Source organism: Neovison vison, chromosome 2 (assembly GCF_020171115.1).
Source record: "Neovison vison isolate M4711 chromosome 2, ASM_NN_V1, whole genome shotgun sequence".
Lineage (NCBI taxonomy): Eukaryota > Metazoa > Chordata > Mammalia > Carnivora > Mustelidae > Neogale > Neogale vison.
The window spans coordinates 42683860-42809331 of NC_058092.1; the positions used below are offsets into that span (position 1 = coordinate 42683860).

At 42.0% G+C, this 125472-nt stretch overlaps 2 protein-coding genes and 1 non-coding gene across 11 annotated transcripts; 1 reads left to right on the forward strand and 2 right to left on the reverse strand.

Moving 5' to 3' along the window:
• The first annotated feature begins 19401 nt into the window (after window positions 1–19401).
• Window positions 19402–82905, forward strand: ZYG11A (zyg-11 family member A, cell cycle regulator). 6 transcript variants are annotated; one of them, XM_044238247.1, is made up of 13 exons: window positions 19402–19454; window positions 33151–33902; window positions 53193–53333; window positions 55434–55610; window positions 57784–57848; window positions 64568–64667; window positions 64761–64814; window positions 70534–70695; window positions 70771–70815; window positions 75623–75817; window positions 79023–79084; window positions 79483–79580; window positions 82180–82234. In XM_044238247.1, exons 1-13 carry the CDS (start codon window positions 19442–19444, stop codon window positions 82197–82199), a joined length of 1884 nt encoding a protein of 627 aa, XP_044094182.1. In that variant the 5' UTR covers window positions 19402–19441; the 3' UTR covers window positions 82200–82234. The 6 variants fall into 6 exon arrangements, with proteins under 6 accessions (XP_044094182.1, XP_044094184.1, XP_044094183.1 ...); XM_044238249.1 differs by lacking the exon at window positions 75623–75817 and having other exon boundaries at window positions 82176–82905; XM_044238248.1 differs by lacking the exon at window positions 55434–55610 and having other exon boundaries at window positions 82176–82905.
• On the reverse strand, window positions 34910–35016 carry LOC122901532. The gene has a single exon (XR_006383544.1). It is a non-coding gene; the product is annotated as a U6 spliceosomal RNA (small nuclear RNA).
• Window positions 82906–84867: 1962 nt separating the features above from the next.
• Window positions 84868–117093, reverse strand: ECHDC2 (enoyl-CoA hydratase domain containing 2). Of its 4 annotated transcripts, XM_044238256.1 has the most exons (11): window positions 117065–117093; window positions 116718–116813; window positions 97993–98060; window positions 97821–97908; window positions 95309–95395; window positions 94430–94522; window positions 92962–93021; window positions 92560–92747; window positions 88395–88445; window positions 86420–86467; window positions 84868–85586 (listed from the first exon to the last, which is right to left on the reverse strand). In XM_044238256.1, the coding sequence occupies exons 3-11, from the start codon at window positions 98041–98043 to the stop codon at window positions 85509–85511; spliced, it is 744 nt and encodes a 247-aa protein (XP_044094191.1). In that variant the 5' UTR covers window positions 98044–98060; window positions 116718–116813; window positions 117065–117093; the 3' UTR covers window positions 84868–85508. The 4 variants fall into 4 exon arrangements, with proteins under 4 accessions (XP_044094191.1, XP_044094190.1, XP_044094189.1 ...); XM_044238255.1 differs by lacking the exon at window positions 117065–117093 and having other exon boundaries at window positions 94430–94519; window positions 116718–117057; XM_044238254.1 differs by lacking the exon at window positions 117065–117093 and having other exon boundaries at window positions 92962–93018; window positions 116718–117057.
• Window positions 117094–125472: the final 8379 nt, after the last annotated feature.

Sequence of the window (125472 nt, forward strand, 5' to 3'; positions counted from 1 at the left end):
TTGGTTATCTCCTGTCTTTTGTAGGCATCGATAGTCTCTGTTTTACTGGTGTGTAGGGAAGTTGAGAACTCTGAAAGTTAGTTTATTTACTCAAGAACCTGAACCTGACGTGAGGTGTTCTGAAGTCAGATTCCACATTCGACAAGGCCTCAAGGACCGCCCTCTTAGAATTCAAAATCTGGTGAAGGCTTTAGTGAACCTAAAATTCAGAGGGAAGGAAGTATTCACTGAGATGGTACTTTGCATACAACGCCTTGTCGGAAGGCTTTTGTGCCCTGCAAAGATCTGGTCTGTGCTCCTGTACTCCTTTGGACTCACTTTTTAAAATCAATTAATTAATTAACTAACTAATTAATTTTTAAAAGATTTTATTTATTTATTTGACAGAGAGAGACACAGCGAGAGAGGGAACACAAGCAGGGGGAGTGGGAGAGGGAGAACCAGGCTTCCCGCCGAGCAGGGAGCCCAGTGTGGGGCTGGGATCCCACGACTCCGGGATCTTGACCCGAGCTGAGGCAGACGCTTAACGACTGAGCCACTCAGGCGCCCCTGGACTCACTTTTAAATGCTGTTGTATGATTTGTAAATTTGTTTATAGCTGATGGAAAACTGGGTTTTTAAGTATGCGTTAACAGTATCTTAAGCACATTTTTTGTTGCCGCTGACTGGGATTAAAACAGATTTCCTTAGAAAAGTGATCAACCCATTTTCTGTCTGGTTCCATAGTGTACTGTATACATTCGCTTTATTTATAATATTTTATTTTTAATTAATTTAAAAATTAATACAATGCACGAATACATTTTTGCTTATCATATCTATTTCTCCGTTTGTGTATGTTGCCTTTACACGTTGTAGTAAAGATCTTTTCACATGTTTTGTTAAATTGATCCCTATTTTTGATGTTGTAAATATTTTTAAGATTTTATTTATTTATTTGACAGACAGAGATCACAAGTAGGCGGAGAGGCAGGCAGAGGAGAGAGAGAGGGAAGCAGGCTCCCTGCTGAACAGTGATCCTGGCATCCAACTGAGCCACCCAGGGCCTGTTTATTTCCTTTTTCTAAATTGCATTTTCTAGGACCTTTGTAGAATGTTGAAGTGGTGTGAGTAGACCTCTTTGTATTCTAGATCTTTCACCTTTAAGTATGATACTGGCCGTAGGTTTTTACATAGATGCCCTTTATCAAATTAAGGACGTTTTCTTCTATTCTTAGTTTGTCAGAAGTATTTTTTAAGTTATGAATGTGTGGGTAGCTCAGTGGGTTAAGCCTCTGCCTTCAGCTTAGGTCATGAGCTCCGGGGTCCTGGGATCGAGCTCCACTTTGGGCTCTCTGCTCAGGATAAGGGGAGTCTCCCTATCTCTCTCTGCCTGCCTCTCTGCCTACTTGTGATCTCTGTCTGTCAAATAAATAAATAAAATCTTAAAAAAAAGTTATGAATGTGTGTTGAATTTTGTCAGATGCTTCAGCATTTAAGACTATATATTTTTGTTGTTTATTCTGTTAATGTAGTGGCTTTTATTGTGAATTTAACTTTACATTCTAGGAATAATCCCCACCTGGTCATGATGTATTATTATTTTTATGTATCACAGGATTTTATTTGCTGATATTTAGTTAAGTATTTTTAGTCTGTGTTTATGAGGAAAATTGCTCTCCAGAAATACCTAGTTTTAGTATCAGGATAGTCCTCAAAAAACGAATTGGGAATGTTCCTATTCAAATTCTTTTTCCTAGTCAATTTTTTTAGCTTGTGGAGCTTGGGTATCATTTCTTCTTTTATTTATTTATTTGACACAGAGAGAGAGATCACAAGTAGGCAGGGAGGCAGGCAGAGAGAGGGGGAAGCAGGCTTCTTGCTGCGCAGAGCGCCTTATATGGGGCTTGATCCCAGGACCCTGGGATCATGACCTGAGCTGAAGGTAGAGGCTTAACCCACTGAGCCACCCAGGTGCCCCTTCTTCTTATTTTTAATTTTTTTTTTTTTTAAGATTCTATTTATTTGAGAGGAAGTCAGAGACCAGGGTGGAGGGACAAAGGGAGTGAAGATCTTAAGCAGACTCTGAGCAAAGCCCAGAGCCCAATGTGGGGCTTGATCTTACAACCTTGTGATCATGACCTAAGCCAAAACCATGAGTTCTGCTCTTAACGGACTGTGCCACCCAGGCACCCCCTATTTCTTTCTTTCTTTCTTTCTTTTTTTTTTTTTTAAAGATTTTATGTATTTATTTGACAGAAATCACAAGTAGCAGAGAGGGAGAAGCAGGCTTCCTGCTGAGCAAAGAGCCGGATGCGGGGTTCCATCCCAGGACCCCGAGATCATGACCCTAGCCAAGGCAGAGGCTCAACCGGCTAAGTCCCCCAGGTGCACCCCCCCCCCATTTATTTCTTTTATGTAAACTCTGTCCCCAGTATGGGGCTTGAACTCATAATCCCGAGGTTATTTCTTCCTTCGATGTTTAATAGAACTCACCATTGAAGCCATTGAGCCTTGAATTTCTTTGGGAGAGCAATTAATATACTTTCATTTTATATTTATAAAGGGGTCCATTTATCAAGAAGTAAGTGCATTTAGGAATGTTATATCTAACAGATTGTCAGTTTTTATAGTTTGTTATTACAGTAATTTCTGTATTGCATCTGAATTACCAAATTTTTTAGCAAAATTGTTTGTACAGTTCTTTTATTTTCCTTTTAATGCTTACAGGATCTGTAATGACATTCAGTCTTTGTTCCTGGTATTGGTGTTTTTTCTCTTTTCTTTCTTTTACTTTCCCCTATACTTAGGGATTTTGTGATATTAGTCTTTTTAAAGAACTGACTTTTGGCTTTGACTTATATCCATTGTACATCTGTTTTCTCTTATTTCTGCTCTTATCTTTATATTTTCTTTTCTTTTTTTTTTTTTTAAAGATTTTTTCTTTATTTATCTGACAGAGATCACAAGTAGGCAGAGAGGCAGGCAGAGAGAGAGGAGGAAGCAGGCTCCCTACAGAGCAGAGAGCCCGATGCGGGGCTCGATCCCAGGACCCTGGGATCATGACCTGAGCTGAAGGCAGCGGCTTAACCCACTGAGCCACCCAGGCGCCCCATCTTTATATTTTCTTATGTTTACTCTGGGTTTAATCTACTCTCTTTTTTATCTTTTTAAAGTGGGAACTTAGGCATGAATTTTACATGTTTCTTGTTTATAACAGAATCATTTAGAGCTATACATTTCCTCTAACACGACTTTGGCTAATATCCTTAAACTCTGATATGTTGTTCAAAATATTTTTTGATTTCCATTATGAGATCTTATGTGAGCCATAGGATATTTAGAAATGTATTGCTTCAGGGGCGCCTGGGTGGCTCAGTGGGTTAAGCTGCTGCCTTCGGCTCGGGTCATGATCTCAGGGTCCTGGGATCGAGTCCCGCATCGGGCTTTCTGCTCAGCCGGGAGTCTGCTTCCTCCTCTCTCTGCCTGCCTCTCTGTCTACTTGTGATCTCTGTCTGTCAAATAAACAAATAAAATCTTTTTTTTTTTTTTTTTTAAAGATTTTATTTATTTATTTGACAGAGAGAAATCACAAGTAGGACAAGTAGGCAGAGAGGCAGGCAGAGAGAGGAAGGAAAGCAGGCCCCCTGCTGAGCAGAAAGCCCGATGCGGGACTCGATCCCAAGACCCCGAGATCATGACCTGAGCTGAAGGCAGCGGCTTAACCCACTGAGCCACCCAGGCGCCCCATCTTTATATTTTCTTATGTTTACTCTGGGTTTAATCTACTCTCTTTTTTATCTTTTTAAAGTGGGAACTTAGGCATGAATTTTACATGTTTCTTGTTTATAACAGAATCATTTAGAGCTATACATTTCCTCTAACACGACTTTGGCTAATATCCTTAAACTCTGATATGTTGTTCAAAATATTTTTTGATTTCCATTATGAGATCTTATGTGAGCCATAGGATATTTAGAAATGTATTGCTTCAGGGGCGCCTGGGTGGCTCAGTGGGTTAAGCCGCTGCCTTCGGCTCGGGTCATGATCTCAGGGTCCTGGGATCGAGTCCCGCATCGGGCTTTCTGCTCAGCCGGGAGCCTGCTTCCTCCTCTCTCTGCCTGCCTCTCTGTCTACTTGTGATCTCTGTCAAATAAACAAATAAAATCTTAAAAAAAAAAAAAAAGAAATGTATTGCTTCATTACCAAGTAGTTGGGGATATTTCACATTTTTTTTTCATTAACTTCTAACGTAATTGTCAGAGAACATACTCTTATAATTTTAATCCATTTATATTTATTGACATTTGTTTTATGGCTCAAATATGATCTATCCTGGTGCATGTTCATGTGCACTTAAGGAATATATGTTGTACATTTTGGATATAATCTATGAATGTCAGGGCAAGTTGGTTGTTGATATTAATTTTCTATATTATTCATTTTCCAACTACTTGTTTTTTATCAGTTGCTGGAAAATGGGTGTTCATCCATTGTAATTGTGGATTTTTCTTTTCTTTTTTTTTAAGATTTTATTTATTTATTTGACAGAGAGAGAGATCACAAGCAGGCAGAGAGGCAGGCAGAGAGAGGAGGAAGCAGGCTCCCCGCTGAGCAGAGAGCCCGATGCAGGGCTCGATCCCAGGACCCTGGAATCATGACCCGAGCCGCAGGCAGAGGCCCTAACCCACTGAGCCACCCAGGCACCCCAAACAAAGTTCTTTTTTATACCATCTGACAATGTGTGCCTTTTAAGTTAGAGTGTAATTATTCAGGATTGTTGGGTTTAAGACTACTGTGTTGCTGGGGGCACCTGGGTGGCTCAGTGGGTTAAGCCGCTGCCTTCGGCTCGGGTCATGATCTCAAGGTCCTGGGATCAAGTCCCGCATCGGGCTCTCTGCTCAGCAGGGAGCCTGCTTCCTCCTCTCTCTCTGTCTGCCTCTCTGCCTACTTGTAATCTCTCTCTGTCAAATAAATAAATAAAATCTTAAAAAAAAAAAAAAGACTACTGTGTTGCTGTTTGTGTTCTATTTGTCTTGTTTGTTTTGTTCCTTCCCTGACTTTTTTTTTCCTTAAGATTTTTTAATTATTTGCAAGCTGGGGAGTGGCTGGCAGAGGGAAAGCAGGCACCTGCTGAGTAAGGAACCTGATGGGGGATTGCATCTCAGGACCCTGGGCCAAAGGCAGACGTGTAACAACTTAACCTACTGAGCCACCAAGGTGTCCCCTTCCCTGACTTTTGAATTGAACGTTTTTAAAGTTTCATTTTATCTCTTTTACTGACTTATAGTTCTGTTTCTCTTTTCTTTCCCTTAATCTTTTTTTTTTCTTTTTCCCTTCCCTTAGTCCTTAATGGTCACTCAAAGATAACAGGCTTTTGTTTTGTTTTGTTTTAATATTTTCTTTCCTTTTTTTTTTTTTTAAAGATTTTATTTATTTATTTGTCAGAGAGAGATGGAGAAAGAGCGAGCACAGGCGGACAGAATGGCAGGCAGAGGCAGAGGGAGAAGCAGGCTCCCTGCCGAGCAAAGAGCCCGATGTGGGACTCGATCCCAGGACGCTGGGATCATGACCTGAGCCGAAGGCAGCTGCTTAACCAACTGAGCCACCCAGGCGTCCCTAATATTTTGTTGTTGTTTTTTTTTAAAGATGTTATTTATTTATTTATTTATTTATTTATTTTTAAAGATTTTATTTATTTATTTGACAGAGAGCGATTACAAGTAGGCAGAGAGGCAGGCAGAGAGAGAGAGGAGGAAGCAGGCTCCCTGCTGAGCAGAGAGCCCGATGTGGGACTGGATCCCAGGACCCTGAGATCATGACCTGAGCCGAAGGCAGCGGCTTAACCCACTGAGCCACCCAGGCGCCCTGTTATTTATTTGTTGAGAGAGCAGGCACAAGCAGGGGAAGTGGTAGGCAAAGGGAGAAGCAGGCTCCCTGCAGGGCAAGGAGCCTGGCTTGGGACTTGATTTGAGGACTCTGGGATAATGACCTGTGCTGAAGACAGATACGTAACCAACTGAGCCACCCAGGTGTCCCGTTTTTTTTTTGTTTGTTTGTTTGTTTTTAAGATTTTATTTATTTATTTGACAGAGAGAAATCACAAGTAGATGGAGAGGCAGGCAGAGAGAGAGAGAGAGAAGCAGGCTCCCTCCTGAGCAGAGAGCCCGATGCGGGACTCGATCCCAGGACCCTGAGATCATGACCTGAGCCGAAGGCAGCGGCTTTACCCACTAAGCCACCCAGGCGCCCCCGTTTGTTTTTTTAAAGGTGGCAGTTTTTATTTATGAAAAGATTTTATTTATTTATTTGACAGAGATCACAAGTAGGCAGAGGCAGGCAGAGAGAGGAAGGGAAGCAGGCTCCCCAACTGAGCAGAGAGCCTGATGTGGGGCTTGATCCCAGGACCCTGGAATCATGACCTGAGTGGAAGGAAGAGGCTGTAACCCACTGAGCCACCCAGGCGCCCTGAAATGTAGCTGATTTCTGTGCATTGATTTTATATCCTGCCACTTTGCCACATGGGGGCTTAATCCCAGTCCTCTGGGATCATGACCAGAACCAAAGGCAGACACTTAACATCTGAGCCACCCAGGTGCCCCTAAGATTCCATTTTCTGAAGCTACACACTAATGAAATTTGCAAAATGTAAAATAGTACTTTTGTTATCACTAAACTTTAAAAAAATTGCTTTTGAAAGTGTCCTTTAAAATTTTTCTTTTTAGGGCGCCTGGGTGGCTCAGTGGGTTAAGCCGCTGCCTTCGGCTCAGGTCATGATCTCAGGGTCCTGGGATCGAGTCCCACATCGGGCTCTCTGCTCAGCAGGGAGCCTGCTTCCTCCTCTCTCTCTCTGCCTGCCTCTCTGCCTACTTGTGATCTCTCTCTGTCAAATAAATAAATAAAATCCTTAAAAAAAATAAAATAAAATTTTTCTTTTTATTTTTAAAAAACTGTTCTTAAAAATGGTGGGGAGGCACCTGCGTGTCTTAATCCATTAAGCATCTGACTCTTGATTTCAGCTCAGGTCTTGATCTTAGGGTCTTGGGATCAAGCCCTGTGTCAAGCTCTGTGCTCTGCTAGGAGTATGCTCGAGATTCTCTTCTCTCTCTGCCCCTCTCCCTGCTTGCATCCATACACTCTCACTTGCTCTCTCAGATAAATAAATAAATCTTTAAAAAGCATACTTCGGGACACCTAAGTGGCTCAGTTGGTTGGACGACTGCCTTCCGCTCAGTCATGATCCCGGAGTCCCGCGATTGAGTCCTGCATCAGTCTCCCAGCTCCGTGGGGAGTCTGCCTTCGCTCTCTGACCTTCTTCTTGCTCATGCTCTCTCTCACTGTCTCTCTCTCAAATAAATAAATAAAATCTTTAAAAAAATAAAATAAAAAATAAAAAGCATACTTCATTGGGGCACCTGGGTGACTAATTTGGTTAAGTGTCCAACTCTTGGTCTCAGCTCAGGTTGCTGTCTCAGGGTCATGGGTTCAAGCCTTGTGTTGGGCTCCAGACCTACTTAAAAAAGTTAATTCGTTGTCTCCTGGCTAGTCTTGCATCTGAAGAAAGTTCAGTGGTCATACTTCTAAAAAAAGAACTGTGTTGGGGTGCCTTGGTGGTTCATTGGTTTGGGCCTCTGCCTTCAGCCAAGGTCATGATCTCAGGGTCCTGGGATCAAGCCCCGCATTGGGCTCTCTCTCAGTAGGAAACCTGCTTCCCACTCTCTCTTTGCCTGCTGCTCTGCCTACTTGTGATCTCACTCGGTCAAATAAATAGATAAAATCTTTAAAAAATAAATAAATATATAAATAAAATAAAAAAAGAACTGTGCCACAATCCACCCCCCAACCTTCCATGTTAGTGTTTTCCTTTTTATTATTGGTTTTTAGACGTTTGCCATATTGTGGGGTCTTTTGTTTATTTCATTTTGGGTCCATTTTGCTTCTGGGATCAGTGGGTTAATATTTTGTATCTAATGACATATTTTCACTTTTTAAGGAAAGCCATCACATTTGTTTAAATTGTTCTTTGTACCTAGTGAATTAACTGTGGTACAGTAAATAGTCAACAAAAACAACTGCACAGATTCCAAGTATAGGATGTTGTCCTTGTTGACTGTTATTAAAAAAAAAAAAATTCCCCCTCTATCTCTTGTCTTTTGAAGTTTCAGTCACACATTTATATTAGACTGCTTAAGATGATGACTTGGGGCTTTATGCTTCCTTTTTTTTTTTTTTTTCTCCTTGCCAACAGTTTCCTCTTTCAGTGTAGAACTACCTTCCAACTTCACTGATGTCTGACTTTGTAGTGTCTAATCTGTTAATCTCATCTGATGTGTTATTTATTTTAGGCATTATATTTTTCAACTCTAGAAGTTGCATTGGGTCTTTTTGAGATCTGCCATTTCTCTGTTGAGATTCCATACTCATTACGTTCATGTTCTCCTTTATATCCATGAATTATAATACCTGTTTTAAAGTCCTTGTCTTTATATCTTTTTAAGATGTTATTTTTAAGTAATCTCAAACTCATGACTCTGAGATCAAGAGTCACATTCTCTCCTGACTGAGCACATCAGTGCCCCTTAAAGTCCTTGTCTTTAAATATTTATTTATTTATTTTTAAAAGATTTTATTTATTTATTTGACAGAGAGAGATCACAGGTAGGCAGAGAGGCAGGCAGAGAGAAAGAGAGAGAGGAGGAAGCAGGCTCCCTGCTGAGCAGAGAGCCCGATGCGGGACTCGATCCCAGGACCCTGAGATCATGACCTGAGCCGGAGGCAGCGGCTTAACCCACTGAGCCACCCAGGCGCCCAAGTTCTTGTCTTTAAAACATGTTAAATATGGGTGGCTTAGTCGGTTAATTGCCCAACTCTTGATTTTGACTCAGGTTATGATCTCAGGGTCAAAAGATTGAGCCCTGCATCAGGCTCTGTGCTCAGCACTATCGGCTTGTCCCTCTCCCTCTGCTCTTCCCTCTGCTTATTCATGCTCTCTCTCTCTCGTAAATAAATATAATCTTAATAAATAAAACATGTTTATTAGGAGAGTTACATGGTATAGTTCATATTTTAGAAATAATCAGTCTAGACTCTAGGTAGAGGTAGATTGGAAAAGGATTAGGAGCAGAAGTAGAGAAATTAATTTGTAATTTCTCAGTATTCTAGGTTAGATGTGGTAGTAACTTGGATTAGAAATTGGTAGTATAGCTAGAAAGAAAGGGACAGACTAGAAATTTATTTGGGAGGCTTAACAGTCATGCACAACAGGAAATAGATGACACACTCAGAATAGGGATAATGCAATGAGAATTTAATTAAAGGACTACTTCCGAAGATAGTAGGGTGAGTTATGGAAATAAGCACAGTAAAGTATTACTCCATGTTCACTGAGTAACTGCTGCCACCTTTGGGCTCAGGAGTGTCTTAGTCTTCAGGCAGCCATAACAAAAATACCATAGCCCAAGTGACTTATTATTTTTTTTTTCCAATTTATTTATTTTCAGAAAAAACAGTATTCATTATTTTTTCACCACACCCAGTGCTCCATGCAAGCTGTGCCCTCTATAATACCCACCACCTGGTACCCCAACCTCCCACCCCCCCGCCCAAGTGACTTATTAACAACAGAAATTTATTTCTCATAGTTTTGGAGGCTAGGAAGTCCAACATCAAGTCCATATCTGCTGGCAGATTTGGTGTTTGGTGGGAACTCACTTCTTTTTTTTTTTTTTTTTTTTTTAAAAGATCATTTATTTATTTATTTATTTGACAGAGAAAGATCACAAGTAGGCAGAGAGGGAGGCAGAGAGAGAGAGGGAAGCAGGCTCCCGCTGAGCGGAGAGCCCGATGCGGGACTGGATCCCAGGACCCTGAGATCATGACCTGAGCCGAAGGCAGCGGCTTAACCCACTGAGCCACCCACGTGCCCCGGGAACTCACTTCTTGTTCATAGATACTTCTGCTGTGTTCTTACATGGCAGAAAGGGGAAGGGAGCCCTCTGGAGTCTCTTTTGTAAGGGCACTAATTCCATTCATGAGGGCTCATGACCTAATCACTTCCCAAAGGCTTCTATCTCCAATTATCATCAAATTGGGGTTAGATTTCAATGTATGAATTTTTTAAAATTAATTTTTTATTAACATATAATGTATTATTAGCCCCAGGGGTACAGGTCTGTGAATCGCCAGGTTTACACACGTCACAGCACTAAACATAGCACATACCCTCCCCAATGTCCATAATCCAACCACCCTCTCCCTATCCCCTCCCCCCAGCAACCCTCAGCCTGTTTTGTAAGATTAAGAATCTCTTATGGTTTGTCTCCCTCCTGATCCCATCTTGTTTTATTTATTCTTTTCCTACCCCCCAAACCCCCATGTTGCTTCTCCACTTCTCATATCAGGAAGATCATATGATAGTTGTCTTTCTCCGATTGACTTATTTTGTTAAGCATGATACCCTCTAGTTCCATTCACGTCATCACAAATGGTAAGATTTCATTTCTTTTGATGGCTGCGTAGTATTCCATTGTACATATATACCCCATCTTCTTTATCCATTCATCTGTTGTTGGACATCTAGGTTCTTTCCATAGTTTGGCTATTGTGGACATTGCTGCTATAAACATTCGGGTGCACATGCCCCTTCGGATCACTACATTTGTATCTTTAGGGTAAATACCCAGTAGTGCAATTGCTGGGGCGTAGGATAGTTCTATTTTCAACTTCTTGGATCATAGGGTAGCTCTGTTTTCAACTTTTTGAAGTCTGTTTTCCAGAGTGGCTGCACCAGCTTGCATTCCCATCAACAGTGTAGGAGGGTTCCCCTTTCTCCACTTCCTCGCCAGCATCTGTCATTTCCTGACTTGTTAATTTTAGCCATTCTGACTGGTGTTAGGTGGTATCTCGTTGTACCTTCCATACCTTACATATAAAGCACTGTCATGTGAAACAAAAGAAATAGAAAAATGTGGTATTTGTTCTCCCCAATTCTGTTTAGATGTTCTACTCTTTATCAGATTATGTTATTAATCTTGATAAATCCTGTTTCAGTACTATTCCATTGCCTAATATGTCTGTACAAAGGAGTGGCTAAAAATAATCATTTGAGAGTACAGGTACTTCACTTTTTAGTTATTCATGTTTGTCCTCTTCATAATTCCAAAACAAATTTGAGATATCTTCATAGTCTACTTTTATTTTTTAATTTTTTATTTTTTTTAAGATTTTATTTATTTATTTGACAGAGAGAGAGGTCACAAGTAGTCATAGAGGCAGGCAGAAACAGAGAGAGGGGGAAGCAGAGAGCAGAGAGCCCGAAGCGGGCCTTGATCCCAGGATCCTGAGATCATGACCTGAGCCGAAGGCAGAGGCTTTAACCCCTGAGCCACCCAGGCGCCCCATAGTCTACTTTTAGAAAGAACGAAACAACAGCAACAAATCCATTATCATCAAAGTTGCAAAATAGATAAATTAGAAAATTATTCACATTCTGACAAAAAAGTCCCCAAGCTTTTCTTTGTAAGGTGCAGTAATGCAAGGTCACCCAGATAGCAATTCATATAGAAAGGTAGATTGGTAATGAAATAATTAATTTGTTTGGGAGAGAGAGTGGGCAAGAGCAGCGGATGAAGGACAGAGGGAGAAGCAGACTCCTCACTGAGCAGGGAGCCCAGTGCAGGGCTCACTCCCAGAACTCCAGGATCATGACCTAAGTGGAAGGCAGCCACTTAGCAGACTGAGCCATCCAGGCACCTCCAAAATGAAATAATTTATGAAGATCCATATATGTAACTTTTTTGCACCTTGGTCTGTTGCCAAAAGTAAAATGTCTGTGAATACTTCTTCCTTTTTGTTTGGTACGTATTGTAAACTCTGGAACCTTGACATTATTTTTATTGTTTATTCTTTTAACATGCTCATTGAGCCTTTGCTATCCAAGTGAAAGGTTGTTGATGACCTGTTGGTGGGTTGGAATTTGTTTTCAAGAGATGGTACTTGAGCACAGTTCCAGTTCCAGTGATGCTTTATGACAGCTGATAAATAGAATTAACCACAATAGGGCGCCTAGGTGGCTCAGTGTGTTAAGCTGCTGCCTTCAGCTCGGGTCATGATCTCGGGGTCCTGGGATCGAGTCCCGCGTCGGGCTCTCTGCTCAGCAGGGAGCCTGCTTCCCTTCCTCTCTCTCTGCCTGCCTCTCTGCCTACTTGTGATCTCTCTCTGTCAAATAAATAAATAAAATCTTTAAAAAAAAAAAGAATTAACCACAATATACAGTTAATGATCTTAAATTGGTATATCTTGTAGAAACACTGTTAAAAATTCTCTACTGTCTGTATTTCAGGGAATTAAAAGTAGCGTTTTTGAGTGCAAATTTTTCTTGTTAGTTTATATCCATCTGAGAGAGAAGACAGAATACAACTAGCCATTGTTAGTTTATTTGAAAACATGCTATTTTTAGCACACTAATTTCTAGAAAAAGGGGAAATGTGATTAAAATTAGATTGATCCAGACTGCAATGTGAGCTTTTATTACTTGATTCTCTTAACATGGAAGATTTAGAATTTGTTTTAAGAAAGGGTTTGGCAGGGGCGCGTGGGTGGCTCAGTGGGTTGAAGCCTCTGCCTTCGGCTCAGGTCATGATCCCAGGGTCCTGGGATTGAGCCCCGCATCGGGCTCTTTGCTCAGCAGGGAGCCTGCATCCCTTCCTCTCTTTCTCTGCCCGCCTCTCTGCCTACTTGTGATCTCTGCCTGTTAAATAACTAAATAAAAATAAAATAAAATAGAAAGAAAGGGGTTGGCAAATGATGCTTTATAAAAGAAATGGTCTTGTTTCCTGTGTGCTCTCAATGCATAGTGGAGATCAAAACTCTAATGCCATATGAATTGAAATGCCAAAGGTAGAGCTGCAACATGTTGGTTGGACTACTTGGTTATTATTTGATTCAGCATTTTAATGTATTTTCTAAATTATTAGCCATGGCAACAGTTCAAGAGGTTCTTTTTTTTAAGGTTTTATTTATTTATTTGTAAGAGAGGACAGAGGGAGAATGAGAGGAAGCAGCAGACTCCCCGCGGAGCAGAGAGCCTGACATGGGGCTTGATCCCAGGATCCTGAGATCATGATTTGAGCCAAAGGCAGGTGCCTAACCGACTGAGCCACCCAAGCTCCCCATTTTTTATTAAGTGGGCTTGAGGGGCACCTGGGTGGCTCAGTTGATTCAGCATCTGCCTTTGGCTCGGGTCATGACCTCAGGGTCCTGCTCAGCATGGAGCCTGCTTCTCCCTCTCCCTCTGTCCCTCCCTCCATCCCTTCCCCTGCTTGTGCGCTCTCTCTCTCTCTCTCTAATAAATAAATAAATAATCTTAAATAAATAAATAAAGTGGGATCCATGCCTGGTGTGGAGCCCAAAGTGAGGCTTGAACTTACAGCCCTTAGATCAAGACTTGAGTGGAGACTAAGAGTCAGATGCTTGACTGACTGAACCAGGTGCCCCTAAAAGGTTCCTAATATAAAATTACAGTAAATATCTGACAAGTAAATATCTGCCATTGTTGATCAAAAATTAAAACCTGGGGGCACCTGAGTGGCTCAGTGGGTTAAGCCTCTGCCTTCACCTCAGGTGGTGATCTCAGGGTCCTGGGATTGAGCTTTGTTTTGCATCAGGCTCCCTGCTCAGCAGGGAGTCTGCTTCTCTGCCTCTCTCCCCCAGTCATGCTTGCTCTCTCTCAAATAAATAAATAAAAATGTTTTAAAAAGTTAAAACCTAAGCAAACAAACAAAAACTAACAGTAAAGATTAAACAACTAAATAGGTTTGATGCCATTTTATTGAGCAGTAAAAGACTGGGGAAGGTTTAGTTTTCTACATGGTGAATTTGAAGTATTTGTGACAGTTAAGTAGACATGTCAGGGAGGCAACTGGGTATCTAAGTCTAGCTTAACGAGAGATAGGACCTGGAGTTAATCTGGAATTCATTGGGTTTATAGATTAATATCTATCTATTTTTAAGCAAAGTCTATTCCAACATGGGGCTCAAACTCGTGACCCCAAGAGTTGCATGTTCCACTGACTGAGCCAGCCAGGTGCCCCTATAGATTAATATTTAGAGTCATGTAATCAGTAGTCAAATACAGAGGTAGAGGCATTAGTCATTAATGGTCTTGGTGGCAGGTGGAAACCTAATAGAGTGATTTGAAGAACAAATTTTAGATGTTTGTTTATGTATTTTTTTCTCTAGAACATATACTGATTTATAAAATAAAAACCAGTAGCAGAATACTATAGTATAATTCTGTTTACATGAAGTTCACAAACATGGAGAACTAAACAGTATTCAAGATAATGATTGCCTTGGAGTGCCTGGGTGGCTCAGTGGGCTTAAGCCTCTGCCTTCGGCTTAGGTCATGATCCCAGGGTCCTGGGATCGAGCCCCACATTGGGCTCTCTGCTCAGCTGGGAGCCTGCTTCCCCCTCTCTCTCTGCCTGCTTCTCTGCCTACTGTGATCTCTGTCAAATAAATAAATAGAATCTTTAAAAAAGATAATGATTGCCTCTGGGTGAAGGGATGGGAAATAGTATCAGGGAGGGACACAATAAGGGACTCCAGACATATTGGTATATTCAGTTTAGGCTATGGAGTAAATAAAAGAGTATTTAAAAGTAGATCTATATTGTTTTATATCTTAATATATTTTTATATTTGAATGTTTAATATCTTATATGTAGATTTAGTCTTTAATACACAGTATTTTTAAAATGGGGCTGTCAGGGTGCCTGGGTGGCTCAGTTGGTTAAGCAGCTGCCTTCGGCTCGCGTCATGATCCTGGATCCTGGGATTGAACCCCGTGTCGGGCTCCCTGCTAAGGGGAGAACGTGCTTCTCCCTCTCCCTCCGTCTGCTTGTGCTATCTCTCTGTCAAATAAAATAAATCTTAAAAAAAAAAAAACAAAAAAACGGAGCTGTCATGTTCAGTAATATGGTAAATAATATCAGAAAGCCTTAAAACTAAATATTTGGGATAAAATGTTATGAACACTTTCAAAATAAGAGAAGGCCCCAGCATTCCCACCTTATTCAGAGAAGCTGGAAAAGAGGATGTAAGCAGACCCTTTGATATTTACCACAGTCGATAAGCAGGGATTGAAGTCTAGGCTTTTGCCAAAACCAGGTAGGGAATTTGAGTGGAGACTGTAAACTCTATCTAATATGGGCTAACAAAGTCTGGCTTTACGTTAGTGAAATGGTAGATCTAAAAAAAATCTGCTTGTGGGAAAGGGAAATGGGGAATCTTGTAAGTTTTGGCTTGGATTTTGAGTGGAAAGGTATCTCCTAAAAATTTGTTATCACAAGCCTGTCTTCACACAAATTCAGGGTTTTGTTTTGTTTTAAATATTTTATTTATTTATTTGACAGAGATTGCAGATAGGCAGAGGCAGGCAGAGAGAGAGGAAGGGAAACAGGCTCCCTGCTGAGCAGAGAGCCTATGCGGGGGGGTTGATCCCAGAACTCTGGGATCATGACCTGAGCCAAAGGCAGAGGCTTTAACCCACTGAGCCACCTAGGCGCCCCAAATTCAGGGTTTTAAATGACATTTCTTGCTTGGTTCAGGAACTCTGTAGCTGGAAAATTACCAAAGTGATCTCTGGTAATGCCCTCAGGATAACTGAGTTTAGCAGAATCTCTCTGATGTGACAGGTATTCTACTCAGGCCTCACAGGAGTCCTACAAATAAAATCCCACTAAAGATGCATTCACAAACTTGATTTATAAAGGGTAAGTCTCCATGATTTGTCTCCATGACTAAGAATCAATGACTAAAAGGGTTATATTCCAGGAGATGTCAGAAAATGGAATTCCTGGGGCACCTGGGTCTCTCAGTGTGTTAAAGCCTCTGTCTTCAGCTCAGGTCATGATCCCAGGGTCCTGGGATCAAGCCCTGCATTGTGCTCTCTGCTCAGCAGGGAGCCTGCTTCTCCAGAAGAGAGAAAGGCAGAGAAAGAGAGAGTTCTCCCTCTCTCTTTCTCTGCCTTTCTCTCTTCTCTCTGCCTGCTTGTGATCTCAGTCTGTTAAATAAAGAAGATCTTTTTAAAAAAGTGGAATTCCTTAAACACTATAAAATAAGTATATTTAAGAGTAAAGAAATGAAGGATGAACTATAACATGAAAAAAGAGCAATATACAATTAGACTATGAAGAACTAAACACCACTAAGTAGATAGTGACCAGGAAGATAGATCTATAGAAATTACCCACGTGAAGCATAGTCTCCATTTTCCCATGGGCATGTGAACCAATTCTGGCTTTTTTTTTTTAAGATTTTATTTATTTATTTGACAGAGAGAGATGGCGGGGGGTGGGGAACAGCAGAGGGAGAGAGAGAAACAGGCTTCCTGCTGAGCAGGGAGCCTGATTTGGGGCTTGATCCCAGGACCCTGAGATCATGACCTGAGCCAAAGGCAGCAGTTTAATGACTGAGCCATCCAGGCACCCCTCAGTTCTGGCTTTTGAGACCTAAGAAGAAGTCTGCTGGGACTGTTTCAGGAAATTTTTTTGTTTCTCCAGTTCTTTTCAGACATGAATTCTGGCATGGGGGTTTGGAGCAACTGAGATTCTTTGGGGAATCTTTTCAGAATGCAGAGGGGTAGATCCATTTTGAAAGAACAGGTTAGCAGTTTCTTACATAAAGTTAAATACGTACATGAGTAGGAAGTGTAGAATCCCCGGGATCCAGGAATCCCATTTTTAGGTAACTACCCAAGAAAAATGAAAACTATGTTTACAGAAACCTTTCCATGAATATTTAGAGCAGCTCTCTTCAAAATTGTCTAAAATTTTAAATAATCCAAATCCCCCCCCTTTTTTTAAAAGATTTTATTTATTTGAGAGAGAGAGAGAGAGAGCATGAACTGGGTGAGGGGCAGAGGGAGATGCATACTCCTGCTGAGCAGGAAGCCCAATGTGGGGCTCGATCCCAGGACTCCAGGATCATGACCTGAACCAAAGGCAGACACTTAACCTACTGAGCCACCCAGGCATCCCAATCCATATGCTCTTAAGTTGTTGAATAAAATTGTGGAACATTCTTGCGGTGTAATAATACTTTTTAGCAATAAAGAGGAACTAATTACAAAAACACACAACAATGTGGATGAATCTCACATGCATTGTGGGAAATGAAAGAAACCAGATTCAAAAGACCTACATACTATATGATTCTATTTATATGACTTGTTGGAAAAGGTAAAACTCTGGGACGGGGTGCCTGGGTGGCTCAGTGGGTTAAAGCCTCTGCCTTTGGCTCAGGTCATGATCCTAGGGTCCTGGGGTTGAGCCCCACATCGGGCTCTCTGCTGTGCAGGGTGCCTGCTTCCTCTCTCTCTCTCTCTCTCTCTCTCTGCCTGCCTCTCTGCCTACTTGTGATCTCTGTCTGTCAAATAAATAAATAAAATCTTAGGGCGCCTGGGTGGCTCAGTGGGTTAAGCCGCTGCCTTCGGCTCAGGTCATGATCTCGGGGTCCTGGGATCGAGTCCCGCATCGGGCTCTCTGCTCAGCGGGGAGCCTGCTTCCCTCTATCTCCCTCTCTGCCTGCCTATCTGTCTGCTTGTGATCTCTCTCTGTCAAATAAATAAATAAAATCTTTAAAAAACAAACAAACAAACAAACAAAACAACAACTCTGGGACAGAACACAGATGCGGGGACTATCTACAAAAGGACATAGGGAATTTTGGGGTCATAGAACTGCTCTCTATCTTTATTATGGTGGTGGTACATGACTGCTTTTATTAAAATTTATAGAACTAAGGATACAACAAAAAGTATTTTTTTTTTTTTTTGCTATGTGTAATTTACACCTCAGTTAAAAAACAAAAACAAAAATGTATAGGAAGAAAGTGATTACAGTAGTTCCTCCTTACCTGAGGTTTCACTTTCTCTGGCAGCTGTGGTCCAGAAGCAGGTGATCTTCCTCCTGTTGTATTGTCAGAAGGTAGTGTCGTTTATCTAACTACATCTCATCACATAGGCATTTTATCAATTTTATATCATCACAGGTAGGGTTCGTTGTAGTATAATCAGATATTTTGAGAGAGACTACATTCATGTGGCTTAATACAGTGTGTTAATCTCTTACAGTGCCTAATTTATAAATTGAACTTTATTGTAGGTATGTATGTATATATTGAAGAGAATATGGGGGTCAACAGAAGGGTTTTTTTTGTTGTTGTTTTTAAGATACATAGTAGAGCATAAGTTACATGTTAAGAATGATTTATTTGAGTGAGGGGCGCCTGGGTGGCTCAGTGGGTTAAAGCCGCTGCCTTCGGCTCAGGTCATGATCCCAGGGGCCTGGGATCGAGCCCCGCGTCGGGCTCTCTGCTCCGCGGGAAGCCTGCTTCCTTCCCTCTCTCTCTCTGCCTGCCTCTCTGCCTACTTGTGATTCCTCTCTCTCCGTCAAATAAATAAAATTAAAAAAAAAAAAAAAAAGAATGATTTATTTGAGGGCGCCTGGGTGGCTCAGTGGGTTAAGAATGATTTATTTGAGGAGAGTTTGAAAGATGTATGTATGAATGAAGAAATGACAGGAAGAGGCAAGGAGAGATGAAATTCAGTCAGCACATGAGGAAGTATTCATCTTTTCATGAACTGTTGAGGGTAATAATAGGCATTCCTTCCTATCCTCTGGGACATAGTAATCATTGAATAAATACTTGTTGAATGAATGACCATGTGATTTCTGTGTGAGTTGTCCCGTGTGTTTTATTGAAATTGTCAAATTTCTTGGTTGTATTCTGCATTAAAACTGTGGCTCCGAAAGGATTAGAACTATATTTTGCTCATCCTGTATTTTCAATGGCTGGTACAAAACAGGTGATGAGTGAAAGATTGAGAGAAATTAATTTTTTTCATGCTAGAACAGAAAGTATAATAGATGAAATTTTCCACTCAGTTAACAGTTGGAATAAGGTGGTTTCGTTACTTATAAATCATATAAATCACTATTAAGATAAAGAGAATGTATCTTCAGATAGCTTCATCAAGTAGTTTCTTGTATTTTTTTTTTTAAGATTTTATTTATTTATTTGACAGAGAGAGATCACAAGTAGGCAGGAGAGAGAGGACAAAGCAGGCTCCCCGCCAAGCTGAGACCCCGATGTGGGGCTCGATCCCAGGACCCCGAGATCACGACCTGAGCCAAAGGCAGAGGCCCAACCCACTGAGCCACCCAGGCGCCCCTAGTTTCTTGTATTTTGCATGACCACTTTTATGTTGAATTTTTGTAGGTGTATTCTAACAAAGTTTGTTTTTTAGGAGGAGGCATCTCCCTACACTTTGGTCAACATCTGTTTGAACGTCCTGATTGCTAACCTAGAGAAATTGTGTTCTGAAAGATCTGATGGAACCTTGTGCCTTCCGGACCATTGGAATTTCCCTCAGGAAGTAGCTGATCGATTCCTTGGGGTAATGACGTGGCAAGGTAAAGATAAAGCTCCTTTATTTTTATTTTATTTTATTTTATTTTGATAAGGTTCCTCTATATTGTACTCTAGCACTTTACTGTTTGAAAAGCACTTTCATACAAAATTCCTGTTTAGCTCTCACAACAAGTGGATGGGAAATATGGAAATTATTCCCATTTTATTTGTGTGGAGATTTGAATCTTCTAGTCTTTTGGGGATTCCTTGATGGAAATTTATCTTGCTTCTAGACTTACCTTACTATTGGCTTAGCAGAGTGAAGACGGTGGGGAGCTAAACCAGGTTCTCACTTCATCTGCTCTCTAGCTTCTGAAATGCTGTTGCTGTAGTCCTGTGTCCTACTATTTTTTTTTAAAGTTTTACTTAAGTAATCTCTGCACCCAGCATGGGGCTCAAACTAATGACCTGAGATTAAGAGTCACATACTCTTCTGACTGAACCAACCAGGTACCGCTCCTACTCTTTTCATTGTGAATATGAGACTTTGAAAATTTTTTTCCAGGGTATCTGAGTGACCCGGCCGTTAAGCAGTTAACTCTTGATTTTGGATCAGGTCATGACTGCCGGGTCCTAGGATTGAGCCCTGCATCTGTCTTTCTCCATGCTTGGTGTAGAGTCTGCTTGAGGTTCTCTCCCTCTCCCTCTTGCCCTCCTGCTTATGCTCACTTGCTCTCTCAAATAAATAAATCTTAAAAAAAGAAAAAAAACCCTTAAAGAAAATTTTTAACCTTTACTTCCCATTGTAGTTGGGCTTTCAAGGGCTATGTTTAATTTGCCATGTTACAGTTTTTTCTTTTTTCCTTTTTTTTTTTTTTTAAGATTTTATTTATCTGAGAGAGAGCAAGTGAGCAAACATGAGCCAGGGGAGGGGCAGAGGGATAAGCACACTCACCACTGAGTGGGGATCCTGACACGGGACTCCATCACAGGACTCTGAGAGCATGACGCTTAACTGATTGAGCCATCCAGGCACCCCTACAGTTTTTTCTTTTTCTTTTTTTTTTTTTTTTTTAAAGATTTTATCTATTTGACAGCGACAGATCACAAGTAGGCAGAGAGGCAGGCAGAGAGAGAGGAGGAAGCAGGCTCCCTGCCGAGCAGAGAGCCTGATGCGGGACTCGATCCCAGGACCCTGAGATCATGACCTGAGCCGAAGGCAGCGGCTTAACCCACTGAGCCACCCAGGCGCCCCTACAGTTTTTTCTTAATAAGAAGTTTTTTTTGTAACAAGTTACTGAGATGTATTTCACATACTGTATAATTCGCCCATTTAATATGGACAGTTCATGGGGCACCTGGGTGGCTCAGTGGGTTAAGCCTCTGTCTTTGGCGCTCAGGTCATGATCTCAGGGTCCTGGGGGTCCTGGGATTGACCCCTGCATCAGGCTCTCTGCTAGGCGGGGCGCCTGCTTCCCCCTGTCTCTCTACCTGTAACTCTGCATACTTGTGATCTCTCTCTCTCTCTGTCAAGTAATAAATAAAATCTTAAAAACAAAAAACAAAAAAAAATGTACAATTCAGTGGATTTTTTGTTTTGTTTTGTTTTATCACAGATTTGGGCAGCCATCATCATAATCAATTTTAGAACATTTTCATCATCTTAAACTCTTTTTTTTTTTTTTTTTTATTAAAGATTTTATTTATTTACCTGACAGAGAGAAATCACAAGTAGACGAAGAGGCAGGCAGGGAGAGAGAGAGGGAAGCAGGCTCCCTGCTGAGCAGAGAGCCCGATGCAGGGCTCGATCCCAGGACCCTGAGATCATGACCTGAGCCGAAGGCAGCGGCTTAACCCACTGAGCCACCCAGGCGCCCCCATCATCTTAAACTCTTAACCCGTCCCCCCAACCCTAACAACTACTCATCTTCTTTCTATTTTTAGGAGTTTGTTTTCTTTTTTAAAAGGATTATTTATTTATTTATTTGACAGAGAAATCACAAGTATGCAGAAGTAGGCAGAGAGAAAGGGAGAAGCAGGCTCCCTGCTGTGTAGAGAGCCCAATTGGGGGCTCAATCCCAGGACCCTGGGATCATGACCTGAACTGAAGGCAGAGACTTAACCCACTGAGCCACCTGGGCACCCCAGGTTTGTTTCTTCTAAACATGTAATATAAATCAAATCGTGTAGTATGTGACCATTTATGTCTGGTTTTTGTACTCAATATGGTCAAGGTTCATCCATATTGTAGCAACAGTCACTACTTCATTTTTATGGCTATAATAGTCCATTGTGTGACTGTACCACATTTTATTCATTTATCAGCTGATGGACATTTGGGTTGTTTATGAATAATGCTGCTTATAAACATTCGTGGTGCGCATTTCTGTGTGGACATGTTTTCATTTCTCTTGAGTATGTACCTGGGAGTAGAATTGCTGGGTTAAACAGCGACTCTATGTTTAATTTTTTGAGGAATTAACAAATTGTTTCCCAAAATGGTTGCACCATTTTATGTTCCCATCAGCAGCATGCAAGAGTTCTGATATCTTCACAACCTTACCAAAGTCGTCGTTTGACTTTTTGATTATAGCCATCCTGGTGGGTGTTAAGTATTTATTGTGGTTTTGATTTGCATTTTCCTAATGAGTAATGATGTTGAGCATGTTTTTATGTGCGATTGGCCATTTGTATATCTTCTTTAGAATAATGTCTATTCAGATCCTTTGCCCATTTCTTTTTTTTTTTTAATTTTTAAAAATTTTATTTCTTTATTTGACAGAGATCACAAGTAGGCAGAGAGGCAGGCAGAGAGAGAGAGGGGGGAAGCAGGCTCCCTGCCGAGCAGAGAGCTGGATGTGGGGCTCCTTCTCCCTGGACCCTGAGATCATGACCCAAGCCAAAGGCGGAGGCTTTAACCCACTGAGCCACACAGGCGCCCCTTTGCCCATTTCTTTATTAGGTTGTCCTCTGTTACTGAGTTGTAGGATGGGCCCCAAGATTTTGTTCTTTATTTAGAGTGTGAACAGGGGGATGAGCAGAGGGAGAGATAAAATCTCAAGCAGATTCCATGCTGGGTGCAGACCTGGTTGCTGAGATCCATCCCATGACCCCATTATGACCTGAGCCGAAATCAAGAATCAGTTGCTTAACTGATTGAGCCACTCAGGTGCCAGAGTTTTTTTTTTAAATTGACATATAATTGACATTAGGTTTACAACACAGTGATTAATTGCATATGTTACAAAATGATCACCATGGTAAATCTGGTAACCATCTGTCACCATACAAAGTTTTTATACTACTGCTGACTATATTCCATATGCTATACATTGTGTCTCCATGTCTGTTTTCTTTAAATATTCTAGATATAAGTTCCTGATCAGTTACTGGCTTGGCAGTTATTTTCTTTCATTCTACGAATTCTCTTTTCACTTTGCTGATAGTGTTTTTTGACTCAAAAAAGTTAATTTTGATGAAGCCCAATTATTGTTTCTTTTATGGTTTATGCTTTTGGTATCCTATCTAAAAATTCATTGCTCAGTCCAAGGTCCTAAGTATTTGCACCTGTATTTTCTTCTAAGAGTGTTGGTTTCTTCACCCTTAGACTCTGAGGTTTTGGGTTCATTTTGAGTTTATTTTTGTATATGGCATGAGGTGTAAAGAGTCCAGCTTCATTTTTAACATGTTCTTGTACAGTTGTCCCATCACTCTTTGGTAAAAAGTCTATTCTTCTTTTTTGTTTTTAGATTTTATTTATTTATTTGACAGACAGAGATCACAAGTAGGCAGAGAGAGCGGGGGAAGCAGGCTCCCTGCGGAGCAGGGAGCCCGATGCGGGGCTCGATCCCAGGATTCTGGGATCATGACCTGAGCCGAAGGCAGAGGCTTTAACCCACTGAGCCACCCAGGCACCCCAAAAAGTCTATTCTTTGACTATTGTATAGTCTTGGCAACTTTTTATTTTTATTATTTATTTATTTTTTTTTAAAAAAGATTTTGTTTATTTGTTTGTCAGAGAGAAAGGGAGAGAGAGCAAGCACAGGCAGACAGAGAGGCAGGCAGAGGCAGAGGGAGAAGCAGGCCCCCTGCCGAGCAAGGAGCCCGATGTGGGACTTGATCCCAAGACGCTGGGATCATGACCTGAGCTGAAGGCAGCTGCTTAACCAACTGAGCCACCCAGGAGTCCCAGCAACTTTTTATTTTTTATTCATTTTTACCTTTTTAATTAAAGATTTTTTTAAAGTAGGCTCCACACTCAACATGGGGCTTAAACTCACAACCCTGATATCAGGAGTTTCATGCTGTATGAACTGAGCCAGCCAGGTACCCCTGGTCATCCAGTTTTTTAAAAAAAGTGCCAGTTGGGTACCTGACTGGCTCAATCAGAAGAATTTGAGACTCTTGATCTTGGGGGTTGTGAGTTGAAGACCCACATTGCCTATGGAGATTACTTAAAAATAAAATCTTTAAAAAATAAATTGGGTGACCATAGAGACATGGGTTTATTTCTTATTCTCAATTCTGTTCCATGGAACAATATGTCTGTCCTTAGGTTTGTATGACTCTATTACGGTTTATTACTGTTGCTTTGTAGTAAGTTTTGAAGTTGGAAAGTGCAAGTTTTCCAACTTTGTTCTTTTTAGGATTGTCTTGGCTATTCTGGGTCCTTTATATTTCCATATGAATTTTAGAACCAGTTGGTCTGTTTTTTTTTCTTTTTTTTCTTTAATAATTTATTTACTTGAGAGAGAGACTGTGCAGAAGAGAGCACAAGCAGAGGAAATAGCAGAGAAAGAGGTAGAAGTAAGCTCCTTCTCTTGATCCTGGGAGCCTTTTTTTTTTTTTTTTTTTTTTTTTTTTAGATTTTATTTATTTATTTGACAGAGATCACAAGTAGGCAGAGAGGCAGGCAGAGAGAGAGAGTGGGAAGCAGGCTCCCCACCGAGCAGAGATCCCAATGTAGGGCTCGATCCCAGGATCCCGGGACCATGACCTGAGGCGAAGACAGAGGCTTTAACCCACTGAGCCAACCAGGCGCCCCTTCCCAGGACCCTTAATGGACTGAGCCACCCAGGCACCCATCCCAGTTGGTCAGTTTCTACAAAGAATCCCGCTGTGGGGCACCTGGGTGGCTCAGTCAGTTAGGTGTCTGCTTTCGGCTCAGGTCATGATCCCAAGGTCCTGGGATCAAGCCCCACCATCCAGGCACTCTCTTTCTTTTTTTCTTTTTAAAAATATCTTTCAATAGTGTTTTCTAGTTTATGCATATAAGTTTTACACTTTTATTAAATTTATTTTTTTGGCTCAGTCAGTTAAGCATCTACCTTCAGCTCATGTCATTATCTTGGAGTCCTGGGATCGAGCCCGACATCAGGCTACTTTCTCAGCAGAAAGTCTGCTTCTTCCTCTCTCTCTCTCCCTCTGCTTATGCTCTCTCTCTCTAATAAATGAATAAAATCTTAAAATTTTTTTTTTATTTTTTAAATTTTGTTTTGTTTTGGTTATTTTGAGAGCAAGAGAGAGAGCGAGCGTGCACACGTGCACATGCTCTTGAGGGGGCAGGGGGAGAGTAGAGGAGAGGGGGAGAGAGAAAATCCCAAGCAGGGATTCCATGTAGGACTCGATCTCTTGACCCTGAGATCATGACCTGAGCTGAAATCAAGAGTTGGACACTTAATCACTGTGCCTCGTAGACACCTCAGTATTTCATTCATTTTTTTTTTTTTAAGATTTTCTTTATTTATTTGACAGACAGAGATCACAAGTAGGCAGAGAGGCAGGCAGAGAGAGAGAGGAGAAAGCAGGCTCCCTGCTGAGCAGAGAGCCCGATGTGGGCTCGATCCCAGGACCCTGGGATCATGACCTGAGCCGAAGACAGAGGCTTTAACCCACTGAGCCAACCAGGTGCCCCAGTATTTTATTCTTTTAATACTATTTTACATAAAATTCCTTCCTTCCTTCCTCCCTTCCTTCCTTTCTTGATTTTATTTATTTATTTGAGAGAGAGAAAGAGTATGAGCAGGGGGAGGGCCAGAGAGTGACTGGGGAGCCCGACTCTGGACTCCATCCCAGGGCACTGGGATCATGACCTGAGCTGAGGCAGACGCTTAACTGACTGAGCCACCCGGGCATCCTTGGAATTGCTTTCTTAATTTCATTTTTTGGATTGTTCATTTTTAGTGTACATAAATACCATTTTATTTATTTATTTATTTGTTATTTTTAAACGATTTATGTATTTGACAGAGAGGGAACACAAGCAGGGGGAGAGAGGGAGAAGCAGGTTTTTTGCTGAGCAAGGAGCCCGAGGCAGGGCTCAATCCCAGGACCCTGGGATCATGACCTAAGCCGAAGGCAGATAGATGCCTAACAACTGAGCCACCCAGATGCCCTACCATTTTTTTTTTTTTTAATGTAGGCTCCACACCTAATGTGGGACTCGAACTCACAACCCCAAGATTAGAGTTGCATGCTTTACTAACTGAGCCAGCCAGGTTCCCCTACAATTGATTTTGTTGTTGTTGTTGTTGTTGACCATACATACTGGAAACTTTCTGAACTCAATAATTCTAATCGTTGTTAAAAAAGCAAAACAAAAACAGTGCATTATACTAAGCAACCAATCAGCCTGGAGTTCAGTGGCACTAATTGGGGTAGGTTTAGGGTAAGTCCAGGACAGTAGGACTATGGTTATTCTGCATAGTAAATGCATTCACCGCCCCCCCCCAATCAAAGGTATGTAATAAAATGAATTTCATTGTTTTCACCATTAAAAAAAATTCTAGTAGTTGTTTAGTGGATTCCTTAGGATTTGTTATTACAAGATGCTGTCATCAGCAATGAACATAGTTCTACTTCTTTCTTTCTGTTTTGGATGCCTTTTATTTAGTTTTCTTGTTCAGTTTCCTGACTAGAGCCTACAATACAATGTTGAAGTATTGAAGTATTGAAATGGATATGCTTATCTTTTTCCAGTCTCGGGGGAAAGCATCTAGTCTTTCTCTATTAAGTATGTTAGTTTTGGGGTTTTGGTAGGTGCCCTTAACAGCCTGAGGAGGTTTCCTTCTATTTTAGTTGTTGGACATTTTCATCAGGGAAAGTGTTGGCTTTTTTTTTTTTTCATATGTTAAAATGCTCATGGGTTGTTTTTTTTTGGGGGGGGTTTTGTTTTTTATTCTGTTAATATAGTGTATTATCTTAATTCCTTCTTGGATATTAATACAGTCTTGTTTTCCTGGGATAAATCCCACCTGGCCATGGTGTATAACTCTTTTTTGTATGTTGCTAGATGGTTTGCTGTTATTTGGGTGAGGTTTTTTGTTCTGTTTTTGTTTTTGAGATTTGCCATTATCTTAAGGATATTGGTCTGTTATATTCTGCTTTTGTGATATCTTTATGTGGATATGGCATGAGTTGAGAGGTGTTCCTTCTTCTGTTCTTTTTGGAAGAATTTATGAAGAATTGTGTATTCTTTAAATGTTTGGTGAATTTCACCAGTGAAGCCCTTGTGGCCTCTTTGTGTGGGTAGTTTTTTGTTTTTTGTGTTTTTTTAAGTGATCTCTCTAGGCCCAGTGTGGGGCTTGAATTCAACCCTGAGATCAAGAGTTACATGCTCTACCAAATGAGCCGCTGTGTACCCCCGTGTGGGGAGGTTTTTTGTTTTGTTCTAAGATTTTATTTATTGGACGTCTGGGTGGCTCAGTCGGTTAAGCATCTAACTCTTGATTTCAGCTCATGATCTCAGGGTTGTGAGATCAAGCCCCATATCAGGGTCAGTGTTCAGCAGGGAGTCTGCTTAGGTCTCTCTCTCCCTTTCTCCCTCTGCCCCTCCCTTCTCTGTCCCCCCTCCAATAAATAAGTAAAAATCTTCCAAAATTTTTTTCTTTAAATTTGAGAGAGGGAGAACAAGTACCTCTGAGCAGGGGGAGGAGCAGAGGGAGAGACGCCCCCTTTTTAAAAGATTTTGTTTTTATTTATTTGTCAGAGAGAAAGTGAGTGCTAGCACAAGCAGGGGGAGAGGCAGGCAGAGGGAGAAGCAGGCTCCTCGTTTAGGAAGGAGCCTGATACAGAACTTGATCCCAGGAACCTGGGATCATGACCTGAGCCAAAGGCAGATGTTTAACCAACTGATCCACCCAGGTGCCCCAGTTAGCCTGATTTTTTTTTTTTTAAGATTTTATTTATTTGTTTGAGAGATAGAGAGAGAGAGAGAGAGAGAGAGAGCACAAGAAGGGGGAGGGTCACAGACTGAAGCTGACTCCCTGCCGAGCAGAGAGCGTGACAGGGGGCTTGATCCCAGGACTCAGGATCATGACCTGAGCCGAAACCCAATCCAGAGAGCCCAATGTGGCTCCCCAATGGGGCTCTATCCCAGGATCCTGGGATCACGACCTGAGCCGAAGGTAGAGGCTTTAACCCACTGAGCCACCCAGGCGCCCCTAGATGATTGATTTTAGTTCTTTCTTTTCTAATGTATGTATTCAGAATTGTAACTTACCCTCTAAGCACTGATTTTACTTTATCCCACAAATTTTGATAAGTTGTATCTTAATGTAGTTCAACATTTAAAATTTCTCTTGAGATTTCTTCCTCGATCCATATGTTTATTTAGAAGTATGTTGCTTATGGGTTGCCTGGGTGGCTCAGTCTTAGTTAAGTGTCTTCCTTTGGCTAGGGCATGATGCCAGGGTACTGGGATCGAGCTCTGCATCAGGCTCCTCCATTCAGTGGGAAGTCTGCTTTCCCTCTCCACTCCCAGTATGTGTTTCTGCTCTCACTGTGTCTCTCTCCTTCAAATAAAAAAATAAATAAAATCTTAAAAAAAGAAAAAAAAAAAAAAGAAAAAGACATATGTTGCTTAATTTCCATACGTTTGAGGATTTTCCAGTAATTTTTTTCCGAGAAACCATGGTGGTTTGTTATGTAGAGTTTTTCCAGTCTGGATTTTGCCATTGTTTGACAGCACTATGATTTTTTCTTTTTTAATTTTTTTAAAATTTTTTATAAACATATAATGTGTTTTTATCCCCAGGGGTACAGGTCTGTGAATTGCCAGGTTTACACACTTCACAGCACTCACCATAGCACATACCCTCCCCAATGTCCATAACCCACCCCCCTCTCCCAAACCCCTTCCCCCAAGCAACCCTCAGTTTGTTTCGTGAGATTAAGAATCGCTTATGGTTTGTCTCCCTCCCAATCCCATTTTGTTTCCTTCATTCTTCTCCTACCCCTTTAACCCCCCATGTTGCATCTCCACTTCCTCATATCAGGGAGATCATATGACAGTTGTCTTTCTCCACTTGAGTTATTTCGCTAAGCATGATACCCTCTAGTTCCATCCACGTCGTCACAAATGGCAAGATTTCATTTCTTTTGATGGCTGCATAGTATTCCATTGTGTTTATATACCACGTCTTCTTTATTCATTCATCTGTTGATGGACATCTAGTTTGGCTATTGTGGACATTGCTGCTATAAACATTCAGGTGCACATGCCCCTTCGAATCACTACATTTGTATCTTTAGGGTAAATACCCAGTAATGCAGTTGTTGGGTCGTAGGGTAGTTCTATTTTCAACATTTTGAGGAACCTCCGAGCTGTTTTTCAGAGTGGTTGAACCAGCTTGCATTCCCACCAACAGTGTAAGAGGGTTCCCCTTTCTCTGCATCCTTGCCAGCATCTGTCATTTCCTGACTTGTTAATTTTAGCCATTCTTACTGTTGTGAGGTGATATCTCATTGTGGTTTTGATTTGTATTTCCCTGATGCCGAGTGATGTGGAGCGACAGTGCTATGATTTTTTTTTTTTTAAAGATTTTATTTATTTATTTGACAGAGAGAAAGCACAAGTAGACAGAGAGGCAGGCAGAGAGAGAGAGAGGGAAGCAGGCTCCCCGCTGAGCAGAGAGCCCGATGCGGGACTCTATCCCAGGACTTTGAGATCATGACCCGAGCCGAAGGCAGCGGCTTAACCCTCTGAGCCACCCAGGCGCCCAACCCTCCATTTTTTTAAAAAAAAGATTTTATTTATTTATTTCACAGACAGAGATCACAGATAGGCAGAGAGGCAGGCAGAGGGGCGGCGGGGGCGCGGGGAGATAGGCTCCCTGCTGAGCAGAGAGCCCGATGTGTGGGGCTCTATCCCAGGACCCTGAGATCATGACCCAAGCCAAAGGCAGAGGCTTTAACCCACTGAGCCACCCAGGCACCCCGGTGCCCTCCATTTTTGCCCCTTGCCAAGCTCTGCCACATAGCAAACAGCCCTCTTAACAGATCCAGCCACACCTTCTGTCACCCTTGAAAAGCTTCTCCTTGTACTTAGGATGAAATGTCAGTTCTTTGTCCTGGTCTGCAAGATCTGACTTTTGCTTCTGTCTGGAACCTCTCAGATGCTGGTATCCCCTTCCTCAGCTGTGCTGTAGCCTAATTGGTTTCCTCTCATTTCACAGAAAAAGCCCACTAGTTTCCAATATCAGGACTTGAGCTCTTCCTTCCATCTAGAATGACAGTGACTTTTATCTTTTACGTCCTTTAGGTCTTAGTTTAAAACATCACTTCCTTGAACTCCACAGAGAGACAGAAGATTTTTGTCATCCTTTTTTCTTTCCTTACCCTGTATTATGTTCTTGTTTCCTTTAGAACACTTGGATTTTTTTTAAGTTTTTATTTAAATTCCGTTTGTTAACATACAGTGTCATACTAGTTTCAGGTGTACAGTTAGTGATTCAGCACTTCATACATCGCCCAGTGCTCATCACAAGTGCCCTCCTAAATCCCCAGCCCATATTTATAATCTTTCCCTGCCTTTCCCCTGGTAGCCATCATTTTGTTTTCTATAGTTAAGAGTCTGTTTCTTTTTTTTTTCTTTTCTTTTTCCTTTTGTTTCTTTTGAGAGAGAGAAAGAGAATCTCAAGTATGTTCCCCACCCAGGGCGAGCCTGCCATGGGAATTGATCTCATGCCTGAGATCACGACCTGACAACCTGAGCCAAAATCAAGAGCTGGACACTCTGCTGAGCCACCCAGCTGTCCCAAAAATCTTTTTCTTGGTTTGCCTCTCCTTTTTCCCCTTTGCTCTTTTTTTCTTTCTTCTTTTTTTTTTTTTTTAAAGATTTTATTTGTTTATTTGACAGACAGAGATCACAAGTAGACAGAGAGGCAGGTAGAGAGAGAGAGAGGGAAGCAGGCTCCCTGCTGAGCAGAGAGCCCGATGCAGGACTCGATCCCAGGACCCTGAGATCATGACCTGAGCCGAAGGCAGTGGCTTAACCCACTGAGCCACCCAGGCGCCCTGCTCTTTTGTTTCTTAAATTCCACATGTAAGTGAAATCTTTTGGTATTTGTCTTCATATTTGTATTCGTATTCATATCGCTTAGCATAATACTCTGGAGCTCCATCTATGTTGCAGATAGTAAGGTTTCATTCTTTTTTGTGGCCAAGTAATATTCCTGTGTGTGTGTGTGTGTGTGTGTGTGTGTGTACGTACGTACGTACGTACGTACATATATGTATACATACATACATACATACCTCTTCTTCTTTTTCCATTTATCAGTCGATGGACACTTGGGCTGTTTCCATAATTTGGCTGTTGTTGATAATGCTGCTGTAAACATCAGGAGCATGTTGAATTAGTATTTTTGTATTCTTTGGGTAAATACCTAGCAGTGTGGTTGCTGAATCATAGGGTAGTTCTATTTTTAACTCACTGTATTTTTTTCCTCACTATATTTTTGATGTTAGTAGTTTTCTGCTTGTCCAGTATTCTCCCTCTAAGCTGTAAATAAACTGCATGTTGGGATAAGCCATGTTTGTCTCATTCACCATTCTTAGCATTTAGCATAGCTAGCACTTCACATATAGCAAATACTCGGGATTTGTTGGATAAATGTATAAATGAATGTACTGAATTCTTCCTCAAGTCTGAAGTATAGGGACGCCTGGGTGGCTCAGTTGGTTAAGCAGCTGCCTTCGGCTCAGGTCATGATCTCAGCGTCCTGGGATCGAGTCCCACATCGGGCTCCTTGCTCGGCAGGGGGCCTGCTTCTCCCTCTGCCTCTGCCTGCCTCTCTGTCTGCCTGTGCTCACTCTCTCTCCCTCTCTCTCTCTGACAAATAAATAAATAAAATCTTTAAAAAAAAAAAAAGTCTGAAGTATAGGGATTTCCTTCCTCCTCTCTTGGTGGTGTAACCAACTTAAACTCAGAAGCTAAGAATCAGCTTATGCACCCTTTTTTTCCCCTCTCAGTTCTCCCCCAGTCTGTTCAGCCACCATGTTCTGTCAGCCTTAAACTTTTATCTTGCATTATGAAAACCTTTTTTTTTAAAAAGATTTTATTTATTTATTTGACAGACAGAGATCACAAATAGGCAGAGAACCAGTCAGAGAGAGAAGAGGAAGCAGGCTTCCTGCTGAGCAGAGAGCCTGATGTGGGGCTCGATTCCAGGACCCTGGGATCATGACCTGAGCTGAAGGCAGAGGCTTTAACCCAGTGAGCCACCCAGGCGCCCTGCGTTATGAAAACCTTTAATAATATCTTGCCCCATCTCGCTCCCACCAAACACCATTCTTACTATTTTATAGTCACATGATTGGTCTTTCTTTTTTTTTTAATTTTAAGATTTTATTATTAGAGAGAATGAGAACGAGCAGGGGAGGGGCAGAGAAAGAGGGAGAAGCAGACTCTCCTGCTGAGCAGGGAGCCCGGTGGGACTTGATCCCAAGACCTGGGATCATGATCTGAACGAAAAGCAAATACTTAACTGACTGAGCCACTCAGGCGCCCCAGTATTTCTAAAAATAGAATTGTGACCATTTTTTTTTTTCTGCTTCAAAATTGAGTTGTCCTATAGGCTAAAAGTTTGAGTTTCCTAGCTTTGTGTACAGGCCCCATCTGCCGTTTACCTTCCTTTCCACTTTCCTTTGTAGCTTTTACACCACTGTGTTCCAATAGTGTTGCTCTACTCAGGGTCTTCAAATAACCTGCTGGTCTGTGCCTCCTTGTGTTTGATACCTTCTTTGAGCCCTTCATATTCTCCCCCCACTCCCCTAAACTTATATTTAGTCTTCAGAACTTTTTCCAAAGTTAATATCATCTGTACTTGTTCAATAGCTGGTGCAAATCACTACTGCATGTGAATTCCTTGTGGTCACAGGTGTGTAATTACCTTTTGTGCCCATTACTTAACACACGATCTCACACATAGAAGATGCTTAGTAAATCTTTTCTAAGTAAAATCTGGTATGACCCATTTATTTTATAGATCAAGAAAATGAGGCCCACAGAGGTAAGTGACTTATCAGAGGCTGTTGATTAATTTGGTTAGAAGTAATCATTAGTAGTGTTATTTGTATATTATATATCCTGTACTTGTTTACCTATTTTCTTTCTTTCTTTCTTTTTTTTTTGTGAACCAGGTTACCATGGACAAAACTATGGGCTCTGGAGTTGAGCTGGTTTTGTTTCCTGATTCTGACACATATTTTGACTTGGAGCAAGTGACTTAACCTTTTTAAGCTCCAGTTTCCTCAGTTATGTTAGTAATAATAATAGTATTACAGTATTATTATGATATTATGAAGAATAAATGAAGTAGCCTGAGTAAAGGGTTTAGAAGAACGCTTGGCACAAAGTAAGCAGTAAATATAGTCACTGTTACTATTAGCATCCATCATTGTTCAATGGCCACAATGCCTCCTGGGAAAGGCAAGAGATTTAGTTGTTATTACAAGCTGGTTTTGGTTCTCTTATAGGCAAGCTGACTGATAGAACAGCAAGTATTTTCCAAGGCAACCAGATGAAACTGAAGCTGGTCAATATTCAAAAAGCTAAAATCTCAGCAGCTGCATTCACAAAAGCCTTCTGCCATCACAGAGTCATTGAGCTAGATGCCACTGCCGTGCACACTGACCTCCCAATCCCAGACATCATAAGTGGACTCTGCAGCAATAGCTGGATCCAGCAAAACCTTCGGTGTCTCCTGTTGGACTCGGCAAGCATCCCTCGAGATTCAAGACTGCTATTCTTTGGTCAGCTCACTGGTCTTCGCATTTTAAGTGTTTTCAATGTTTGTTTTCATAGTGAAGACCTAGCTAATGTTGCTAAGTTACCAAAATTGGAAAGCTTGGATATCTCCAATACTCTGGTCACTAACATCTCTGCACTCCTTATGTGTAAGGATCGACTCAAATCTCTGACAATGCACTACCTGAAATGTCTGACTATGACCAAACCACAAATTCTTGCAGTTATTAGAGAACTTAAATGTCTGCGTCACCTTGATATTTCTGATCACAGGCAACTCAAATCAGATTTAGCTTTTCATTTGCTGCAGCAAAAGGATATTCTGCCCCATATTGTGTCACTGGATATTTCAGGGGGCAGTTGCATCACCGATGGAGCTGTAGAACTGTTTATACAGCAGCGGCCTGCGATGCAGTTTGTGGGACTGTTGGCTACGGATGCTGGTTATTCTGACTTCTTTACTGCAAAGCAAGGCTTAAGGGTTTGTTTTCTATCTGAAATAAGTTTGTTTCCTTTGTCTAGAACTTTATTAGGCTTTTGTTTTATATAAAAATGTACATGAGGTATTAGGGTTACAGAGACAGATACAAAATCCTCAAGGAGCTTAACAGTAATTACTGTGTAGCTACCATGTGGTAGGTTCTGGAATTACGGCCTTAAACAAGATATGATCCTGGCCTCCAGGTCTTCTAGTCTAGTTTGGTATGATAACTATAGACATTTATACATTCCTTCCTATGTACAGGATGTCACACTGTGCACGTTGTTTTCCTCTTTAATCTTTCCATTTTACAGATGAGGATTTGGAAGCTCAGAGGTTAAACTAATCATATAACTACGTATTAAATGGTAGAGCTAGGACTTGTATCCAAGTCTTTGTGACTCTAAAACTTGTTTACCTCTAGTAACAGCTAAATATAATTAGTAAGGTGGGTGATCAACATTTTTGGTAAAGGTATGAGAGAAAACAATTTTGAAAAGGTTTTTAAAAAAAGTTTGGACAGGGCTTCTGGGTAGCTCAGTTGGTTAGGTGTCTAACTCTTGATTTTGGCTGATGTCATAATCTGAGGGTTGTGGGATCGAGCCCTGTGTCAGGCTCCGTGCTCAGCGGGGAGTCTGCTTGAGATTCTCTCTCCCCCTCTCTGCCTCTCCTCCAGCTCCCACACTCAACGTTTGTGCTGATTGTATCTCTCTCAGATAAACAAATCCTTAAAAAAAAAGTATTGAACACTGCCAGAATAAGTTTATAACCAGTCATGGTGCTATTTATTTTTATTTTTTATTTTTTTTATTTTTAAAGATTTTATTTATTTGACAGAGAGAGATCACAAGTAGACAGAGAGGCAGGCAGAGAGAGGGGGGAAGCAGGCTCCCTGCTGAGCAGAGAGCCCGATGCGGGACTTGATCCCAGGACCCTGAGATCATGACCCGAGCCGAAGGCAGCGGCTTAACCCACTGAGCCACCCAGGCGCCCCTATTTTTATTTTTTAAAATGTGAAATGCTTTATAAGTTTGCACATTATCCTTTTGTAGGGGCCATGCCGATCTTCCCTGTATTGTTCCAGTTTTAGTATATGTACTGCTGAAGCAAGCACTCATGGTGCTGTTTTTAGAACAAACAGTATATACTTAAATATTTATGTTTCAGGATATTTCTTTAAAAAAAAAAAAAAAGATTTATTTATTTATTTATTTGACAGACAGAGATCACAAGTAGGCAGAGAGGCAGGCAGAGAGAGAGGGGGAAGCAGGCTCCTCGCCAAGCGGAGAGCCTGATGTGGGGCTTGATCCCAGGACGCTGGGATTGTGACTTGAGCCGAAGACAGAGGCTTTAACCCACTGAGCCACCCACGCGCCCTGAATATCTTTTTTTTTTCTTTATTTTTTTGACAGACAGAGATCACAAGTAAGCAGAGAGGCAGGCACAGAGAGAGGAGGAAGCAGAGAGCCCGGTGCGGGGTTCAATCCCAGGATTCTGGGATCATGACCTGTGCTGAAGGCAGAGGCTTTAACCCACTGAGCCACCCAGGTGCCCCTCGAATATTTCTTTTTTCAAACAGTGGTTCTCTATCTTGGTTGTACATTGTAATCACTTTGGTTGTATTGAAATGTACTGATGCCTGTGTCTGATCTCCGGGAGATTCTAATTTAATTGGACTGGGACTTGGCATGGGCATCAAGATTTTGAAAGTTCCCAGGTAATTCCAATGTGCAGCAAAGGTTCAGAACCACTGGTTTAAAATGCTTTGTAATTACACCATATGTAATTCCTTCTAGGGTGAGAGAGTAAAATGATTTTTCAGTCATTAATTTTTATTTATTTATTTGCTTATTTACTTACTGTGACCAGCATGGGGCCCAAACTCACAGCCCAAAGATCAAGAGTCATGTGCTCCATCGACTGAGCCATAGGGGTGCCCCAGTTGTTTTCACATTTTTATCCCACCCCCCATAAAAGGTCTCTCACATAATTACTGGACAAGCCTACTGGTGCAGAAGCATAGAGACAGAGAAAAATCAGCCCTCAATAAAACATGTCTGGGGGCGCCTGGGTGGCTCAGTGGGTTAAAGCCTCTGCCTTCGGCTCGGGTCATGATCCCAGGGTCCTGGGATCGAGCTCCGCATCGGGCTCTCTGCTCAGCGGGGAGCCTGCTTCCTCCTCTCTCTGCCTGCCTCTCTGCCTACTTGTGACTTCTGTCTGTCAAATAAATAAATAAAATCTTAAAAAAAAAAATAAATAAAACATGTCTGTTCTTCAGGTAGTAGTGATGTTTACAGAGTGATAGGATACGAACTGGTGACTTTCATGCAGTATAAATTTGTGTGCCATCTCATGTGTAATATCTTTAGACCCAACCTTGTTCTTCTTCAGTGTCTCTTCTTGGCATTGGTACTGAATTTTATTATTGTTCTCATCAGAATCCATTGGGGAATGGGATGCTTCTGCTTTTGTTTCTTGGCCAAGAATTGCTTGATCCTGAAAGTCTTGTGAGAAGACATAGCAAAGGGTAGTCAGCTGCACGCACCACGATGGCGTAGAAAAGGAGAGAGCTGTTTTCGCATTTTTATTCTTTTGATGAAAATAGCAATTGTATTTTGGAGTCCTTTTATATTTTTAAAAAATATTTTGTTTATTTTAGAGAACACACGTGAGGGGGAGAAAGGGCAGAGGAAGAGAATATCCAAGCAGACTCCCACTGAGCGGGGAGCCCTACACAGGCCTCAATATCATGACCTGTGACATCAGGATCTGAGCTGAAGTGAAGAGTCTGACACTCAACCAACTGAATCACCCAGGAGCCCATGAAGTCCTTTTTTTTTTTTTTAAGATTTTATTTATTTATTTGACAGAGATCAGAAGTAGGCAGAGAGGCAGGCAGAGAGATAGGAGGAAGCAGGCTCCCCGCTGAGCAGAGAGCCCAACAGTTGGGGGCTCGATCCCAGAACCCTGGGATCATGACCCGAGCTGAAGGCAGAGGCCCCAACCCACTGAGCCACCCAGGTGCCCCCATGAAGTCCTTTTAATTTTTTTTCTTTCTTTCTTTTTTTTTTAAGATTTTATTTATTTATTTGACAGACAGAGATCACAAGTAGGCGGAGAGGCAGGCAGAGAGAGGGGAGGAAGCAGGCTCCCTGCCGAGCAGAGAGCCCAATGCGGGGCTCAATCCCAGGACCCTGGGATCATGACCCGAGCTGAAGGCAGAGGCTTTAACCCACTGAGCCGCCCAGGCGCCCCAGTCCTTTTAATTTTCTAGCATGTCTAATGAAGCTGGAAACCATCAGTTATATTATTAGGCTTGAATAGAGATAATAATGGGAACTTTCAGATTAAGCATGTAGAGCATTGTTTACCAGGAGTGTGTGTAGTAGGCCTGTTTAAGATTAATAGCATTTAGTGTCTCAGTGATAAAAAGACTGCAGCAGTCGGTGGAATAATTGTTCTTTAGCCCAAAAACTGTTGGTATATGCAACAATATGGGACAAATGCTGGAATATTCTATAGACGAATTATGCATGTAGTTAAGATACTGTTAGAGTGGGTACACCAAAAGAAAACGGGAAACTATGTTTCAGTAAACTTACCTGGTGTACATGTAAGTTTACTTTATTTTGAAAATTTAAAATTAGGTACCATACACAGTGTTAGATATTGCTGGGATGGAGAGGAGAGACCGCAATTCTCCTGCTACTAAGAAACTCTAAAGATCTTAAGCCAACCTTATGGGTAGTGTAAGGTATGGCAAATTTAAAAGGTATGTTTTAGGGGCGAGTGGGTGGCTCAGACAGTTCAGCATCTGCCTTTGACTCAAGCTATGGTCCCAGGGTCTCCAAAACTGGCTTCCTGCTGAAGCCTGCTTCTCCCTCTCCAACTCCCCCTGCTTGTGTTCCCTCTCTTGCTGCATCTCTGTTTTATATAAATAAATAAAATCTTTTTTTTTTTTTTTAAGATTTTATTTATTTATTTGCTTGACAGACGGAGATCACAAGTAGGCTGAGAGGCAGGCAGAGAGAGAGGAGGAAGCAGGCTCCCTGCTGAGCAGAGAGCCCGATGCGGGGCTCGATTCCAGGACCCTGGGATCATGACCTGAGCTGAAGGCAGAGGCTTTAACCCACTGAGCCACCCAGGCGCCCCTAAAAAAATAAAATAAAGGTATGTTTCAGGAAACATTTTATTTAATGGAAATATGTTTGAGGTCAGATGCAAAGTATACTAAGTATCTTAGTGTTTGAGCTGATCAAAAATTTGCTTACAAGGACGTCTCCGTGGTTCAGTCAGTTCCGTGTCTGCCTTCAGCTCAGGTCATGATCCCAGGGTCCTGGGATTGAGTTCCACCAGGCTCCCTGCTCTCCTCAGGGAGTCTGCTTTTCTCTTCTGCCTGTCTCTCCCCCTGCTTGTGCTCTCTCCCTCTGGCAAATAAATAAAATCTTTAAGAAATATTTGCTTACATTTAAATGGATAAAATTAAATGTCAGCAAAGACCTTCAAAGACAACAGATACTTATTCACCTCAAATTAGAATGGGCAACATATACTTAATTCTTTTAACATAGGCAGAAGCAGGGGTGGGGTACCTGGCTGGCTTAGTCAGTAGAGCATACAACTCTTTTTTTTTAAAAAGATTTTATTTATTTATTTGACAGAGAGAGATATCACAAGTAGGCAAAGAGGCAGGCAGAGAGAGAGGAGGAAGCAGTCTCCCTGCTGAGCAGAGAGCCCGATGCGGGGCTCGATATCAGAACCCTCGGATCATGACCTGAGCTGAAGGCAGTGGCTTAACCCACTGAGCCACCCAGGTGCCCCGAGCATACAACTCTTGATCTCAGGGTCATGAGTTTAAGTCCCCCCTTGAGTGTGGGAATCTACTTAAGAAAATAAAAATAAAAAATAAAATGGGCACAAAGGATATCCTACATTAGTATTAAAAGCCATGCAAAATCTTCATTTGGTAGGAAATCTTGTTGATCCCTTGGTAGGGTGTGGCAAGAATCCCTTCTGAAGATTGTTTTGTAATGGCATCTGCAGGAAGCCAAGGAGAAGAAAGGGGGAGGCAATAGCTGTCTGGTCTGCTTGGTCTTGCTGTGGCTTCTCCTTTGTTCCTTTTCAGGTCTTACATCTGGATAATCATAAAGCTTTTAAAAATTTTAGAATATATCCATTATTTAGATTCTTAGCATGTAGGTCCTTGGGCAGTTAAACAATGTATAGTGTTTAAAATTGTTTTGAAATAATTTTTAACTTGTAGGTCATTAATTTAATTTTATTTTTTTTAAAGAAGAACTCATTTATTTATTTATTTATTTTGAAGATTTTATTTAATTATTTGACAGAGATCACAAGTAGGCAGAGAGGCAGACAGAGAGAGGAAGGGAAGCAGGCTCCCTGCTGATCAGAGAGCCCGATGTGGGGCTTGACCCCAGGACTCTGGGATCATGACCTGAGCCGAAGGCAGAAGTTTAACCCACTGAGCCACCCAGGTGCCCCTGGGTCATTAATTTTAAACATTTGCCACATTTGTTGTGCCATATCCTCTTTCTACATACAGTTTCTTTCTGAACCATTCAGGAGTGGCTTACATATATCATGCCCCTCTAGCCCTTAATGCTTGATTTTGTATTTTCTGAGAGCAGTGATGTTCTCCTTAATAGCCACCATGCAGTTATCAGATTTCAGGAAGTTTAACATTGATGTAATACTGTACATAATCTTACTGTACATGTTTACAGTGTTGATTATCCTAATTATGCCCTCTGTAACATATTTTTCCTGTTAGGCCAGGGTCAGTTTTGCATTCATTTGTCATGTTCCTTTGTAATTTAATCCAGAAGAGTTCTTAGTCTTTCCTGTCCTTTGTCACATTGATATTTATGAGGAATACAGACTAGCTTTGTTTCGTTGATTTTTTTGAAGAATAGATGTTCCTTATTTTGGGTTTGGTCTGATGTTTCCTTATAATCAGGTTCTTCGTCTTTGGCCACAATTCCATGTGAAGGGTGTTGCGTCAGTCTCAAGAATATCAATTCTGAAGCATACAGTGCCCCTCATTAGTCATTTTTCTTTTTATCATGTAGTGTAAAGTATTGAGCAGATGTTAGATAAAATGTCTAGTGTAGATAAAATACTATCTACGTAGTATTGTATTGTCTCTACACTATATATAATTTTTTTTTCTCTTGCAAGTAGTAAGTGATATATAAGGTAGTTGAAGACTATGCAGATATCCTGGTCCTCATCAAATTTACTAATCTGGATTTAGCATCCACTGAAGATTTTTACCTGAACCAGTCTTTACTGGAATTGTTGCAAAGTAATGATTTTCCAACTCTGGCCCTCCTTTCTACATTTAGTAGTAGGCTTCCTACCATAACGAAGAACGCTGTCTCTCCTTCTATGTCTAGCCTATTGTCAGTATGAACTCAGTGCCTCTCTTTGTTTTCAGGGGTTTACCATTCATTACTGCCCTTAATTACTTTGATGCTCAGTTTGTTACAGATTGGCCAATGAGAGCTCCTTCATACTGGCTCCTGTATTATCTTTTTACATGTTCCCATTCTTATAATTGTTGTTATTGTTTTGAGTACTTCCTTACTTTCTAGCACATTGAGGTGTTCTAGGTCTGTTACACTTCCCTGTTTTAGCCCTTCTGACATTTCTGCTAGGGCCCTGGTTCCTCTTATTAAGAAGCTAGTATTGGGGCGCCTGGGTGGCTCAGTGGGTTAAGCCGCTGCCTTCGGCTCAGGTCATGATCCCGGGGTCCTGGGATCGAGTCCCGCATCGGGCTCTCCGCTGAGCGGAGAGCCTGCTTTCCTCTCTCTCTCTCTCTCTCTGCCTGCCTCTCTGCCTACTTGTGATCTCTGTCTGTCAAATAAATAAATAAAATCTTTTAAAAAAAAAATTAAAAAAAAAATTTAAGAAGCTAGTATTTGAGGGCGCCTGGGTGGCTCAGTGGGTTAAGCCGCTGCCTTCAGCTCAGGTCATGATCTCAGAGTCCTGGGATCGAGTCCCGCATCGGGCTCTCTGCTCAGCAGGGAGCCTGCTTCCCTCTCTCTCTCTCTGCCTGCCTCTCTGTCTACTTGTGATTTCTCTCTGTCAAATAAATAAATAAAATCTTTAAAAAAAAAAAAAAAGAAGAAGCTAGTATTTGAATACTGGGTATGCTCATTGTTGTTAGTACACTTTGTTTTTAAGTCCTTTCGGCAAACAGGGCTAACAGATATGTGAAATAAGCTTAAAAATAATACTTGTGTAGGGTGTCTCAATGGTTCAGTTGGTTAAGTGACTGCCTTTGGGGGCTCCTGGATGGCTCAGTGGGCTAAGCCTCTGCCTTCGGCTCAGGTCATGATTTTAGGGTCCTGGGATTGAACCCCATCAGGCTCTCTGCTCAGCAGGGAGCTTGCTTCCCCCCCTCCCCTTCCTGCCTCTCTATCTACTTGTGATCTCTCTCTGTCAAATAAATAAATAATTCTTTTTTTTAAAAAAAGTGACTGCCCTTGGCCCAGGTCATGATCCTGAAGTCCTGGGATTGAGTCCTGCACTGGACTCCCTGCTCAGTGTGGAATCTCCTTCTCAAATAAATAAATTTTTAAAATCTTAAAAACAAAACAAAACAAAACAAACCCCCAACTTCCAATCGACCATCCTCACGTTATTTTCCTTTGCCTTTCCCCATTGTTTTGTATCTCTTTTCCACAGTGAGAATTTGGTTCTTAGCACCGTCGGCACACGTAGAAGAGTTCTCAATTGCTGTACTTATAGGAAACCACAAACCTAAAAAGAGTTGATTTGTTTGCAGTTCCTTTTTTCTTTCTTAGACTGAGGATATAATCAAGGTACTAGGCAGATGTACTTAGGTTCTCTTATTTCCTCCTCTTAATACAATATGCAGTAGACACTTCGCATTTGTTACCTAACAATGTGTCTTGAAAATCACCCCATGTCATTTCATATTTCCATTCTTCAAATTTTTTTTTTTTTTTAAAGTAATGTCTTCCCCCCAATGTGGGGCTCAAACCCAGGACCCAGAGACCAAGAGTGACATGCTCTACCGACTGACCTGCCAGGTGTCTGTATTTCCATCCTTTTAAAAAATTTTTTGGATGGCAAACTACACATAACGTAACATTTAGCATTTTAAATTTAAGATGGTAAATGTACAGTTCAGTGATATTAAATACCTTCATGAAGTTGTGCAGTCATCACCACCATCCATCTCCATAGATCTTTTCATCTTGTAAAACTGAAATTCTGTATACCCATTAAACACTAACTCCTTAATTACCCCTTTTCTCCATACCCTGGGCAATGGCCATTCTACTTTTCTGTTTCTGTGATTTTGACTAAGTACTTCCTGTAAGTGGGATCATACAGAATTTGCCTTTTAGTGATTGGCTTATTTTACTTAGCCTGTGTCCTCAAGGTTCATCCCTGTTGTAACATATTGCAACATTTCTTTCCTTTCTAAGGCTGAATAATATCCATTATTGGATATTAAACATCTATGTACCACATTTTCCTTGTGCATTTATTGTCAGTAGACACTTGGGTTGCTTCCACGTTGCTTCCACCTATTGTGAATAATTCTTTGAACCAGGGTATTCAGATATCTTTTTGAGATCTGATTTCCAATTCTTTTGGTATATACGCAGAAGTGGAATTGCTAGATCATATGGTAATTCCATCTTTAATTTGTTGAGGAACTGTCACATGTTTCCCACAGCAGTTATACAATTTTATATTTCTACAAATAATGCATAAACATTCCATTTTCTCTGCATCCTTGTCAACACGTTATTTTGTTTTTTGTTTTTGTTTTGTTTTTGTTTTTGTTTTTGAATAGTAACAATCCTAGTGGGGGTGAGGTGGTATCTCACTGAAGTTTTGATATGCATTTCCCTGCGGATTAATGATTTTTAAGCTTGTTTTCATGAGCTTGATGGGTATTTCTTTGTCTTCTTTGGAGAAGAGTTAACTCAAGTCCTTTGCCCGTTGTTTGTTTTGTTTTGTTTTTTTAAAGATTTTATTTATTTACTTGACAGAGATCACAAGTAGGCAGAGGCAGGCAGAGAGAGAGGGAGAAGCAGGCTCCATGCTGAGCAGAGAGCCCGACACAGGGCTTGATCCCAGGGACAGAGGCTTTAACCCACTGAGCCACCCCTCCTTTGCCCATTTTTGAGTAGGGTTGCTTGTTTTTTGTTGTTGAGTGTAGGAGTTTTCTCTATATTGTGAGTAGAGGTATCGATTAATTTATATATGATTTTCTGATAATCTGTCCCTTTCTGTGGGTTGCTTTTTTACTCTGTTGATATATTTTGATGAACAAAATTTAAAAAAAAAATAATGAAGTCCAGGGTGCCTGGCTGGATCAGTTGGTAGAGCATCTGACTCTTGACCACAGCATTATAAGTTCAAGCCTCACACTGAGTATAGAGATTACTTTAAAATTTCATTTTAGGTCTGATATTTAGATTTTTTCCTTTTGTTGCTGGTTTTTGGTATTCTATATAGTAAACCATTGCCAGATCCATTGTCATGAAGTTGTTTGTTTGTTTTTAAGATCTTGTTTGTGAGAGGCAGAGAGTACTTATGCGCACGCATGAGCATGGGGAGAAGCAGATTCCCCACTGAGCAGGGAGTCCACTTCAGGGCTCTATCCCAGGACCCCAGGATTAAGACCCGAACCAAAGGCAGATGCTTAACCAACTGAGCCACCCAGGTGCCCCAGGGAATTGTCATTAAGATTTTGCCCTCTGTTTCCTCGTTAGAGTTGTATAGTTTTAGGGTCTTATATTTAGGTCTTTGATCCATTTGGAGTTAATTTTTTTTATATATACAAAGTAGGGGCCCATAACTTTATTCTTTTGCATGTGCATATTCAGTTTACTCAGCACAGTTTCTTGAAAAAACTCTCCTTTCCTCATTGAATGGTTGTTGCAACCTTGTCAAAAATCATTGACTACATATATGACCATATATGCAAGGGCTTTCTATTTTGGAGTTTCCTGTTCTGTTCCATTGGTCTGTATGTCTGTCTTTATGCCAGTACCACTGTTTTGATTACTGTAGCTGTGTAGTTAAGTTTTGAAATTAGGAAGGTGACGTCTCCATTTTTGTTCTTTTTCAAGATAGCTGTGTATATTTGGGGTCCTTTGGAACTTCATATGAATTTAGGATGGATTTTTCTGTTTTGGTAAATAAAATTCTTAAGAGTTTGGTAGGGATCATGTTGAATATGTAGATCACTTTGGGTAGTATTGTTATCTTAAGTCTTTTGATCTGTGAACATGTCTGTCTATTTATGTCTTTTTTCATTTCTTTAAGCAGTGTTTTGTAGCAGTTTCACTGTGTAAGTCTTTCACCTCTGGGTTAATTCTTAAGTACTTTATTGTATTGTTGTAAGTGGAATTGTTTTCATAATTTCCTTTGCAGATTGTTACTTGTTATTGTATAGAAATGTAGCTGATTTTTAAAAAGATTTATTCATTTAAGAGAGAGAGATAATGGGGGGAGGGGCAAGAGGGATTGGGGAGAGAATGCACAAGCAGACTCAGCATTAAGTGTGGAACCCAGTGTGGGACTCCCATCTCATGATCCTGAGATCATGACCTGAGCTGAAACCAAGAGTTGGATATTCAACCGACTGAAATTACCCAGGTGCCTCGAAATGTAGCTGATTTTTCTGTGTTGGCTTTGTTTCCTGCGACTCTTAAGTTTATTTATAGCACTAATGGCTTTTTTGTGTGTTTTTAGGGATTTCTGCATATGAAATATTATCTGCAGAGATAATTTTACTTTTCCCTTTGCAATTTGGTTGTCTTTTATTTCATTTTCTTGCCTGATTTGCTCTAGCTAGAACTTCAGTACTATGTTCAGTGAAAGTCAGGAAAGTGGGTAGCCTTGTCTTGTTCTTGATCTTAGAATAAATACTTCCAGTCTTCCACCACTGAGTATGATTTTCATTGCAGTTTTTTTTTAATACATGGCTTTTATTAAGCTAAGGTCGTTTCCTTCTATTTCCAGTTTGTTGAGTGTTTTTGCCATGAAAGGGTGTTGTCAGATGCTTTTTCTGCATCAATTGAAATGATCATGGTATTTCCCTTAGTTCTGTTAATGTCCATTAACTATTCATATGTTATCCATATGCTATCCATATATTTTTTTAAGATTTTATTTATTTATTTGACAGAGAGAGAGAGAGATCACAAGTAGGCAGAGGCAGGCAGAGAGAGGGGGGGAAGCAGGCTCCCCGCTGAGCAGAGAGCCCGACGCGGGGCTCGATCCCAGGACCCTGAGATCATGACCTGAGCTGAAGGCAGTGGCTTAACCCACTGAGCCACCCAGGCGCCCCTATCACTATCCATATATTAAACCATCTTTGCATTCCAGGAATAAATCCTACTTGGCCATGGAATGTAATCCATTTAATATGCTGCTGAATTTAGTTTGTCTGTATTTTGTTGAGTCTTGAATCACTGTTCATAAAGTGTATTTATCTGTAATTTTCTTGTAGTATCTTTATCTGGCTTTGGTATCGAGTAATGCTGTACTTGAAGAATGAATTAGGAAGTGTTTTCTCTTCAGTTTTTGTTAAATTTTATGAAGGATTGGTGTTCTTCCTTGGATGTTTGGTAGAACTTAATAGCAAATTAAGCCATCAGTTCTGGCTTTTCTTTGTCAGGAGATCTTGGATTACTGATCGATTGTCCTTACTAAGTTATAGGTCTCTTAAAATTTTCTGTTTCTAGATATTTGTCCATTTCATCTAGGTTATTCAATTTGTTGTGGCATAATTGTTCATAATACTCTTACAGTTTTTTCTTTATTTCTCTAAAATTGGTAAGAATGTCCCCACATTCATTTCAGATTTTAGTATTTTGAGGCCTTTCTTTTTTTCTCAGTCTGTCTGGTAGCTAATGGCTTGTCAATTTTATTCAAAGAACCAGCTTTTGGTTTTACTAATTTTCTGTGTTACTTGTCTATTCTTTATTTCATTGATCTCTGCTGTAATCATTATTTCCTTCATACTGCTAGTTTTGGGTTTAATTTGTTCTTTTTCTTGTTCCTTAAGTTGTGAAAAGGTAAGTTGTTGACTTGAGATTTTTCTTGTCTTCTTAATTTAAGCATTTTAAAAAAGATTTTATTTATTTATTTGACAGAGATCACAAGGAGGCAGAGAGAGAGAGAGAGAGAGAGGAGGAAGCAGGCTCCCCGCTGAGCATAGAGCCGGATGTGGGGCGGGGCTCCATCCCAGGACCCCAGGATCATGACCTGAGCCGAAGGCAGAGGCTTTAACCCACTGAGCCACCCAGGCGCCCCTGTTTCTCCCTTTGTCAGTTTCGTATAATATGTTCTGATGGTCTGTTATTAGGTGCATAAATGTTTATGCTTATATCTTCTTGCTGTACTTAACCTTTTATTAATATATGATGTCTGGGGCACCTGGGTGGCTCAGTGGGTTAAAGCCTCTGCCTTCGGCTTGGGTCATGATCCCAGAGTCCTGGGATCGAGCCCCGCATCGGGCTCTCTGCTCCATGGGGAGCCTGCTTCCTCCTCTCTCCCTGCCTGCCTCTCTCTGTCTGATTGTGATCTCTGTCTGTCCAGTAAATAAATAAAATCTTAAAAAAAACCCCAATCTTTAAATATATATATATATTTAAAGATATATATATATTTTATATATATATAAAATGTCTGGCTTTGTCTGTTGTAATCTCTTTTAATTTAAAGTCTACTTTGTCTAATAGTATAATCAGTCCTGCTCTCTTCTGGTTATATTTGCATGGAATATTTTATTCCATCCTTCCATTTTCCATCTAGCTGTGTCTTTGGATCTAAAGTGAGTCTTTTATAGACCGTGTATAGTTGGATCACGTGTGTGTTTTGTTTTTTTTTTTAAATGATTTTATTTATTTATTTGAGAGAGAGCGAGCATGAGAGGAGAGAGATCAGCGGGAGAAGCAGACTCCCTGCTGAGCAGGGGGTCTGATGTGGGACTCGATCCCAGGACTCCAGGATCATGACCCGAGCCGAAGGCAGTTGCTTAACCAACTGAGCCACCCAGGCGCCCCGGATCACGTGTTTTTTATTCATTCTTCCAATCTTTGTCTTTTGATTATAGTATTTCCTCCATCTACATTTAAAGTAATTAGTGATAAGGAGGGACTTATGTCATTTTGCTCTTTTATTTCTGTATGTTCTGTATTTCTCTTGGTCTTCATTTCCTGTATTACTGTGTTTTTTTTTTTTTTAAGATTTTATTTATTTATTTGACAGAGATCACAAGTAGGCAGAGAGGGAGGCAAAGAGGGGGAAGCAGGCTTTCCGCTAAGCAGAGAGCCCGACGCGGGGCTCGATCCCAGGACCCCGGAATCATGATCTGAGCCAAAGGTAGAGGCTTTAACCCACTGAGCCACCCAGGCACCCTTGTTTTCTTTTTTGTTCAGCTGATTTTTTTTTTTTTAATTTTCTGAGTATGAGGTTTTATTTTTGTTTTTGTTTTTTAAGATTTTTTTTTTTTAAAGATTTTATTTATTTATTTGAGAGAGAGAGACAGTGAGAGAGAGCACGAGCGAGGAGAAGGTCAGAGAGCGAAGCAGACTCCCCATGGAGGGGGGAGCCCGATGCGGGACTCGATCCCGGGACTCCAGGATCACTCCCTGAGCCGAAGGCAGTCGTCCAACCAACTGAGCCACCCAGGCGTCCCTGTTTTTTAAGATTTTATTTATTTGAGGGGCACCTAGGTGGCTCAGTGGGTTAAAGCCTCTGCCTTTGGCTCGGGTCATGATCCAGGGGTCCTGGGATCGAGCCCTGCTTCAGGCTCTCTTGCTCAGCAGGGGAGCCCGCTTCCTTCTCTCACTCTGCCTGCCTCTCTGCCTGCTTGTGATCTCTGTCTCTCAAATGAATAAATAAAATCTTAAAAAAAAAGAAGATTTTATTTATTTGAGAGAGAGAGTGCAACAGACAGAACAGAGCAAGGGTTAGGGAGGGTTAGAGGGTGATGGAGAAGCAGGGAGCCCAACATGGGACTCCATCCCAGAACTCTGAGAGCGTGATCTGAGCCAAAGGCAGATGCTTAACTGACTGAGCCACCCAGGTACTCCAGCTGATATTTTTTTTTAATTTTTTTAAAAGATTTTATTTATTTATTTGACAGAGATCACAAGTAGGCAGAGAGGCAGGCATACAGAGAGAGGGAGAAGCAGGCTCCCTGCTAAGCAGAGAGCCCGATGTGGGGCTCGATCCTAGGACCCCAGGATCATGACCTGAGCCGAAGGCAGAGGCTTTAACCCACTGAGCCACCCAGGTGCCCCTCCAGCTGATTTTTTTTTTTTTAAGATTTTATTTATTTATTTGACAGAGAGAGATCACAAGTAGACAGAGAGGCAGGCAGAGAGAGAGAGGGAAGCAGGCTCCCCGCTGAGCAGAGAGCCCGATGCGGGACTTGATCCTAGGACCCTGAGATCATGACCTGAGCCAAAGGCAGCGGCTTAACCCACTGAGCCACCCAGGCACTCCAGCTGATTTTTTTATAGCGAAATGTTTAAACTCCTTTCTCATTTCCTTTTGTGTATGTATATTCTATAACTATTTTTTGTGGTTATCATGGAGATTTCATTTAATATCCTAAAGTTAAAATACTCTAATTTGAATTTCTATCAGCTTCACTTCAGTAACATAAAAAACTGCTAATTTCTGGGACTCCTGGGTGGCTTAGTTGGTTAAGCAGCTGCCTTCAGCTCAGGTCATGATCCCAGCGTCCTGGGATCGAGTCCCACATCGGACTCCTTGCTCAGCTTCTCTCTCTGTCTCTTCCTGCCATTCTGTCTGCATGTGCTCGCTCTCTCTCTCTGACAAATAAATAAATAAAATCTTTAAAAAAAAAACCAAAAACCTGCTAATTTCCATCTTCTTCCCCAGCCCTTTTAATCAGTGATGTCCCCAAATTACATCATTATACATTTTCAGCCCCAAAGTGTAACATGATAATTCTTTTTAAACCCTTTGCCTATTAAATTGTGTAGAAAACAGGGGCACCTGGGTGCCTCAGTTGGTTAAGCATCTGCCTTCAACTCAGGTCATGATCTCAGGGTCTTGGGATTGAGCCTTGTGTTGGGCTCCCAGCTCAGTGGGAGAGTCTGCTTCTCCCCCTTCCTCTGCCCCTCCTTCTCATGTTCTCTCGCTCTCTCAAATAAATAAAATTTGTAAATTACGTAGAGAATTTGCAGTTACAAATGTAAATTATAATAATAGCTTTTAGAGTAATTATTTTTTAGAAAATGTATTAGTTTATTTTATTTTATTTTTTAAAATATTTTATTTATTTGACAGAGATCACAAGCAGGCAGAGAGGCAGGCAGAGAGAGAGGGGGAAGTAGGCTTCCTGCCGAGCAGAGAGCCCGATACGGGGCTTGATCTCAGGAGCCTGAGATCATGACCTGAGCCAAAGGCAGAGGCTTAACCCACTGAGTCACCCAGGTGCCCTGAAAATGTATTAGTTTCTTAAATCCTGTATAAAACAAAATGTAGAGTTACCAGTCAGTTTTTGGTTTTTTGATTCTTTAAGTAATTTGTATGCCCAGCAGGGGCCTTGAATCCATGACTCTGAGATCAAGAGTTGAGTACTCTATCCACTGAGCCAGCCAGGGACTCCTACTAATCAGTTTTAATATATCACTAGCCTTTTAAGTTGCCCTTGTATTTACCTTTTTTGAGATCTTTATTACTTCGTATGGTTCCTTCTTACTCTCTAATGTTACTTTATTTTGCCTGCAGGATTCCTTTGAGCATTCCCTGCAGCATTCCTTTTTTTAAAAAGATTTTTTATTTATTTGTCAGGGAGAAAGAGCACAAGTGGTGGGAGAGGCAGGCAGAGGGAGAATCAGGCTCCCTGCTGAGCAAGGAGCCCAATGCAGGGCTCTCTCCCAGTTTCCCAGATCACAACCCGAGCTTAAGGCAGGTGCTCAACTGCCTGAGTCATCCAGTTGTCCCATCCTTTGAGCATTTCTTACAGGGCAGGTCTAGTGGTAGTCACCTTCTCTGGCTTTTGTTTATCTGGGAATGTCCTGATTTCTCCCTCACATTTGGAGGACAGTTTTTCTGGATATAGGATTCTTTGTTGACAGGGTTGTCGGTTTTTTTTGTTTGTTTTTTTTTGTTTTTGGTTTTTTTTGTTTGTTTGTTTGTTTCTTTTAACAATTTGAACATACTGGCCCATGTCTTCTGGCCTTTAAAATTTCTTATGAGAAATCTGCAGATAATTGTATTGAGCATCCTTGTTTGTGACTCACTTTTCTCTTGCTGCTTCCAAGATTTTCTCTGTCTTTAGCCTTCAAAAATTTGATTATAATGTGTCTTGGTGTGAGTCTTCTTGAGTTCACTGATGTTCATATTCATGTCTTTTATCAAATTTGGGAAATTTTCAGCCATGTTTTCTTCAAATCCTCTTTCTCTCTCTCTTCTGGGACTCCCATAATGTGTAATTTGGTCTGCTTTTTGGTATTCCATAGGTTCCTGGGGTTCTGTTAACTTTTTTTTAGGTCTTTTTCCTTTTCTGACTCAATGATTTCTGTGGTCCTTTCTTCATGTTGGTTGATTCTTCTGCCCATTCAAATCTGCCTTTGAATCCCCCTGGTGAATTTTGCATTTCAGTTATTGTACTTTTCAGCTCCATAATTTTTTTTCTTTTCTATGTTTTCTATCTCTGTTGGTTTTTCTCTTTTGTTCATAAATCATTTCCTTGATTTTTATCTATATCTTCTTTAGTTCTCTGAACATTTTCATGAAGTCTTTCCTAATAGATCTGTGATTGTTTTGTTTTTGTTTTTGTTTTTGTTTTAAACAGGACAGTTGCTGTTGATTTCTTTTTCTTTTGAATGAGCCGTACCTTTCTATTTCTTTGCATGGCTTGGATTTTTTTTTTCTTGTTGAAAACTGGACATTTGAAACTGAGATATGGTAATTCTAGAAATCAGATTGTTTGCTTTCCTTGGGGTTTGCTGTTTTGTTACTATATATATATATTTTTAAAGATTTTATTTATTTATTTAACAGAGAGAGATTACAAGTAGGCAGAGAGGCAGGCAGAGAGAGAGGAGGAAGCAGGCTCCCCGCTGAGCAGAGAGCCCGACGCGGGACGCAATCCCAGGACCCTGAGATCACGACCCGAGCCGAAGGCAGCGGCCCAATCCACTGAGCCACCCAGGCGCCCTGTTACTATATTTGTTTTGGCTTTTCTACTACTTTGCCAAGTAGTAGCCTGAGATAAAAATTTTAAGGTTTTTTTAGGTCTTTTCTGAGCCTTTTCTTGGGTATATGCAGTCATTTTGGAATTTCCTCTGTATATGCTTTTTGTTTTTGTTTTTAATTTTTTAAGGTTTTATTTATTTGAGAGAGAACACAAAAGAGAGAGCACGAGCTGGGGGAGGGATGGGAAGAGAGAGAGAAGCAGACTCCCTGCTGAACAGGATGCCCAGTGCAGGGCCCAGTCCCAGGACCCTGAGATCGTGACCTGAGCCCAAAGCAGATGCCCAACCAACTGAGCCACCCAGGCTCCTCCCTTTTTTTTTTTTTTTTTCTCTTTTTTAAGATTTTATTAGAGGAAGAGGGACAAGTAGACTCCCCATTGAGTGAAGAGCCCGATGTAGGGCTCTATCCCACGACCCTGAGATCCTGACTTGAGCTGAAGTCAGACACTTAACTGGCTAAGCCACCCAGGCGCCCCCTAGCTAACAGTTTTAAATATAGTTTGTTTTCCCCTCAGAAACTTCAGGTGTATGCCTCATGGATCTTTGTCGTTTTTTTCATATCAACATTCAATCTTAGATCCTTTGTACCTCTTTCTTGTTTTTTTACGTTTCTTCCCCTTAGTAAATTTTTATTCAAACCCGCCCTTCCTTGGGTACCTTTTAACTTAATTTTTATATAATTTTGTCTTTTTCTTTTCCTTTTGCCAAAATGCTTATTGAGAATATTCAGTTTAGTTTAAAGTGCCGTTTTAAAATTTTCTTCTGATTTGTTGTTGAGGGTTTTTGTTTTTGTTTTTAAAATAAGCTTCACACCCAGTGTAGAGCCCAACACAAGACTTGAATTTACGACCCTGAGATTAAGACCTGAACTGAGATCAAGAGTCAAACACTTAACTGAGCCATCCAGGTACCCCTGTTGTTTTATAGGAAGAATTTTTCTCAGCTGAAATGTGTAGATTTGCTACTTAAATATTTCTTATAATAGCCTTATATGGAATTTATTTGAATTTTTAGTTTTTTGTTACTTAATTGACATAGTTCCTAATTCACAGGCATTGTCCATTACTGATGTTAATTAGCAGTGTGAGGTTTCTTCAGTGATTTTGTTACTGGTCATAGTAGATTAGAGAGGGGAGTGTTTTTCTTTTCTGAAAAATTCTGAGTTTCCCACTTTATTGCCTTTTTTCCCTTCACTATCCAAGAATATTGAAAATTGGGTTATTTTATTTGCATTCCTTGTTAATTTTATGTTTTGGATGGGAGGACACCATTATCCTCTAGACCCAAAGTCTATGTGTAGATTTTTAAAAACTATCATCTAAGTGATAGCAAGGAAGAATTATGTTAACATTTAATAAATAACAAATAACAAAATAATATTACTACAAAAATGTCAATTTCCTTTTTCATTTTAGTTATTTTATGTGGCCTTTTACCTTTCTCTTATTGTCTTAGTTTATACTATATGAGTAGTACTTAGAAGATATGCAATCATGATTCTTGATTGTTTAAAAATATATATGCTACCCATTGTTCAACTGAAGTCTTAACCGTAATTCAGTTTTAGGGAGATGGTTTTTTTTTTGTTGTTGTTGTTTTTTTTTTAAAGATTTTATTTATTTATTTGACAGACAGAGATCACAAGTAGGCAGAGAAGCAGGCAGATAGAAAGGAAGGGAAGCAGGCCCCCTGCTGAGCAGAGAGCCCGATGTGGGACTCGATCCCAGGACCCTGAGATCATGACCTGAGCGGAAAGCAGTGGCTTAACCCACTGAGCCACCCAGGCGCCCAGGGAGATGGTTTTTGAATTTGGTTCCACCACATAATTGGTTCGTTACATTTAGCTCCATACTTTATCTCTCTGGCCCTATTGTAAAATGAGGTTGAGGAAAACATTACCTATTAGACTTAGGATTCAAAAAACTTTGTAAAGCACCTGGACCATTAATTGAACACCTTTCACTGTTTGAAACACTTAAAGCCCCTAAAAGCCTGAACTGTGAAGCCTACTGGTAACATCTTTATTTTTCAGGTTGCTGGAGGAGCCAATATGAGTCAGATCTCAGAAGCACTGAGCCGATACAGGAATAGGTCATGTTTTATGAAGGAAGCACTCTACAGGCTCTTCACTGAGACATTTTCAATGCAGATAACCATGCCTGCTATTTTAAAGGTAACTACATCGCAGAAAGGTAGTTTTTGTTACTACTTTTTACTTAGTTCAATTAAAGCTGTTCACCAAACACATGGAATACAGTAACTTAGATGCCTTATTAGAGCCAAGGTACCCTTAGGGAGAAGGGAAAACAGTGTTACGCTTAATTAATGGCCAGAGCATCTCTCATTTTGAGCATCTAAATTAATTCAAGTCATCTAGTGTTTTGATTTAGTCTGAGAAGGAGAGGACATATATACTATTTTGCCTAAAATAGGAGATCTTAATCTATAAACATATATTCACTTCGCTGTAAATGTTGTTTCTTATTTATTCGTTTGTGTATTCTTTAATACCTAACATTTGGTTTTCTGAAAGAAAAAACAGTGTCTCCAACAAGAACAGAACAAAATACAATAATTAAGGGTGCAAGATCTACCATTTAAAGTATTTTGTGAATAAAGTAAAATGACCAGTATTGATAGGGCCAAACTTTGCTTTGGTTTATAGAAAAATGAATTTATTTTAAATGTTTTTGGAAGTATTAAGTGGTTTGGAAAAGAAAAGTGCATTTATTTAAAGTGAAATGTAAGATGAAAATGGAAGACTCGAAGTCACTTTGTTTTTATTATTATTCTGTAATTCTTTATAGTTCCTTAAAAAAATTGGGTATTTCTACACTGTGGGAGATAAGATTTGTTCATAACTTAAAAGCAGTACTGTATAAAGTGAAAAACTCTGGACCTTTGTTTCCCGTATGTAATGAGGAGCTTGAATTATTCTAAAAGTCCTTTTCATATCTAAGATTCTGTGATTTTTGAAAATCATGTTTTGTTTTGTTGTTTTATTTCTACATATTTAACTTGGATGATAGCAATCTGGTGAAATCCTAGGAGCAAATTAGTAATATAGAAAAAAATCATTTTCCATAGTGGAAATGTATCCCAGGTCTGTGTCTAGGCTCTGTTACTTCATGCAGCTGTCAGAGTGAGGGGCTCTGGTGTCTTAAAATCATGGTTCATGCCAGTATCAGCAGACTGGTTTCTGAAGTAGATAGAGATAAACAGAACAGATTGTACTGTCCCTGAATGTTAGTGCAGGTCTGGTCTAAGCTTAATACAACGCCTTCGTGTTACATTTGTGTTGTAGATCTTCTATAGTCTGTCTTTTAATGACCTAGTTTCTAATGTTATGTTTGCAGTTTTCAAATTATTTCAGTATTCTATTAAATTGAAATTTTTTCCTCCTCTGTTGCTGGATTCATCCCATCCTTTTATCTGTTCTGTGTATTTCCTTATCACATTTCCATTCCTAAGTAATCCCTTTTTCATTCCATCTCTATCTCCACCTCCTTCTGTCCAAATCTTACCTGAGACCCTGCCTAAAGGTGCTCTTGTAATGAAGAATTCTGATTCATACCAGAAGTGAATGCTCCCTCCCCAGTTACCTTAGGTAGCAGTTTATATAGCTTATGGTGCTTTTTTTTTGGTGCCTTTTTTTTTTTTTTCCAGTTTTATGTTTTGATACCCCTCACAATGTTATTTGTTTACATACCGTGTTTTTCTCATAAGGCTTTATGCTAAGGAATAGGGTGTAAGTAATTTACATTGTTTCCTGTAGTATTTATCACAATGCCTTGTATGGAGTGAGGCTCAATAAATGATTACGAAATCATGGAGGAAATGGAAGTCCAGAGAAGAGAAGTGATGTGCCTAAAGTCACACATCTAGTTAATAGCCTCATTTGGATGGGAAGGTATTGCTGTTGCCCTGAAAGTAAATGCTTAGGATAGGGAAAAATCTTTTACTTTCTATTCCAATGAACAAATATTTTTGCCAGCTAACACAAATGCAGACAGTATAAAGAATGTTTGGTGCCCCTGGGTGGCTAAGACTGTTAAGCATCTGCCTTCAACTCAAGTCATAATCCTAGAGTCGGGAGATCAAGTCCCACATCGGGTTGCCTGCTCAGCAGGAGCCTGCTTCTCCCTCTCCCTCTTTTGCTCCCCCTGCTTGTGCTGTCTGTCTGTCTGTCTGTCAAATAATAAATAAAATCTTAAAAAAAAAAAAAAAGAATGCTCCTGTTGTCATATGCCACTAAAAACAAGTTCATCTTCAGCTTGTGGCTGTAGGAATGAGGAATCATCCATTGGATTTGCCAGTGCAGTTCACAGCCAGTGCTTGCGCCCTCAACTTAACACGCCAGGGCCTGGCCAGGGGGATGCCTGTTCGTCTGTTGTCAGAGGTCACCTGTCTGCTTTTCAAGGCTCTGAAAAATTTCCCCCATTACCAGCAGGTAATTTGAATTGAATACTTGACTGCTTCTTACTTCAGGACAAATAATATGAAAAAAATTTTTAGTATTAGTATTAGCTATTATTAGTATTAGCATTATTTTGTTTTGATTTTTCATCTCCCTGAGAGAGAATAGATAAGGAATTTATGTTTGTTATAGAAAAAATAGTATATTTGGATTAGCAGTTGGGTTTAAATTTTTAAAAAATTTGTTAGAAGCATTGACCCAGAAATCCGTGTATTGTTAACACTTTAGTACATCCTTACAGGGTTAACATTGTATGTGAAAATTAAATTGAAAAAAAAAAAAGTTAAATTGAATTGAGTCATAGATCTAAATATAAAAGCTGAAAACCATAAAATTTCTAGGAGAAAACAAAACAAAATATTTGTGACCTTGAAGTAGGCAAAGTTTTCTTAGGATATAAAAAGCACATGTCATGAAAGAAGAATAATAAATTAGAATTCATCAAAATTAAAGGCTTCTCATATGCACACACACACACATACATACACGTACACAAACTAAAAAGGTAAGTCATGGGATGGAAAAAATGTTTATTTTGTATATATGAAAAAGAACTCTTATAGAGAATATAAAGAACTCTTAACTCTACATAAGACAAACCATTTTATAAAAAGACAAAAGATTTGAGCACTTTACTGAGGAAGATTAAGCAGATGACAGATGAACATGTGAAAAGATGCTCAGTGTTTTTAGTCATAAGGAAAATGCAAATTAAAAGCACATTGAATTACCAGTAGATACCATTACACACCCTCCAGATTGGTTGAAATTAAAAGACTGACAATACAAAGTGTTAGCAAGGGTGTGGAGCAACTGAAATTCTCATAAATAGATGTTAAGAATGTAAAATGATACAACTACCAGTTCAACAGTCTGGTAGTTTCTTTTAAAGTTAGACATAGATCTTTACTACCTAATCTTTCTATTCCTAGAGAAATGAAATCGCAGCTTCATACAAAGCCTTTTACATGAATGTTCATTATATCTTTATTCATAATATATCCCCTAAAACCAAAAACCTTTCTCTTGTTGAACAGGTGAATAGATAAGCAAACTGTGGTATATTCTTTTAAGAAACTCCTATTGGCAGTAAAAAGGAATTAAGTGCTGTTACATGCAACATGGATGAATCTCAAAAACATTATATGCTGAGCAAAATAAGCCAGACACAGAAGAGTAGATAGTATATGATTCTATTTGTGTGAAACTTTGGGAAAGGTTAATCTGTAATGACAATGTAATTTTCTGAGGTTGGGATTGATTAGAAGGTGGTACAGTGCAACTCTTTGGGGTGATGGAAATATTTTTTATCTCAATTATGGTGACGGTGGATGGTAGTGGTTATACAGCTGTATCAATTTGCGAAATGTAAGTGAAGTGTGTACTTGTATACAATGGAAATTTAAAAAAAATAAGGAAGGTGGTCTTTCTGCAATTAAAAAAAATCTGCATTTTCACTTTCTCTTGAAAAGTTGGCAGCTTCTTCAGAGTTTAGTGTTAATTCCTTCTTGGAAGCCATCAGTTAGAGTAAAATCTCCCCCATAAAAGGGCATGAATTCTCCTGTTGTTCATAATTCCCACCATTGCTCTGCTGTGTCCCGCTCAGCTGTCTTCACTTTTTTATGTTACTGCCTAGTTCCTGTTGGCATTTCAGGCTTATTGCCCTTTCCTCATACACTGTACTTCATTTAGACTGGCCTACTCATGGCTTTTCAAAGAGATGGTATATTTTTCTATTCTCACAGCTTTCTCAGGAGACCTTCTCTTTCTTTCCTATCTGTAAAGGCCCAGTTCAACTGTAGCAGTCTTAGGTTGCAAGTATAGCTCTATCACAGAGTTAGTTATGAGGTCTGGTAAGGACATCTGTAGATGGCCAGGCTTCAGGTAATTGATTTGGATTGGCACACAGGCACTAGGGTTCAGGGGGAAGAGACCCCCTGCTTTGCCACAAAAGCGGGGGCAGATTATTCTTTAGGCAGAGGTGAATGTGACATAGTGAGATTAAATGAATAACTTGGAGAGAGCCAGGTACACAGTGAGTTCTCAATAAGAAAAGCTCATTGGTAGCACCTTCCAGGTGCTTAGAATCTTTATTTAGAATGGGGTATACCTTTGCTCAAAATTATTTTTCTTTATTCCCTTAAAGTTACAGAAGAATTGTCTTCTCTCCTTAACTAATTCCAGGATTCTTGTGGATGTTCCCTTTGACAGGCAAGTATAAAAAGTGGTCATCTGATTTTGGGATATTGACCAGTGTTACTCTGAACATTGTTGGTTTTTGGTTTTTAGCTTATTAGCAAGGGTTTGATTAAGGCTGGGCTAAGGTGTCTGAGGAAAATGTTCTGTTGAGCATCTGCCACAGAGGTGATTGGAAGTACCCTATGGCTGACTCTTGAACAATGCAGGGGTTAGGGACACTTGCCCCACCAACCCCGCACAGTCAGAAATGCGTGTATATCTTCTGAGTCACTAAAAACTTAACTACTCATAGTCTGTTGTTGACTGGAAAGTCTTCGTGATAAACAGTCGATTAACATGTATTTTACATGTTAAGTATTATTATATACTGTATTCTACAATGAAGTAACCTAGAGAAAAGAAAATGTTATTAAGAAAATCATAAAGAAGAGAAAGTACATTTATAACACTGCACTGCATTGATCAATACCAAAAGCTTACATTATCTGTTTATAAGATGAATTGTCTGTTGTACCTATATCTGTTGTACATGATACCTACTTCGGTATCATCTTATATCATCCAAAACACTGTAGATGTTGTATGTATTACTAAGGCTAGATAAAAAAAAATGAAAAGGTAGGGGTGCCTGGGTGGCTTAGTTGGTTAAGCATCTGACTTTTGATTTTGGCTCAGCTCATGATCTCAGGGTTATGAGATTGAGTGTCAGGTTCCGTGCTCAGCAGGGAGTCTGCTTCTCTCCTCCTCTCTCTCTCTTCCCCTCTTCCTGCTTGTGTACTCTCTCTAAATAAATCTTTACCAAAAAAAAAAAAAGAAAGAAAGAAAGAAAAAGAAAAGACAATGTGGGGCTCCTGATTGGCTCAGTTGGTAGAGCATGTGACTCTTGATCTCAGGGTCATGAGTTTGAACTCCACATTGGGGGTGGAGTTTACTTAGAAGGAAAGAAAAAAGATAATGTGAAAAAGAAATACTTAGTAACAAGGCACCTGGGTGGCTCAGTCAGTTAGGTGCCTGACTCATTAATTTTGGCTCTGGTCACGATGTTAAGGTTATGGCACTGGCAGGCTCCGTGAGGAGTGTTCATGTGCACACACACACACACTCTCAACAAAAACGAAACAAAACATATATATATTTTTTTTATTGGGGGTATAGTCATGCACCGATAATAAAGAAGCAGCCATAAGATTGCTTTATGGTAGTGTTGTATAATCAATAGAATTGCTTCATGGTAGCATACCCTTCCTCTAATGAATGAATCGCAATGAATTTTTATGGCATACAGTATAACAGTCATAATACAATATTGGAAACATTGTTACTTTTTTTCTAAAAGATTTTATTTATTTATTTGACAGACAGATCACACGTAGGCAGAGAGGCAGGCGTAGAGGAGGAAGCAGGCTCCTTGCTGAGCAGAGAGCCTGATGTGGGGCTCGATCCCAGGGCCCTGAGATCATGACCTGAGCCGAAGGCAGAGGTCTTAACCCACTGAGCCACCCAGGCACCCCACATTGTTACATTTTAAAAAGTAAAATTATTTACCTGTGATGATAGTCTTATAGGCAGTTTCTCCAATTATGATAGAAAGGCATAGTGTATGGTAATGTAATTCTTTGAAAGCAAAGTTTTAAGCTGTAAGAAAACTAACACTTTCTTAATTTTATATTAAATATCACTTACCTTATGCCATATAAGAACAGGCTGTTCACTTGCAAGTTTTGCATGTGATCTTCTGCATTATGAATGCTTAGGCGATGATGATATTGATGACACAGAAGCAGCTCCTACAATTTTTGTTGTATAGTTGTTAGATGTTCATATGAAGATACATACACAATAGATATGTTTATTAACTGTAAGCATGATGATTATTTACTGCTCATTAAGTGGAAATGGATTATCATAAAGGTCTTTATCCTCATCATTTTCATGGGGAATAGGCTGAGGAGGAAGAGGAAGGGTTGGTCTTGCCATCCTGGGGGTGGAGGAGGTGGAGGAAATGGAAGGAGAGGCAGGCACACTTGGTGTACCTTAATAGAAATACATCTTTCTGTCTGCCACCGTTGCTTTTTCATTTCTCTAAAAATATTTTTATATGGTACCAGTCCTTCTTATACCATTTGGTTTAGTTTCTCTGCCCATATTATAGAAGGGGCCAGGTTATAAAAGAAGTCAAAAGCAGTCTTGAATAATCAGACTCTTCTGCCAGATTATCTAATGCCAGTTAATTTACTGTCACTGCTTCTCCTGCATCTTCTTCCTCTTTGTTGGACACTGGTTTGGAAGTGCTCATCTCCATTAAGTTGACATATGTTAATTTCTCCCGTGTGGGCTGTATTAGCTCTTGAATTTTTCCAAGATCCTTATCATTAAACTACAAAATCCCACCCTTTTTTGAGCATATCTACAATCTCTTTCATGATTTCCTTGATTGGTTCTGTTATAAATCCTGTGAAGTCATGCACAGCATCTGAACAGTTTTCTTCAGCAGAAATTTATTGTTTCAGGCTTGATGGGTTTTACAAGTTTTTTGATAACAGCAGTGGCATCTTCAGTGGTGTAATCTTTCCACACCTTCATGATGTTCTATCAGGATTCTCTTCATAGCATTGACAGTCCTTCCTACAGAATACGTGTGTAATGAGCCTTAAAGGTCCCTGTCATCCCCTGATCTAGAGGCTGAGTTAGAGACGCTGTGTTTGGGGGCAAATAGTGCTTTCAGTGTTGAACTCATGGATTCTGGGTGGCCAGGGGCATTATCCAATATCAAAAGAATTTTATTTTTTTATTATTTTTTATTTTTTAAAGATTTTATTTATTTGACAGAGAAAGACACAGTGAGAGAGAGAACACAAGCAGGGAGAGGGAGAAGCAGGCTTCCCCCTAGCAGGGAGCTCGAAGCCGAGTTCAATCTCAGGACCCTGGGATCATGACCTGAGCTGAAGGCAGACGCTTAACATCTGAGCCACCCAGGTGCCTCTCAAAATAATTTTAATAAAATCTTAAAAAAAAAATAAAATAAAATCTTGGGGCACCTGGGTGGCTCTGTGGGTTAAAGCCTCTGCCTTTGGCTCAGGTCATGATCCCAGGGTCCTCGAGCCCCACATCAGGCTCTCTGCTCAGCGGGGAGCCTGCTTCCCCCCTCTCTCTCTGCCTGCCTCTCTGCCTGCTTGTCATCTCTGTCAAATAAATAAATAAAATCTTAAAAAAAAAATCTTAAAAAAAAAAAAAGAATTTTAAAAGGCAGTCCTAAACCAATATTGCACCATATGTTAACTAACTGGAATTTAAAGAAAAAATTTAAAAGGGGTGGGGGGGGGAAGGCAGTCCTTTACTAGCAAGGTACTTCCCGACTTCAGGGACAAAGTATTGATGGAACCAATCCAGAAAAGGGATTTTTTTTTTTTTAAGAGTTTATTTACTTATTTACATATTTGACAGAGAGGGGTAGAGAGTGAGTGGCAGGCAGAAGGAGAGGGAGAAGCAGACTCCCCACTAAGTAGGGAGCCCTACGTGGGGCTTGATTCGGGGACCCCAGGAGCATGTCCCAAGCTAAAGGCGGATTCTTAACCATCTGAGCCACCTGAGCACCACCAGAAGGAGGATTCTCATCCAAACCTTCTTGTACAACCAAAAGACTAGCAGCCAGTGTTTATCTTTTCCCTTCAAGTCTTGGGGCTTAGCAGCTTTATAGACAGGGACAATTCTTTTTTTTTTTTTTTTAAAGACTTTATTTATTTATTTGACAGAGATCACAAGTATGCAGAGAGGCAGACAGAGAGAGAAGGGGAAGCAGGCTCCCTGCTGAGCAGAGAGCCAGATGCGGGACTCAATCCCAGGACCCTGGGATCATGACCTGAGCCAAAGGCAGAGGCTTAACCCACTGAGTCACCCAGGCGCCCCGAGAGGGACAGTTCTTAACCATAAACCCTGGGATCATGACCTGAGCCAAAGGCAGAGGCTTAACCCACTGAGCCACGCAGGCGCCCTGACAGGGACAATTCTTAACCATAAAGCTAGCTGTATTCTCACGAAGCAGTAGAGTTAGCCTGTCCCTTATTGCCTTCATTCCTGGTGCTCACTTCTCTCTCTAATAAATGTCCTTTGTGACTCCCCCCCCCCCCGCCCCAGATGGGACACTTTCATCTACATTAGAAACTTGTTCAGGTTACTCTCTTTTCTCTTCCATGATTGTCTTAATGGTGTCTGAGAACTCATCTGCTGTGTCTTGATTGGCAGAAGCTGCTTCTGTTAATCTTAACATTTTTAAATTCCAAACCCTTTCTAAAATTATCAAACCATTCTTCGCTGGCATTGAATTTTATAGTTTTAGATCCTTCGCCTTCCTTTTGTTTTAACTTGTCATATAATGAATTCACTTTTTTTTTAAAGATTTTATTTATTTATTTGAGAGAGAGATCACAGGTTGGCAGAGAGAGAGGGGGAAGCAGGCTTCCTGCTGAGCAGAGAGCCCCATCCATGCGGGGGCCATGGGTGGGGGGCTCGATCCCAGGAACCTGAGACCATGACCCAAGCCAAAGGCAGTGGCTTAACCTACTGAGCCACCCAGGTGCCCCATGAATTCATTTTTTGTTGAATCATATTTGAGTCTGTAAGTATGAGTTTCTCACAGCAATCCTGTACCCACGTAAAAGAGATAAAAACGTGTTTTGCAAAAAGTGCAAGGTTTTCATGCCTCCTGGCATAGCCGCAACAACAACTTAACAAATTGACTTTTCTTTTTCTTTCTTTCTTTCTTTTTTTTTTTACAGTGGTCCAGACTCATTTGTCTTAAAATGATGGGTAACCTCAGCTGCAGACCTCAGTCTACAGTAGATATCAGGCAGTCACCTTTTTTTTTGTAATGTCACCTTTTCTCTGCTTCTTGGGAGCACATCTAACATCACTGGTGGCACTTTATATGGGTCCTCCCCAATGGTTTTACTCAAGGTTTACAATATTTCATGAAACACAATGAAAAATACATAAGAACTGTAAGAGATTACTTTTTACTTTGCAATTTACTGGAAAGATGAACTGCTCATACGGAGTGATTAGTTTTGCATGGCATTTTAAGTGGATACTCAGAACGCTTGAGCTCACCCCCATATTGACAGGAGGTGGCTGCGAAATAATTACAGTTGTAGAGTATGAACTACAGTTACTTTTATGCTGTTACTATTTAATACTTTGTTTACATTTCTCCTGACTGAATGGTACCATGTACGGTTGGTATTTGTGTAAGTTTCAATGAATTTTAAACTTTTAGGAGATGTGTGTATATTTTATGGTTATAAATAGTAAAAGAAACTACTACCTAGTATTTATGTATATTTTATGCATTTATAAATACCTATCTTAATTTTTTTGATGTTTCTAGACTATGCGCTTGGTCTGAGTTTTTCCAGATTGTCGTAAATCTCCAAAAAATTTTCCAGTATATTTATTGAAAAAAATCTGTTTCTAAGTGGACAAGTACAGTTCAAACCTGTGTTGTTCCAGGGCCAGCTGTGCTCGAAAATGTCTCCCAAAGTGTGATTCCAGTTCAGAATAGTGAGTGGTTAAGAACATGGGGTCCAGAGAGTCAAACATATGTGGATTCAAGTTCTATCCCTTCCATTATCTTTGCATGAGCTTCCTCATTTATAAAATGGTGACTCTTCTGAGGATTAGATATGATGTTTGTAGAGTACTTATGGCAGTGCCTAGCTTAAGAAGTAGAGTCTGTTCTAAACATAAGTCTTTCTTACGATTTTGTTGATAATAATTAAGAAAATCATCTTCTTAGACTCCAAAGGAGCTCCTCCTGAGGCCTTTATAGTATAGTCTTCCAGATCCATATGCTCAAAAACATTTGTAATAGTTGCTGCTGATGGCAGGAAAATTAAGCACAGGCTAACATGAACAAAGCCTGTGATATGTTGGTGCAGAATTGTAGGCTAAGCCATTCTCAAATCTAATTGAGATGTGTACTTAAAATGGGAGTTGACTTTTAAAATTACAATAGGGAAGGTGGTCTTCCTCATTAAAAAAAATAAAAACAAAACTATTTCTACTTACCTTTTCTTGAAAAGTTAGGTCTTTCTTTTTTTTTTTTTTTTTAAAGATTTTATTTATTTATTTGACAGAGGGAGATCACAAGTAGGCAGAGAGGCAGGCAGAGAGAGAGAGAGAGGAGGAAGCAGGCTCCCCGCTGAGCAGAGAGCCCGATGCGGGAATTGATCCCAGGACCCTGAGAGCATGACCCTAGCCGAAGGCAGCGGCTTAATCCACTGAGCCACCCAGGCACCCAGTTAGGTCTTTCTTAATGCAGTCTTTATTCCTACAGCCGCAATCAAAAGCAGTTGACTACCAGCTGCCTCTTTTTAAAAAAGGGCATGCATTCTCTCTAAGTGATTTGTTCACTGTGGCATCTTAGCATTGTCTACAATTCAGATTACAAAGTACTACCTCTATGGGATCTTCTTTCCTTTTTTCAGACCCATCATAGTAGAAACTTAATGGTTAAAATAAGCCTTTCTTTGATCTGCTTATCTGTCTCTGAATTCTGTGCATTTCGCTTACATTCCTATTTGCCTGCTCTCCTAATCTTTTTGTCAGATGCTCTTGATTTTCATAGCTGAAGCTTTAGAAATCTAAGATACAGAATTCGTTGGGGAGGCTAAGTGATTTCCTCTCTCCTTACGTACGGTTTAAAACTTTATTGTGAGAAAAATACTGCTTTTCAGGTTTGATGCTGCCAAGTTTGTGATGAGATGGCTCTGTAAACATGAGAACCCCAAGATGCAAACAATGGCAGTGAGCATCACTTCTATTCTAGCCCTTCAGGTATGTGATTGCTAAAGGCAAGATTTCTCTCTCTCTTCTTGCGGGAGCTCTGACCCACTAGTATTTTACTTTTGGCTTTTTGTTTGCTTATAGCTCTCACCTGAGCAAACTGCACAACTTCAGGAAGAGCTCCTCATGGCAGTTAAGGTAAGTGGGTTATCATTCTTATAACCTTTCTTTTTTCCAATAAAAAGGGTGTGAACATAATTTAAAAAGTCAGATCCTTCTAAAAAGCTTATAAAATTAAACATCTGTAAGACCTGCTCCCCAGAAGAAACTACTTTCTACTCTACTACTACTTCTTCTAGTATCTATCTCCACATCTCTAAATAAAATGCCTTTTTTAAAAAAATTTTATTTATTTATTTGACAGAGATCACAGGAAGGTAGAGAGGGGGGAAGCAGGCTCCCCGCTGAGCAGAGAGCCCGATGTGGGGCTGGATCCCAGGACCCTGGGATCATGACCTGAGCCGAAGGCAGAGGCTTTAACCCACTGAGCCACCCAGGCGCCCCTCATCGTTTTATTTTATACTTACTTTGGCATGAGGCTTCTGATACCTTCCTGCCCCCCAGTCATTTATGTTTCCTGTGAACTATTTGTTCATGTCCTTGATATGTTTTCCATTGGGTTGCTAGCTTTCTTCTGATTTATAAAATTTCTATATATATTAAGAAATTGAGGCTTTGTGATATGAAATGCATCTTTTTTCCCCACTTGGTTGTTTGACTTTTTTACTTTATTCATGGCATATTTTGCCATGCAGTAACTTTAAAATATTTATAGGGTTGATTTTATTATTTTATTTCTCTGACATTGATGGCACATTTGAAAGTATTTCTCATGATTTTTAAAAAGTACTTGATTTACTTGGAGCATTGCTTTTTTTTTTTTGGATGTAAGGGTCTGTTTTTCTTCTCAGTGTTTGCTTTGTACCTTTTCCTGAATGAATGTATTATCTTTTCTCCACTCTTATGCATTGCTGCCTTTATCATATATTAAATTCCCATATCTCTTTGCATCTATTTCTGGACTTTGTGCTGTGTTAATTTATATGTCTACTTATATGCTGATATCATAGTTTATTTATTGGCTTTATAATTCCTTAATAGGGGCGCCTGGGTGGCTCAGTGGGTTAAGCCGCTGCCTTCGGCTCAGGTCATGATCTCAGGGTCCTGGGATCAAGGCCCGCATCGGGCTCTCTGCTCAGCGGGGAGCCTGCTTCCTCCTCTCTCTCTGCCTGCCTCTCTGCCTGCTTGTGATCTCTGTCTGTCAAATAAATAAATAAAATCTTTAAAAAAAAAAAATAATTCCTTAATAGTTAAGTTCTTTCCTTGGGTTTCTTTTAGTTATCTTTTTTTTTTTTTTTTTTTTTTAATGTGAACATCAGAATTGGGTTGTCTGGTTCTTTTTTTTTTTTTTTTAATTTTATTGATTTATTTTAGAAAGAGAGTGTGTGTGCACACTTATGAGCGGGGTGGGAGGGTGGGGAAGGGCGGAGGAAGAGGAGTGAGGGAATCTCAAGCAGACTCTCCCACTGAGGATGGAACCTGACGTGCAGCTCAGTTTCACAACCCCGAGAGCATGACCCAAGCCCAAATCAAGGACTGTATGCTTAATTGAGTAAGCCACCCAGGTGTCCTTGGCTTATCTAGTTCTAAAAAAAGCTTTGTTTTCTTTGGGTTTTGTTAAGTGTATAGATTGACTTAGAAGAATTAACATCTCTGATACTGATTTTTCCTTCTGAGAACACTATCTGTTACTCCATTTATTCAGTCTTTCATGTCCCCAGAAGTACGTGGTGTTTTCTTCATATTGATATTCTGTATTTCTTAAATTAATTCCTGAGACCTTTACCTTGTGTATTGTTGTTACAAGTGGAGTCTTCTGGGTATTTGGTATCTAGTCAGTAGGTTTGGGGGATAAAAATCAAGGGTGGGGGTGCCTGGGTGGCTCAGTGGGTTAAAGCCTCTGCCTTCCGCTCGGGTCATAACCTCAGGGTCTTGGGATCGAGCCCTGCATCAGGCTAGGCTCTCTGCTCATCAGGGGGCCTGCTTCCCCCACCCCACCTCCCTCTCTGCCTACTTGTGATCTCTGTCAAATAAATAAAAATCTTTAAAAAAAAAAATCAAGGGTGATTTTAAATGTGTTAAGGTCTGAGATGCTTGAGATACTAAGGAGGCAGCTTGATACAGGATGCAGCTCAGAGGAGTGGGTGGACAGGGCTAGAGAATAATTTTGAGTCATCAGTTCTGATATAGGATGCAAGTACCTACCTAAAGAGTGTGGAGTATATAGAGAGAAAGGAAAAGGACTGAAACCAAGTATGTTGGAAGAGAAGGGGGAGCCAGAAAAGAGAGATAGGAGTGTCTAAAATGACTTAGTAGAAAACCAGGAAAGAGTGATTTTTTTTTTTTAAGATTTTATTTATTTATTTGACAGACAGCGATCACAAGTAGGCAGAGAGGCAGGCAGAGAGAGAGGAGGAAGCAGGCTCCCCGCTGAGCAGAGAGCCCGATGCAGGGCTTGATCCCAGAACCCGGGATCATGACCTGAGCTGAAGGCAGAGGCTTTAACCCACTGAGCCACACAGGCGCCCCAAAGAGTGATGTTTTTGAATTCAAGAAAATTATTTCAAGAAAAATTGAGCAGTTATGTCAGATGCTATTAAGTGGTTGAGTGAAATGAGGACAGAGTTGCCAGTTGCATCTGGCAAGATAGAAGTTATTAGTTGTCTTGCTTACATTATGTTAGTGGAGTAGTGGGACAAAACCTGTTTGGACTACAATGATGAGCAAATGAGAGGTGAGAAATGGAGGCAACTTTTCAATATATTTTATTTATTTATTTTAAAGATTTATTTGTCAGAAAGACCACAAGCTGGGGGAGCAGCAGGCAGAAGGAGAAGCAGGCTCCCCACTGAGCTAGGAGACCGATGTGGGACTCCATCCCAGGATCCTGGGATGAAGGCAAATACTTAACTGAGCCACCCAAGCGTCCCTCAATATATTTTAATGAGAAGGAAAGATAAAGGAAGATACTACTTGGGCCAGTAGGGCCAGTAGTTGTTTTTTTCCAAGATCATTTACATTGATATCTATTTTATACCCATGAAAATAATTCTGACAAAAAGGGGAAAATTGATGGCAAGGCAAGACGGAAATAATTCAGTGCCAAATCTGTGTGTGTGTACTAGAATTGTACAGTAGGAGTAAAGATGTTGGCTTAAGATTAGAGCAGAAGGGAAAGAGGAATACAGTGATGGAAGTGCAGGTAGGCTGGGAGATTTTATTGGGAAGAACAGTGGTAGTTCTCTGAAAAACTAGATAAAGTGATCAAATAAGAGGAGTAAAAAGATGGTGATTAAAGTTGGAGGAGAAAAAGAATGATGAAAAAAGTAGCGTTGGGAGCAAATTCATTGAGAAATACAGTAAATCCCCAGGTACAGTTGAATGCCCTCTTAACGTGTTTTGGCAAATATTGAAAGTGAGACTCAAGCACAGTCTTTTTTCAGTATTCAAATGTTTGGGCCTGGGGCATAAAGTGGGGTCTTTAAGGCAGCAGTTTTGTCAGGATGATTTGATGGAGTTGCTGGGGATGGTAACAGGAGTAGACAAAGATACAGAATAGATAGAGATAGCAAGTACTGAAGGAACACGGAGGGAAGAGTAGCACTGTAGTTCTCAGAGAAAGAGTTTCACGTAATGTTATGAAAAATTCAGACTTTAGGTGAAAACAGGTTCAGCCTGTTTAGGTGAAAACATGGTCAGCCACTAGTCATAAGTCTTCAGATAATTTATCTTCTCTATGCCTCAGATTCTTCATCTGAAAACTGGCATCGTTTGAAAAACAGGCATCTGTCATAGGAGTAATATTTTGCGGTTGTTTTGAATGTCATTAAGGTAAAATACATAAAGCATCCAACTATGGGCCTGACCACAGTCATTGTTTTCAGGATCAGCCTCACTTTCCCGACTCCCACCCTTGCTGCTACCCGTCCCCTTGATCCTCTAGATGATTGCTATCATTAAGTACTATGTGTCACTCTACACTTCCCTCTTGGCTCTCCCAGATTTATTTTATTTATTTATTTATTTATTTATTTTAAAAAGATTTTATTTATTGGGTGGCTCAGTGGGTTGAGCTTCTGCTTTTGGCTTAGGTCATCGTCTCAGGGTCCTGGGATCGAGCCTTGCGTCAGGTTTACTGCTCCGTGGGGAGTCTGCTTCCCTCCACCCCAACTACCTGCCTCTCTGCCTACTTGTGATCTCTCTCTGTCAAATAAATAAATAAACTCTTTAAAAAAAAAAAGTTTATTTATTTGACAGACAGCGAGAGAGGGAACACAAGCAGAAGGAGTGGGAGAGGGAGCAGGCTTCTCGTTGAGCAGGGAGTCCGATGTGGGTCTCGATGCCAGGACCCGGGGATCATGACTGAGCCGATGGCAGATGCTTAACAGACTGAGCCACCCAAGCACACTTGCAGTTTTACTTTTGTGATAAACTCTTTTGATACATGCTTTCTTGATGAAGTAAGATATTTGAAGTGGTCTCATTCCTCTTGAAAATAGACATACTCTGATTTGTTTAGTGCTGTTATATTTTATGTACCTTTTTATTAGGTGGCTGAATGAAGACACCTAACTTTTCCCTCTGTTATGATAGTCTAATATTTTTGAAAGAAAGCATGAATACTGGCTTAACTTGTGTCCAGAAATATTCTAATCTGAAATGGTGTTTTGGCATCTGTTCAAGTGAACCCATGATTTCTTTAAGCTATTAGGACACGTGATTGTAGTACTACTGTTATCCTCTAGCCATCCTGATCTGCTCAGTGACCTAGAATAGCATACTTTTTCTCTTGCCTGTCATATACTCCACCACCACCACCATGTCTCCATTTCTTGCTTAACTCACATATCCCTCTTTTTCTTCTGGTCTCGTTTGTTTCAGTTTACATATTACCTGTGGAGAGAGGCATCCCTTTCATACCTTTTCTAAAATAAATTGTTAGGCTTTTGTTTGTTTTCCTCAGAACATTTACCAAAACTTAAAATTATTTTTTTTAAGGACTTTATTTTGTTTTTGTTTTATTTTAAGGAGTTTATTTATTTGTCAGAGAGAGAGAGAGAGAGCACAAGCAGGCAGAGTGGCAGGCAAAGGCAGAGAGAGAAGCAGGCTCCCCTCTGAGCAAGGAGCCCAATGCAGGACTCCATCCCAGGACCCTGGGATCATGACCCCAGCCAAAGGTAGCGGCCTAACCAACTGAGCCACCCAGACATCCCCAAAACTTAGAATTCTTATTTAGTTGAGGAAAAACCAACTATTTTTTTTTAAATCTGTCTCATTTAACGTGAATAAGTGCTTGATTTTCAGGAGGTGTTTACTAAACATTCTCAATAAATGAACAATGGGGGACACCTGGGTGGCTCGGTCCGTTGAACATCTGCCTTGGGCTTGGGTTGTGGTCCCGGGGTCCTGGGACCAAGTCCCACATTGGGCTCCCTGCTCACTGGGGAGTCTGCTTCTCCCTCTCCCTCTGTCTCCTGCTCCCCCTGCTTGTGTGTGCACATGCTCTCTCTCTCTGACAAATGAATGAATAAAATCTTAAAAAAAAAAAATGGAATACCTAATATGTACTTGATTATGAGTCTTATTTACAAGGACCAAGAACTAGGTCAAGTGCTCATAAAATTTTACCTCCTCCCCCCTTTAATCTCATTATAAACCTTACGAGTTAGATGTAACTCATTATATAGAGAAAAAATGGATCATGAAGATATGAAGTGGTTTAACAACTATTCCTTTTCTTACACTGTAGTCGAGTCAGTCACTGAGGCATCTAACTTTTTGTCTCTTTGGTTTTTAGGAACTTCTAGCAATAGTAAAACAAAAGACTACTGAGAATTTAGATGATGTCACCCTCTTGTTTACTTTGAAAGCCCTTTGGAATCTTACAGATGAGTCTCCAGCTGCTTGTAGTCACTTTATGGAAAATCAAGGACTGGCAATCTTCATCCAAGTCTTGGAGGTGGGAAAATAGAATTGAGTTTGTATGTAAAGTTCTTTTTTTCATGATAAAGTAACCTGTGTATTCTTTTGACAGACTTTTTCAGAGTCAGCAATACAAAGCAAAGTACTTGGTCTTTGGGTAAGGTGAATTGTTTTCAGTTGATTCTAACTACTAAAATTAAAAAAATAAATAAAACTAACACTTAATGTAGCACCTACTATATGCTAGGCACTTTTATAAGGAATTTCTGTGTATTAACTCATTTAATCTTCACATGATTCCCTGTAAAGTAATACCATATCAATCATCTGTTGCTGTGAACAAACTGTAGCTCAAACTGTAGCCATTTTATTTACTTTTGAATTTGTGGGTCCACAGTTTGAACCTGGCTGTACAGTTCTTCTGGTCTCATGTGGAGTTAGTTACTCATGTTGCTTCTGATACCTGGTGGCATCACCTAGGGCTGGGGCTAGATGCTCTAGATAGCCTGACTCTTGCTGTGATAGTTGGTGCAGGTTGATAGTTGGGCCACATGTCTCCATGGGCTTCTTTATTTGGCCAGTTCAGGGTAGCAGAAGAAGGCAAGTCCCACTATATAAGTTTTTCTTAAATCTCTGCTAATGTTATATTTATCTAATGTGTCACTGGGCAAAGCACATTAGGTGGTCTGGGGTGTTTCCCAATAATCACTTCTCCAACTCTCCAGCAGCAACTGTATATCCTACAGTTGAGTTCCATTCAGTTCTTATACTGAGTACCTGGAATTATCATCAGATCCCACAAGTTAAAGGGCTCAGTCCCATGAGACTGCCCGCAGTTCAGTTGCCAGTCATTAAGTCTTGGACCACCCACACTTCTGACTGACTGGCTGTAAAGTAAGGGTTTCCACAACCCTCTCCTCAGTTTAATGATTTGCTGGAATGGCTCACAGAACTCAGGAAGGCACACTTTACTTGCTATTAGTTTATTGTAAAGAATACAACTCAGAAACAGTGAAATGGAGGAAGTGTTTGGGGTGGGAAGGATGAGTATATGCAGAGCTTCCATCTTCTCTCTGGGCACACCACACTCCCCGTGCCTTGATGTGTTCACCTACTCAGAAGTTCTCCAAACCCATCATTTAGGATTTTTTATGGAGGTTTCATCACATAGGCACAACTGATTGTAATTCAGTCTTCAGCTCCTCTCCCATCCCCCAGAAGTTATGGAGTGGGGCTTAAACCCAGTCTTCTAATTAAGGTTGTTGTGGTTTAGTTTAGTTTAGTTTTGTTTTGTTTTGGCAACTAGTCCTCATCCTGAAGCTGTTTAGGTGCCTGCCAAGAGTTGCCTCATTAGAACAAAGATGGTCCTGTTATTCCTATTACTTGGGAAATTCCAAGGGATTTAAGAAATCAATGAATTTCAAGAATTGGGGACAAAGACCAAATTTATATTTCTTATTATATGTCCATAGTTAAGCCCAGATTAAAGAAGGTAACCATCCCTTGATGGGAGGAGCAGGGAAGTCACATGGCTAAGTTAAACAGGGATAGGAAAATTGTGCTATGTTCTGTACTCTACCACCCATTGTTCATAACATTTTATAGACAGAAAATCTGAGGCACAGAAGTGCCATTTACCCTATACTACAATGGTATTAGGAGCTAGAATGAGAATTCGAACTCAGGCAGTCTGGCCCCAGACCTTCTGATATTAACCACTCTACTATACTTCTTTTTATCAAGGCAGTCAATTTTTTAGAAATTGCTTTGGGTCACTGGGTGATGCAGTTAGAGAAATGTCCCAACTCTTCGGTTCAGGTCGTGATCTCAGGGTCATGAGATCAAACCCGGAGTCAGGTTCCAGGCTAAACATGGAGTCTGCTTAAGTTTCCCCCTCCTTTTCCCTCTGCCTCTCCCCACCCCCGCACCTCCTAAAGTAAATGAATAAATTTTTTAAAAAATTTTCTTTGCTCATACTGTTATACTAGCTCTCAATCAGGATATCCATAATTGAGAAATTTCTTTTTTTTCCAAAAGATAAAGGTGAAGATTTACAAAAAGTAATGAAGACATACTGTTAAGTCCCTTCAGTTTGCCATGCATGAAATGTATTGAGCTGATGGTCTTATAATACTTGGGAGGTGGTGTTAAGTACACAAATAACTTTCTAAGTTAAGATGGACTTTGGTAAGTGCTAGAAAAGAAGCACAAAGTCTCATGGGAGCTTTTAATTCTAGACCATGCCCCTCTTGAAAGCAGGGACTGTGTCTTTTCCTATGTATCCCTAGCACATATAGAACTTGCACCAGAGTAGAGAGGATTAAATGATTAATATTGGAAATATGGAAGGTACAGAAAAGTAGAAAAGAGAGACAAAAGAAGCAGGAGACAAAGGTCTTTTGGCTAGGGAAGATGAGAAAATGCAATCATTTGAGGGGCAGTGTAATACAGAATATCTAGAATTGGGGGAGATAGTGGGAAGAAGAAAAGCAATAGGAAATAAAGCCAGAAAGGTGGATTGGAGCCTCATATATGCTATATAATGTTAAGTGTCCTACTATTAGCTACTTTTTTTTTTATTTCTTTATTTATTTTAGAGAAAGAGAGAGCAAGGGGAAGGGCAGAGGGAGAGGAGAGAGAGAATCTCAAGCAGACTCTCTGCTGAGCCCGACACATGGCTGGATCCCATGACTTATGAGATCATGACCTGAACCAAAACCAAGAGTTGGATGCTTAACCAGCTGAGCCACCAAAATGCCTCTCAGCTAACCTTTTCCAAAAGATCTTTTACTTTTCTGAGAGCCTGTAAGAATGCTGAGGATTTATGAGGTTGCCCCCTTTCCTTCCTTTTTCTGAATGGAGAAGACCCACATTCTCCTGTGGCTTGCATCTTGTTAACATTTTGTTCATAGACTCTTGAAATAAGGCTCTTGAAAAAGCTACTAGAAAAGTAGCCTCTGCCGGGCTTATAAGAGAAATCTGGAGATTTCTGTCCTCAGTTATGCTGAGGATGCTATCATATTGTCCGTCCTTGTTTGGGGCTTCCATCTGATCGACTTAATGCTGAAATCCTGCTGCTGGTGAGGATATGTATAGCTGCCTTTGGGGAGAACTGGGTAGATCTCAAAGCAGTGTAGTTTCTGCTGAAATTAATAGGGTATAGCTGGTCTTGTGAAAAACTGGGGGAAGTGAGCTCAGAATAATGCAGTTTTTGGCATAGTACCATATGCTGCTTTTAACATACTAGTTTCTGGGGTATACTATAACTCCTGTGTTCAACTTGACTATATGTTTTACTTCTAAACCTTTGTTTTTTCATCTCTGTGGTAGGCAGACCCCAAAGGAACCTCCAGTGATTCTTACTCTTCATGTTCGTTTCTTTGCATAATGCCCTCCTGTCAAATGTGGGCAGGAACTGTGACTTGCTTCTTACCAATAGAATATGGCAAAGATGACAGGACATCACTCTGGTGATGATGTTATGATGTATATACAGTAGACCCGCCCCCCGATCTACAGTTTTAGTTATCCGCAATGTGGAAGCAGGTGACCATTCATCAAAAGATCAGTAGTAGCCTAATGCTGTGTCACATGCCTACGTTATCCACCTCTTTATCTTGTCATATAGGCATTTTGTCATCTCCTCACAAGCAGAAGGGTGAGTACAGTAGAATAAGTTATTTTGAGAGAGACCACATTTGTGTAACTTATTATAATACATTGTTATCATTGTTCTATTAGTTATTTTTGTTAATCTCTTACTGTGCCTAATTTATATAGGTATGTATATGTAGAAAAAAACATAGTATATATAGGGTTTGGTTCTATCTGCAGCTTTAGGCATATCCACAGGGTCTTAGAACATGTCCCTCACAGATAAGAGGGGACTACTGTATTAAACCTTCTTGCTAGCAGATAAGTTAGAGACACTCTTCACTGTCTTAGAGGAAGCAAGCTGCCATGAAATAAGTGGTTGAGGAAGAGAGAAGCCCACATGGGAAGGAACTATGGGCAGCTTCTAGGGGCTAAGGGTGGCCTCCAGCACGAAACTGAAACCCCCAGTTTTGCAGCTGTGAGATGAATTTTGCCAACAGTCCGAGGGAGCTCAGAAATAGGTTTCCCTCTTGTGGAGCCTGCAGATGAGAATGCAGCCCAGCTAGCACTTTGCAGTTGTGTGAGATCTCAGAGTGCAGGAGTTGGCTATGCCATGGTTGAACTGTGAGAGAAACTGTGAGGGAAAAAATGTGTTAAGCCACCCAGTTTGTGGTAGTTTGTTAAACAGCATAGAAAACTAATATATATAAAACATAATGTCACCTGCCTTTCATTGTTACTGTTAACTTTCAAGCTAATGTAACATACAGTAGGCCCTGAGGAACTTCAAAGTTTTTGAATCAGGCCTGGATTTTATTTTAGTTTAGCCAGTTTTTAGAAGTATAAACCTGACAAGTTCACTGAGAAGTTAAGTCTTGCTGAGTGATTTACTTATTTCTACAACTGTGTTAAATGAGCAGCTCCTGGGTGGCACAGTCGTTTGAGCATCTAACTCTTGGTTTCGGCTCAGATTGTGATCTCAGGGTCATGGGATTAAGCTCAGAGTGAAGTCTGGTGAAGATTCTCTCTTCCTAACCCTTTGCACCTCCCTGCTGTGCATGCTCACACTTTCAAATAAAATAAATAATGATTTAAGAAAAGATTAAATGAGATAAGCCAGATAAAAAGACATTTTTGCCTGGTACAGTGCCTGGCACTTAGTAAGTGCTTACTCAGTGACTTGTCATTGCTGATCATCCTCGTCTTCAAGGGGTGGGATTGTGGGGTATTAGGCTAAACTGAGAGGGAGGAGGGTGGGACTACGTGTTCTGTCTGTATCTGAGCTAAGCCGTAGGAGAGGGAGAGGAACCAGTGTCTGATTCTGTCTTCCTTTCCAATCCCTGATATTTTCTGCTTCAACTAACCTGTAGAACAACATAGCTGAAGTTAGAGAACTTTCTTCCAAACTGCTGACTGAAGATGTGCTGAAACACATTAGCAGCTTGCTCCATAGCAAAGAAATGGAAGTCAGCTATTTGGCTGCAGGCATCATAGCCCACCTGACATCTGACAAACAGCCCTGGATATCCCAAGACCTTCAGAGGAGTGCTCTTCTCCAGGATCTGGTACAAGGACCATACCTCTTTACCAACTCTGGAGTAATCTCTTCTTGCAGGAAACTTACTTTTCTAGATAGTAAGAATTTTAGAAATACATGTTCATTGTAGAAAATGGGGGGAGCATAATAGAAAAGTACAAAGAAAAGTTCTGAATCCCTCCTACCCTACCATCTGCTGCTAACCTTGCTAACACTTTGTTACATTCCTTTTGGTATTTTTCTTTTATAAAAGTTACACATGCAGGGGTGCCTGGGTGGTTCAGTCTGGTAAGCGTCTCCCTTTGGCTTAGGTCATGATCCCAGGGTACTGGGATAGAGCCCCACATCGGGCTCCTTGCTCAGTGGGAAGCCTGCTTCCTGCTTGTGTTCCCTCTCTGTCTGTCTGTCTCTCTCTTTCTGTCAAATAAATAAATAAAATCATTAAAAAAAAAAAGTTATATTTGCAAACAGTTGTATATGGCTTTACCAGTTCTCTTTCCCACTTTCAGCTCCTTTTCAAGCTATATCTTTTGGTATTTACCTCCATTATCTCTGAATAACATCTTTTGCTACTTCTTGACTTTGCAGTAATAGGCATTATCTGTTCATTCATTTTCCCACTCTGGAAAATGAATATTCTTCTTCTCCTTGTCCCTTTGCACACCATTTCCTATACTCTAACTATCAATCTCCTTTCAGTATTTTTTTTCTTAATTTTTAAAAAAAATTTTATTTATTTATGTGACAGACAGAGATCACAAGTAGGCAGAGAGAGAGGAAAGCAGGCTCCCTACCGAGCAGAGAGCCCGATGCAGGGCTCGATCCCAGGACCCTGGGATCACGACCTGAGCTGAAGGCAGAGGCTTTAACCCACTGAGCCACCCAGGCGCCCCTCCTTTCAGTATTTTCGAACATATTCTATCTATTTCACCTTCTCAGAGACTTCTCTCCCAGAACCTTCCGTTTCCTTTCATCTGGTCTCCTTATTTGTGTATCTGTCATACTGCTGTCATTTTGGAATATTCCGTTACTCTGATCCTAGGGATTCTCTTTGCCTCTCTGGTGTTGGATTCCTTGTTTTTTGGACTGTATTCTTTCTGGTTGTGTGTGTGTGTGTGTGTGTGTGTGTGTGTACTCCCTTATTCTGTTAGATCATATCTAGTAGTTTCCTAAGAAGAAATGCATGAAATAGAAAACTTCAGACCTTCTTTGTTTGAAAAGGCTTTTACTTGACCTTCACATTTAATTGGTCACATGGCTGGGTATAGAATTTTAGGTTTGGAATATTTCCCCTTCAGAATTTTTTTTTTCCCCCTTCAGAATTTTTAAGCCACTGCTACTTTGCCTTCTATTTCTTGGTATCACTGTTAAGAAGCCACATGTCATTTTCCTTTGGGACCTTTAAGATGTTTGTCCTCAGTGTTTAGAAATCTCAGCAGTATGCCTTGATGTAGGTTTATTTTCTTCTCCTATGTTGGCTACTTATTGCTCTGGAAGCTTGTTTCCTTTAGTTCTGGGAAATTTATTTCTCCCTTCTCTCTTCTTCCTCCTCCCTACTTCCCTTTTCTCCTTTTTATTTTTTTTTTCCTGGAATGTCAGCCTTCATGGACTCATTTTTTTCTTACCTATTCTCCTTTTTGTCCTTTTAAAAAAAAATCTTTTATATTTTGGGGCACCTGGGTGGCTCAGTGGGTTCAGTGGATTAAAGCCTCTGCCTTCGGCTCAGGTCATGATGCCAGGGTTCTGGGATCGAGCCCCACATCGGGTTCTCTGCTCAGCAGGAAGCCTGCTTCCTCCTCTCTCTCTGCCTGCCTCTCTGCCTACTTGTGATCTCTCTCTGTCAAATAAATAAAAATCTTAAAAAAAAAATCTTTGGGTGCATGGGTGGCTCAGTGGGTTAAAGCCTCTGCCTTCGGCTCAGGTCATGATCTCAGGGTCCTGGGATCGAGACCAGCATCAGGCTCTCTGCTCAGCAGGGAGCCTGCTTCCTCCTCTCTCTCTCTGCCTACTTGTGATTTCTGTCTGTCAAATAAATAAATAAAAATCTTTATAAAAAAATCTTTTGTATTTTAATACAATATTTATTGTGTGTACTTACATAATTATTTTGTATTTACGTATTTCTGTTTTTAATTTCCAAGAACTCTTTTTTTGTTCTTTGAGTGCTTTTTAAATACAATATTGTACTCTTTTTCCATGTTTGATATTAATTTGAAGTTTTGTTTTTGTTTTTAAGTTTTTCTCTTCCTTCAAGGTCTCTGTTTCCTGCACGTTGCTTTTTTTTCCCTATTATGTTCCTTTATTTTACAGATTTTCTTAAAGTATATGGTGATCTTCAGCTGTCCAGTCATATCTAGGAGTGGAGCTGTTTGGAAGCTGAGTGTAGATGGGTAGAATTTGTCAACTATGTGTTTTACTTAGAATGGTCTTGATTAGTCATTGTCACTGTTACTAGATCTTTTGTCCTGAACTGGTTGGAATTTACCTGAGGAAGAACCTTCTGTTCTTCTAACTGAAAATTACAAGCTTGGTTCCAACGGTCTGAAAGCCCATTAGAAGATGAGAGCTGAGGACAGAGGACTCTCAGCATTTATCATTTAGATTTTCACTTCATCTCCTACTGTAATCATGGTATTCCCAACCCGCAGTTGTTCACAAGGTTGCCCAGTCCAGAAATTTTTGTTAGGGATAGTAGAGAAGACCTGGGAGTCTTGATTCTTCAGTACTGTCAGCCATTCCTCCTGTATTCAATCCTGCCTCTGATCTTACTTCCTGAAGTATCTGGTGTGCCAAATTTTTAAGTCTCTTGGGGGTTCTGTTCAAATTGGTTCATTGTTTAACATTCTCCAGTGCTAGATCTATTAAATTAATTACCATTTTCCTTCTGCTTTGTTCTTGTGTGTTTGCCTTCTTTTATCTTTTTTACTGTTTATACTAATTCTGTTCATGGGATTTAGGGGAGGAATGAATGCATGCTCAATCCTGCATCTTTGTACAGAAGCCCCATTTTACTGCACTATTTTCCACATGACTTTGTTCATATTTTACATATATGATGTTTATCTAATTGATATTTTGGCAGGTAGGGATACCTTAATTTGGGTGATCATTCCCATATTTTGAAAATTTGTTTTTTAATATATATGTAATTATAAATAACATGAAAAGCCTATTATGACTTTTTTAAAATTATGGAATAAAATACTAGAATCTTGGTTTCTCTTTTTGTGTAGTATGCTACCATCCAGAATTGGCCAAGTTCAAGTTGTAAGATGACAGCATTGGTGACTTACAGGTAATCTCGTGATGGTATAGTATTTCTCTTAAACCTTGCCCTCATTTTACTATGTAGAGGCCGTGGTACAATGATAAAATTATTATAGTCAAATAACCTTTTGTTCAAATCCTCTTTCTTTGATTTTGGGAAAATCACTTAGAAGATCTCTGAGACTCGGTTTTCCTCATCTGTAAAATGAGGCTATCTGATAGTATGCAAGATTGAGGATGAAATGAGATGTTAAATGTAAAGAGTGCCTAACACAAATGAAGTTTCTTAAACGTTAGGTTCTGACATATGCTCAACAATAAATCTGTCTCAGTGAGGACATGACCCTATGTGGAAAAGGTTGAAAATAATTATTCTACTTCCAACACTAGCCTGAGTTCTGAATGAACTTCTTTGTGCCTTTTTAGATCCTTCAAGGCATTTTTCCCACTCCTTGGCAACTTCTCTCAACCAGCAGTTCAGCTCTGGGCACTATGGGCAATGTATCATGTCTGCAGTAAAAACCGTATGTATTCAAAACAGTAGTTTTCCAGCTATTTTTCTGTATAAAGACTAAGTTCAAGATAGAATTTTGGAAATGTGTTAAGCTGTGTACTGAATTTAACTCTTCCATTTTTTTTTTTTTTTAAGATTTTATTTATTTATCTTAGAGGGTGTGAGAAAGGGGAGGGGCAGGAGGCGAGAATATCAAGCAGACTCCCCATTGAGCATGGAGCCCGATGCAGGACTCTTACCTCATGACCCTGAGATCATGGCCTGAGCTGAAATCAAGAGTCATAGTTTAACCAACTGAACCACCCAGGTGCCCCCTGAATTTAATTCTTTTAAAAAAGAAATTGGAAAATGTTTCTGTTTTAGAAATTCTACAGAATTGGGGGAATGGGCATTAAAGAGGGCACTTGAGGGCGTCTGGATGGCTCAGTGGGTTAGGCCTCTGCCTTAGGCTCAGGTCATGATCTCAGGGTCCTGGGATCCAGCCCCACATCAGGCTCTCTGTTCACCAGGGAGCCTGCTTCCCCCTTTCTCTCTGCCTGCCTATCTACCTACTTGTAGATAGATGGGGGCTTACATTTTCTGCTAAGGATTATTGTAATTTCTCTCTGTGTGTCAGATAAATAAATCTTTTAAAAAAAAAAAAGAGGGCACTTGAAGTAATGAGCACTGGGTATTGTATGCAAGTGATGAATCACTGAATTCTACCTCTGAAACTAATACATGTATGTTAACTAAACTAAATTTAAATAAACATTTAAAGTGCTATAGAATTATATATTTGGGGGTAGATATCAAGCTGTATAGAAAGTGAAAGTTGGCTCCCACTCCTATTTCCCATAGGCAAATACAGTTAGTAATTTGATAACTATAACTGTCCTTACAAATACTTTTCCTGTGCACATGCTGTTGTTAAAATATACTGTATGTAAATATGAATGTTTTTAAACAAAATTGGCTCATTCTGTGCATGCTGTCCTATAGCTTCCTCTTTCCACTCAACAGTTTATCATGAATAATGCTTTTCCTATAGTAATACATACATCTGCCTCTTTGTAATGGTTTGTAGGAGCCTGGGGGGCCAGGAGTCAGGAGCTGTTTCCCAGTCAGATTAAATGTTTTTCCATGTTTGGCTGTTTTGAGCATTGGGGGGTACATTTTCTGCTAAGGATTATTGTAAAAAATTTTTGTTTTTATTATAAAAGCAATATAGGCTTTATTTTTATACTAAAAAACTCAAGAGATAACTTTTAGAATTAATTAAAAGATTAGCTACCAACAAAAGTATAAAATACCAAAGACAACTTTAACCAATATGAGACCTATATGCAGAAAATTGAGAAATAATTGAAAAACCTGAAGTAATTATGATGCATACTGTATTCCTAGATGGAAATATTTATTAAGAGAGAGATGTCCAGTCTTTTCAATTTATGGATATACTACAATTCAAGTGTGATATGAGGGATCTGAAAATTACTCTAAAGTTAACCTGGCAGAATAAACAGGAAAGAACTGACCAAGAAAAATGGTTTTAAGGAGCCTGTCTTAACATTTCTCTTTAAATTGTAAAAAAAGTATTCTGAGGGCTGCCCCCAAAATAAATATATTTTTTTAAATATTTAAAAGAACAGTTTCCATGTTTTTGTTTCTTTGTGCTACACTCTTGGTAATTGCGGTGTTTTTTGATCATTATCTCTCTCTGTGTGTAACTGGCTTTTGGACTGATTAAGAGAATCCTTTTTGGGCTGTATCATAGACATATGCCTTCAGCAGTTTTGTATTTGCTTCTGTCAGGTGCTCTAGAGGTTTCTCTGGGATTGGACTAATTTTTATGTTTACTTCTCAGCTCAAGGGTTCCCAGAACATTTAGGTGTAGTATAAATTCAAATCCTATACCAACTCAGTACTATGGTTTATGAATTCTTGGGAAAGACTTGTTCAGCCCACTCCTGTATACCCACCTAGAGCCCAGACCAACCTTAAAAGATGTTTCATTATCTTATCCCTCCTCCTGTATAGTCCTTTGAGGGACCAGCTTTAAGCACTGAAATATATTTTATTATATACATACTGCTTCTAACTTCGTATATTAAGACATAAATTCTTGGATTTTGAGAATCCAGTGAGGCTTACCCAGAATAACTCTAGTAGTTACATGAGCTTAGGTGTTCTCTGCTCTTTGTATCTGGCTCCTGAACAAATCCTTTACTTTGTACACATGAATATGCATTTAAATTTTCTGTTACATTTTATCCAGCATCTAGTGTTTTCAAGTTATCTAGCTAGACATAATGTCTGAACTTGACATGTTTATAATACATGTAATAAATGAAGTTCTTATTCTTTTAGCTAGGATTAGAGATTTTGAAGCTTAGAGTCATCTGAAAGTAAACATACTAAAATAATCATTTGTTACTGCACTACACAAGTCAAGCATTATTTAAGTTTTGACATATTCCTTTTGAATTGACTGATTTTATCTGTTAATTCTTATGTTGGGGGCTTAATCCTTGGTACCCCTTTTTCAAAAAGGTGAATGTGGTGACTTGGGAATATTTAAAATGCCATTTTGCCCACCAAGTTTCTTTGTTTGATTTTCTTTCAGCCAGCAAATACTGCAAAATGTTAGTTGAAGAAGAAGGATTGCAGCTTTTGTGTGACATCCAGGAGCACAGTGAGGCAGACCCCCAAACACAGCAGATTGCAACCTCCATTCTAGATGACTTCAGAATGCATTTCATGAACTATCAGAGACCCCCTCTGTGTTGAATGCCCTTCTTAACCTGTGGGGCTTCAGAGGGGCTCTCTGTTCTCATTGTCAGGACTTCTGCCTTGCCAGCAATTGTATATTGGAATCAGTTGTCATTGGAGTTTGTGGGTTGGCTGCCTCAACCACATATCCTGTGGACTTAAAAAATAGTAGATTGTTGATTTTCTGTAGACTACAGAAAGGTTGGATTTGAATGACAGCCGCAATCCCAAATCAAGTTGGAATCATTCTGCGAACACCCCTTCAGTAGTTTTGAAAAGTCAAGTCTTGGACTCTGGGAAGATCTGTGAGCTTGTGTTGCAACAGCACTGCCAGTTACTTTTCCTAACCCTGGCCAGTTTCTTAAATCTGATAATTTGTCAGAGGAAGGGGAAAAGAAAGACCTATGGGGAGACCTTAGTCTTTATGTTAAATTTCATGTTTAAAAGAGTATCTTGAGTTACTATTCCTACTTATGTGAGGCTAAGAGAAAAGAAGTATGTAAAAAAGTGAATACATGCTTACTGGAGGCAGAATTTCCATTGGAGGGGAGGAACAAGGAGCGGGGGGAATTTTTTTTTTTTTTTTTTTAATAAATACCCAGGGTGCCTGGGTGTGACTCAGTTGCTAAGCATTTGCCTTTGGCTCAGGTCATGATCCCAAGGTCCTGGGATCAAGCCCCGCATCGGGCTCTCTGCTCTGCAAGAAGCCTGCTTCTCCCTCTCCCTCTCCCCTTGCTTATGTTCCCTCCCTTCGATGTCTCTCTCTCTGTCAAATTAAAAAAATAATAATAAAATAAAATAAATACCAAAGTATCTTCCACTTATGGGGGTAGAGGGAAGAAAAAAAAAATTTTTTTTTTTTTAACCAATTTTGGATATTCTGCCTCTGGCCTTTCTTTCTCCAACTTTACACATTCGATTGAGTGAACGTTACATTCTGTGTAAGTGGGTGTGGTGGTGGAATAGAGTAGAACTTGGGAGTTCTAGTAGAGTGTTTAGGTGAAGACTGTATGGGGACTGTAAATCTTGATCCTGTCAAGTTTTGATTTTGTGGGACTGTGACCAATTCAAGAGGAAGCCAAAAAAAATACTTTGCTATAGATTTTAAGAGTGCTCTTGCCTAGCATGGAAGCAAGAAAAATAGGGGCTTTTATTTTTTTTATTTTTTTTTTTTTAAAGATTTTATTTATTTATTTGACAGAGAGAGAGATCACAATAGACAGAGAGGCAGGCAGAGAGAGAGGAAGGGAAGCAGGCTTCCTGCTGAGCAGAGAGCCCGATGCGGGGCTCGATCCCAGAACCCTGAGATCATGACCCGAGCCGAAGGCAGCAGCTTAACCCACTGAGCCACCCAGGCGCCCCAAAATAGGGGCTTTTAAGAACCAACCTCAGCTGCAGTGCACACTACCAGAAGCTTCTATTTTTGTCCTCTGCAAACCTCTGTGGAACAGAGTATGAATTCCTTCCTTATTACTGACAGCTAATGAAATGGGTCTTACCATTCATCTGTCCAAAAAACAAAAGTAAATTTCTTTATGAAAAGTAGCATATTTTCATACTAGGTATTTGTGCTTTTAGCTGACTGGACTCTTAACTGGAGTACTGTATACCATCTTTTGGGATCAAATGAGGCTTATCCTTATTCTGAATCATATTCCAAATTCTTGCTCACCAGCATCCTGTTTCTTCCCACAGTTCTGACACTGCATTGTATTTTCTCTTACTCTCTGTTCTGCTTAATTCCAAAAGGCTGTCTTCATTTCCTGAACTAGGTTCTAGTACTTTAGAACATTCTGTTACTAGCTCTTGCTAATGTGAGGATGATGTAGGAATTAGTGCCTGTTTTGGCATCCCTCCAAGTTTTATTTCACTCACAGCAATCCTCTGGGATAGATAAATTGTATTCTCCCCATTTAACAGATGAGAAAAACGATGTTCAGTGAGGTGGTTACTTTCCAGAGTGGTTACACCCAGGACATAGTTCCAGCTAATATAGTTCGTTCTGATTTTATGACCTGGGCTCTTCTGTGTTACTCTTATTCCAGGAACACAGGGTTGGGCACACTTGTATTTAGCAGCATAATAACAATGTTAACTGGTATATATCTGTGCCCTTGGCTTAGTGTCTCTAGGCCAGGCCTAGGCTGGGGAAGCTCAGATGAATTAAAAAATGACCGTAAGGCCAAAGCTTAAGATGTAGCCTTCTCTTCTCCTACCTTGGTACAACAGGAAGGCTAGCTAGTGTGCATGTGTTTATTAGCCTCAATCATTTCTAAGTGTGTTAACCTCCCACTCACCTTCACTCTTGCTGTTCCCCCTCAGCCTTCCACTCCTTTCCACAATGCCTATTGAACCTTCATGCTTCACTCCACTGTTACCTGCCCATTTCCTGACCCTCTACTCTCTCCCTCAGACTTAACTGCTTGCTTTTCAGTGCTCCTGAAGGCTATGTACCACAGCCATCAAAGACTGCCTGGCACTCTGTATAGTTCACAAAAGGTTTTCCCAGTGATAATTTCATTTGGTTCTCATAAGAACACTGTACATTAATAATAACTCCGTTTATTGAACATGAGGCACAGTTCACTTTCTTTCACAAGCACTCTTTTTTCTTTTCTTTCCCCTTCCCTCCCTCCCTCCCTTCCTTTCTTTCCTTTCTTCTTTCTTTCCTCCTCACAGCATTTTTATTTTGCAGATAAGGCAGCTGAGGCACTTAATGAATGGCAGTTTGATTCCTGACGCCTGTTCGGCTACTGCCAGGGTTTGTGTAGGATCTCTATTGTACAGAGGAAGAAACTTGGAGGCTTCTTAGAACCTTTTGCCATCTCTGGTGAGCACCTAATAACTGAGAGCCAGAGGTCAGGCCTGAAAGCCAACAAGAAAAAGGCCCCGAGTGGTCTGTTTTAATCCTTAATTTGCCATTTTCATAGAGCGGGAAAGATAGGCTCCAAAGCCAACTTGACCCCAGCAATTATCTAGTCAGGATGAGGAATTATGAAGGCAGCTGTAGGTAGCATGGGCAGTACCTTGGTATGAAACACCATTCCAGTTGTTTTATATCTATCCTTGTCCTTGTGAGGAGACTGAAGCCCCGAGAGGTGAAATGATGAACAGTCACCCTGCAAATTTTCCTTCTGGATCCTGCCCTGGAAGGCAGGCATCTCCCATATTTATAGTTAAATGGGAGTCACTTGCCAACAAATCTGGGGGGCCGCTTCTCCCTGAACGCTGCCATGCCCTCCAGGCGGTCCTGGGTGGGGATGTTCTGAAACAAGACAGAGTATTAATTTTGGGTGGTGCTGCAGGAACAGAGAGGCCAGTAAAGACTTGCTTAAACTCGTCTACCCCATGACAAGGTCAGAGTCCCAATTCTTTCCATTGTCTCTTGGACAATGAAAATTGTCCTCTGAGGTAATGCCTCAGTGGCTCCTTGGTCTCCTAGGGAATGTAGGCTACATCTCTAGCATCTGTGGCCTATCCCATTAGTCTCTTGCTCACTGCTTACATGCCTCTAGAGAGCTCCGATCGCCTGCAGCCATCTGACATGCAGCTATTTAGCAGAGAAAAACAGTTAAGTTTTTCAGTAAGAAATCTAGCTTTGAGTTCTGCAAGTTCCAGGACTTTTTGTTTAAAAGCATTCTGGATATTTGTTAACCTGGAGATTGTATTTTTGACTCACCCAGGAATCCAAGGCTAAGTAAGCCGCAGGTCACCACCACCCCCACCACCCCTTCCTCCCTCACCCCCACTGAACACACACAGCCTGCAGGTTATAACCAAGGCCTTGACATCCTGACTCCAGCCTAGCCTCTGCAGCAACCACTGGTACAGAGAGTGGAAGTGGTGGTTTGTCAGGTACCTGCCTGTGTGCTCTGTGATTCTGGGGGCAGAGTATATTGGATGGCCTAGGAAACAGTCCTAGAGAGAAGCAGTGTGGTTTCCCTAGGACTGTCCCAGGCTGATTGTAAGAGGCAGTGGTCCAGAGTCTAACTTTTCAAGTTGGGAGGAACCATTAAATTGGTCACATATTGTACAAGGCTCCCCACTCTGGCCTGGCCTCGGCTTGGAAGTGTGTGCGGACTGGCAGCAGTTACGTACCTGGGCATAGCATATGCCTTCAATGGCCATCCCTGATGCGATATCCACCTGTGAGAAAGAAGTGGTGCCTAGATCAGCCTGACCTTAGTGCCAACTATCCTACTGCCTGCACCCCAATTCCCTACTGTTCATGGATTCCTCCAGCGAAGTATTATTGAGCTTATTGTAGGCTAGTCCCTGTGAACAGAGATGATTATGATCAGGAATTTCCTACCTGGAGAGGGAATACCATTTGTAACAGAGATAAAACAACTTTGGGACAAAGGGCTGGGGAGGATGGCACTTGGCCTGGAGAGCTAAGGAGAAGGGTAAGTGTGAGCTGTGTTTGCAACAACCAGAGTTACGTCTTCACATCTGGCTGTGTACCCTGCCTCCTGTCCCTCCTGTTCCTCCTGTCCCTCCTGTCCCTCCTGGGAAGGAAATTTCACAGGCTTTCCTTGCCCTGGGGAATAACATCCTAGGCTCTGACAACTTTCCAGAGTCTATTGCCTGATGCTTACTGTTACTACCACTTAAAAGCACTGTTCTATGAGAATCACCATATGTGTATAAATTCCACTGTTATTGCTACTATACAGCTGAGAAATCATGCATAGAAAGTAAAGGTCAGGGGCACCTAGGTGGCTCAGTTGGTTAGGCGGCTGCCTTCAGCTCGGGTCATGATCTGGGAGTCCCGGGATCAAGTCCCACATCAGGCTCCCAGGCCCCATGGGGAGCCTGCTTCTCCCTCTGACCTCCCCTCTCATGCTCTCTCTTACTCTTTCAAATAAATGAGATCTTTAAAAAGAAAAAAAAAAAAAAGAAAGAAAGTAAAGGTCACAACAGTATATAGAAAAGCAGGTCTTTGAACCCAGGCCAGGCTAGAGCCTTTGCGCCAATCTCTGTGCTGTGTAGTTTGACTCATTCCTCACTTCTGTTCAGTCAGGTCGCTTACTTATATACCTCTGTGCTTTTGCTCGTGCCTTTCTCTTTTTCTTGAACCCTCATCCTTCCCAAGGCCCACATCTACAAAACCTCTTTAACCCAACAATACCCAGTAGTAGCCACTAGCCACATCAATAATATCACAGCTCTCACCCCTTCAGGGTGTCTGCTTGATACCACCCTTCTTTTAAGTAACCTCTTCAACCATGTGGGGCTTGACCCCAAGATCTTACCTTTTTTTTTTTAAGATTTTATTTATTTATTTGACAGATAGAGATCACAAATAGGCAGAGAGGCAGGCAGAGAGAGAGAGAGAGGCGGAAGCAGGCTCCCTGCCGAGCAGAGAGCCCGATGCTGGGCTTGAGCTGAGGACTCTGGGATCATGACCCGAGCTGAAGGCAGAGAGGCTTTAACCCACTGAGCCACCCAGGCACCCCAAGAGTTGCATGCCTTATTGATGCAGCCACCCAGGCAACTCTGCTTGGTATCCTTTACCTTGCATTAGTGATTCTGTGTGTATCTGTCCTCTCTTCCCACCTTGGAGACAGTTCCATATTTAACTGATCTCTTTGTCCCAGTTCTCAGCTCAGGTCTAGATTCAGTGTGTAATAAGTGAGTTGACGAGTAAGTTGTTTAAGGATGAATTAGCTTGCGTCTAAGACACTACCCTGAGTCCTATCCATGAGGCCACCTTACCACCAGCACAAACCCAAGAACATGGCCTAGGAGCCACACAAGAGCTGTATTCTATTTATTCACTTGCTCTGTGACCCTAGACAGGTCTTTTACCCTTTCTGGACCTCAATGACCTTCTATCTAATGGAGAGAGATGAATATAAAATGTAATTCAGAATGTCACCTGGCCGAACTTTACATTTCATGGGTGGGTAAACTGAGGCAGAGGGAGAGGTCAGACTCAATGTCTCTTAGAAGAGTCCAGATTCTGAGTCTTTTCCAGCTGTGTTCTTAGTCTGCACTGGCATGAAAGCATTGTCTCCCAGCCACCCCACTGACTTTAGTGAACCCAAATCCTGACCCAGAACCTACTTACCTCCATTCCTCTATCAATGGCTACTTTGCCCAGCCGCACAGCAATGGGTGCCTAGGGAAAAGAAAAGAGAAAAGGCTAGGTTGAGGGAATTGGTGTTAACAGTTGGGGAAGAGGGGTTTCGAAGAGAGGGACATAGCTTCATGGTGGGGAGAGTCATCAACAGGGAGATCAGTCTGAGTCACTTTTCAGCTCTTCTACTGACTGTTACATTTTGTTGGTGTTAGTACTTACTACTACTCAGTTGATATTCTTTTTCTTTTAATGTTCAGTTAGCCACCATATTGATATTCTTATCTATAATGAAGGAAGCCTAACTGATCCCTGAGCCTCCCAATTCTGACTATCTCAAATTCTTGTCATTTAATCCATCCCACCAGTGTGTATAACACGCTACTACTTAACAAAATGTTTTCCTACCTACAGACTTGTCTAATGGTGCTACCACCCTTCAAGGATGGTGCCATCTTTAATTGAGGCTCAGGAAGGTGAAACACTTGGCCATGTTTGTCCAAAGAGTGGTGAAGCTTGGATTTGATTTCCAGTCACCTTTCCCACTGTTGCTCCATTCCCCTACCCCTCTCATCTTGGCAGATGCAAGCCTCCTCTGCAAGAAGGTTTCATACCAGCAGAGTAAACTAAAGGTCAAGATGAGGATCTTGGGCTTTGTGGAGTCGGACCAGCCTGGATTGAGATCCCAAGGGGGCATTTTACACAGCCACTTGGAAGCAAGCACATCAGAGTGGCCACCTTTGCCTCATTGCTCTTGCTTCTAACCAACTTGTGCCTCTCCAGGCTTGGCCCTCCATCCCCAGCCTCACTTCCAGGCCAAGACTGCATTTACTTCCTCTATTGCTTGTATTGTGTTATTTGAGGTTTTTGTAAGTACAACTTTATCAGAAAAAGATTTTTAAAGTCTGTTAACAGAGAAGCCACAAATGAAAAAATTTGAATGTGAATAATAAATAATAAAATAATAAATAAATATGAATGACCTCATATTGGGAAAAATACCGTAAATAAGACAGAAGTCAAAAACAGAAGATGTATTTGTGATACTTGTGACCAGCAAATGTGCTTGATTTACAAAGACCTGGCATAATTTTTTAACAAATATTCACAAGGATAATTCACAGAAAAGGAATATAAACACAAGGATTACTCAGTTTTACTCTTAAAGAAATGCAGTTCAAAACCACGAGGTGTCCCTTTTCACCTAAGCCTAAGTGTAGGTAAATCGTAAAATGCTGTTACTTGCTGAGATTCAGGAAATAGGTATTTGCATACGTTATTAATAGAGTAAATTGGTACAGTGCTTCTGAAGGCAACTTGGTAAGAACTGGCAGATGTTATTAGATGGATGTATGTACTCTCATGTTGCAATTCCATGTAGGAATCTACCTTACAGATGGACTGTAAGTATGTGAAGATGTTCAGTTATATACTCCAGCTATTTTATGGTAACACAAAGCAATGTAAATGTTCATTATTAGAGTACTGGTTACATACTGATGGCACATCTATACTGTGAATGAAAAAGTGTGCATTTCAAAGAATGAGGTCGGTAAGTATGTGCTGAATTGGGAAACTCTCCAAAATATTGGGTGAAAAAAAAAATCAAGATGCATACTAAGTATATGTATCATTATCCTGTTTGTGTAAAAAATGTTGGCATGATAACTCCTTTGGGGAGAAGAGTCAGGAGAGTGGAGAACTTCACTTTTTGTTTTATACTTTTCCGTACTGTTTGAATCCTTACTATGCATACTTTAATTTCATATTTTTAATGTCTCTTAGAACTGGATTAGCCTCTAAAGGTGTGTTCTTTGTCCCCCCAAACCATCTTAAAAGGAGTTCAGAGTTACTTAAATATGTGAGTATATGTGCATAATATATATTCTTATATATACAATGAAAATTTCTGGAAGAGTGTGTAAGTTAAGAGTGGCCATCTCAAAAAAAAAAAAAAAAAAAACCCAATAAATTAAAAATAAAAACAAAACAGAAGCCAGTAGTCATCTCTGGGGAGAGAAACTGGGGAGTTGAAAGCTGTTTTGGTGACCACCTAACCTGGTCTGCCAGTAGTTATGGGGATGTGGGACTTTCACTTTTAACTGGGACAGCCTTGGGATGACAGGATCACCTGGGTCACCCTACTTTTTTCTTTTTTTTTTTTTTAAAGATTTTATTTATTTGAGAAAGAGTGATCATGAGTGCTTGGGGTGGGTGTGGCAGAGGGCAGAGGGCAGAGGGAGAAGCATACTCCCTGTGGAGCAGGGAGGGCAGTGTGGGACTCAATCCCATAACCCTGGGATCATGACCTGAGCCGAAGGCAGCCACTTAATCCACTGAGCCACCCAGGTGCTCCACCCTATTTTTTTATTTTTACCTTATGCCTTTACTCTTCTGTTTGTTTTGCTTGTCAGCAAAGATAACTAACTAATAAACTGATTTCTCACCAAAGAAAAGTAAAAACTATATAGATAAGGTCCATGTGTATATGCTGAAAACATACATTTTTTTTCCTGAATGTGTGGATGTATCTACCGTTGACTCCCTAGTCTTGGTGGTTTATCCTCTAGAGAACAGCCAACTACCACACTATCCCCAACACTCACCCCATCCAGGAACCCTCTCATTCTCAGCACCCAGTAACTCGGCTAGAAGTTAAGGATTGGGATTAGTGAATTTACAACTAATTTTTGGTAAGCTAGTGTCTTGGTATATAAAGCTACTTTTAAGTACTGAAATACTAGTAATTATATTAGTAGAATACCATTGTTTCAGTATATTCAGAAATCTGAATCCTCTTGCATTCAATTTATGCAAAAAGACAAACCCTATAGTCCACAAGTCTTGCTAGTGTCTGCCTCCTCCCCCTTCCCTAGTGTGGGAAGGGAAGTCAGCCACACACTTCCTTGAGGCACTCAGAGTTTTATGTTGGTTTAAAGACTTTTTGCTCAGGTGTAGTAGAAACCTGGCAGATTAAAATGGTCTAGGTAACAGCATCAGATTCCGTTTGTATGTGATGAAGAAAAGAGAAAGACAAAACAAATGCTTTCTTTTAGACCAAACTCACTATTAATTTTTAAAAGTTACAATCCTTACTGTCAAAGAAGACCCCAAAGTCTTCTTTGGGGGATAAGAAGGATTATTTAAATTTAAGGGAGACAGAAAGATTCCTTTCTTAAATAAAATACCTTTTTATGTGATTAACTAAAATACTTTAATCTGTTTTTAATATGTGGCTAACAGTTTTATAAACGTATCTTTGTTTTGTAACATGTTTGCAAATTCTTTCTGTTGGAAATGGATCTGACATTTAGTTTGAGGTTAATATTCTGCACTCTTTAGAATACCAGTTTTTATATTATATTTTGTATCATGCAAAATAAAAGCCCAAATACCAGTATTGTCTTTTTTTCTAGTATTGCAATCACTTTTTTGTGACATTGATTGAGCAAGTCACTTAATCTTTCTGGGTCTGTTACATCACAAATACAAGGGTAATCAGCTCAGCTGGATGCTAATTGAGAGACGTTTTAAAATACATAGGATCATGTCTGATGAGTAGGACGTGCTCCATATGGGCTAAGTCAGTGTTTATTATAAATTATAAGACCTAGCTCCACTTAAAGCTGCTTTCATATGGAAACTTGGGACATCCCTTTCTATCTAGGAGAAGCCCGCAGTTAGAGGCTCCCAGGTCCTTGGACACCCCATCAGCCAGATTCCGGCCTGTCTCCTGCAGGCTCTGGACTTGGCAGCTAGCTGGTAGGGCTACACGTATGCTGGGTCCTAACACAACGTTTTACATGATGTATTTCAGGAATTTCTCCACCCCGCAGTATGGTTGAAAAAATAAGCTGATAGTTCTTTATCTGCTTAGAATGTTGCTTTTTTAGTTTGGGGGACATTTTATTACAGTACTGTCCAATGTAGGAGGCAACAGCCACATGTCCCTATTAGCATCTGAAATGGGAAAGTGTAACTGAGAAACTAAATGTTTTATTTTTAAGTAATCTGAATTTAAATATAAGTCTGGATGAGTGGGTCTTGTGTGGCCCCTTGGGACATAGCCCTGGCCTCCCCAGAGGTGAGTGTCCTCCAGCCCCTGTCTACTGCCCCTGACACAGGCCCTCCCTCCTGTGCTGGGCTGTAGCCACACCTGGGGCAAGATCTCCTGGGCCAATTCCAGTGCCCGATGGTAGGCGGCGTTGCCCTCCTCATTCTGGGAAACAGCGTGGTTCACCAGCCCCAGGGCTTGGGCCTGTGCACCACTCAGTCTTCGGCCTGTGAAGATGAGCTCCTTTGCCAGGGCCACTCCCAGGCATCGAGGCAGCCTCTGAGTCCCTCCTGCCGGGATGGACAGGGTTAGTAAATCCACATGCGAAGTGGGAGCCCAGAGAAGCCCAGTTTGGGAGTCAACCAGGACTTCTCAGAGGAGGAGAGATTCTGAGTTAGGATGGAAGGGCAGAGCCCAGAGCACAATGCAAAAAAGGAAAGCAGGGAAGTAACCTAGAGAGAGTGGGGATTAAGTAAGAGAAAGATGGGTGCAGTAGTTAGTTACCTGCTCCAGGGAGGAGCCCTCGGGTGGTCTCGATCAGTCCCATGACGGCTGAGGAAGCTGCTTAAACAGAGCAGAGTGAAGCACGCACACTCTCCTGCAGTGCCAGTCCCCAGAAGGAAGAGACACCTGCCTCTAAGCTCTGCTCACCCCACCCGCCAACCGCTTCCCTCATGAGGTGGCCACAGCAGACCTCTCCACAGACTCTGCTTTGGGAAGAGCCCTAGCATGGAAGTCAGCAGGCTCAGACCCTCATCCTGCTTCTCCCAGGGGCGGAGGTGCCCATCCAGGCAAGTCTCACCCTGAGCCTCATTCACTGATATAAATAAATAAATAAATAAATAAAGTCCCCCCTCTTCTGCCTTCATCAGAGAGCTGCTAAGGATCAAATGCAATAATGGTTCTTGTAACAGGAAGGGATTCTTGGAAGGTGCCCAGTACCTATTTGTGGGTTAAGGGATTCTCTGTCTCATTGGACCCTTGCCTCTGGCCTGGGCTAGAGCATCAGTGACTCCTGCTCCCACCACAGTTACTCCCCTTGGCTTTTCATCAGGCTGAAATTTCCCTGTGTTCAAGCCACATCTCCTGAATTCCCTTACAGGCCATCTGAACTATGCAGTGTGGCTGCAGGGAATGGCCACTACTGCCTCTATGGGGTTTTACATTCTCCTTGCTATCTACCAAACCCTGCAAGCTAGTTGCCCTAAACATGGGCACATGAAAAGCAAGGTGGAGCATGACCTGACTTGGTATCCTGATGCCTTCTTTCAGATAATGCATCATGTAGATACAGGCTACCTCTGTACCTGGAGGTACATATTTCTCAATGTTCTACCTGGAGTGGCAGGAGAAAGCAGTGAGGGGAAGAGAAGATAGTGGCACCACCTAGCGCTTGGACTTTTTCTAACTGTCTCCTAGAAGTGTACACCTGACCATTAAGTCAGGTTAAAGGCGATCAATTACCTCCATCCCCTCCCTCCAGTCTGCAAAGGCCAACTGCTCTGAACGGGTAATGCGAACTGGCTGATGCCAGGGAACCAGAGAGCAGTGTTCCTGCCCAGGCATGTTTGTGAGTAGCCAGGCAGTAGTGACCAGCTGCCCCTGTGACTGTCTCTGTGCAAAACATGACACAGAATTGGGTTGCAGAGAACTAGAAAGTTGAACAATTTCTCTTTGTCCCCAGTCTCCCCTCTCTTGTTCTTCTGTCCTCTAGCCAGTTGCTCTGGGGTTGGCAAAAGCATTCTAGAGATGAGGGGGTCTGGTGCTGAGAGGTGACAGGCACTACAGCAGTCAGGGCTGGGCCAGGAGGGGAACCAGCTTACACCCAAACTCTGATCTCCCACGTAGCCTTTAGTTTTGCTGCTGTTTGGAAAGCCCAGAGTAGTGGCTAGCTTTGCAGCATCCCCAGACGTAATCTGTTTTACTTACACATCCCTTCTCACCCTATCCCACCCCTCCTTCTGCCCAGTACCTGCCACTCGGAGGTCACAGGCCAGGGCAAGTTCCAGGCCTCCACCCAAGGCAAACCCGTCCATAGCTGCAATCGTGGGCGCAGGGAAGGCTGCTGTGGAGATGAAGAAGGGCTCAGCCTGTGAGGCCCTAGAAGGACCGGGACAGGGACTCAAGGCTGGGGAGGGCCTATGGCCTCTTTGGTCTCAGGTTTGGAACCTTACCTGGTACCTCAGCCAGTTATCTTAGAAGTAGGTTTTTCTTACTGGGGAAATCAACTGGGGTTCTGGAATGAGGAGATGGGCTAGACGATCCCCACTCAGGCCCTCTTTACCGTCGGCCTCCCTGAGACCACCAGCCTTTCTGTTCTGTGTGTCAGGCCCCCTGCTCGGTGCTAGGAACACAGAATTGAATAGACATGGGGAAGGCAGATCTATGAACAGGCAATGATGACCCAGAGTGACCAGTGCTCTGACAAAGCTTAGAGAATGGGTCAGGGAAGGCTTCCCAGTGGTCTTAAAGGATAAGTAAAAAGTTCAGGTGGCTCAGGAGAGAAATTCCAGGCAAAAGGAACAGTAATTGTCAAAGCCTGAAAGCATGGTTGGTGAAATTTGACTCCTGGACTTGAACCCTGAAGGTAGAGGGGTCAGGGGTCAGAACCAGCAGGACACAAAAGCTGAGAGCCAGAGGTCCCTCTGGGAGAAATGCCCTCTGAACCTCCTTTTTACCCTCCCCCTTGTAGGGTTTCATGTGCTCATCCCACCTGGGAGAATCCTCTGTCTTTCCACAGAGCTTACAACAGAAACTGTCCTTTCTTGATGGGAGAGGATGGCAGGAGGGGTAGGGCTGGGATCAGGAGAGTCCCTGAACGCCCTCCTCCAACCCACTCCAAGACCCTCACCAATCTCATTCATCAGGCCTCGGAGCCGCTGGACAAAGATCCCCACTTCTGCCTCACTCATCTGCTCCCGCTCCTTCAGGTCTGCACCTGCGGATGGTGAGGGGTTGGGGACAGCCTTTGTGAAATGACCCATTACTGAATCCCAGGCTGTTGGAGGATCCAGCAAAGGAGACTTGAGGACAAGCAGCCAGAGAAGAAGGCGAAATGTCAGGAAAGCATGGTCCAGGAAGCCAGGGAGGCAAAGGTGGGGGAGGGGGGGTTGTATGTCTAAAAAGGACATGTGCAACAACAACAACAAAAACCTTGGACATCAGAATGAAAAATTTTTGTGCCTCAAAGGACACTATCAAGAGAGTGAAAAAGAGGCACCTGGGTGGCTCAGTGATTTAAGCCTCTGCCTTCGGCTCAGGTCATGATCCCAGAATCCTGGGATCGAGCCCCACATCGGGCTCTCTGCTCAGCAGGGAGCCTGCTTCCTCCTCCCTCTCTCTGCCTACCTCTCTGCCTACTTGTGATCTCTGTTTGTCAAATAAATAAATAAAATCTTTAAAAAAAAAAAAAGAATCAGATGCTCAGGGTACCTGGGTGGCTCAGTGGGTTAAGCCTCTGCCTTCAGCTCAGGTCATGATCTCAGTGTCCTGGGTTCAAGTCCCGCATCGGGCTCTCTGCTCAGCGGGGAGCCTGCTTCCTCCTCTCTCTCTCTCTCTCTCTGCCTGCTTCTCTGCCTACTTGTGATCTCTCCCGGTCCATGAATAAATAAAAAAATCTTAAAAAAAAAAAAAGTTAGATGTAGAATTACTATATGATCCAGCAATCCCACTCTGGAAAGAATTAAAAGCAAAGACTCAGAGACTTGCCTCCCAGTACCCATAGCAGCATTATTCACAATAGCCAAAAGGTATAAACAACCCAGTGCCCATCCAGATAGATAAACAAGGGGCACCTGGGTGGCTCAGTCGTTTAAGTGTCTGCCTTCAGCTCAAGTCAGGATCCCAGGATCAAGTCCCATCTCAGGCTCCTTGCTCAGCAGGGAGTCTGCTTCTCCATCTCCCTCTACCTTCTCTCCCCGGCTTGTGCTCTCCCTCTCTCTGACAAATAAATAAATAAAATCTTAAAATAACAAAAACACCACAATGTAGTATATATACAATGGAATATGATTCAGCCATAAGTAGGAATGAAATTCTGCCATGCTACACCATGGATGAAACTTGAGGACATTATGCTAAGTAAAAGAACCCAGACACAAGGACCAAATGTATGATTCTGCTTGTATGAGGTAACTAGGATAGGCAAATTAATAGAGAGAGAGAGTACAACAGAGATTATCAGGGCCTGGTAGGGGAAGGAGGAATGGGGAACAATTGCTTAATGAGTTCAGAATTTGGGATGATGAAAAATTTCTTGAACTGGACGGTGGCGATAGTTGCATGGCCTTGTGACTCAGATAGCTGCACCACACTATACTCAGTGTTACTTAATTTTATACTTAAAAATGGTTAAAATGTAAACTGTGTAATGTGTATATTTACCACAATTTTAAATGTATAATACAATATTTAAAATATATTATTTCTTTTCAGTTTTATTGAGAAACAGGTGACATTGATTATTTTTTAACAGGAGGGGACAGTGTGGTCCAAGGAGACTGAGCAGTCAGGTAAGATGAGAACTGAGAAGCGAGGGCAGGATACAGTGACATGGAGGTGGGCAAGGACCTTGGTCAGAGTAGTGTCATCTAAGGCTAGATGGCAGGGGCGTGGAGGTAGGAGTAGGAGGTGAGTATATTCTCTTCAAGCCTGAGACTAAGAAGTCAGAGCTGAGAGCCTTGCAAGTCTTTGATTAGTTCCAACCCCTCATGACAGATGGAGAAACTGAGGTGCCGGGAGGGGTAGGGGTGATCTCAGGATTCCAGAGCAAGTCAGGAACAGACCCAGATCTCCTACAGTGCCCCACGGCCTCTTCCCACCTCCCCACTGACCACTGTTGTCCCTTCCCCAATCACCCCAGAGTGGGTTCTTAGCTCAGCCCAGCATATCTCACTCACTTGCTTCTTGTGGGATGGGATGTTTCTAGTCTTTGAGACGAAGTTCATGGTGCTTGTCCTCTTGTGAGAACCAAACTGTCAAGGGGCAGTGGAGAGCTATGGTGACAGGGACTGAGATCTTGTGGATGGGCAAGGGAGCACAGAGTCCTATCTTGGCCACAGACCTTGTGAATGTCACTGGACTCGGTTTCTTCATTTCCTCAGTGAAGGGTCAGAACAAAGCATGGTGTAGCAGAAAGAACAAGGATTCGGGGATCAGAGGGGCCAAGTTAAAATTCTGTTTTACCTCTTACTAGCTGTGTAACACTAGGCAAGGAATTTTACCTCTTGAGTTTTTGAGTTCACATCTGAAAAACGGGAATAATAAGTCCTATGCTAGAGCTGACCTCAGCCCTCGACCCCCTGTAGGCTGGGGATATCCTGATGAGCCCAGAGGGAGGGGTACAGGCAGGGGAGGAAACCCACCTGCACAGAACACACCCTTCACTCCACTTCTGAAGAGCAGAACACGTACTTGCTGGTCCTCCCGCAGCTGGGCCAGAGCTTCCAGCAGCTACAGAGGAGACCTTGTCAGATACCCCCCAGCCCAGCCCCAGCCCAACACCCCCGCCCCACCCTGGTGTCTGCCCTTTCTCACCTGGCTGACCAAGACGTTCCCCAGAGCATTGCGGGCACTCGGTCTGTTCATCAGAATCTCAGTGATTCCTGCAAGTGACAGGGTAGCCTTGGGTGAGCCAATAGGCCTGCTCACTCCTGGGCTGGGGTATGGAGGCAGCAGCCCGGGTTCTGGACAACCTCTACTCTTCATGAGCACTGGGACTTGGGGCAAGTCACACACACCCATGCTTCAGTTTCCCTGATGATAAAATGTAGAGAATAACTGCTTGTTCCTTCTGCTTCACAGAAGTGGAAGAGCTTGTAAACCCATGGCTCAGTCTTTCTCCTGTACCCTTCGTTAGCAAATGATCTGTCAACCCAGAAGGCTGTCCTGCTGCTCCCTCTTCCTAACCTATGCAATTTACTCAGTCTCCCTGAACAATTCAACCTCTTAAAAGATCTCAGACCTTTCAGCTGATACCCTCCCTGCAGCCAGTAACCTGATATGGGCTCTCTCCTCTACTACATGAGTTGTCCAACTGGCCCTCTTGCCTTCAGTCTTGCTCTTCCTCCCGACTCCACAGTGATTCCCTCATTTGGGTCCAAGTCCTCTTTCTAACCCAAATCCACTCACGTCCCTCCCTTTCCCTTCTCACCAAAATTAAGTCAAATTCCTTAATATCACCCAAAAGATGCCCCCCTTCCCCAATCTAGCCATTGCTTCCTACTCTAGCCTCAACCCACCCCCACAATCTGGGCCAGTTGTAGAGAAGAGAGACCAGCTCTGGGCATGGGCTCAAATACTCTCATACCTTCTTGGCTGTTTTCCCTCTCATGTTTACTTATCCTTTAGCCTTCAAAGTCCTCTCATTATTTCATTCCAGGGTTCTTAGCCTTGTCTGTGGAGCAAGCCCTATTTATTAAGATAGCAAATGATCTATTTGAGAAAGCAAATGAGCTTTCTCAGTGTGAGTTGATCTGTAACATGGGAAGGAACAATGAAAGTTTCAGGGCTCTCAAGGGACAGAGTTTCCAGCCAGGAGTTAGAGAACTGTGGTTCAGGACAGAAAACCATAACATTTCAGATTAGGTGGCCTCCTTAGCCTCCTTGGAAACCTTCTAAAAGTTCTTTGAGCCCAGCAGGCCTCTGGAAGTCCCACAGAACTCAGATGCGCCCAAGGTCTTCTCCAGCTCTAGAGCTCCAGGAGAGAAAATGCTGCAACTTGAAGGAAGAAAAACTCTAGTAGATAAAGAAAAACCACACTGGAGTATAGCAGTCCAAGGTCTTCGTGAGTATAGCAGTCCAAGGTCTTCATGGCAGACAGACCCTAGACTGGGCCCAATCTTCATAGCCTCAATAATCTCCTTCCCTGGAGTGTGGGCAAGGCCTGTGAATTGCTTCTAACCAACAGAATGCAGCTAAGATCATAAAATGTCAGTTCCAAGACTGCGGTTTAATTATATGGCACTGGTGATGAGGTGTTAGTTCCATCATTAGGCTACAATGCATACATAAGACTCTGTCTTGCTAGGGCACACTAGCCAAACTAGTGGGCCTATAGAGAGGGTCATGTGGCAAGCAACTAGAGGCAGCCCCCAGGAGCTGAGAATGGCCCCCAAGCCAAGAGGAAGAAAACAGGGCTTCAGTCCTACAACCATAGGAGGTGAATTTTATCAACAGAAGCAGCTTGGAAGTAGATCTCTCCTTAGTCAAGCCTATGATGAGACCACAGCCCTGGCCAACTCCTGGGATTGCAACTCAGTAAATCCCTGAAGCAGAAAACCCTCCCCAATTATGCTTGAACTTCTGACCTCCAGAAGCTATAAGACAATAAATGTGTGTTATTTTAAAGCTTGAGTTATTGTAAAGCTTAAAGTTATTGTAAAGCTTGAGGTAATTTGTTATGTGGCAATAGAAAACTAACACAGTCATGACATCTTGAGATTGATAGAAACTTTCTCTTCTTCACTTTCCTGTTCTGTCTCTTTTCTTACTGGCTGGATGTCTCCCATATTTCATCTCTATCCCTTCTCTCCATCTTTATCTTCCTCTTCAGAAGACAAATAGGGTGCTTGGCTCAAGTCACAGCTTAGCTATTGACCTTGGGCAAGTTGGTTTACTCTTCTGGCCTTCAATTTCCTGATCCATAAAAAGAAATTATAAAAAGGTTGTTAGAGGATTTAAGGCGATAATGCTTGGGCCACCTAGCTAGCTCAGTTGCTAGAGCATGTGACTCTTACTTAATCTTGGGGTTGTAAGTTCAAACCCTATGCTGGGTGTATGGAGTATTTAAAAATAAAATCTAAAAAAAAAAGATGATGTCCATAAGTGCTTAGCCAGAGTTTATGGGTATAGTAACAGGAAAAAGGCATAGATGCTAGGGAAAATTCCAGGATTCAAGAGAAGGAAAGAACTTCAAGCTGGGTGCTATGAGGAGCCAGACAGGGTGTCTTTGGCTTTCATTCAGTTTGTACTCCTACATGTCAAATCCTGGAGAAATAAGGGAGAACTCAGCCATGGTCCTGAAGCTTTTCGTTGAGCTCTGATACCGAGAGCATTGCCCTCTGCAGTGCAGTAGGTCTGTATCACACCATCTCCGATCTTACCAAACCCACAAGCCACTGGTTAATAATTTCCTTAGCAGCTGACCTTAGCCCACTTCTATCTGGATGGCCTCCATCTCAGGTCAGGTAATATAGGGGGGAGTGGTAGGGACCAAGGACAGGCTGCTTTGGGTCACTTTGGCATGAAGATTATTTGAGTTAAAAAACAGTCAAACCCAGCAAATTCAGGAAGAGCTCTTTACCTCCTCCTCCCCAACAACTGCCCCAAAAGAATTTAGATACAGGATCTGATCCAGGAAGAGAGTTATCACCATAAATAACTACATTTTACTATGAACTATGTATGGTAGACTGGGAGGAACATAGCAAGACTTGATTTGTTATTGTTGTTTAAGATTTATTTATTTTTAAAAGATTTTATTTATTTATTTGACAGAGAGAGAGAGATCGCAAGTAGGCAGAGAGGCAGGCAGAGAGAGAGGGGAGGAAGCAGGCTCCCCGAAGAACAGAGAGCCCAATGCGGGGCTCAATCCCAGGACCTTGGGACCATGACCTGAGCTGAAGGCAGAGGCTTTAACCCCCTGAGCCACCCAGATGCCTTGTTTAAGATTTATTTACTTGAGGGGCACCTGGATGGCTCAGTCGGTTAAACCGACTGCCTTTGGCTCAGGTCATAGTCCCGGGGTCCTAGGATGGAGCCCAAAGTCCGGGTCCCTGCTCAGTGGGGAGTCTGCTTCTCCCTCTTTCTCTGCTCCTTCCCCCAACTTATGCTCACTCTCTTGCTCTCTCAAATAAATAAATAAAATCTTTTCAAAAAAAGGTTATTTGAGAGAGAGGAGAACTCAAGAGAGCAAGTAGAGGGTAAGGGGCAAAGGGAGAGAGAGAGACGTTAAGCATACTCGCTGAGTGCTGAGCCTGAGCCGCAACCAAGACTTAGAAGTTTAACCCCTTAACCGACTGTGTCACCCAGGCACCCTATGGCCTGTTTGATCAAAGTCCTCTATGTCCCATTGTTTCTGGGTGGCCCAGCAAACATTTTTTTAGCAAACATTTACTCCTTTTCATCTTTTTTGTGAAGTGTATTCCTTCCCTCTGAAGTTCCAGACCCCTACCCTCTTCTCCTTAGTTCAGAGTGACTTATGTATCTCATTTTGCCCGTTTTTGGAATTTCCATGTCTGTATGAATTCCCTGTACATACAGAATTAAATTTGATTTTCTCCTATTAATCTATTTCACGTCAATTTGATTCTTAGTCCAGCCAGAAAGACCTTGAAGAGGGCAGAAAATTCTTGCTCCCTGGACGAGTCAATAGAAAGCACACTGTAGGGGGCGCCTGGGTGGCTCAGTGGGTTGGGCCGCTGCCTTCGGCTCGGGTCATGATCTCAGAGTCCTGGGATCGAGTCCCGCATCGGGCTCTCTGCTCAGCGGGGAGCCTGCTTCCCTCTCTCTCTCTCTGCCTGCCTCTCTGCCTACTTGTGATCTCTCTCTGTCAAATAAATAAATAAAATCTTTAAAAAAAAAAAAAGAAAGCACACTGTAAGGGGTGCCAGGGTGGTTCAGTCAGCTAAGCATCTAACTTCTGCTCAGGTCTCAGGGTCCTGGGATGAAGCCCCACGTTGGGCTTCCTGCTCAGTGGGGAGTCTGCTTCTCCCTCTCCCTCTGCCCCTACCCCCTGCTTGTGTGCGAGCGTGTGCGTTCTCTCTCTCGCAAATAAGTAAAATCATTTATTTTTTTAAGAACTTTTTTTTAAAAAAGATTTTATTTATTTGACAGAGATCACAAGCAGGCAGAGAGGCAGGCAGAGAGGGTGGGGAAAGCAGGCTTCCCGCTGAGCGGAGAGCCTGATGCGGGGCTCAATCCCAGGACCCTGGGATCATGACCTGAGCCGAAGGCAGAGGCTTGACCCACTGAGCCACCCAGGCGCCCCAAATAAAATCATTTAAAAAAGGAAAAAGATGGGATGCCTGGGTGGCTCAGTTGGTTGGGCAGCTGCCTTCGGCTCAGGTCATGATCCCAGCGTCCTGGGATCGGGTCCCACACCGGGATCCTTGCTCGGTGGGGAGCCTTCTTCTCCCTCTGCCTCTGCCTGCCATTCTGTCTGCCTGTACTCGCTCTCTCTCTCTCTGATAAATGAATAAAATCTTAAAAAAAAAAAAAAAAGGAAAAAGAAAACACTGCAAGGTATTAAGGACCAAGTGGTTTTACAACCCCATACTATATAGGAGGGGAAACTGAGCCCCAGAGAAGAAGTGAATGTGCCTTATATTAACAGTCGGACTCAGCTGGCAATCCTTACTTCCACAGAGCTAACAGAGCTCTGGACAGAGTCTATGAGAGAGCCCAGTCCAGATACATGTAAAGTAAAGGGATAATGGGAGGGGGAGGAGTAGTTGCAGAAGGACTTATATCAGCAGAGAGGAAAGAGAATTCAAGGGGACAAAACAGAAGTGGGACGGTGTAAGATGAACCCCCGGCTCGAAGAGAGAAGATGGGAAGGTGAGGTGGTGGTGCTGAACCCTGCGCACCCAGCTAAGGAATTGAGTCAAGCCATAAGAAGAGCCAAGAGTGGTTAAAAATCTAATCCCATTTTCTTTTCTTTTTTTAAAGATTTTATTTATTTATTTGACAGAGAGAGACACAGTCAGAGAGGGGACACAAGCAGGAGGAATGGGAAAGGGAGAAGCAGGCTTCCCACTGAGCAGGAAGCCCAATGTGGGACTGGATCTCAGGACGCTGGGACCACGACCTGAGCCGAAAGGCAGATGCTTGAGGACTGAGCCACCCAGGTGCCCCAACTAATTGTATTTTCAAGAGCAACAGGTAAAGAAGTGAAGAATGCTGGGGTGCCATCAGCTTCTGTGGGAGCAGAAGCCCTGCCTTCTAACGCAAACATCAAATGACTCTAAAATGGGCTGGAGGGGAATGGATTCTCCTGTGAGCCTCCCCCTCCTCCTGCCTCCTCCACCTTTTCTCAGTAGTTCCCTTCTCACAGACTTTCTCCTGCCTTCTACTTGCCCTCTAGCAAGGGCAGGGGCTTAATATGCCGATCCTTGGGGGTGTTTTGGGGATAAAACATTCTGTCATTTGCAAGTGAGCCTTAATTTGACAAGTGATTGTTTTGTAAAGTTGAGGCACACGTCCTTGTTTCAGGTCACTGATTATCAAAGAGATAGTGATCTGGAGAGCCTGTGTGGCTCAGTGGGTTAAGCCTCTGCCTTTGGCTCAGGTCACGATCTCAGGGTTCTCGGATCGAGCCCCACATCCCGCTCTCTGCTCAACAGGGAGCCTGCTTCTCCCTCTGCCTGCTTGTGCTCTCTGGTGCTCTGTCAAATAAATACATAAGATCTTAACAACAACAACAACAACTTATAATCAGCTTGCATTCCCACCAACAGTGTGGGAGGGTTCCCTGCACTGTTTGCTGCTCATCATGACCCTCTGGAGCCATACCATAAGCACCTGGATGGACCCTTGGATAGATTCTAACTGCCATACACCCCACTGCCTTATTTCAGCAGGAAGCAGCCAGAGTGGTCATCGTCCCATTCCATAAGGGCAGTTAGGGTTACTATTCCAGGGGGAGGAATGAGGAAGGGACAGGGGAGCTATGTAGGGAGAGATAGGGAGCTAAGTGATCAGGCTCTCAGAAATCCCCAAAAGGTGAAGGTGTGGGGAAACCAGAAATAAGGGGACAAATCGGACCACCCTGCCCTAGGCGTGGGGGTGGGTGTCTTTATGGTAACAACCTGTGACCAACAAAGAATGACCGGCCCCTAAAAAAGGAGTAAATCAAGAGGATTGGTTAAGTTAAGAGGATTTAAGTTCCCTGGTTAGCTTTCTATAAAAGACCAACCCTAATGGCCCTGGTTGACAACCCTGGCGGGGACCCCTCTCATTCTTGAGAGGTTTTTCTGTATCTGTTAGTAAAGTTCTCTCCATTGTCAAACAAACAAAACAAAACAAAATAAAAACCTTTGAATCAGGCAGGGGAAAAAACGAAGGAATAAACACAAGATGTATACAGTACAACACCATCTATGTACATTAGAACTATGTAAATTAAAACACAAACCAAGTCACAACAAATTTAGGGAGAGGGCTTGGGATTGGGGAGAAAGTAAAGCGAAAACAAAACTGGTTGTGCCCTGATGGTAAATGAGGCCTGTGAGTAACCCCATTGAACGCACTTTGGTCTCCTCTCACCCCTGCAAAAAGAACACAACAGGTGCAATCGAAAATGTTCTCTGCCAGTTGATGAGGGAGAAGGTAGGCTGAGGGCAAAGCACAAGCTGCTCTGTGACACCCCCCCCCGCCCCCCACCCAGCTAGAACAAGTGCGACATTCCTCAGGCACACCTGGCTGCCCCAGGACAAAGGAAAGGGGAAAAACAAATGGTTAACTGCTGGAGATGAGCGTCAGCAGGACTCCAGTCTTGATCCATTTGCAACTGCTTTAATGAAAAAAGCAATCTCCAGAAACCTATAGCCTCAACTTCCTGAAGCCCTAACATTACCCACCTGGCTGAGGACAAAGCAAAAGCTGACACCCAGCAACCTTCTCCCACCCCCACTCCTGGGAGGGACATATGTGACATTCTTTAGGAATCTCCCAGCTATCTTAATAGCTTGCTAAAAAGGGCAGAATGACCTTGGCAATGGCAAGGACTCTGGTATCTGGTATCTTGTAGGTCCTCTTTAGCGTACAAAAGTTCTACTGAAACCTCCCTTTTCCTTACTTCCCACTCCCTTGATATATAACTACCCACCCCTCACAACCCAGGAGCAGCAGCTCTTCCTGCCCACAGGTGCTGTCCCCATGCCTTAATATACCACCATTTTGCACCAAAGATGTCTCAAGAATTCTTTCTTGGTCGTTGGCTCTGGACCTCCCTCCACCAAACCTCACGTATATTCTAGAATTTCATCATTTGGTGGCCGAACGTGGGGGTGTGAGTCTTTACATTTGGACTCTGAGCTTCAGTGCAAAATTCTCTCCTCTTCCTTTAGTCTCATTTCAGGGGCTTTTCAAGGAGTGTGGTCTTACTGGAACACTTGCAAGTTGATTGCTCAGGCTGGAATCCTCTAACCTGTGGCTATTCTACAGGGAGGAGAACGTCTGCGTTTTGGCTGGAAGTCAGTACCCTGGCCGGAATGGTAGTAAGACTCAGAAACTTGATGCCCTCTCTCTGTTCCTGTTCTTACACCAAGTGGTCTTGTCTTGGGCTCGGGACTGCCACCTAAGTCACCAGGATGGCTGCCAACCTTAAGAATCCTGTGTGAGGTTTCCTCCTGATTGGTCTAATGTGATCCCCTCCACATCCCTGGCCTAGCCATTTCTGGCCGCAGGACCACCACTGGGAGCCGGTCAAAACCAGTACCTGATTGAATTAAAATGCAACCAGGGACCATTTCCTAGGTAAGTTTGCTGTAAGGACCACATGTGTTAGAATGTCACATAGACCATGATGGATTTCAATCTTTACTGTTTCTCGTCAGTGTCTTCTACAAACTACTTAAAGCTACGAAATTGGGTAATTTCCTCTTGACAAACTTTTCTAGTATTTCTTTTTTTTTTTTTTAAGATTTTTTACTTTTATTTATTTGACAGACAGAGATTACAAGTAGGCAGAGAGAGAGGAGGAAGCAGGCTCCCCGCTGAGCAGAGAGCCCGACGCAGGGCTCCATCCCAGGACCCCGAGATCATAACCTGAGCCAAAGGCAGAGGCTTTTAACCCACTGAGCCACCCAGCACCCCACTTTTCTAGTATTTCCATGGGTTAAAATGGCAAAACAGTATGCAATCTTCAGGACAGAAGATGGCATAGCATAGCACAGTATTTTGGTCCATTCACCAGGCACCCATTGGCAGCCTAGGATGCAATGGGGAAGGGTAGGGGAGCCGGCACCCCTCCAGGGCCTTTTACGTGCAGGAATGCCTTCCCGGGTAAGGCAGGATCTTGATCGATAGCGATGTCTTGAGGGAAGCCTCAGGTCAATTTTGACACACGGGAACCTCTGACATAATCCTATGTGGGACACCACCCAGGAGTCAGGAGGGATTTGGTAATGGACCTTCTTTACTGGGAGCATGGCCTCAGTAGGCTTCTTCAGTTTCCAAGGACTCTACCTTGGAGTGCCTTTTAACCCGCTGGAAATAATTTGGATTGCAAAACTTAGGAAAGGACAGAGCTCCTGTCACACTGCATGGCCTCAGTGGGATCTATCAGTTAGATCTCCTCTGCTGCAGGAAACAGGGCAAATGGACCTAGGGTACCTTCATTGCTCATAGCTAGGCCTTCATTGCTCTACACCAGGACCCCAACCTAAAGGCCTTTTGCAGAATGTGTTTGCCCAGATGAGTCAGCTAGTAAACTCCCTCCTCACATGCTGGATGATAATTATGTAAATAAGCCTTCTCCTTGTAAACCCAGGTTGCTGGAGAATACACAGGCCATCCCTAGCAAAGGGGACTCTGACTTTCTCTCTGTCCCTCCTAATAGATGTGGGGGCTTCTCCCTCACTCATTTCCTGTGTTAATGGCTTTAACTGGAGCGAATTGGGGTTAGTCTAACTCAAGGCAAAGATTTTAAGGAATATTCCCAAGCAGCTGCCCAAACTCCTTTGTTTCAGGGAAATTCCTTCTCTTCTCTGGCCTTACATGGACTGCTTAACCTCTCCCCCCTTGTTGGTGGGAAAACACAGCGTCTGCTTCTCTGTTGGGGCTGATGAGCTCTAAAACCAGGAATCCTTTCTCTGCCTCTTGGCAGCACTTTGTTTCTTCTGTCTCCCCCTTCTCCCGTTTCTGCACCATCGTGGTGCGGCCTGCAAGACTGGCCTCCAGACCATGCACCAAGGCTCCTTCTCTCTTCACTACTAAGGAGCAAGAAGAGCACCCCTTGGACCTAACACCCCCCACTTCAGGTTTCCCAACCTGTGGCTTAGATAAATACTGAAAATGGGGTGGGCCCTGGTGGAACATAAATCAGTATTTAAATTAAGTTACATTTGTTGGTTTAATTAAGAGAGACCTGTCTTCGAAGTTACAGCAGTAAGTGTGAAACTTTTATTCTGTCAAGGTTTACTGAAGGTCAAATAACCTCGTGTTACCTCTGCTGGGTAGTTAGCAAAAAGATGACTAAACTGATGTTTCATTGTCTCAGAATTTTCATGGGTAATTGTTAATATAGCTTTCAAAGTCTTTGGTAACCTGAAAGTTAAAGTTTTGCTTGGATGACAAATGGAATTAAATTCGTTGGACATCTAGGTCTTTCAAATAGGATAAAACGCTAAGTCAAGTAAATGCTTTTGACTTACTGCAAAGAAACTAAGAATATTTAAATCTGTTGGTAAACATGTTTTGTGCTTAACTGATTTATAAATTTGCCATCTGAAAATTCTGTTGCAACAGTTCACAAGTGGTTAATACTTAACTGACTACAGACTAAGGTGTTTCTAAGAGTACTAAATTCTAACTGTAACTAAGACTAATGGAAATACGGGAAACAATTCTGTATGTGGAAAAACAGATACTTTTTTTTTTTTAAGATTATTTATTTATTTATTTGACAGACAGAGATCACAAGTAGGCAGAGAGGCAGGCAGAGAGAGAGAGAGGAGGAAGAAGGCTCCTTGCTGAGCAGAGAGCCCGATGCGGGACTCGATCCCAGGACCCTGAGATCATGACCTGAGCCGAAGGCAGTGGCTTAACCCACTGAGCCACCCAGGCGCCCCGGAAAAATAGATACTTAAGAAAGATATGGAATGGGAATGCATTTTGTTAAAGATAAAAGGTAATTTTGTTCTAAATGAGATGGTTTGAAAAGAAGTGTCTTGGGACAAAATATAAATGTAAAAGAAAGTAAAAGGTTTGTGAAGGGAAACCTTCAGAAAAAAAGTTTTAGGTGTGGTCAGAACAGACTAAGATTGAAATGAATGGGTTTTAAAGGTATACTGATATAAGATTAAAATGGTCTCCATTCAAAGAGACAGTTTTCTTAAATTAATCTGCTGTTAGGAAGAAAATGTAAATAGTTGTTTCCTCTTTGCCTGCCCAGAAAAACCATTTCCTACATTTTGCCTGTATCAGGTCTTTAGCATACCTAATTATATTTAGGCAAGTGCTTTAAAATTTTATACAACTTTAGCAGATGTTGACTAGATTTAAATTGTAAATGAAATCTCTTTAACTCATTAGAATTTTCCTTGGTATGCTAAGTTACTCAGGAAGTACTGCTAAACAAATAATAAACCTTGGGTTACATTTGAGTAAATGCTATAACTATTCTAGAGATTCTATGCATTTCCTAAAGTTTTAAATTTTATATATATATAGATATAAATATCTATATATAGATTTTTTTTTTTTTTTTTTTGTCAGAGAGAGTAAGCACAGGCAGACAGAGTGGCAGGCAGAGGCAGAGAGAGAAGCAGGCTTCCCGCTGAGCAAGGAGCCCGAAATGGGACTCGATCCCAGGACGCTGGGATCATGACCTGAGCCGAAGGCAGCCGCTTAACCAACTGAGCCACCCAGGCGTCCCTTTTATATATATATTTTTAAGATTTCATTTATTTATTTGATAGGCAGAGGTCACAAGTAGGCAGAGAGGCAGGCAGAGAGAGAGGGGGAAGCAGACTCCCTGCTGAGCAGAGAGCCCGACGTGGGGCTCAATCCAAGGACCCTGGGCTCATGACCCAAGCCGAAGGCAGAGGCTTTAACCCACTGAGCCACCCAGGCACCCCAGTTTTAATGTTTGATAGCTCATCACTTGACACTGTAATTACTGAAGTGGTATGTGTCAGTGGGTCACAGAATAACTGAGTTTCTTTGTCTATAGTATCATAGTGAAATCTCAGATCATTAACAATGTCCATTTCTGAGGTTTTTTTTGTCTTAATTCTCTTGTAAAATGAGTTTCACCTTAAAGGAGATTCATATAAAGGACTTTAAGGACAAAAACAGGTATTCTCTATATTAAAAATACTAAAACTGAAATGGGTAAGAATTTCCAGAACTAACTAAAGCTGCATTCAAACTAAACCAGAATTAGTAACATGGGGTTAAATTAACTAAAAGATGATAGTGTTATGTCTCATTTTAAACACTGCTGGTTCTCTAATGTTTTCTCTTCCACACTAAGGAAAATTTTACTTAAGTTATCTGTGACTTACAGAAATGTAAAAATACTAATTTGTAAACAAATCAAAGCATTCAACTCTTCTATCTGAACCCTCTGAAACTCAAATGGTCTCAGTAAGTATTCTTCCACGGCAATCAGTTATTTGCATAAGTTCAATAAGAATCTGTTCTTGTAACAGGACACCATTAGTAATTTTACCAAGACTTTGAGTGGAATGTCATATTTGAGAAAGACATGCATAGACTCAGATATGACCAAACAGCTTTTAGGAACTAAGGCTGACTTTATGAAACCTGGAACCATAAATCCCCTTGGACTGTTGGCCTGGTACCCTGCTTACAGAGTTCCCAGCAGCCTCACCAGGTGAGTAAAGAATGTCACTTCCTGGCAGGTGCAGAAACGTCAGGATACTTTGGGGACCTCAGGAAGAGGAATCTGCCCAAATCGACAGGTATTGCAGGCATGTCTGATGGCAAGTATGTGGCTTGGCTTCTGGCCTGGAGAGGCTACTAAAAGTTCAACTTAGAGATTCCTTATAAGAAGTTCCAGCAAAGCAGATTCTTAAAGATCTATATGATCACTCACTGTTCTTGGTCATCTTATGTAAATAATTAGGCCAAGTTTGTTAAAACTGGACTTGTTTTTCAAATAAATTAGTCCTGATTTGGCTATCTCTGGCAATGAGGGTTATTTTAGAGAAAAAAATATGTTTTAATGACACACCTTTGCTGCCTGTCAAAAAGGCCGAGACTGGGGAATACCGACCCGTTTAGGACTTGCGGGAAGTTAATAAACGGGTTGAAGATATCCACCTGATGATGCCTAACCCTTATACCCTACTCTCCTTCCTGGGCCCCAAAAGAACTGTGTATACCATCTTACATCGCAAGGATGCATTTTTCTGCAAACCTTTAGCAAGGGAATCTCAGCCCCTTTTTGCTTTTGAGTGGTCTGACCCACAGGAAGGGTTCCAAGGCTAGCTCACCTGGACAAGACTTCCCCAAGGATTCAAGAATTCACCCACTATCTTCAACAAGGCCCTACACGAGGATTTGCATGAGTATAGAACCTCCAACCCAGGAGTCATTCTGTTACAGTATGTTGATGACTTGCTGATAGCCGCTGAGGACTATGAGTCATGCTTGCGGGGTCGAGAGCTCTCTTATAGACTCTGAAGGAAAAAGGGTATTGGGTATCAGCAAAGAAAGCACAGCTTTGTCAGAGCCACGCTACTTATTTAGGCTTTGATGTCCACAAGGGAGTGCGTTCACTGTCTAAGTCCAGGAAACAGGTGACCACCTGATACCCCTGCCCCACCACACCCCAACAAGTGAGGGAGTTTCTTGGGATGGTGGGCCACTGTAGGCTGTGGATACCGCGGTTCGTGGAGATTGCCCAACCTCTCTACGAACTGACTAAGGGAGGACTCATTATGGTAGAGTGGACAGCTGAGGCAGAAGCATTTCAGGAATTACAGACAGCCTTACTGAGTGCCTCAACACTGGCCATCCCAGATGTTACCAAGCCCTTCCACTTGTATGTGGATGAAAAGGCAGGGGTGGCCAAAGGAGTTTTGACTCAGACTCTGGGGCCTTGGCAAAGACCAGCAGCCTATCTTAGCAAGAAACTAGACCCAGTAGTGGCCGGGTTCCCCCCTTGCCTCTGCATAATTGCTGCCACAGCCCTCCTGGTCAAGGATGCAAGTAAATTGACTTTGGGTCAAAATCTCATCTTGACCACCGGTGGATGACAAATGCCCGAGTGACAGGGTATCAGACCCTGCTCCTCAACAAACCGAAAGTGACTTTCCAGTCCCTGGCGGTGCTAAATCCAGCCACGTTGCTGCCAGAGGAGCTGGCTGACCACCCACACAACAGCAGGGAGGTCCTAACCCAGGTCACAGGAGTAATGCTGGATCTCAGAGACACTCCCCTCCCGGATGCGGAGATGACTCTGTTCACAGATGGGAGTAGCTACATGGTTGATGGAAAGAGGTATGCAGGGGCTGCAGTGGTTTCTCCTGAGCAAGAACTCTGGACGGCAGCCCTGCCACACAGAACCTAGGTGCAAAAAGTGGAGCTGATTGCACTCACCAAGGCACTGCAGATGGCCAAGGTCACTGCAGGCATTACAGTCTGTCTTAAAAAGAGGCCACGAAGGGATCCAAACTGCCCACACTGAGACAGAGACGGAGGTGGAACCACATCCTTACCAACTGGGGGACTTGGTTTGGATACGCTGCCACCAAGTGGGAAACTTAGAGCCTCGCTGGAAGGGACCGTTTACTGTCATCCTGACCACCCTCACAGCAATAAAAGTAGAAGTCATCAGGGCCTGGATTCACGCATGTCACATCAAACGAGCCGAGGACAAGGATGTCCCCCAGAGATGGATGCTGCTGCCAATGGACCCCGCTGATCGAGGACTAAAGCTAAGACTCAAAAAACAATGAGTTCATTGTTGCTCCTATTGTTAAATGCTACTTTTGGGCCCCTGCATTATAAACGCCCTAATGTCATTTGTACAAAAGAGGACACAGAACTGGCTGAAAAGTCAAGGATTTGACTTATCTCCAAAGAAAAGGGGGATACTTAGCCAGAGCGACTCCATCTCAGTTAAACAGTGATTTTGTTGTTTATGCAGTAAAACTTAAACTGACCCTGCCCGACCCCCACCCAGGGGAACTTATTTAAAAGCAAGTCTGGGAAACCAGTAAAATATGGTTGACCAGTCCCTGATAACAGAGCCCAAATACAAGGACGGGTCAGGTCAGGTGGAGATAACAGAGCCCAGAATGCAGGGATGAGTCGGGCCAGGTGGAGACATCCAATCAGTAAAGCACACATACTACCTCCCTAACCACCAAAGAATGTAAACCCCGCCTTTTGGGTGCCAAACCAGGGCACCAATTCTGACCAGAGTGATAGATAGGCTAGTTCAAACAGCTACTATAGGGTAAATTGTAATTCCTTTGGCCACCCATGTGTGACCTAGCATGACTATGCAACTTTCTCTGTGTATTAAAATCTCATTGGCCAGGCTCAACCACATGGCCTTTGCTCTATAAAAGCTAGTCTGTGAGACTGGGGGTCATCGCTCTCTCCGTAAGAGATGGCCCTGACCAGTCGGTTTGATTCTCAATACTGGCATGAAATAAAGCTTTGACCTTCGCTTTGTATCAGTCTCCCTCCTTTGATAATGGACCCTATCAGAACTTGTCAAATTTTAAACCTAGTTACCCTATGACCCTTTTACTTCTCTATAGAGCAAAACTGTCTCCCTCCTTTGATAATGGACCCTATCAGAACTTGTCAAATTTTAAACCTAGTTACCCTATGACCCTTTTACTTCTCTATAGAGCAAAACTGTTCAGAGGTTTTTTTTTTTTTTAAAGGTTTTCAGGTTTTTTTTTTTTAAAGATTTTATTTATTTATTTAACAGAGAGAGAGATCACAAGTAGGCAGAGAGGCAGGCAGAGAGAGAGAGGAGGAAGCAGGCTCCCTGCTGAGCAGAGAGCCTGATGTGGGGCTCAATCCCAGGACCCTGAGATCATGACCTGAGCCAAAGGCAGAGGCTTTAAACCACTGAGCCACCCAGGCGCCCCTGTTCAGAGGTTATTGATCTTACTTTATTTAGTTGGCCATATTTAAGATGCCCCTATTAAAAATACGAATGATAGTTGGTTTACTGATGACAATAGTTTTCATAAAAGGAATAAGAAAAGATGGTAATGCTGTAGTGCTCACTAGCACTTTGCAATTGCCAAAGCCTTAAAAACTAATATTAATACTGATTCCAAAGATGCTTTCCTAGTCCTACATGTCCATGGAGCAATTTGGAAGAAAAGGGGTTTATTATCAAGCCATAACTCCACAGTCCAATAGAGGCCTATAATTATTAACTCTTCTTAAGGCTGTACATCTACCTAAGGAGATAGCTGTAATTCACTTCAAAGGACGTTCAAAGGATATGACCTTAGGAACCAATGAAAGTAATATACGGTTTACACAAGGCCACTGATTTGGGCAAAAAGGCCATGGAGGTGAGAAAAACTTCATGAAGGAAAATTGTCCCTAGGTTTGGACTCCCTTGGTCCCTACAAAGTAATGATGGACTACCTTTTATTACACATTAAAAAGATGGCTCTCCAAAACTTAATAGCTCTTGATATCTTTTTTTTTTTTTTTTTTTTTTTTTTAGCCCTTGATATCTTGACTGTAGTTACAGAAACCCAAAATTGGAGGACTTGTCTCCTAACGGAACCCAGTGGTTATATGGCCACTGTTCCCTGGGTTTTGCTTGGAATCACGGATGCATTATTATTATTTTTTTAAAGATTTTATTTTTTATTTATTTGACAGAGAGAGATCACAAGCAGGCAAAGAGAGAGAGAGGAGGAAGCAGGCTCCCTGCGGAGCAGAGAGCCCGATGCGGGACTCGATCCCAGGACCCTGAGATCATGACCTGAGCCGAAGGCAGCGGCTTAACCCACTGAGCCACCCAGGCGCCCCTCACGGATGCATTATTAAAGCCATTACCAACCTGGCCAACTTTCCAAACTTAAAACAGTGGTGAACTTGTTCTGTCTCATTGATATGACCAACTAACATCCACTTTTGTTCCCCCTTTGGAACTGGAGGACGTTTGGCACATGGAAGCTCTTAAAAAGTACATGGTCAGTCCTAAATGCCCCTCAAAGTAGCCTTTCTCTCTTAAAATGTTATGGTGATACAAATGTGTAAAGCAGCTTTACCAAACAGAATGGTATTGAGTGTTTTAACTGCTACACAAAGTAGAAGTTGTGCTATTGATGGGGTCCGTGGTCAAAGGAGCGAGACTGATACAAAGCGAAGGTCAAGCAAAGCTTTATTTCGCGCCAGCACAAGAATCAAACCGACTGGTCAGCACCATCTCTTACAGAGAGATCGATGACTCCCAGCTTCACAGACTAGCTTTTGTAGCGCAAAGGCCATGTGGTTGAGTCTGGCCAATGAGATCGTCTCCACCTGGCCTGACTCGTCCTTGCATTCTGGACTTTGTCTCCACCTGATTTGATCTGTTCTAGTATTTGGGTTCTGTTATCACCACTTGACCTGACCCATCCTTGTATCTGGGCTCTGTTATCAGGGGCTGGTTGACCATATTTTACCGGTTTCCCAGACTTGCTTCTAAGTAAGTTCCTCTGGAGGGGGTGGGCAGGGTCAGTTTAAGTTTTACTGCATAAACAACAAAATCACTGTTTAACCAAAATGGGATCACTCTGGCTAAGTAGGCCCTTACATTATCACAAAAACAAAATACTATGGTTATGTTCCAGATTATAACAAAATATTTCTTGGGTTCTGACATACTCAAGTTAGCACTTTAAACAGTCCCTCTCTCCTTTAATGATTGATTAAACTCCTGGACTGGAAAAGGGCTTTTTGTCAACTAGCAAAAAACTTAATTTGAGCTTCATTTTCTTTTTGCTACATTAATCATTTTTTTTTTTTTAAGATTTTATTTATTTGACAGAGAGAAATCACAAGTAGATGGAGAGGCAGGCAGAGAGAGAAGGAGGCAGGCTCCCTGCTGAGCAGAGAGCCCGATGCGGGACTCGATCCCAGGACCGTGAGATCATGACCTGAGCCGAAGGCAGCGGCTTAACCCTCTGAGCCACCCAGGCGCCCCTACATTAATCATGTTTTGCTGTTTCTCCCATGTCTCCTCACCTGGCGTCGACTCCTTCACTGCCATAACTTCCACAGATGATCCTTTCCACTTGGGAAGATCACCTGAGCTGTCTCCCCTGGATTCAGCTGCCTCAGTCTTTCCTAACTCCCCTACACGGTCCCCAACTGACCAGTGTTGATCTGAGTAGGTAGGGACAACTCTATGCCCTTGTTCAGCGGGAAGATGTTACAGAAGCTAAGACCTTCCACCTTCCACCTTAAAGATTTAAGGGTCAAAATTGTTCAGGTGGGAATGATGAGGGAACAGAAGGCTGGCTGAGGACAAAGCAAAAGCTGACACCCAGCAGCTTTCTCCCACCCCGGACTCCTGGATGGGACATATGTGACATTCTTTAGGAATCTCCCAACTGTCTTAATGGCTTGCTAAAAAAAAGGGCAGAATGACTTTGGCAATGGCTAGGCCTTTGATATCTGGTATCTTGTAGGTCCTCTTTAGCATATGAAAGTTCTATCAAAACCTCCCTTTTCCTTACTTCCCCCACCCCCATGGTACATAACCTACCACCCCTCACAACCCAGGGGCAGCAGCTCTTCCTTCCCACGGTTCCTGTCCCCATGCCTTAATAAACCGCCATTTTGCACCAAAGATATCTCAAGAATTCTTTCTTGGTCCTTGGCTCCAGACCTCACTCCACAAAACCTCAGGTATATTCTAGAACTTAATCACTCAAAACCCCTGGACACTCTTTCTGCCCAGAGGTCCTGTCCCTGTGCTTTAACAAAACCACCTTTCCCAATTCCTACCAAGAATTCTTTCCTGGCCATAGTCTCCAAACCATGTCACCAGGGATCTGCGGGAACTTTCTGACTCAAAAAGGCACAAACGTCAGCCAGCGTGGGCCTGGAGAGAGCGCAGGGCAACAAGCCCAGCTCCCGCCCCGTCTCTGCTCTGCTCTGGTTCCTCCTCGGTCCGCCCCACTGGCGATTGGCTCGGCTGCCTCGCCCCTCTGGAACCTCGCCAGGACTCGGCCTGTAGGGTTGGAGCCTTTTAATTAAAGTTACTGGGGGTGGAAGCGGTGGTACTGGTGCTGGCGGTGGGTGCCTCGTACTATCCTTGAGCGAGTGCGTTCCCCTCCTTTAAAGCCCCCAGCTCCCGAATGGGGGACTGAAGGGACCTAGGTGACCTCAGTTAGGGTCGGGGCGGCTAGCAGGGTGGTCACCCACCTCCCCAGGCTTCGGAAAGGCTTGGGGAGCCTTGACTGGAAAACCGCAGCTGGGAATCAAATCGTCAAACGCAGTGAGCGGCCCGCCTTCCCCTTACTGGTGTCTTTCCGCTGTCGTGGGCCCCCTGGCCCGCGCCCCCTCGGCGCTCCCCGCGACAGCGCACTTACCTTGGTCGCGGCCGGTGAGGGCGCGCACTTGGATCTCCGGGTCCCCAGTAGCTCCATGGGAGGCGCAGCCGCGGGTGCGAAGGGGTCTCCAGGGGCCTGGAAGGCGCAGGGCGCTGGTCAGGGCGCGCAGCATCTGGGCGCAGGCTGGGAAGGTGCCAAGAGCCCCTCCACTACTCCGTCCACGCCGGAGAGAGCTCGCAGCTGTGTCCCTGGTTTTCGCAACTGCTCCACCTAGGGGCGCACAGCCCAGAGCGGTTCTCCACGCCGCTTGCCTTTTGGAGACTCGGAACCCTGGCTAGGCGAAGCCCACCCAGCTCCGCTGCGTGATTTGGGGCAAGGATACCAACCTCTTAAGGGTCAGTGTTTTAATCAGTAAAGCGGGGATCATAATAATGACTAATGTCAAAGATACAGGGGGAGGCTAGTTAAAGTGAGAACAGGTTTTACTCATTAATAGATAATACACTACAGCAAAAGGGACTGTCCTGTGTGAACTGGACTTCTGTTTCTACAGAGGTGACTGAAAGTTTTGAAGGGAGAAGGAGAGAATATGGAGGTGGGTGAACCGGGCCTGTATAAGAGAGTCCAGGAAGTGAAAAATTATAAAATCATGGAAGGTGTTTGTTTGGCCACGTGAAACCTGTCTGTGTTAGATAATGGAGGCTTATCCAGCCTTAGGCTCCCACAGATTGGGGGTGGAGGGTTGGGTGGCGGGAATGGAGGTTGTCTCCAGGTATTGGCTGGAAGAAGCAGTAAATTCTTTTGGCAGTGTTGACCTTAAAAATAAGTTTTTTTTTGTTTTGTTTTGTTTTTACCAGTAAAAACAAGTTTATTTGGGAATAACGGAGAATTGCAATTTCAGACAAACAAGGCACGGGAAACAATCATAGGCTACTCCAACAGAGAGAGAGGGAATTTTGTGGAGAAGTTGGGAGGGGTTGTTTTGAAACCAAAACCCATTGGAGAAAAGCAAGAGTTCTGGGTAATGAGGTTTTCTCATCCGCTGAGCTGCTGATCTACTGGATTTCTTTTTTTTTTTTTTTTAAAGATTTTATTTATTATTTGACAGAGAGAGATCACAAGTAGGCAGAGAGGCAGGCAGAGAGAGAGAGAGAGGAGGAAGCAGGCTCCCTGCCGAGCAGAGAGCCCGATGCGGGACTCGATCCCAGGACCCTGAGATCATGACCTGAGCCAAAGGCAGCGGCTTAACCCACTGAGCCACCCAGGCGCCCCTGATCTACTGGATTTCTTGAAGGAGATTAAAATATAGCACCTGGGGCGCCTGGGTAGCTCAGTGGGTTAAGCCTCTGCCTTCGGCTCAGGTCATAATGTCAGGGTCCTGGGATTGAGCCCCACATGGGGCTCTCTGCTTAGCGGGGAGCCTGCTTCCCTCTCTCTCTCTGCCTGCCTCTCTGCCTACTTGTGATCTCTCTGTCAAATGAATAAAATCTTAAAAAAAAAAAAAAAGAAAATTGGGTGGCTGGGTCCATGGGTGGCTGGACCCATGGGTGGCTCATGTCTTTAAGAACCTGCCTTTGGCTCAGGTCATGGGATTGAGCCCCACATCCGGCTCCCTGCTCAGCAGGAAGCCTGCTTCTCCCTTTCCGAGTTTCCCTGCTGTATTCCTTCTCTGTCTCTGTCAAATAAATAAATAAAATCTTAAACAAACAAACAACTAATGATGTCTATATGTTGGCTAATTGAGCATAATAAAAATAAAAGGCTAAGAATTAAAATATATATATACACATATATATGTGTATATATATGCCAGTTACAGAAATTAATAAAGAGAAACCTTACCAAAATGCAGTCAGGGGCACCTAGGAGGCTCAGTCATTAAGTGTTGCCTTTGGCTCAGATCATGATCCCAGAGTCCTGGGATGGAGCTCTGATTCAGGCTCCCTGCTCAGTGGGAGGCCTGCTTCTCCCTCTCTCACTCCCCCTGCTTGTATCCCTTTCTCACTGTCTCTCTCTTTCTCTGTGTCAAATAAATAAATAAAATCTTAAAATAAGTAAAATAAAATAATAAAATGCAGTCAGGAGGCGAGAAGCAGGGGTGGGGGGAGCTCTGGTGCCATACCACCGGAAATCAGTTACAGAAAGAACTGTCAGTTATAGACCCACGAAGAGAGGACATACATATATTTTTTTAAAGATTTTATTTATTTATTTGACAGAGACAGAGAACACAAGGAGGAATGGCAGAGAGAGAGAGAGAGAGAGAAGGAGAAGTAGGCTCCCTGCTGAGCAAGGAGCCCTATGTGGGGCTCCATCCCAGGACCCAGCCGAAGGCAGATGCTTAACTGACTGAGCCACTCAGGTGCCACTGAAAACCATCCTAATATCCACCAACAGGTGGTTAAATAAAGTATGGTACATCCATAAATTGAACACTAGGCAATTATGAAAAAAAAAACAAGCAACTTTTTATGCACTGATATAATCTAAAAAATCTATTTTATGAAAAATTCAAGATGTGAAATAGCATGTAAAGAAAGCTAAAGTTTGTATTATACAGGGGGATAACATTACTCAAGTGTGCATATATGTATTTGGTTGTAGTTACATAAAATATTTCTAGGATGGGGAGAGGAACTGGGAAACTGGGAATAGGGGTAGGAGGGAGAATTTTGACAGTTTGACCTTTTATACTTTTGAATCTTAATTCATGTGTTGAGTATTATCTACTCCAAAAATAATTAAAGTGAAAACAGAACACACTGACAAAAATAAAAGACATGATATAGCAAAAATAAAAACAAAATACACAAGGGCACCTGGGTAGCTCAGTGCATTGAGCATCTGTCTGTCTTTGGCTCAGGTCATGATCTCAGGGTCCTGGGGTCCTGGGATCAAGCCCCATGTCTGACTCCCTGCTCAGTGGTGAGTCTGCATCTCCCTCTGCCTCTCCCCCGATCTCATGCTCCCACTCGCTCACTCTCTCTCTCTCAAATAGTCTTAAAAAAATAATACACAAAGTCAAAACATTCAAACGTACAGATGAGTGTAAAATTAAAAGATAAAACACCCATCCCCCATACTGTATGCATTATTTATTTATTTATTTATTTGAGAGAGAGAGACAGTGAGAGAGAGCATGAGCGAGGAGAAGGTCAGAGAGCGAAGCAGACTCCCCATGGAGCTGGGAGCCTGATGTGGGACTCGATCCCGGGACTCCAGGATCACGCCCTGAGCCGAAGGCAGTCGTCCAACCAACTGAGCCACCCAGGCGTCCCCATACTGTATGCATTTAAAAGAATGTTTATTGCATTTTATCCAGCATTTCTGGGTGTTTCTTGGCAGGAAAAGCTTTTTTTTTTTATTTAATATTTTATTTATTTATTTGACAGAGAGAGATCACAAGTAGGCAGAGAGGCAGGCAGAGAGAGAGAGAGGAGTAAGCAGGCTCCCTGCTGAGCAGAGAGCCCGATGCGGGACTCGATCCCAGGACCCTGAGATCATGACCTGAGCCAAAGGCAGAGGCTTAACCCACTGAGCCACCCAGGCGCCCAGGAAAAGCTTTTTTTAAAGATTTATTTGAGAGAGAGATTGTGTGTGTGGTGGGGTGCTGGGGGAAAGAGGGAGATGGAGAGAGAATCCTCAAGCAGACTCCCCACTGAGCATGGAGCCCAACATGGTGCTCAATTCCAGGACCCTGGGATCATGACACAAGCCAAAACCAAGAGCCAGCAGTTCAATCAACTCCCAGGTGCCTTGGCAGAATTTTTCGATTATTTAGTCCTCCACACTGAAAATGGAAATGTTCTTCCCAATCTTTTCAGCATTAACAGCAACTTTTAATATCTTACTAGTCCCTCTCTACTTCCATGGACATCTATTTTTTTTTCTTATGAAATAGTAAAAATTAATTTTATTCAATTTCATCTCATGAGTACATATATTTTTAATATTCTGTGTGACAAAATGGGAAGTACACATCAAGCACTTCTGCTATAAGCCAAAGTATAATAGTTGATCCCAGAAAAAACCCGTGTGCCTGTTTGAGTTACCAGCTGAGCTAGCCACATAGATTATAGAATGCCATTTTCACTTGAATGAACAGCTAACAAACTACAGTTATTCAGACGTGGGTGTTTCACAAACATTTTCTCAAATATGTAAAAAAAATGGTGAGTCTGTTCCTTTAACAAAACAACAACAGCAACAAAAAAAAGGTGAGTCTTTCCCTTCAACAAAACAACTGACAGTACTTTTTGGCCAAATGAAAACTTGTTTCTACTACCTTAAGTTTAGTAGCTTAAACTTTTTTCCAAAAAATTAGATAGGTGATGATATTAACAAATGTGATTTTCTTGATATTGTACAATGACATTCTACTTGATATTACATTATGAAATTTGAAATGTCGACATTTGGAAGATTTGGTTAACGCAGTGAGCCAACATTTTCCAAATGACCAATGCCTAATGTAATAAAATTATACATGGGTAAAATATCGGAACAAAGAGCAAGATAAATCAATGGATTTTAATGTAACAGTACAAAAGTTCACCAATATGGTTTCAGAAGTCACACTGTACATTCCTTTCAAGAAACTACCACTCACTAAGTTTTTGGTATAGTATCAAAAAAAGAATGTCCACAGTTATTTGAAAAGGCAATTAAAATCTGTGTTAGACCAGACTGTCTTCATATACACAAAAGATACAACAGTTTGGTTGCTGAAGCAGAAATGAGAGTCTGGCTATTTTCTTTTCTTTTCTTTTTTTTATGATTTTATTTATTTGACACACAGAGATCACAAGTAGGCAGAGAGGCAGGGGTAAGCAGGCTCCCTGCTGAGCAGAGAGTCTGATGTGGGGCTGGATCCCAGGACCCTGAGATCATGACCCGAGCCGAAGGCAGTGGCTTAACCCACTGAGCCCCCCAGGTGCTCTAGTCTGGCTATTTTCTATCAAGCCAGATATTGAACGGATTTGAGACAATGTAAAATAATGCTACTCTTCCTACCAATTTTTTGGGAGAAAGGCCTAGCTATTTTTCATTAAAATATATATATTTTAAGATTTGATTTATTCATTTGACAGGCAGAGATTACGAGTAGGCAGGGGGGGGGGAACAGGCTCCCCGCTGAGCAAAGAGCCTGATGCGGGGCTCGATTCCAGGACCTAAGCAGAGGCAGAGGTTTAACCCACTGAGCCACCCAGGTGTCCCTAAAATATTATTTATATTCAGAAGTAACAGGTTACTTTTTAAAAAGATTTATTTTATTTAGAGAGAGAGAGCAAGTACACAAGTGTGAGGAAGGGTAGAAGGAGAGAATCTTTTTTTTTAAATTAATTTATTTATTTGACAGACAGAGATCACAAGTAGGCAGAGAGGCAGGCAGAGAGAGGGAGGAAGAAGCAGGCTCCCTGCTGAGTGGAGAGCCTGATGTAGGGCTTGATCCCAGACCATGACCTGAGCCAAAAGCAGAGGCTTTAACCCACTGAGCCACTCAGGCGCCCCAAAAAGGTAAGAATCTTAAGCAGACTCTCTGCTGAGCGTGGAGCCCAACATGGGGCTGGATCTCAAAACCCATGAGATCATGACCAAGAATTGGATGCTTAACTAACTGAGCCACCCAGGCCCCCCAAGTTTACTTTTATTCTTAAATAACTGGTAAGTGAATGTTTTAAGATTTCCTCAGCTTTGGGGCACCTGGGTGGCTCAGAGAGTTAAAGCCTCTGCCTTTGGCTGGGGTCTTGGTCCCAGGGCCCTGGGATCGAGCCCCGAATCGGGCTCTCTGCTCAGCAGGGAGCCTGCTTCCCTTTCTCTCTCTCCGCCTGCCTCTCTGCCACTTGTGATCTCTGCCTGTCAAATAAATAAATAAAATCTTTATAAAAGAAAAAAAGATTTTCTTACCTTTAATTTCTGATATGGTAAATATCATAGATATAATATACACAAAACTCTGAGGTAAAAGCATACAGGTGTCCTGAGGCACCTGGGTTACTCTGTTGGTTATGCGACTGCCTTCAGCTCAGGTCATGATCCCCCGGTCCTGGGATCCAGTCCTGCATCTGCCACGCCCCCAACCCCAGCTTGAGAGGTGGGGGCAGGCTGTTTCTCCCTCTCCCTCTATCTGCTACTCCCCCTGCTTGTGCTCTCTCCCTCTGTCAAATAAATAAATGAAATCTTTTAAAAAGAGAGAATAAAGGTGTCCTGAGATAAATACTTGAGAACTGTTGTTCTGTAGCAATATTACATTGGAAATGATCTTTCCACAAGGCAAACTGCAACTGACATTTAATAGTACCTCTGAAGTACAATAGGCAAAGACATTTTTTTTCCAATTTATTTATTTTCAGAAAAACAGTATTCATTATTTTTTCACCACACCCAGTGCTCCATGCAAGCTGTGCCCTCTATAATACCCATCACCTGGGACCCCAACCTCCCACCCCCCCGCCACTTCAAACCCCTCAGATTGTTTTTCAGAGTCCATAGTCTCTCATGGTTCATCTCCCCAATTTACCCAAAAGCACATACCCTCCCCAATGTCCATAACCCTACCCCCCTTCTCCCAACCCGGCAAAGACATTTTTTAAAGTACCTTTCAGACTGTTTAATTAAACAAAAATTTTCCCACACTACATTAAGTGGATACAAGGAGTAAATTTCTGGGACAGTGGTGAAATGAAAAAAATGATCTGGATTCTAGCACAGACCCTAACAGTCTGTCTAGACATTAGTCCTCCTATCTTCAAAATGAGATCACAGCAGCCTATTTTTTGTTTTCAATGGTCAATTCTATGATTAGATTCAGGGAACCCTAAATAGTGGCCCACAGGAGGCTTCTGGCCATCTGGTTGTCAAACTGATTGGCTGTCATGGTTTTAGAGAAGTGTCCCAGGAAAAAAAATCAGTTGGAGCGGAGTGAGCTTTCCCTTCAAAAGGGGAATTGATTTTCAGGTACTGCCAATCCAACCCAGATATTTGCAGATACTTTCATTTGCAGCGTGTGGAATGAAGGACCTCTGAAACACACTTCAAATCTCAAACTCTGTAATTTAGCCACAGAGACAAGAGTCTGGGATTCTTTCTCACTCTACCACTTGCCGGCTGTTTGATTTGGGGCAAGTTAACTTCTTTGAGCTTCAGTTTCTTCATTTGCAAAACAGGGTAACACCACTGACCTCAAAGGGCTGTTAAGAAACCTAACCAGGTGTTGCTTCACCGCGCTTACGGGGTTCCTGGGCCTGAAGAGTACTAATTATTAACATCCAAGCTCAGAAAGAGAGCATGCCCTCTTCTTCCCCACCTACCTTATCAACTCCGTTTTCCCAACAGGTGACACCTGCACTCCCCAGGATGACAGCTTACCCCCATACCAACTCCCAGATTTTACAGTTCCACATCCGACGAACACACAAGATCCCCCTTCAGACTTCTAGCTCTCCTTTCCACTTTTTTTTTTTAAGATTTTATTTATTTATTTGACAGATAGATCATAAGTAGGCAGAGAGGCAAGCAGAGAGAGTAAGGGAAGCAGGCTCCCTGCTGAGCAGAGAGTCCGATGTGGGGCTTGATCCCAGGACCCTGGGATCATGACCTGAGCCGAAGGCAGAGGCTTTAACCCACTGAGCCACCCAGGCGCCCATCTCCTTTCCACTTTAAACCTCTTCTGAGCGCCCCCCTGCCCCCGCATGTACCGGGTTCCTACACACACCAACACAGCTCTGCTCTGCACAGTGGCCAAACCACTGACCACTCCCCCTAGCCTCTTCTTCCCATCCCGGACCAGTAAGGCTCCCGACCAGAGACCACCCTGGGTCTGGCAGGGGTAGCCCAGGCTCCCTAGCATAGGATTCCGTCCAAGGGAGCCTCCCTCAGGAGGGACGGGAGAATAACTGCCCGAGCCACTTCCATCCCTAGAGGCGGGGTTTCGGGTGCTCGAACCGGAATCAGACCCTACAGTGTTTGCAGTTCCCCTGGTTACTGCCGTGTTGCGGACCAGTGGCGGTGGAGCCTTGCGGGCTGATCCCGCCCCTAAAGGGCGTGACGTCACCCCTGAGCTCAGGAACTCCTCTGATCTCTAGGTTCAATCCGCGGCGGGGTTGTTGTGCGTAAGCGCGACTGGCGGCCCTTAGTGTCTTGGTGCGCAGGCGCCTGGGGAGTTGCAAACTGAAGTAGTAAAGGGTATACTGGTGGTGTTGTTGGACGAGGTGGCCCTGAAGGAGCTTGATGGCCTTTGTCTGCACTTGCTGTGGAGCTTTGTATTGACGGGAATGCCTCCCTTCCCGCTGCCTTTGGGGCCCAACACGCAGGAGTCCCTGTGTTGGGCCCCTGCCACGCAGCAGGGCGTCAGCTTCTATAAAGAGCCTCGGGAGCGACCCGACCTCCAGCTCTAAAGCAGGTCAGCCTCCTGACCCTGAGGCGGGCGGGCGGGCTCAGAGTCCGGTATTTTGGACTTCTGTTTTGAAACCAACGTCCAGTGGACAGCGAGCATTTGTTCCATAATAATTAATCTGGACCTTGTCACTTGTTCTATTGGATTGGTGACCCTGGCTTATCGGCCAGTCACATTGCTGTCTTTATTGGCTAATCCGAGTTTCAGGAAAGAACTTCACACTTAGTAAAAGCTTCTTCAGTGCCCTGCTTTAGGCTAGGGATAGGCAGGAAAGGGGGAGATTCTCTGAGCAGCTGGGGATTTTACTAAATTGACCTAGTCCTAGCCCAGTAGTTCTTTACCTAATGCAGTGAGGGCTTAGAATCACCTGTAGAATCTTTCTAAATATTGATGCCTAGG

What these genes read in the sequence shown, in the direction of transcription:
- ECHDC2 (XM_044238253.1), bottom strand. Translation starts at nt 116,850, where the DNA reads ATGCTGCGCGCCCTGACCAGCGCCCTGCGCCTTCCAGGCCCCTGGAGA. An exon ending in GGAACGTCTTGGTCAGCCAG is followed by an intron (nt 97,909 to 97,992) that starts GTGAGAAAGGGC and finishes TCTCCTCTGTAG; the next exon opens with CTGCTGGAAGCTCTGGCCCA. An exon ending in CTGTGACCTCCGAGTGGCAG is followed by an intron (nt 93,022 to 94,429) that starts GTACTGGGCAGA and finishes GCTCTGTTTAAG; the next exon opens with CAGCTTCCTCAGCCGTCATG.
- ZYG11A (XM_044238247.1), top strand. An exon ending in GTGGATGTTCCCTTTGACAG is followed by an intron (nt 57,849 to 64,567) that starts GCAAGTATAAAA and finishes ACTGCTTTTCAG; the next exon opens with GTTTGATGCTGCCAAGTTTG. An exon ending in GTGCTCTTCTCCAGGATCTG is followed by an intron (nt 75,818 to 79,022) that starts GTACAAGGACCA and finishes CTTTTTGTGTAG; the next exon opens with TATGCTACCATCCAGAATTG.